General features: G+C 39.8%; 4 protein-coding genes across 6 annotated transcripts in view; 2 read left to right on the top strand and 2 right to left on the bottom strand.

Annotated features, from left to right (window-relative positions):
• The first annotated feature begins 15068 nt into the window (after window positions 1-15068).
• Window positions 15069-65768, top strand: G6P (Glucose-6-Phosphatase). 2 transcript variants are annotated; one of them, XM_068355317.1, is made up of 9 exons: window positions 15114-15222; window positions 15306-15422; window positions 31321-31419; window positions 37615-37779; window positions 39203-39409; window positions 50688-50818; window positions 59445-59696; window positions 62373-62491; window positions 65551-65768. In XM_068355317.1, exons 3-9 carry the CDS (start codon window positions 31328-31330, stop codon window positions 65713-65715), a joined length of 1131 nt encoding a protein of 376 aa, XP_068211418.1. In that variant the 5' UTR covers window positions 15114-15222; window positions 15306-15422; window positions 31321-31327; the 3' UTR covers window positions 65716-65768. The 2 variants fall into 2 exon arrangements, with proteins under 2 accessions (XP_068211417.1, XP_068211418.1); XM_068355316.1 differs by lacking the exon at window positions 15306-15422 and having other exon boundaries at window positions 15069-15222.
• Window positions 65769-71706: 5938 nt separating this feature from the next.
• On the bottom strand, window positions 71707-87720 carry LOC137624503 (translocon-associated protein subunit gamma). The gene is made up of 4 exons (XM_068355314.1): window positions 87501-87720; window positions 79522-79649; window positions 72511-72602; window positions 71707-72295 (listed from the first exon to the last, which is right to left on the bottom strand). Exons 1-4 carry the CDS (start codon window positions 87625-87627, stop codon window positions 72097-72099), a joined length of 546 nt encoding a protein of 181 aa, XP_068211415.1. The 5' UTR covers window positions 87628-87720; the 3' UTR covers window positions 71707-72096.
• Window positions 87721-96504: 8784 nt separating this feature from the next.
• Window positions 96505-122809, bottom strand: LOC137624502 (NECAP-like protein CG9132). 2 transcript variants are annotated; one of them, XM_068355312.1, is made up of 5 exons: window positions 122660-122809; window positions 112622-112827; window positions 112138-112367; window positions 111094-111395; window positions 96505-99364 (listed from the first exon to the last, which is right to left on the bottom strand). In XM_068355312.1, exons 1-5 carry the CDS (start codon window positions 122743-122745, stop codon window positions 99319-99321), a joined length of 870 nt encoding a protein of 289 aa, XP_068211413.1. In that variant the 5' UTR covers window positions 122746-122809; the 3' UTR covers window positions 96505-99318. The 2 variants fall into 2 exon arrangements, with proteins under 2 accessions (XP_068211413.1, XP_068211414.1); XM_068355313.1 differs by having other exon boundaries at window positions 112138-112328.
• An 8324-nt stretch (window positions 122810-131133) lies between these two features.
• The window catches only part of LOC137625002 (uncharacterized), a 9005-nt gene continuing 6028 nt past the window's right edge, over window positions 131134-134110 (top strand). The window contains exon 1 of the mRNA XM_068355939.1: window positions 131134-132234. Coding sequence (XP_068212040.1) covers window positions 132121-132234 — 114 coding nt within the window. The 5' untranslated portion in view covers window positions 131134-132120. The remainder of the gene's footprint in view (window positions 132235-134110) is intronic.

Below are 134110 nucleotides of genomic sequence, written 5' to 3'. Positions count from 1 at the left end.
ATAATAGTTATAGCTAGAAATATATGTTGAATAGGCCTATTGGTCATTTTGTAATTAACTTTGTAGTGTACCAGCAAATTGTAAAGACGCTTGTTGAAAAACAATAAGAAAAAAAAAATAACTTATGTTAACGTATCTTGCAACTATTTTGATTTCATTGTGCTCACTTGCTAAAGGTTCCATAGATTTGTGGTGCAATTGATTGTCTTTTGCAATTTTAATTAAGCTGAAGCATACAAAGCTTTTCTTTGAATAGATATTTAGGAAAATATCTTAGCTGCTGTTTCCTACAAATGAAATATAACATTTGAATTTAATACACACACAATTATATATATATATATATATATATATATATATATATATATATATATATATATATATATATATATATACTGTATATATATATATATATATATATATATGTATGTGTATATATATATATACTATATATATATATATATATATATATATATATATATATATACTATATATATATATATATATATATATATATACTGTATATATATATATATATATATATATATATATATATATATATATATGTATATATATATATATATATTTATATATATATATATATATATATATATATATATATATATATATATATATATATAATATTTATACACACACTTGAATCCAACGATGTTGATAAGAGGAAATTGACAACCGCAATTAACTTTTTCACTTATCATATTGTGGTTTGTTATAATATTGTATGCTTATTTCCTGTTAGTAGTTAATGGCTGTTATATTTATCTATATATACATACATAATGGCATGAATGCGTAATAGGAGGATTAATTCAATATACTTTGCTAGTTGCCTTTTACTTATATACATCTTGTAATCTTCATATAAAATGTTAACGCAGTGACAGCATCAGCTATTATGAAAATTAGCCTATTAAATGTTTGAGAATTGTATCACACATTGAGTGATATAATTTCATTTGTATTATTATCCTTATTACTTACTAAGCTACAACCCTAGTTGGAAAAACAGATGCTATAAGCCTAGGGGATCCAACAAGGAAAATAGCAATTACAATTTTTATTTGTTTCCGATCTGCTGTTCTACTAATTTCTCGCTTCAATATATTAAAAGATAAACCCAATTTTTATTAAGCCACTGAAATATATTTTTCTTATCAGTTATGTTTACAGTTATTGGTTTTAATGAAAAATTTTGCCATTCAAGGACGTATTAGGCCAGCCCTAGACGTAACTGTTTATCTGAACGATAACTGATCAGATAAATCGTTACGATAAAACTGACGTGTAGGGGGAAATTTGCGCAGATTTTGATCGTTTCAGATGAACTGATCGAGCGGCATGAACAGTTTAATCATTCATACTTTTTATCTGAACGATCTAACGATTGTCAGTCTTTCATGAGGCGTTATTGCACATCTCATGACTGTCTTCTTTCTCTATGAGGGGTGTTATGAATGATAAAAGGTTCAAGTACGTTTCCTCGTTCACCCTTAACTATTTTTTCCAATCCTTAGGCACCGCTCTCAACTCCGCCAACAAGTTTGTATGAGTATAAGTTTTTCTTTTCAGTAGCCATTCTCTACTCCACTTGCGACCTCGCTTAGATCCAGAAGCACTTTTTGCCCTTTTTACGTATAATGCCACAGATAAACTTGCTAGAGCCAGAGAATCTTCCTCCTTGGATGACAGAAACTGTGGAACCGATGCAAATTGTAACGATATATCGGAATGGTGAAGGGGCAGCGACGTTAGGTGGCTTGCAACGATTTTTATCTGATCAGTTATTTCGTACAGATAAACAGTTACGTCTAGGGCCGGCCTTAGGTAATAAACATTGAGTTATATACATTGTTCATCATTTATTCTTAATATGTTTTATGTTCATTTGAGTTATATACATTGTTTATCATTTATTCTAAATATGTTTTATGTTCATTTCAGATTGACCGTGGTCATTGTTCAATAATAAAGACATTTGAATAAATGGACCAAGCTCTTATTTATGACCACGGTCAATCTGAAGTTTGCAGGATCTTTGGTCTTTACCATCTTCTTGAGTTTTCTGGCAGCTATGACAAATATGTTCAGGTGAATCACACCATCTGTCTTTGCTTCGTCGAAAATGGTTATTTCGAAATTACCATTTACTTCTCTTGACTATAATCACGTTTATAAACTCAAAATGATCGCCCTAATATAAAGGAAAACAGTAAATACATCGTATTTTTCACCACTAGCTCATCTTGACAACAGTCCGTCTTCACCTCCTCAACCTGTCACCCACAATGGAGTAGGAAGCGTTTGTGGACTAGCCAATCAGTGTGACTGCCCAAAACGTCAACTACCACCTCCGCCGCCTACAGAATTACCGTTCAGTGCAACAGAGTCCAACCGGTCTAAACTAAAGGACTACCTCTTGAAGTACTACGAATCAAGTACATTCAACGTATGTGACCACCAACCGTTACCACTAATGGATGGACCCCCAATGAAGCTGATGATCGATCCGAATGCTGATCCTGTTGCTTGTCACACACCAGTGCCAGTGCCGTTACACTGGCAAGAGGAAGTTAAAGCTGGACTTGACCAGGACGTCCGCCTTGGTGTCCTTGAACCTGTCCCAATCGGAGAACCAGTAACTTGGTGCCATCGGATGGTTGTATGTGCTAAGAAAAATGGCACACCTCGACGAACAGTTGATTTTCAGCCTCTCAATGTGCACGCTAAGAGAGAAACGCATCATACGCCTTCTCCATTTCACCAAGCAAGGTCAGTACCACAAGGAAAAAAGAAAACCGTCTTTGATGCCTGGAACGGATACCACAGTGTACCGATTCAAGAATCTGACCATCACTTAACTACGTTTATCACTCCTTGGGGACGCTATCGTTATAAAACAGCCCCTCAGGGTATATTGCTTCTGGCAACGGATATACTCGACGGTATGATGAAATAGTTGCCGAGATACCCAACAAAACTAAATGTGTCGACGATGTTCTTCTTTGGTCTGACTCAATAGAGGAGAGTTTTTTCCAAGCTGTACAATGGCTCGACATATGTGGAAGACACTGCATAACACTCAACCCTGACAAATTTCGTTTTGCAGAAGACACAGCTGAATTCGCTGGATTCGAAATAACCCCAGACACAGTTCGCCCATGTGCAAGATATCTTAGTGCAATTATGGACTTTCCAACCCCAAGAAATATCACCGATGTCAGATCTTGGTTTGGTTTAGTAAACCAAGTATCGTATGCTTTCAGCATGACCGACAAAATGCTACCATTCAGACAGTTATTGAAACCAGGAACACCATTCACCTGGAATGACAATATTAATGCACTCTTTGAGGAGTCTAAAACTGCCATTATCAACGAAATTGAAGAAGGTGTGCGAATCTTTGACAAGACAAAACCTACCTGTCTCGCCACCGATTGGTCAAAATCAGGAATTGGATTCTGGCTGTTCCAGAAACATTGCGACTGTCCAGACTACCGACCGTTTTGTTGTCGCACTGGTTGGAAGATCACACTTGTCGGAAGTAGGTTCACACATGCAGCTGAGTCTCGATATGCACCAGTTGAAGGTGAAGCGTTGGCAGTCGTCGATGCTCTTGATAAGACAAGATACTTTGTTCTTGGCTGTGAAGATCTTGTGGTCGCAGTTGACCATAAACCCCTGTTGAAAATATTTGGTGACAGATCATTGGAGGAAATATCAAATTAACGTCTCAGAAACTTGAAGGAAAAGTCCATCCGCTATCGATTTCGCATGATTCATATCCCAGGGGTCAAGCATCTCGCTGCAGATGGAGTATCGCGCCACCCAACTGGAAAATCGGAAAAGCTATCGCTTCAAGATGACATTGCATCAGTTGACAGTGTACCTTCCGTGAGAAATGTTCCCCTACACAAATTGCCATCAGCATATTCTGTTTCCACTGACAATGATATTGATACTTGTATCACCGCATCAGCAGTATGCTCACTTGACTCACTTAACGTGAGAGCAGTCACCTGGGACAGAGTTCGCACTGCCACAAGTAGTGACGATAACATGCATGAACTGCTCAGCCTTATAGAATGCGGAGTACCAGAGTCTCGCCAAGAGTTTCCTGTACATCTCCGAGAGTATTTTCAATTCCGCGAGCATCTCTACACTGTTGATGGTGTGATACTATACAAGGAGCGTATAGTTATTCCTCCAGCCCTTCGTCAGGAAATTCTCACATCTCTTCATTCAGCACATCAAGGAATTACCTCTATGGTATCGCGAGCAGAGTCATCTGTGTTTTGGCCAGGGATAACACCCGCTATAACAGCACTTCGAGCTGGATGCAACCACTGCAATCGCATCGCGCCTTCGAATCCTAGTGCTCCGCCTACACCCCTTATATCTCCAGACTACCCGTTCCAATGTGTTTGTGCAGATTACTTTCACAACCGAGGAGTTGGATATTTAGTTATAGTTGATCGATACTCGAATTGGCCCATAGTTGAACGATCTTCGAACGGTGCAGAGGGTCTTATAACTTCACTACGCCGAACATTTGTGACATTTGGGATTCCGGATGAATTGACATCTGATGGTGGACCTGAATTTACAGCGACGGCAACTAGGCAGTTTTTAAAGGACTGGGGAGTCCATCACCGCCTTTCCTCTGTGGCCTTCCCACATAGTAATTGCAGAGCCGAAATAGGCGTCAAAACTGTCAAGCGTCTTATAGCACACAACACGGGCAGTAACGGTGATCTCAACACTGATGAATTCCAACGTGCGATGCTCCAATACAGGAACACACCTGACAGAGATACCAAGTTATCTCCTGCAATATGTGTATTTGGTCGTCCCATCAGAGACTTCATACCTGTCCCGCCTGGCAGGTACCGTCCCCACGACACGTGGAAGGAAACACTCGATGCAAGAGAGGAGGCCCTAAGACATCGACACCTTAAACAGGGAGAGCGCTTATCAGAGCACACTAAGAGACTACCCCCACTGTCCGTAGGTGACCGGGTTCGCATCCAAAATCAAACAGGAAATCACCCCCTGAAATGGGACAAAACCGGTGTCATCATAGAAGTCCGCCAATTCGACCAATACGTCGTCAGAGTTGATGGCTCTGGTAGGGTCACGCTAAGGAACCGGAAGTTTTTGGGACAATACGTGCCTGTCAGGAGTATTCCAGAAGTCCGTACAATTAGAGATGACTATAATAGGAATCAGATTGTACCTATTGCCAATCCTTCGACCACTAAAACGTCTGAGACCATTGCGAAGGACACCATTCCGACAACCCAAAATCCGGACACACATGGTACTCTTCCATTGACCACTTTGCCGTTACCAAGTGGTACTACCCCTAACATTAATTTTGATGTTGCTGCTCCGGAATGCTATCCCAACGACCTCAGTAACACTGCGAATCATCAAGCAGAGATTCCGCCTCCCAATGATAGCACAAACTCTCCATCGCAGTTAACTCCTGCCATGCCAAATTTGGAGCAACGCAAGTCCAGTCGTACCCGTCGACCGCCAGCATGGCACTGTGATTTCGAGATGAACTAGCTATAGTGTCATCATGATCAACACATGACAATAATTGTTTTTCAAGTTTCCTTTCCTTCACATGCTAACAGGAGTTTAGTGTTCATGAACCTATAATTTGGACATTTAATTGCCACCCAATGTTTTGGCATCAGTTTTAAACCGACCTCCACGAGAGACATTTTAAAAGGCCGTTTAAAAACTTGGGGGGAGATAGAGGGTTATAAACATTGAGTTATATACATTGTTCATCATTTATTCTTAATATGTTTTATGTTCATTTGAGTTATATACATTGTTTATCATTTATTCTAAATATGTTTTATGTTCATTTCAGATTGACCGTGGTCATTGTTCAATAATAAAGACATTTGAATAAATGGACCAAGCTCTTATTTATTCTCTACTCCACTTGCGACCTCGCTTAGATGCAGAAGCACTTTTTGCCCTTTTTACGCATAATGCCACAGATAAACCTGCTAGAGCCAGAGAATCCTCCTCCTCGGATGACATTATAGAGACTGTGGAACCGATGCAAATTGTAACGATATATCGGATTGGTGTAGGGGCAGCGACGTTAGATGGCTTGTAACGATTTTTATCTGGTCAGTTATTTCGTTCAGATAAACAGTTACGTCTAGGGCCGGCCTTAGGTAATTGAATTAACGATTTTTTTTTTCGAATATTACTGTACGTGTTACGTAATGTAGATAATTCTTGGTTTCTTTTATATTATGTTTTAAGTGAATGCTTGTTAGAATCCACATCACCTGACTGGATAAATAAAATAAAAAAGAGCAACGGAAGATGTCGAAGTTATATGAGCCTACGATTCTCTGTATACACAGAAAAATACAAAATAATGTTATGAAATTGGTGAGAGAAAAAGACAAATTGCACTTGTATTGTTTTAGTGATAACGTGAACCAAGACATAAACTTTACTTGGCGATATTTATTTTTTGGTGAATTAAATCCCCCCGAATATGATGCATATTATGCAATGTTTATATATATATATATATATATATATATATATATATATATATATATATATATATATATATATATATATATATATACAAGTAGAATATACAAATGGATTCATTGAAAGTTTTTGTAACGTTACAATATCTACCAAGTAAATCCTTCAGAATATCATGCATATTTTGCTTTGCATCTGGTATATTCAGTGGCGTAAGCAGGGGTGTCTCAGATGGAGGGGGCGGGGTGCAAGCATGGGGCAAGGTCATATTTGAAGGGGACAGCCTTATGCGAGGCCCAAAGGGCCGAACCGGTGCGGCAGGGGTCGGTATCACTCTGTAAAGCTAGCCATACACCTGCAGATTTTATCGCTCATTTTCAGCAGATTTGATCGCTACGGACCAAATATCCTAAATATCTGCCTGTGTATGGGGCGATAAAGATAAAACCTCGCACATCAAATCGCTCATTTTGATCTTCCATGTTGGAAGTTTTTACCCCCGTACAGATTTTATCGCTGAGTCTATGGATAAATGCGAGAGTTCTTTCCTTCCTTAGAAGAGAGATACATATAATAATCAGATATCTTCATACAATCCACTGGTACATGATCATATATACAAACATATGCATATGCACACACATATAGGCCTACTATTAGAGAGAGAGAGAGAGAGAAACTCACAACCTTTAGTATAACAATCCACTTGAGTCTTGTAAACAATATATTTTATATTGTCAGTATCATCATTGTCACAATTAGACTCATAATAAGTCGGCTAAACATCAAAAAGTCCCGATTTTGACTTTTCTGGTTGGTTTGCCCACGTACGCCTGCCACGACACACACTGGAGGTGGAGTTTGATAATATCTGTGCGATTTAGTCTGCCCAGTTAGTGGCGAGTAGAGCGGCAAATTTCATCTCGCATTCCATCATATCTGTTGATCATGAGCGATCAAATCTGCAGGTGTATGGCTAGCTTAAGCCAGCAGTTCTGAGACTGGGCTTGTGAGATTGGGGTTGTAGTATGACGAGTTGTTTTAATAGGAATAGTCGCTTCCAATCAAGACTATTTATTTAAATAAATTACGAAATTGGACAGTGGAGTTGAGAGTATAGGATTTGTTACGTAACACATTCGCATTCCTCCGCTAATAATATTGTCTTCCATGCGTCACTAGTAGTAACATATCCACATAATTTGCAATAGGATTTAAGTTTCAATTGTACAATTTTCAGCAGCACTGTTTTACATATATTTTTTCCCTACGACCATATCCAAATTTATTATTTTTATTTAATTAGTAAAAAATAAATGTAAATTATTTGTGGAGAATTTTTTAATGGTTACGTTCTGAGTGGGAACTTAGTCCGGGAAAGTCTCCTTATAACAGTTACACAAAGTTCAACAGGGGAGGATAGGAGCACTTACTCTCGGGGCACAAACACCCTGCTAATACTTTACTGTCACAATTCACAAACCAACACTCTACATACAAAAGGGGGAAATTTTACTGTCCAGAGGCCTAAGCACTCCACACGATTTGAAATAATTTATGGCCTACTCTAGCTTTGTCAGGTCTATAGTCATTTCATTCTCAGGCTCTGTTCCGGCTCCGTCCCAGCTACCCCAATGAAATGCTGGACAGTTATTTTACGTTAATGTAAGGTAGACAAAATCCAAAATGGGAGCAGTGATGTAAAGTAGTTTAAAAGTTTAAAGATAAGGATCTTTACCTTCGAAGCAAATATGTTAATGCAAAGTACCTCGCTGTTACCACCTATAGACTTACTTAGGTTTTCTCTTTAAATATTGGGTACTTTGTCTCGTGAACAACTATTCATTTCACACATTAAAATAAATGAGGGAGCAAAAATACTAAGGAGGTTTGATTAACCTAATATTGATTTATTCACAAATTTACATTGAAACAAAACGGACATCTTAACAACACAAAAATGGAATAAAAAGAGATGCAATTCAAATAATGAAAACGATGGGTTAGACACGTGGTCTGCAACAATAAAAATCCAAATGGGGTCTGGCACGTGGCCCACGTGACCCAGAGACTATGTTAATCTCAAAACGCAAAAAATTGTATAGAAAAAAATATATACACACAATCCCACCGCACACAGTCCGAATAGTGTAATTAGCCAGGTACCCTATCAAGTTAAAATTAGTCTAAGCTAATAAAAAATGGGGGAAAACTAAATGGCCATTGATGTAGTACCTGCACTCCTTTGAAGTTTAGTCCTATGCCCGAGATAGCTGTTGACCTGGTTGTTGCACTAATTGGCACGCTGCACTCTTGCCTGGCTCACCCCAAGAATTCTCACTGTAGTTGTAACTAAGTACATCAGGGTCCTCTTCTTCTCAATCTCTCCGACCGACAGCAACAGGACTCGTTGGTGAGACACGTTTTGGGAGAGAGGGTGCGAGGGGTGAGCCAGCAGTGGCCGGGTTCAATGACCAGGCAGGTCAGCAGGCCAGGGCAGCTTTTCGTAGAATGTGCTCGACACTACGGTCGAAGAGATCACCTCGCTTCACCTTTCCAGACAGGTGAAGAGCTTGATGCGCATGGTAATCCATTGGGGATGCCATATCGGGACTTCAGGACAGGGCAATATTTTCTTGCAAGGAGTGCAGAGGAGGCAGGATTTTGTACTAAATACTCAGATAAATCTTGCTGCTCTGAGGGAGGTTATATATACAATAATCCTACCTATTCTGGCTTGCTAAAAATTAATATTTAAAATGATTAATTAGCAATGGACTGGTACGATGGGCATACATCTTAAAATTAACAAACCTTAATTGGTATTGAGAGATATAAGATGCATTAATTTAGCATTATTGGAATTTATATAAAATGTGCAGTTTAGGAATTTAATCTCGACCCATGTAGTTTAAGGAAAGAACCAACATACGCCGGGGTTACAACTAAGGCCATCTGTTGTGCGTATCTACGCTGTGACGTCACGAGCATGGCGTGCGCCACTGTCAACAAGTTTAGATTAGTTCTCCCTATGTTTCGTTAAAGAAAACTAGATGTAGGAGAGAATGTTTAAGGGGTAGCTATAGTATTAGTAGAAGAGAGCTAAAAATACGATTAAAAGAAGAAGAGTGAAGAAAATTCTTCACACCCTGGGGATAAAGGGGAGAAAAAGGGGTAGGGGTTAGTTCCGGCAAATGTGATTCAACTACTTGTTAGTATGAGTGAGATAAGGATACTGGCTGAATGAAGAGTGAAGTTGTTCTTCACATCAACGTCCGTTTAAAGTTAACAAAACGCTGTCAACGTTAATTGAAATCAATTGAATCAAAAGTTATGCTTTCACGCGAATTTGGGGAAAATTGAACCACGCAGGCAATGCTTCACGGAAGCGCTAAGTTAAGCATATGATCAGTTTTAACTTTAAACGTACGATGCAATAATAATAGAACGATTAAAAGTACTCAATTCTTCCCACCCTAGGGGTACGGATAGAGCAAAGAAAACGTAATCCAATGTCAGTCGAGTTCAGCAACAAGTCAGGCCAAATGACAAATTAAAAATTATGGGGGTGAATCCCAATCCCGGTCTGACACCCAACGTTTTACATGAAATGTCTTTACATATAAAATTACTGGCGTAATGAAAGCTTTGAATTCGTCGCCTGACAAAAGGAGAAAAGTTACCTCCTTCTCGGCGTTAAAAGGTGAAAGGTTATTTGGCACTAGCATGAATGATAAACTGGGACAAACTAGGTCCCTGGGGACGTCGTATTTCTGACAACTAAGGTCTTGGATGTCATCTTCAAGGGAAATGTTTGCACGGTGAACATTAAAAACAAAGCTTATATTCAGCACGAGCTGAAGGATGTCATGGGGATTATAATAAAATGACAAGCTGTCAAGCCAAAAATTAAATTTACGCTTTGAGGTTAAAGCAAGTGATTGACCTGGAAAATGCTGCTGTACGACTTGGCAAAAATAATAAAGGTTTAATGTGACGTCATATAGGACTGAATAAAAATAATGAATGGTGTTCATGGTACCGTTATCCTTAAGCAAAGTTATTTGTAAACACGCTCTAAGCTCCGGTGCTAGGTCTACGTGTGTGACCTTCGCTAAATCCACCGTCAGTGCACAAGGTTCCTTTCTGACTGCTAAGGTCTTAACATTGTGACCACGCGGCTCTTTCTGAGGGCGGGTTTCAAATCCTAACGGGGATGGTTTAGCGTCAACACGGTTTGGAGCGGATGTTACGGGCTTAAGAATAGGACAATCAGGCAAAGCGAGCACTGGTCCATGGGATGGTACGGTTTTAGTTATTGAATTTACCGGTACAGGCCTCTGCTGGCCATCACGCACACGGTTAAGTTGAGTGGTATTTGCGCTACCACTTGGGGGGTCCCTGACAAGACTGTGATTGGTATTTCCTCCGGGACGGACTGTCACCGGCGGCAAAGACAAAGGGGGTTGAGGGTGATCAAACGCTGGCAGCTTAAGGTTTGGAGATGAGGATAAAGCAGGTGGGGCTGACTCAAAATTACTAATCGTATGCCGTGTTGGCAACATAGTATTGAAATGTGAAGATTGGGGAGTTGATACAAAATTATGAACATTGTGCTTGACTGCCAAGACATTAAAAGGATCAACTAGGGGATCGTTAATGACATTTACAACGGGACGTGTCACTGAAGGTGTCGTCTTCGTTGAAGAACAAGACTGATTAGGATTAATTATTAAATTGGGATGAGCCATGAGGCTGTTGAATGCAATTTCAACTTTACTCGAACAGGCAGCAAGCACTGGATAATTTAATTTGACAATAGGATGGCCGTAATGACGTCTCCAAAAATTCTTGTAATGGTTAAGTTCATCTCTTACTTTACCAATAAGGGTTTTAAAATGATTTACGGCTTCTGGACCCATGCTGGGAAAATCCACAGAAGCAAGAGCATGAAGTGCTAGGTCTGCGTCCTCACACACAAAGGTGAACGTCAACTCCTGTTCCTTAAGCCTAGCGTTAATCTCCTCGGGGCTAAGCGTTTCCGCCTTAGGCGGTGAAGGGTTGTTTACGTTAAACATGAAGTCCGCCATCTTGGAATGACCACGTTTGATGAACGGATTCGTAAAACAAAACAAGGGATAAATCTGAATTTTAAAGGAATGTAAAAATGAAACTTTACAAATTTACAAGGTTGATAATTGAATATTTAAATTTACTCTTGATGAGAAAAAATGGTTAAATGGACAAAAAACATATAAATCATGAAATTACTTTAAAGTACAAAGTGATCGGGTCCAACAAAACAGACGATGCCCAGGTCACGTGACGTGAAAGACTTTGCTAAAATGAATTATTTACGCACGTGGCGATAATGACTAATTAATTTACTTTAAAGAAGAGCATATTAGAAAGCACATGGGCTTATGAATGCAAAAAGGGTAAGTTAAAAGTGAAAATAACAGGTCGAGGCTGACACTGTTGTGACGATTTCACAATTACGGGTGCACTAAGGCGACCACTGAACTATTCAAAATGTAGATTGGCGCACAAGGCAGCGACTTAGATTTTAAAGTGCACTCTCTTGGAGGCTAAACAATATGAAATTTCCCTCACGCGGAGGTAAAACAATATTTCCTCGCTAAAGGAAATTAAATTAACTACACGCAGTAATTTACTTACGGTAGCAAACAATTACGAACCCTTAGTTTGGGCTGTAAACAAGATCCGCCATCTCGGAACAAACACGTGGAATGAAACGGACTTGGTGTTATTAAGTTTCTACGTTACTCGTAAGAAGACTTAAAATTATGTTGCGCCAATTCGCTCTTTAGGACAAGGACATGTTCTAGGTATACAGGGAATGTTAGTTAGAAAAGTTAAGGTTGGTTAGGGAAGGTAAACGACACAAAGGAAGGTAGACCAAGGTACAAAATGTTACAAATTAGATGCTTAGCTAGCAAAATTAGTTGACAGGACGAGTACACCGGTGCTCTAGCTGAGCAGTAATCACGGGCGTCTGAACAACAAAAACCTTAGTTCAAGTAGCTTAGAACTTTCTGGTATAAGTGGATTCCGCCACACGTGGGTGAACGGATCCGAGACAAAGTGAAGTTCCTACGACAAATTCTAGTCTTTCTGTAGAGAACATTCAAGCAACAAATTAACCTGGTTACGTAGTTCTTTCCTTAAACACGTGGTCGATACAAAAAGATCATGTTGATTACAAATTTCTCTTCCCAATTAAAGTCTGGGCATTACACATTCGACAAACTGGCTGTGTGCGTGTGGGTAAGTGATATAGCGAGTTACTATGTGCTTAATCAAGCTGATTAATTACGTTAATGCTTCACAAGTCAAAGGTAAAAGATCCGGTTCGAAGGACCACTCGTGTGGAGAATTTTTTAATGGTTACGTTCTGAGTGGGAACTTAGTCCGGGAAAGTCTCCTTATAACAGTTACACAAAGTTCAACAGGGGAGGATAGGAGCACTTACTCTCGGGGCACAAACACCCTGCTAATACTTTACTGTCACAATTCACAAACCAACACTCTACATACAAAAGGGGGAAATTTTACTGTCCAGAGGCCTAAGCACTCCACACGATTTGAAATAATTTATGGCCTACTCTAGCTTTGTCAGGTCTATAGTCATTTCATTCTCAGGCTCTGTTCCGGCTCCGTCCCAGCTACCCCAATGAAATGCTGGACAGTTATTTTACGTTAATGTAAGGTAGACAAAATCCAAAATGGGAGCAGTGATGTAAAGTAGTTTAAAAGTTTAAAGATAAGGATCTTTACCTTCGAAGCAAATATGTTAATGCAAAGTACCTCGCTGTTACCACCTATAGACTTACTTAGGTTTTCTCTTTAAATATTGGGTACTTTGTCCCGTGAACAACTATTCATTTCACACATTAAAATAAATGAGGGAGCAAAAATACTAAGGAGGTTTGATTAACCTAATATTGATTTATTCACAAATTTACATTGAAACAAAACGGACATCTTAACAACACAAAAATGGAATAAAAAGAGATGCAATTCAAATAATGAAAACGATGGGTTAGACACGTGGTCTGCAACAATAAAAATCCAAATGGGGTCTGGCACGTGGCCCACGTGACCCAGAGACTATGTTAATCTCAAAACGCAAAAAATTGTATAGAAAAAAATATATACACACAATCCCACCGCACACAGTCCGAATAGTGTAATTAGCCAGGTACCCTATCAAGTTAAAATTAGTCTAAGCTAATAAAAAATGGGGGAAAACTAAATGGCCATTGATGTAGTACCTGCACTCCTTTGAAGTTTAGTCCTATGCCCGAGATAGCTGTTGACCTGGTTGTTGCACTAATTGGCACGCTGCACTCTTGCCTGGCTCACCCCAAGAATTCTCACTGTAGTTGTAACTAAGTACATCAGGGTCCTCTTCTTCTCAATCTCTCCGACCGACAGCAACAGGACTCGTTGGTGAGACACGTTTTGGGAGAGAGGGTGCGAGGGGTGAGCCAGCAGTGGCCGGGTTCAATGACCAGGCAGGTCAGCAGGCCAGGGCAGCTTTTCGTAGAATGTGCTCGACACTACGGTCGAAGAGATCACCTCGCTTCACCTTTCCAGACAGGTGAAGAGCTTGATGCGCATGGTAATCCATTGGGGATGCCATATCGGGACTTCAGGACAGGGCAATATTTTCTTGCAAGGAGTGCAGAGGAGGCAGGATTTTGTACTAAATACTCAGATAAATCTTGCTGCTCTGAGGGAGGTTATATATACAATAATCCTACCTATTCTGGCTTGCTAAAAATTAATATTTAAAATGATTAATTAGCAATGGACTGGTACGATGGGCATACATCTTAAAATTAACAAACCTTAATTGGTATTGAGAGATATAAGATGCATTAATTTAGCATTATTGGAATTTATATAAAATGTGCAGTTTAGGAATTTAATCTCGACCCATGTAGTTTAAGGAAAGAACCAACATACGCCGGGGTTACAACTAAGGCCATCTGTTGTGCGTATCTACGCTGTGACGTCACGAGCATGGCGTGCGCCACTGTCAACAAGTTTAGATTAGTTCTCCCTATGTTTCGTTAAAGAAAACTAGATGTAGGAGAGAATGTTTAAGGGGTAGCTATAGTATTAGTAGAAGAGAGCTAAAAATACGATTAAAAGAAGAAGAGTGAAGAAAATTCTTCACATTATTGTACGATTTCTGACTCATCAAGTGTGTATTAAATAACACATTTAGATAGCAGTGTTGAGAGTTCTGTATAACTTACAGACTTTTGTCGCAATCATTTCAGTAGAGATATTAAAACAAACGACATGAAAACTTTAAATTCTGAGAGAGGGGGCAAGAAGACCTCTCAGGGAGGGCAAGATTTTCCCCAGCGGGGGCAACTGCCCCCTCCCCTCCCCTTTGACCCTCCTTAGCTACGCCATTGGGTATAATTGAAAAGAAAATAAAAATATGAAATTAATGTTATTATAAGTTTTTATCGGAAAAGAAGAAGAAGAAGAATCTTGTTTACATTCTGGAAATTGGAATTTGTAGCGAAGGCTGCATATTTGACTCTGAAAGCAGGCGCGTGTCTTGTCATTTTCTCAACTTCAGTTGGTCGCTCAAAGTTAAGATAAAGAACATCTTGTTGGCTTCATTAGGTAAGAAAATTATTCTATGTTTTCTCCATATGAGCGTCACATGTATGAATATATTATTAGACGAATTTTCCTTGATTTTATAGGTGGAGTAACTTGACAGCAAGTGTAATGGCTGGTTTGCATGGTCACCGATAATCTATTTTAAGGACTCTGGTTCCCGAAACGGACTCGTGTCAAGCTGTCTTGATTTCACTGATTTTGTGAGTGATCATATTAACCAAGATTGGAATCCTTTTTTTGGGAATGTTGTTAACGTAGATTGTTTAGAATTATATGAACATAAGGCTTTTAGAGTTCGGTTGAATTATGACCCATATTTCTTGAAATATCAAGGTATTTCTGTACTTACCTTACTGGTCATCATTATTGGTGCGAATTGCCCATTTTTGTGTTCCCTAACCCCTTATTTATAACCATTTTTGAGAATTCCATTGGGAAAATCATGTTTAGGACAATGGGAAAAAAAGTTTAGTACATATGTAGATCGTTGGGTTACTAGGTCTGCTGCTCGCATGAAAAACAAGAAGCCTTCCTATCGCAGTTGTGACGGTCTGAACGATCCCCCGGTCTCGGAATTCTCCTTGATAATCTGCCCAAGCGTGATCATTACCGTTTGCCAGTGCATACGAGGTTGATGTTTTATTTTCCTGTAATGTTAGCGTGCGCAGCTCAACATTACCGCTTGCCAGTACATACGAGCTTGATGTTTTATTTTCATGTGAGCGAAGCGAGCTAATGGCGGAAAGAACCATTATACAATGTCAAGGAGAATTCTGAGACCGGGGGATCGTTCAGACCGTCACACCGTCACCCATATTTTATTTTACATACGATTATGTTGGTTAATGAAGTAGCGCTAATTCATTTACTGGTCTTCACTCCGCCGATACTTGCTATGCTCGCAATCAAACATTAGTTTGTTGCTTGTCTGTTCTGGCAAGGGGCACATGTTGCGCTACGCACATTAGCCGAGTGGGTGAATGTTTTGGCGGACAAATATCGGTGACCCAATGTTGTACACAATGGTCAAGTTTTACTGTATTACAGATTCTCATTTCGAACAGAAAATTTATGTTTTCCTGTAGTAAATAACGTGATATGACCGGATTTCAACCGCAAACAAACAGAACAACCAATTCGACTAACTTTAAGTAGCCGTACTGGTTGCTATTATTACGGATGAAATGAAGGTGAAAACCGGTTAAATCACGTTATTTTCTACAGGTAAACATATTTTCTGTTAAAATGTTTAAATGTAATGTCTTCTGTTATATATATTCTGTTAAAATGTTTAAATATAATGACTTATTCAAATTCCGTGTCACTTCACTCACGTATGTACTGCGAACGCTAACATTAGCAACGTTACCAATGTTACACAGGTTTACCAACGTTACGATGTCATTGCTAACGTTAGCAATGCTACGATAATATTAGCATGTGTATTTTAAAGTATTTTTCCATATACCCTTTATACAATATATTAAAAGGTTCAAAAAGGGTATAGAACCTAACAAACCCACCTAACCTAACCTAGAAGTTCCCAGGTCACAAACCCAATATATATAATGTCTTCTGTTATATATATTCTGTCAAGATTTTCACGTTACGATAACATTAGCAACACTACATATAATTGTTCTTGTTTCCACTGGCTCGCCTACGCTTGCAGGAAAATAAAACATCAAGCTCGTATGTACTGGCAAGCGGTAATGTTGAGCTGCACACGCTAACATTAGCAATGTTACTCTTAACATGCGTTGTTACGCTAACATTAGCAACGTTAAATATAATGGTTCTTGTTCTGCCACTGGCTTGCTTACGGTCGCACGAAAATAAAAAATCAAGCTCGTATGTACTGGTAAGCGGTAATGTTGAGCTGAGCATTCTAACAAAATAGTAAAACTAAAACATTAAGATTAAAGAAATTAATGACTTACTTTTATGACCAACTTTTATGACCACGAAGACAAAACTTGTGGTTCACGGGGGTGTTGTGACTGTGAGTCTGTGGAGTCTTAACTTTTTTTGTCTTAGTTTAGTACTGCTTTTGGAACACTGTAAAAGTTAGTCTATTACATTACGAGATTTAAGAAAATTGTCAACATTGGAATTCACCAAAATACTTTCAAGTATGGATTACTGCAGTCGTTACAATTTTCTAAAACTTCCATCTTAAAATAATCAAAAAGACGTCACTTGAACTAACAAAGACCTGACTTGGACAAAGGTTTCCACTGAAAAGGGTTTGTTGGAAAGTGGGGGTAGGGAAATATTAACTCCCCTGTGCAAACACTTTCCATACGTATGGGTTCGTGATTGGTTAACGCAAAAGCAATGGAGTCTAGAGAGTAAACAAAAATGAACTAGAATGGGAAACTTGTCCAGAGCAAGTATTTATGTGAAATCTGGGAGTGACAAGGTAATAACAAAATGTATAAAAGTAATATAGCAAGATGAAATGGAGTGTATGATAGATAATATTTAATGGGAATATAAAATGAGGTGATTTTATAAGGTATCGGATAACAAAACTAGTAATACTGGGGTCAAACGTAATAATACGAGGGTATTACATAAAAGGGATGGTAATAGTTGTACTGGTTCAAGTCATATACTTGAATAAAGCGGGTGAAGTCGAATAGTTGAATTTGACGGCTAGAGAAGAAGAAATCCTATTGGTGGAGGTGGAGTCTATGCTCAGGGGGTGGGAGATTATGCGCAGAAGGTCGAAGCCTGGTATGTACAAACGAATGAACGAGAGCGACTACAAGCGAACCGTAGAATGACAAGAAATAAATGAAAAAACTGCTAATGTTAGCATGTTACGCTAACATTGCCGCAGCTCAATATTACCGTATTTTTTCATGAGACATAGCCTTTGCAACGGCGCCTCCAAAGTTTATCCTCTTATACTGTTTTGTCTTTTCCTCCGTTTATTATACATCCAAGAAGGTAATGTATAGAGAAGAAAAGGCTTGTTTTACCATTATATACCATTTCCCCAGTATGTTTTCCCCACCCAAAACCCTGATTTCCCACTGGGGGTCCCCCATTATCGTAGGATATAGATACATATATATTTCTGAAACTATTCATTTGCGACGGGAACGAGAGTCATTTTCGAAGAGAGCGGAATTTTTTCTATAGAAAAAAGTAGTTTTTTTCTTAGGATACATTGCTCTGTATTGCAGTACAATAATACCTACTCAATACCCAAAAGTTCATTTTACAAGCAAGAATTATCAAAAAAGCATGCTAAGATAACAGTAGGTAAAATGCAATCATCACACAAATATCAAAGTATAAGAATAAGACCAATCACAGGGTCATATCCTAACCTAATAGGAGGTACCAGGTCCTACCAGACCTGAGGTGGTGTAGGTCTTCATAAAAGTGAAATACAATGATGAATATCATTCTTATCTTCTTTAATGTAATATAATTTAGATCCTAAACTCACATAAATTCATCATTCTAGCCCAAGTTTGCACATGATGTCCTAACTGGTAAAGGGCGCAGCCCCTGGCTCATGTTAAAGTACTCCATTTGTTAATGATAAAGGTATAGCAGCTTGAGCAGAAAGCACATTTTTATTTCTCTATTAGAAAATTTGGTAAATCTCTTTACAGCAAATTAATATTTTAGCAAGACCAGATCAGTGAAAGGGGTTACTGCACTTCCAGATGGATAGAAAGTTTTTTGGTGTCCTTATTTATTATTTAAAATTTATTTGAGTGATTTTACTTCCCATCAAATCATCATCCATTGTTAAAAAAAAATTAGCCTCTGTAGGCAAAAATTGGATTGAATAAATTAACAGCTACTGTACTTAAGGGGTGTGGTGCTGTCAGCGCAGGTCACAATTTTGTACTGTAGATACTACATGGGGGCTTTACTTACCTTATATTCTTTTACTTTACCTTCCTGCTTCCTTTCTTTCATCTTGCTGACCAACTCTTCTAACTTATACTTCATGGTGAAACTGCAGGATTTTCTCTAATAGCATGTAGATGCTGAATGGCCTCACAGGCCCCATTGCTGGGCTATATATATCCGAAATTCATAGATGCAATCCAATTTATGAAATGTTAATTGGTTAGAAACTAACTAATTATGGTATTACAGAAAATCAAATAAGTTTCCACAAGTCCTCGTGAATAACTCATTTGCTATAAGTGACTGACACCTCAATTATATATTGCTCCCAAAGTAATGGGCCCATCCTAAACAATAACAGTAGCTTTAGGATATACAGCAGCCTCATTTGATTAATAACTAGTACTTTGATGGCATAAAGCATCATTACATTAGACGTTATATCGAGAGTACTCGATAGGTAAAGGGATTTCCTTTCAAGTATTTCAACCAATGTAAGGAAACCAGAAAATTCACATTGAAAGTTAAAAAATCTTTTTAATTTTTCGTACTCTACAGTAGCACAAAACTGGAACCTAAAAAAAAAATATTTTTTTTTATGAAACTCCCCTCATATTCATAATGCTTCATTCTTAAAGCCAGTTTTATATCGACGTATATCCTAAAGCCCAAAAATTTCCTCTCTTTTTTTTATTTTTTATTTCTATGGGCTTGGATGTCAAGTACATTATTAGGATGATATGATTCTTGATGGCAATAGCCTCGGCCTGGGTACACCACAGCTCCTTTGTCTTTACAGTTTTCTTGTCTACCTCAAGTTTCTACTCCCTTCGGGTTATATGTTTTTTATTACCTCTGCAACGAAGGTTATGTTTTACCCCCTGTATGTTTGTGTGTGTGTGTGTTTGTGAACAGCTACCTGACCACAATTTTAATTGTAATGAAGCTTGTAGGGATTAACTTTTACAAAAAGCTCGAAATGATAACATAGGTGCTAGTACCTCTGCTGCTGAAACGAGTCTCTGGCACAATCGTTCAATTAGTTTGTTATGCATATTGCCTAAGATTTTTCAATATTAAACTTACCCGATAATCATGTAGCTGTCAACTCTGTTGCCCGACAGAATTCTACGGAAGGGATACGCCAGCGATCGCTATACAAGAGGGGGGTGTACTCACAAGCGCCACCTGTGGCCAGGTACTGCAGTACTTCTTGTTGACACCACTTCAATTTTTCCTCTGTCGTGCTTCCGGCAAGACGTTCATGGATACGCTTATAATTTTGGAGTCTTGTTCACGGTTTTTGGTGAAGTATTGCTCTAAGATTTCAGCTTTCGCTATTCAGGAAGTTCTATTATTAGCTTAGCTAGCTTTTGGAATTAATTTGATTAATTATGGTGACGAAGAGAGTATGAACTCTCTTTCACCTTTAAATGGCCGACCCTTCCCTTAGACGGAAGTGTTGGTGTCTAAGAGAGTATAGACTCTCTTTCTTAATTTTGCTTAACAAAAGTTATAGATTTATTTTATATCTCTCCGCCTTTTATAGGCCTCTTCGATTAACTTCCTTTTACTGTATTATAAAATTATTAAAATTAATTTTTATATTTGTTTATATTCGACCTTTCCTAATAGTAGGCGGTCTTTTCTTGTACCGAAGTTAATTAACATTGAGCCCGTCATTTCGGTTTTACCTGTTAACATATTATGCTATTTTAATGTTTTTGAAAGAATTTCTTTGATAGTCTCGTACTGTTTTCAAAGTTGAACTAACGTTTTGTTTTGTCTCTGCAGTTGTTGACGTTTCAGAACGTTCAACTTGCGCTCTATCGTTACGATAGAGAGAGAATTTTCACGGTGTCACGTTGCAGTAAGAGTAACCGTGTCTAGCGTTTTGTTCATTCTTTCTTAACTTAATGGTTTTAATTCTAATAAAGGAACTTTTCATTTTGGGAAATATTTTCCTTTAACAATAATATGTTTTAACGATATATATGATTGGGCTCTTCTCTCAGGTTCTAAGTCAAGAGAGAGAGAGAGAGAGAGAGAGAGATAGAGACGGAGGGAGAAAGAGGAGGATAAACGTTTCGTTCAAGCGAGTAACGTTGTTATCGTTTTTGCTCTTCTCCCTAGTCTCTTTAGGGGAAGAAGGTAAACGTTTCTAGAGTTTTTTCTTGTTCTCAAGCTTTATGCGGTGAGAGATTTTAAACGTAGTTTATTTGATCTAGTGTTTAGTCTCTTTCCAGCCACTGAATTTTTTATCTTTCATTAGATTTTTCTGTTACATTGTAATTCTGTTTTCGCAATTACTAACTTTTGAGAAAGGATAGAATTGCGTGTTTCAGGTACAAACCACTTAAAGTTTCGAGTTCAGTGAAATAAGTGCAAACAGAAAATCAAAAGTGATAAGTGATTAGCGCAAAGTGTGTCAGTGTTGTGCGTGAGGGTACGTCTGTGCGTGCCAGTCGTCCTCCCAGTCCGGGACCTCTTGCAAGCTCCCAAGCCCAGGGGAGAAGCAATGTCGAAGGGCAAAAGGGTTCGGCAGGCCTTGATCGGCGCACAGAAGTATCCTCGGTGGTTGCGGGCGTGTCTTAAGAGACCGTCACTCCCACCCGCAGACGATTGAGCCCTTATTTTGCTCGTCTGAAGAAGAAATTTCGGGGAGAAAACGCTGGTCTCAGGTCTCAAGACCTCTTAAACGTAAAGTCCAGACCTATGCCAGACGTACGAAGTTAGAGTTCAACAACCCGGATGCAGTCATTGGGTTAGCTCTGACTCTCCTCAGTCATCAGGTGACTGCACACCTCCTAAGAGAGGTAAGGCGATGCCTCAACAGACCTCATTTTCTATTAAGGCTTTGCCTCAACAGACCTTATCGTCTGTTGATCCCAAGACGACTTTGCTGCAGTCCATGCAGTCGCAGCTTGCGGTCTTAATGCGTGAGTTTCAGGCTGAGAAGGTTACACCTCCTCCTGCGAACGCTCCGCCTCTCCGCAGTCCAGTCTGCCAGGCGTACGAAGTTGAGGTTCCTCAGGCTACCTTACCGCGTTCTGAGTTGCCAGTTACCAGCGGTGTGCAGCAACCTCCGCCTCCTCCTGCGAGAGCTCCGCCTCACCGCAGTCCAGTCTGCCAGGCGTACGAAGTTGAGGTTCCTCAGGCTACCTTACCGCGTTCTGAGTTGCCAGTTACCAGCGTTGTGCAGCAACCTTAACCTTCCTTAAGGCAACCTCAGCAATGGGAGCAGGAGTCTTATGCCTTACTTCCTCCGCTTCCGCTTGCGGTTCCACCAGCGAGGGAACAATCTCTTGAGGTACGACAACCTCTTCCATCAATGAGGCAGCCACCTCAGCACTCGCTGCAGCGACCTAAACCCTCCTCAAGGCAAGAGTCTCAACTCCTTAGCAAGCGCAACTCTTGAGACAGCAACCTCATGCTATGAGTCAGCCACCTCAACGCATGCATCTGCCTTTTTTTCCTCAACTTGAGCTTCTTCCCATTCAACTTGGGAATAACAAATGACAATAATAACACCTCATTACTTTCATAACTTGCATTTGTAATCATATACATGTATGCCTACACAAACATTATGATAATGGAGGTTATTTGTATTACTTATATAAAAATATATATGTATTCCTTGCAATATATTTTTAACAAATCGCAAAATATGGCAAAAATATCTTCTAAACAAATGAATCATGAGTTATGAATGTAAGGTAATATTATGTTGATATTAAACCCCATGCAAGCATGCATGAAGTAATGCAGTGTTGCCAACAGGGCGAGTTTCCCTTTCCTGAGGTGAAGTAGATTATAGTACATTTAGTGTAGCTTAATTCTACGATTATCATGCCGGCTATCAAATTCATCAACAAAACAGTCTAAATCAATTCCCTCGGCACGTGCACTTTCAATGGACGGTAATGCGATATTACTCACTCTAGCACTGGTCATGGAATTTCTGAGAAATGTTACACGCCATGCAACACGCTCTGCTTACCTTACAGCATGCTCTACATACAGCATGCTCTGCATACAGCATGCTCTGCATACAACATGCTCTGCATACCTTACCGCATGCTTCTCAGTCACACATCTTTGGTTGTTGCCAACTCACTAGACTGTCAAGCAGTTTCATAACGTTGCCTTCTAGTCTGCTGCTTTTGCACCAGTGAAACCCTCACTGAGAGAACTTAGCTTTTCTTGGATATGGTCCCTGTAGATGAGAAAGTTCTTTTCTCCCTCCTTCTGATATTCCCTTGAGGACTCTGTCATTTGGAGAGGAGCCTTTAGCTGCGTAGCCTCCTATGGACTTTTATTTAAGCATAACATGCTCCCAGGGAAGGTAATGGTTCCACTTCAGTCGCTAACCCCGTCTGTTACCACACCTGCTCCCATAGACCTTGAGCTGTGTTGCAAGACATGCAGTCCAAGCTTAGTCCTTGTTAGAGGATTTTTTTTTTTTGTTTACGGAGTCAGTGTGTCACTGGGAAGACGTTCAACAACCAGCAGAAGTGACTTGTTGTGACGCAGTGCGGCAACCTCAGCAACCCGATAAGGAGTTGTCTGTACGACCCAGACAGTCTAGACAGCTTCGGGTTGTCACTGTACTTCCTCGCTTCCCCATGGTTGACAGTTCACAGACTGTGCAGCAGTACCATGATCTTGTGTCCGGCTCCGTCAGACGACTGGCTTTTAAGAGCTCCCACAAGTCGTCGCTGTCTGGAGATTCTCAGATGGACTATGGATCTGACCAAGGAACTGGACCTCCTGGTCAATTTTGAGGAGTCTCAGCTCGTCCCATCCCAGACCATTGTCTCCCTGGGTATGGATCTTCAGAGTCGAGCTTTTCGGGCTTTTCCGTCGGCCCCAAGGATATTCCAAGCCCTAGAATGCATCCAGAGCATGCTGAGAAGGAACCGATGCTCAGTCAGGTAGTGGATGAGTCTAACAGGGACACTTTCATCGCTGGCCCTGTTCATCGTGTTAGGGAGACTCCACCTCCCCCCCCCCCCCCCTTCAGTATCATCTAGCTGCTCACTGGATAAAGGACATGACGCTAGAGACGGTCTCAGTTCCTGTTTCCGAAGAGAGGAGGTCTTCTCTCGCGTGGTGTAAGAACAGCTTTCTTCTCAAGGAAGTCTATCTTTGGCTGTTCAGAAACCCGACCGCCTTCTCCTCTCGGACGCATCAGACACGGGCTGGGGTGCGACTTTGGACGGACAGGAATGCTCGGGAACATGGAATCAGGAACAAAGGACACTTCACATCAATTGCAAGTTGTTGGCGGTTCTTCTGGCCTTGATAAACTTCAAGTCCCTCCAGCTTAACAAAGTGGTGGAGGTGGACTCTGACAACACCACAGCCCTGGCTTACATCTTCAAGCAGGGAGGGACTCTTTCGTGAAGTTGTTCTAGATCGCAAGGGACCTCCTCATCTGGTCTAAAGATCGAAAGCTCACGCTGGTAACGAGGTTCATTCAGGGCGGTATGAATGTCATGGCAGATCACCTCAGCCGGAAGGGTCAGGTCATCCCCACAGAGTGGACCCTTCACAAGAATGTTTGCAGCAGACTTTGGGCCCTGTGGGGTCTGCCAACCATAGATCTGTTCGCTACCTCGATAACCTAGAGACTCCTGTTGTATTGTTCTCCGATTCCAGACCCAGCAGCAGTTCACGTGGATGCTTTTCTGCTGGATTGGTTCCATCTCGACCTGTATGCATTCCCGCCGTTCAAGATTGTCAACAGGGTACTTCAGAAGTTCTCCTCTCGCAAAGGGACACGGCTGACGTTGGTTGGCTCCGCTCTGGCCCGCGAGAGAATGGTTCTTAGAGGTACTGCAATGGCTGGTCGACATTCCCAGGACTCTTCCTCTAGGAGTGAACCTTCTACGTCTACCTCACGTAAAGAAGGTACACCCAAACCTCCACGCTCTTCGTCTGACTGCCTTCAGACTTTCGAAAGACTCTCAAGAGCTAGGGGCTTTTCGAAGGAGGCAGCCAGAGCGATTGCCAAAGCAAGGAGAACATCCACTCTCAGAATCTATCAGTCTCAAGGGGAAGTCTTCCATAGCTGGTACAAGACCAATGCAGTTTCCTCAACCAGTACCACTGTAACCCAGATTGCTGACTTCCTGTTATATCTAAGGAAAGTAAGATCCCTTTCAGCTCCTACGATCAAGGGTTACAGAAGTATGTTGGCAGCGGTTTTCCGCCACAGAGGCTTGGATCTTTCCACCAACAAAGATCTACAGGACCTCCCTAGGTCTTTTGAGACCTCAAAGGAACGTCGGTTGTCCACTCCAGGCTGGAATCTAGACGTGGTCCTAAGGTTCCTTATGTCATCAAGATTTGAACCTCTCCAATCAGCCTCTTTTTAGGACCTCACATTAAAAACTCTTTTCCTCGTGTGCTTGACAACAGCTAAAAGAGTAAGTGAGATCCACACCTTCAGCAGGATCATTGTTTTCACATCTGAAACGGCTACATGTTCCTTGCAGCTCGGTTTTTGCTAAACGAGCTTCCTTCACGTCCTTGGCCTAAGTCGTTCGAGATCCCAAGCCTGTCCAACTTGGTGGGGAATGAACTGGAGAGAGTACTTTGCCCAGTTAGAGCTCTTAGGTACTATCTATAAAGGTCTTAACCTTTACGAGGACAATCAGAAGCCTTATGGTGTGCTATCAAGAAACCTTCTTTTCCAAGTTCTAAGAACTCAGTTTTTTACTATTCAGGCTTCTGATTAGGGAAGCACATTCTCATCTGAAGGAAGAAGACCTTGCTTTGCTGAAGGTAAGGACACATGAAGTGAGAGCTGTGGCTACTTCAGTGGCCTTCAAACAGAGCCATTCTCTGCAGAGTGTTATGGATGCAACCTATTGGAGAAGCAAGTCAGTGTTCGCATCATTCTATCTCAAAGATGTCCAGTCTCTTTACGAGTACTGCTACACCCTGGGACCATTCGTAGCAACGAATGCAGTAGTAGGCGAGGGCTCAGCCACTACATTCCCATAATCCCATAACCTTTTAACCTTTCTCTTGAATACTTTTTATGGGTTGTACGGTCGGCTAAGAAGCCTTCCACATCCTTGTTGATTTGGCGGGTGGTCAATTCTTTCTTGAGAAGCGCCGAGGTTAAAGGTTGTGATGAGGTCCTTTAGTATGGGTTGCAGCCCTTGATACTTCAGCACCTTAGAGTTGTTCAGCCTCCTAAGAGGAACGCTGCGCTCAGTAAGGAAGACGAACTTATTTAAGGCAGAGTAATGGCTCAAGTCGACTTCCTTACCAGGTACTTGTAATTTCATTGTTATTTTGAATAACTGATAATATGAAATACGGGATACTTAGCTTCTTGATATACATGTACACTGGTTTTCACCCACCTCCCTGGGTGTGAATCAGCTACATGATTATCGGGTAAGTTTAATATTGAAAAATGTTATTTTCATTAGTAAAATAAATTTTTGAATATACTTACCCGATAATCATGATTTAATTGACCCACCCTTCCTCCCCTTAGAACCAGTGGACCGAGGAAAAATTGAAGTGGTGTCAACAAGAAGTACTGCAGTACCTGGCCACAGGTGGCGCTTGTGAGTACACCCCCCTCTTGTATAGCGATCGCTGGCGTATCCCTTCCGTAGAATTCTGTCGGGCAACAGAGTTGACAGCTACATGATTATCGGGTAAGTATATTCAAAAATTTATTTTACTAATGAAAATAACATTTTTCATAATTCTGACCATCCTCTCCATCATGAGGCTCATTGCTACACAGTATTCTAGAAGTTTTATTCCAGCTGTGACCAAGTTGTGGAATGATCTTTCTATTCTGGTAGTTTAATCGGTAGAACTTTAGAAGTTCAAACTTGCAGTAAATGTTTTTATGTTGAACAGGCTAACCTAAGTCTTTTTATTGTTTATATATGAGATATCTGTTTTGATTCTAAATTTTTTTATTTTAATTGTTCACTATTTCTCATATATATAGTTATTTTCCTTATTTCCCTTCCTGACTGGGCTATTTTTTCCCTGTTGGAGTCCTTGGGGATTATAGCATCTTGCCTTTCCAACCAGGGATGTAGCTTAGCTAGTAATAATAATAGTGGTGCAGAGGAAGAGCTAAACTCTGATAAGGAATCTTATTTCTGTAAGGTATCCAAATGATTTGTGTAAGGTAAGTTCTGATACTGCTTATTTTTTCTAAGTCGTCTCTTGAAGGCCAAGGTTTGGGTGGATGGATGGAGTGAAGGAAGCTCTGGGTGATAGGTGGATAGATGTGAGAGAGGCAAGAGAGCATGCTAGAAATAGGAATGAATGGCGAGCAATTGTGACGCAGTTCCAGTAGGCCCCTGCTGCTTCCTCCAGTCACCTTGGATGACCGCGGAGGTAGCAGCAGTAGGAGATTCAGCGTTATAAAGCTTCATCTGTGGTGGATTTAACGGGGGAGGGTGGGCTGTGGTACCCCTAGCAGTACCAGCCGAACTCGGTTGAGTCCCTTGTCAGGCCGGGAGGAACGTAGAGAGGAGAGGTCCCCCTTTTCTGTTTCATTTGTTTGATGTTGGCTACCCCCCCAAAATTGGGGCCGGGAAAGTGCCTTGGTATATGTATGTATGTATGTCTCTTGATGGTCTACTAAGATGACGATAACGCCACAGTTTTCCAAAAATTATATACACAGTTAAAAAATTATTATCCCAAGTACAAAGAAAAGCTAATTCAGTTCCTCTTTAGTGTTAAATGTTTTTCTCCCTCAAAATGCTATCTGTAATTTGTAAAACAAATCACTTAGTTAATCTTTTTGAACAAGATTTAATTCATTCTCGTGAACCCATTCTTGATGTAAACAAAAAAAAAATCTTTAATACAGATTTTTTAAGGCACTGTAATTGAAGAAATATTGATAAAGTTGGGAATAAACAAGACTTGAAATTCTCTCCTTTGTAGTTGCTCTTTTAGAAGAGAAGTTTGCGTATTACGGGCTGCCTCATAGCAAGAGCCCGTGTTTTGCTATAGGCAAGACGTTCTGAAACAAACAAAGTTTGCATTTCATGAGGATCATCATGTTATTTGGGATTATCTAACTTGTTTCGATCAACTATTCTAGATGGATCTTGCAAGGCTGCAGCAACCTTTGTGAATTTTGGGGTTAAGCATAGGGAACAAGTGTGTTCTTCTATGGTTGGGACAATGTCTTAATATACAAAAACACTGATTTCTTTCCTTATTTTGGGGCCTGCATTCAATAAGATTAGAATTGATAATGTGGTGGCAACAACGGATTCCAGGGTCCAACATATTGTTTCCTCAAAACCCAGTTTTTCCAATCAGCCTGTAACTACTGTCTCAAACTTATTTTTTTCATATTTTATTTTCTCTCCAATGGATTTCTTACATAACATGGTAGGCCATCAGTATTTTACTCTAACTAGTAGACAATCTCAATGATAGTCTTTCCTAATAGATCCCTGTAGGAGGAAGGTTTTCCCCATTTTATCAGGTTTGGGAAAGCCTGATCCTGACCTATTGAATGATCCCTATGTCTTCCAATCCGTTTTGTTTGAAGGATTTTAAGTTTAACAAATGTGGGCACTCCTGTGGTTGGAAAGGTTGGGATCTCTGGTCTTTTTGGACCAATCTCTCTTGATTCTAACAAAGGATTTTATTTTTGGGAATGATGATAACAGTTCATTTTTGGATATTGCTGTTTGGAAAAGAACTTGTCTTTTATTTATTTTGCTGAAATATTTCAAGATGATGAGGTTAATGCCAGTTTTGATGTGGATAAGATTGCTAGAAAAAAGGCATCTTCAGAGAAGTTTGTTAAGATGGCTTACTGAAAGAGGAGAGCTTTCCAACATAATCTCAGTCGGAATTGGAACAGGGGATACAGTACAGTTTGTATTCCAGGGTGGGAAACCAACTTAAACCACTGAATTAGTGGGACGATCCTCGTCAGTTATCCCAGGGAGTTTCTAGATACAGTATTTGGAATTGGTGGGAAGACCAGACTTGGACATGTTTACGGCGTCACAATAAATAGAGGTGTTTTGCTCCCCTGTTCCTGATCCTTTAACATAGTAAGAAGGTGAATGCCTTGTTACAGGACTGGTTGAATCAAGATCTGTCCATGTTTATTACATTTTACATGATTTAAAGGTTTTAAGGTTACTCATGAATGGCAGAGGCAAGAGACATTTACAATGCCGCTGTAATAAAGAGTCTATAGCGTCTGCAAACACAGCATGACTCTAGTGGCTCCATTTTATCCTCAATGAGACCGGTTTCAGATCTGTGGCCTCTGCTGTATTGTATCAAAGGCAATGGAATATTTACTTTGATTGATGCCAGTGAAGGAAAGTTCAGTGGCTGGAACTAGTTTAAATATTATTATTACTAAGTTACAATCATAGTTGAAAAAGCAGAATGCTATAAGCCCAAGGGCTCCAGCAGGGAAGAATAGCCCAGGGAGGAAAGGAAATAAGGAAATAGATAAACTACAAAAGAAGTAATGAACAATTAAAATAACATATTTTAAGAAAAGTACCAACTTTAAAATAGATTTTTCCTAATAAGATTATAAAAGAGACTTATGTCAGCATATTCAACATGAAAGTATTCTCGGCAAGTTTGAACTTTTGCCACCGATTCAACTACCTGATTAGGAAGATCATTCCACAATGGTCACAGCTGGAATAAAAATTTCTCGAATTCTTAGAGTATTGACCCTTATGATGGAGAAGGTATGACTATTAGAATTAACTATAGGTTAAGAAATGGTCCAATTCAGCCTTTAACCTCTTGAGCACCATTGGGAGTATTTACATCCAATTTTTCTACTCTCTTTTCGGCACTATTGGAAGTATTTTATGTACTGGAAGAAATTTAGAAGTTTGAGAAAGGATGAGCTCACCATGTATGTAGAGTATGGAAAGAAGTTGAAAAGGATTGATTTTTTATTGGTTAACTTCTGCTGAAGTTGATAATTTTAATGATCTCAAGAACGTAGTTTTAGTAGAAAACTTCATAGATAACATATCCCCAGATATTAAGTTATACAATATATAGAAGATACACGTGAAAAATCTTTTACTGGTGCAACGAAGTTGGTAGACGAGTACAGTCTTGCTCATAATTTAAGTGATAGGAAGAAGAAAATTTAGCTTTTGTAAGGTAGTATATAATGTAGTAACAGCAGTTTTAGTAATAGCAGTGCATGGAAAAGTTATGATTATTGATTATTGTTATGCATGTAGAAAACTAAGTCATACTTCGAGGTTTTGTTAGAAGAAATGGGAAGTTAGGAGTTGCAGGATAACTTTTTTTTTCCAATGAACAGTATTAAGAAAGTCTAGCAAGGAATTGTATAGTAGAAGGGAAGAATGTCAAGAAACCTGTGTCTCTAATTAGTAATCTTTTGTCGAGCAGGAACGAAGCATGATGCAATCAAACCAATTTCTTTTGATTGTCTGGTCGTAGAAAATGAAACTAGAAGTAACCCACATAAATGACTCGGGTTTGTATAGCTAGGAAAAATAAAAATTGTATAAGATTTTAGTTTTCTTTCCTCTCTTGGGGTGCAGCTGTTCCATTATTTGCTCGATCGGATGTTAATGTAGGTAGAATTCCACGCTGACCAACTGTTCCAAGGAATATATTTGGAAGTATTCTCCCCCATCCTCTTTGTGAGAGGGAGGATGGACAGGGGTGTATAAACCCATTACTTTCAATTAAATTTACATTTAAGACAACATACTGTACTATCCTGAGAATCATTTCTCAGGGTGTTAATAGGGGGGAGTCGACACCTCTTTGTGTCCGAGTGTTTTGACATCCCTGGATTTTAAACTATCCTGCTTGGTTATTGGGATATCCTCCCTCAGGATAAACTTCATATTAAAGGATGGTTTGTATCATGTAGGAACAAATCACACAATTTTAAAAAGTGTGCATTTTTTTTAACTATAAAAACCAGAGTCCTTTAAGTTTCCCTTTTCTGCCACCCTCCAGTAACTACTCACACCTCATTATAAATTATTTTATGAAAGGACTCAAGTTTGTAGTTAGATTTTTGTTTTAAATCTGTGATTATTTGAAAAGCATTTTTTTTTTTTAGGATAATTTTATTAATACATTATTTCCGTGAGATATATTTTGCACTTCCATTTGCTTTCACTGTATATTTCACTGTATTATTGTAATTCAGGAATTATTTTCAAGGTGCAGCATGGAGAGCTCGGAAGATGTGGTAGAAGAGTTGAGGATTGGCGATCAGCTGAACCTGCAGAGCATTGAAACTATATCTTTTCTGCAAGACAAGTAAGGAAGGAAATTCTTTCTATATGTATAGAATTCTCTTACCTTTAATTTTGTTTTATATATTATTGTTGTCTCAGCTATGAGAAACTTTTCTAAGACATGTCCAGTGTAACATTTTTCTCTCATTATTCTTACCATGATAGTTGGCAATCCCATTGAATGTAGGTTCATTTAAGAAACGTAATTCCTTCTGTTAATATATACATACAGTACCTTTGTTTTTTATAGAGTATTCTTAGTGTGCAAACTTTCTTGATAATAGAGGTAGTTAAAGTGTTGGTGGTTAGTGTGGTGATAGATACCAACTACTCACCTGGCAGAACAATTACTTTTTCTTTGGCTGCAATTTAGCAAACATGTTGTTTTGCAGGAGTGGACTTAGACCCTTTGTATGGAGATCTCCACAATTGGTGATTTCTTCTTACACATATACAAACCTTCATCCTTAAGTATGAGCATGCTTTCAGTGAAGCTGGTTACGGCTGTTAAAACCTAACCTAGGTGGAGGTATTGTAGTTACCGGAGGGTGGCGGATAAGCACCGACCTCCCACTGAGTTCCCAGATATTACAAACGTACTTTTGGCACTCTCAACTGGCTGTTTTAATCCTTTGCTTTTCTTTTAGTCTTTTAGAGGAATTTGTCGGTAGATAGTTGTGTGCAAAGAACATCAAGAAGGAGGTTTTGCAGTTGTTCCCTGATAGCTATAACTGTGGGACAGTTTTCGGGGAAAGCCTGCCAATATCCACATTCTTGTACCTGTTGGATAGCATTCCTGTTTAATCCCTTGTTATTGTGGCATTGTGATGAAGTACTGTAATCCTAAGGAGGTTATCAATCCTCAGATGACGATGTGCTCTGTCGAAGGAAGGTTTTGCCTTTGCCTAGTATGAAGGGACGTCTAACCATCAATGTCTTGCCGATCCCGTAAATTCACTATGGACACAATGCCTGATTGTGCTGTCGCTTTATAGAGTTCCTACGGTCTGTTCCCCTGTGAGTGTTGTCATCAGCCTTACAGTCGGCTCTCAGGCGAGACTCTGCAAATCCTGATGCCCTAGGGTGGGTCAACTCATAACCTACAAACTCACAGTTCTAGGGTGGGTCAACTCATAACCTACAAACTCACAGTTCTAGGGTGGGTCAACTCATAACCTACAAACTCACAGTTCTAGGGTGGGTCAACTCATAATATACAAACTCACAGTTCTAGGGTGGGTCAACTCATAACCTACAAACTCGCTGCTCTAGAGTGGGCCAACTCGTATTCTACCAACTCGCTGCCCGTTTCCTATGCGTGGTTGAATAACACACTAGGTAATCCACTGTAGTGTACTATATTGCTTTTATGTGGCTTCTATCACAGTATAAGTATTATATTACTGTATGAAAACTTTAGTAACTGTACACAAGTGTACTGTACATACATAGTAAGACTACACATAACATGAGTCATTGTCACATTTATACACATACTGCAATATCAAAACACTATTGTTCCTATCCAACAATACTCGCTAATACTGTAGTGTATATTACTGTAATACACTATATGTACAGTTCTTATCACTATTATTATTATTCTTGTTATTATTATTATTAATACTATTATTATTATTACTTGATAAGCTAAAACCCTAGCTGGAAAAGCAGAATGCTATAAGCCAAGGGGGTCTAACAGGGAAAATAGCCCAGTGAGGAAAGGAAACAAGGAAAAACAAAATATTTTAAGAAGAGTAACAACATTAAAATAAATATCTCCTCTATAAACTATAAAAAACTTATACAAAACCAGAAGAAGAAAAATAAGATAGAATAGTGTGCCCGATTGTAACGTCAAGCAAGAGAACTCTAAACCAAGACAGTGGAAGACCATGGTACAGAGGCTATGGCACTACCCAAGACTAGAGAACAATGGTTTGATTTTGGAGTGTCCTTCTCCTAGAAGAGCTGCTTGCCAATAGGCCAGACTATTCGGTGTGGGTGTGAAAGAATAGGGAAAATGAACAGTAACTAGAGATAAGGATTCAATGTAGTACTGCCTGGCCAGTTGAAAGACCCAGCAACTCTCTAGCTGTAGTATCTCAAAGGGTGGCTGGTGCCCTGGTCAACCTACTACAGTGCATCTTATTTATCCCGGTGCAAAATACCAACCTTAAACTCTTTAAAAGTGCATTATTATTTCGGCGAAGCTGAAATCTAGTCAAAACAAAGTTAAATAAGGTTTAACTACCCACTGCTAGTTAGCGGTGGGTATGTTTACCCCTGCTTCCACCACCCCTGGTGACTAACTGTCACTTTTTATTTCGGCTCGGTAGAGTGTAGACATGTCTCACTCTCCCGTTAAACTAAACTGGTTGGAACTAATATCTTTGCTTTTTCTTTTCAGGTGTGCTTGCCCGTAAGAATCAACTGTGCAGGTTTGGAAGGGTAGCTGTGTGGCACCTTCATGCCCGTCGACGAGACATATCTTCACGGTCTCTGCCCTCCGTGCTGAGGTCACTCAAGCACGAAGGAGTTTCCTTGTAGTGTGTGTCAGGGGTGGTCGCCCTCCCAGTGGTTGAGTTTTACTAGGCGGAAAAAGAAGAAGGCCAAGCTACAACCCTAGTGGGAAAAGCAAGATGCTATAAGCCCAAGGGCTCCAACAGGGAAAAATAGCCCAGGGAGGAAAGGAAATAAGGAAATAAATAAACGATATGGGAAGAAATTAACAATAAAATATTTTAAAAATCTTCCCCGAAAGGGAATAAGGCTCGCCTTTTTTCTCCTCTGGCTCGATTTCTCCACACTAACTCTGCTCGACCGGCTTCCTCCGAAGACCGGTCAAGTACGAGTGGCAGTCTTGTAATGCCGGGACAACCTTGTGTGGAGTCTCCTCACATTGCCTCCCCTAAAAGAGCAGTAAGAGAGTCCTCCGCGGTGAAGTCTCTTGAGACGATACTGTTTATCTGCTTTTGCTCTCCTTGGTGTTAACTGGTCCTCTGTCAAAGGAGAAGCTACAGGAGGTCATACGGTTGGGTGTGCGTCGCACTCGAGCACTGAGTCCTCTTCATCTGCTCTCCCCATCGTCCCCCCTGCTTCTGCGGGTGGACAGGAGCAGTTGAAGACAAGCACTTCTTGAAGTGACTTGTCACGAAATCATCAAGTCTCGGGAACAAGCTTCGGCTTTGTTCCAGAAGTTGTTTGGGGAGCTAATCTTCATGCCGTGTTCACCGGAAGGGAGGAGAAGCAACCTGGATGACTGGAAGGCTCACCTTCCAGTGTGGAAGGCTCACCTTCCAGTGTTGCGTTGTCTGACTTTTCAAGGAAGGAGGATGCAACGCACCTTTCTGAACGGCAGCTCTCTTGTCCGCGAGGCAATGCACCATAGGAAGGAGGAGTTGATTAATCCTCGTATTTGCGAGACGAGAGATCTTCTCCAACCCTCCCTTCTGAGTGACAGCTCCCTCGTCCATGAGGAGATCTATCATCTGGAGGGAGAGGTAAGGATCGTTCCTTATGCTTGCGAGAAGAAAGATCTTCCTCTAAGTGGTCTCCTCCGTGCGGTATCCACCGAAAGGTATTGGATTGTCCATACCACACTCTAGTCCGTCAGAGTACAGCTTTTCGGAGCTGGATGACGAAGGAGGGAGGGGGTTTCCATCTGCCCCTCCGCTTCGTCATCATGCCTGCTGGGCACAGCGAAGCACTTAACGCTTCACGAGACCAGTCCTGCATGAGGTCGGTGAGACAGGTAACTCTGGAGTTTACACCTGTCTTGCTGCAGCAGCGTAAGTGCTCAGCCCCCTGTCATTCCTCTCCCCTCGGGTAAGGGAAGCATTGTGCCTTTCTCCTTCGGGAAAACAGGTGAGCAAGAGAGCCCCCTTCCTTGACACTCTCGGACAGGATCTGGTTTTGCCGCCGAAATCGGAGAAGTTCCACGCATCGTCGTATGCTTTTACTTCCAGCGAGAAGTATGGGAGATCCTTTGAAAGCGAGGAAACATGATTCTCGTAAGGGAAACGAGGTTGCTAAGCACTCTAGCGATTGCTATCCTAGGGTTGAGATTAGTGAGCGTACCATCTTGTTTTGCCAACTAACCTCTTGTGGCAGTCGTTCACCCTGCAAAAGCTCACCTGGGAGAGGGTTGAGATGTTCCCCCCACCCCTCCCCTCTATATGGCCAGCTCGATCTGAACCATCTAAACGCAGGGATGTTGAACCATCAGGTAACTTGTTAGCCAAAGATGGCCCTTGGTTTCAAGACCTGGTGAAAGTGCTTAAACAAGAGATGGGCATCTCTAACAACAATCCTCCGATAGCAGCAGCAAAAGTTCCCATCATTCCTTTAGATTCACCTAAGGGATCTAGAGATTTTTCTGACCCTAGGCAATCTAGCCTAGCAAGAGCGCCATTACTTCCTCTGCCTTCTGTTACCCAGAGAGCTCCAAGGTATGAGCAAACTCTTGCACTGAGCGCTTGAAGCCTGTTAGGATCGAGGGCCGGAAAAATCCTTCAACTCGATCTAAGGATACCTCTCTCTGAGTTGTTTCCATGGTTCCTAAACCAACGGAATCAATCAGGAGAGAGGAATCCTCTCTTGGGTAAATTTGAGATTCAGTCAAGAGAGAAAAGACGCGAAGACTCTATCCAAGGACTGGCATTGTATGGATGAACGTCAGACTCAAGGGGAACAGTCTCCCATTTCAGCCACTAACGCAAGACCTGGGCATAGAGGCCTTCAACCGAGAGTTCATTTGGCTTCCAAAAGGTTTTTCATTGACGACCCTCACCCTCCCTTGGCTACTATGGGTGTTATATCAGGAGAGGAACCTTTTGACGACCGCCCGAGTTTCACCTCTTTAGAGCAAAAAGATTCTGATCTGATCTTTTTGAAAGTTCTGGCTTGCATCAGGAAGGTTATTAACCTTGAATAACCTGATAACGTCCCTATCGAGGGCATAGATACGATCCTGGACCAGTTTTCTGGCACTCCTAAACCCTTCAGACCCTAGGTAGCTTTACTATGAGGAAGGGGAGTTAAGGCAGCAAAGGAGAGAGGTTATGCCCAAGTGGCTGGTTCCTCCCACTCATTTCGTTCGGTAGACTCCTCTAGGTTACTTCCTCCTCCTTACGTAAGTCAGAGGAAGTACTATGAGGTAGTGGGAGACGATCCTTCCTCCCTACCACTGGATTCAGCGATTGTTTTGTTGACCCAGGCACCTTTGGAGAAATTGACAACTCTTCCTGTCCAGTTTTCTGCTGCGGATGCTGCCAACATGGAGCAGGTTGCAAAGTGTGCCTTGCAATCTGCCTCATGGCTGGACTATTGGTTGGTCACGGTCGGTAATCTGGTCAAGAACGAGGACTTCTCCACTAATAAGAGGAGGGAAACGCTGTTCTCTTTCCTTCTTTCAGGTGCGAGGACACTCAAGTTTTTGACAGAGAATGTGGTTAACTATTGGGTTAACTGGGTCTTGAGGCTACGTGATGCAGTTGTCTCAAGATTTCTGACAACATATTCTCCACATGAAAGTAAACCAACCATTTTGGTTATTGGGACTTCCTTCCTTCTAAGGATGAGTCTTCTAATAAAAGACAAAAGTTTGTATTTGTGTATGAACAAATCAAATTTTAAAACTAATTTGTATCTTTCCTAACTATACAAACCCAAGTCCTTCAAGTTACACTTTCCCACCTCAACCACCCTGCAAATCCTAGGTTTAAGGTTAAAGTCAGGGCCAGAGGCCTTTCTGTTGATGGTTCTTACCCACCACCCTTCAGCTAACTACCACCACCTTGTTAAGTTTCAACACTGTATATAGCTTTGCTCAAAGCATACTTTTGTTTTAGGACTCAGGTTTGTATAGTTACGAAATTTACAAATAACTTAAAATTTGTTTTAAAAGTGAAAACTACTGGTAAAGGAAATTACTGTACTCGGAAAAAAAGAGGTCATGGGCGTGGGGTAGGACATTGATCCTCATGAATACAGTGTTCATAGTAAAGGTCATAATTGTATGAAAGATTTGCCTTGTCAAGTGTACGGTAGTTGAAAATACTGCAAAGAGTTTGCAAAAATGATAAGTTTGTTTAAGTTTTGGGAAAATTACGTACTGGGTCATTTATCTAGTTTTACCAGGAATTGAATTAATCTTTAAACTGTGTAATGGTATTTTCCATTTTATATTTACTAAATGCATTTATCTTTATTACAGGTTGCAATCACATGAATCTTTTTTTGTACAAGCATCTGTATTTGGTGATAATCGAGAGATCTTCACATTTTTCTTTCCCATTATTGCTGGTTTAAAAATTGAACTAGGAGCACGTGCATTATGGGCAGCCATATTGGTCGAGTGGTCGAATTTGATTTTGAAATGGTATGTATTAGCTTAAAACTATCTCCTTGAGATAAGGGTTTAGTCTTTCTCTTTATGATGCTTCATTAAAATGCTTAGGAAATTATTGATGGTTTCTTCCAATATTTTAGGTATTAACCCTTTTACCCAGGCTATTTGGAAATTTCCAACCCTTAACCCCCAGGGGGTTATTTTTTTCCCAGCATATTTTGCAGTACGTATATTTTTTTTTAATTGCTCTAACAGCCTTAATTTTTGTCATAGAGAGGTCAGGTTGGTCTCATTCTCTTGGAAAATGCCTGAATTTCCTCAAAAAATTATAAAAAATATGAAAAAAAAAATGTTTATAGCATTTTTTTGCAAGGACGTACCGGTAGGTCCATGGGGGTAAAGGGATGACTTTTGTGAAACGTACCAGTACGTCCTTTGGGGGTAAAAGGGTTAATGTAATAATATATCGGTCATTTTCAACTTAAGCTTTTGTTATCCAGATTGGTTATTCATAACAAAACACTGTTTTTCGTTTGGTTACGATACTTTTATCATCGTTCTCTTTTGCTTTTTTAACTTAATGAATTAGAAGATGGGATAAAGAGGTGGAGGAAAAGAGGTTATTTTATTATGATTTGGTCTCAAAAAAGGAATTCCCATGATACACGGGATACATGAAAAAATATTTTTATTGGATGGAAATTGGGTGCTCAGGCAACATGAGAGATTGCAAGTGTTACAAGACTATATGGAGTATTACGGTACTGTAATTCACTGTATTAATTAATTATAAGCCCAAAATTTACTATTTATAAAAATCAATTAGACTATGAAAAATATCAAACTTATCGGCCCTTAGAAACCTGCAATATAAAGAGGAGCTTGCAATAGAGGTATGCATATAATATATTTTTAAATCTGCAATGTACTGAGGGAGTGATAGATGAAATACAGTATGGCAAGGGATTACTGTACAGTATTGGACAAGTTCTGAGTTTCTTATGATACCCATAAAAGGAAGAGAAAAACAAAACACCATTTGGATTATATACACACTAGCATATTGATTTACAATATAATAGTGAGCAAACAAGTTTTGTAAACTTTATATAAGCACTGAATACAAAATGTTATTGTTTTGGCTTTTCTTTTGATTTTAGATTTCTAAAAGACTATTCTTCTGTAATTCTATACTTCTTTTAAAATTTATTATTCTTGTAACAAGTTTCATTGAAACCAATAGATAATATCAGTAAAGCTTTAGATAGATAGAAGTCATAGAGTCCAGAGTTGTATGTTTGTCTGTTGTTTAAAAACATGGACATTGAAAATTTTAATAAAAATGCTTAGGTCTAGAAGTTTTCCTTTTTTGTATTATTTCATTCATATCAAGTAATGTATGGATAGTGAATTACAATTACTTTGTGATATTGATTTTCATCTTTGACTTCAGGGCTTTCAAGGGCGACCGTCCATATTGGTGGGTTGGTGAAACGTATTTGTACACAGATGAAACCCGCCCAGAACTAAGACAGTTCCCAAACACGTGTGAGGCTGGTCCTGGCATGCCGTCTGGTCATCTAATGATGAATACTGCCTTTTTCTTTGTTTTTGTAAGAGGAGTAATCTCTCTATTTATATGGAACTCCAGGAGTCTAAAGTAAGACTTGGTATTTTACCTGTTTGTGGTTTTTATTTTGTATTAAGATTCTTTTTGTATGTACAGTATTTATATTTTTTATATTTTTAATGTTTATGGTGTACCTTTGGTATGTTTTTCTTATTGTGCATGTAAAGCAAAGTATGTAAAATTGCATTATATTGTGTTTTCGTGTCTTAGTTAAGAAAATGTTTCTGTGCTTTTAAGTCTGTATACAGGTACAAACCCTTATTATACATTCTTTACCACTTAACTTTAAATTTAGAATACAGTTGTTAGATAGAAAATATAGTCTTGGGTCTTGATATAATTTCAAGACTTTCAAGATTTATATTATTATGGCCTTGGATTTTTTAACACTTAAGACACCTATTTATGAATCTCACAATGTTATGCCCTTTGATTTTTTAAGACTTATGGCCCTTACCAGTATTTATGAATCTCATAATATTATGACCTTTGATTTTTTACGAGTTAAGGCACTTATTTATGAATCTTACAATTAACATTATTGTCATATTTGATATTAGAGAATGAATTTCTGATGGGCATAACTATTTTGGAATCTATGTTGGGTTTTGTTGTTCCATATACAGTAAATAGTTGTTGGGTGAAAATAAAATAGTACAGCCTGTAGATTAGATATCAAAGGATTTAGTTATTAATATTAACACAGATCTGGAACATCTTGGTGAGAGTAGTAGGTAATAGTTTATGAGGTTGAATTCAAAACCTTTTGATTTGGAACCATTCAAAAAATGGGTTTTGACAAAGAAAAGCAAATTTTCAATATTAATCTTACCCGGTGATCATGTAGCTGCACCTCTGCTGCCCGACAGAAAAAACCTACGGGCGGGATACGCCAGCGATCGCTATACAGGTGGGGGTGTACAACAACAGCGCCATCTGTCGAGTAGGTACTCAGGTACTTCTTGTCAACAAAGAACCAATTTTCTCTCTGTCGTGCCACCGGCAAGACCTACTTGATACGCTGTTGTTTCTGGAGTTGATTTTCACGCTATTTGGTGATGTATTCTCTCTAGTTATTAGCTTTCGCTGTACAGGAGTTATCATCAATACTTATCAAGCTTTCATTGATTAGATTTTGGATTATTTGTTGACGACTTGGATAGATTTTGGATTTCCCCCTTTGACTAATTCAAGATGTCTGACCCTACTCAAGTCCCCAAGTACAGGCAGTGTAGCGCTAGGGACTGTTCTAGGCGTCTTCCGAAGGCCTCTATCGATCCTCACACCGTTTGTTCCAATTGTAGGGGTAAAGCCTGTCAATTGGAAGATCGATGTGAGGAATGTGCTGGGCTTTCGGAATTCGATTTTCAAGAATTCCTTAAGAATGCACGTAGGCTAGAGAAGGATAGGATCAGGAGGAGTTCGTCTCGCTCTTTTGATTTTTCCTCTCCCCATGCCCCTCAACCTATTCCTTCCCCTGTAGTGGTTACACCCGACCCTTCTACTAGCTCTCATCAACCCTCGATGGCGGATATGATGCGTGCCATTCAGGCTCTTGGTGACAGAGTTGAGTCATTAGCGAATGACCGCAATCAACTCTTGGCCGACGTCAAAGAGTTGAAGGAGAAAAGTGCAGTGGGAAGTGTAGTGAGTGCAAGTGTAGTGAAAAGTGTCAGTGTTACGCATGAGGGTGCGTCTGTTCGTGCCAGTCGGCCTCCCAGTCCGGGACCTCTTGCAAGCTCCCAAGCCCAGGGGAGAAGCAATGTCGAAGGACCAAAGGGTTCGACAGGCCTTGATCAGCGTACAGATGTACCCTCAGTGGTTGAGGACGTATCTTGCAGAGATCGTCCCACCCACAAACAGACGAGTGAGCCCATTCATTCCTCGTCTGCGGAAGAAGTTTCTCGTCAGAAACGCTGGACCAAGGTCTCACGACCTCTCAAGCGCAAGGTCCCTTCCGAGCGAGTCCAACGGCCCAGGTGTAGCCACTGGGTCAGTTCGGACTCGCCGCAGTCTTCCGAAGACTGCACACCTCCCAAGAGAGGTAGAGTGGTTCCGCAGCAGGCAATCACTCCGTCTGTTGCTGCACCAACCGCTGTAGACCCTAAGTGGTCTTTGCTGCAGTCTATGCAGACTGAGCTAGCTTCCTTCATGCAGGAGTATCGTGCTGAGAAGGTTGACGATGCACCCGTTAACCTACAACCTGCCACGGTTGTGCGCTCAGCTGACACTGCGGCTGCCTGCTCCCACACTCCGGCTGTGAGAGCTCCACCACCGATGCGCAGTCGACCCTGCCAGACGCATGTTGACGTTAGCCGACGTGCGGCACCCTCCGTTGACATGCGTGAGCTACCGCATCAGCAGTGGGAAGGTGCAGTCAAGCTGCCGTGTTTTGACGCAATGCGGCAGTCTCCGCAACCCACGGCAGTCCCCACCACGCACCACCACTCCGCTTTTGTTGTTGCCAGCTCTCAGACTGACCAGCAGCGGCATGATGTTGGATCCAGTGCAGCTACGCATGCACCCGTGCTGCCGGATTCAGCCGTTCAGCTTTCTTCTCCTCCTTTGCCGCTTCCTCCTCAGCATTCGGATGAAGGAATCTCTGATGACGAGGAAGCTGCGCATTTGGACGATCAACACTCCGACATAGATGAACCCAAGACTACGCCTCCCTCCTTAGACTTTAGGAAAGTCCTTGCCCTGTTTAAGGAGTTGTATCCGGAGCAGTTTGTGTCTGCAGCTCCACGCTCACCTCCCTCTGAGTTCGCTTTAGGCATGCAGTCAGCAGCTCCTGCCTTTCCGAAGCTCGTACTCGCTCGCTCATCCAAGAGAGCTTTAAGGGTACTGGGAGAGTGGCTGCAGGCCAAGAAGCAACTTGGGAAGACAACCTTCTTGTTTCCCCCGGCCAAGCTTGCTTCCAGATCTAGCGTTTGGTATGCCACAGGAGAGGTTCAAGGCTTGGGAGTTCCTGCCTCTGCCCAGGGCGACTTCTCAAGTCTGGTAGACTCTCCCCGCAGACTGGCTATGAGACGGTCCAAGATTTGCTGGACCTCTTCGGACATGGACCATTTTTTGAAGGGAGTTTTCCGTGCTTTTGAGATCTTCAACTTCCTGGACTGGTGTTTGGGAGCGGTGAGCAGAAAGACCTCCCCTTCGGATAAGGACTCTGCTATGCTCATTATGTCCTGCATGGACAAAGCCATTCGGGATGGGTCTGGCGAGCTTGCGGCTTCTTTCGTGTCTGGAGTTCTTAAGAAACGAGATCACCTTTGCTCCTTCTTGTCGGCAGGGGTCACACCATGTCAGAAGTCAGAGCTGATGTTTGCTCCGCTATCCAAGTGTCTCTTTCCTGAAGAGCTGATCAAGGGGATTGCCGCCTCGTTGATCCAGAAAGACACCCATGACCTGGTGGCGTCATCCGCACGTAAAGTCACAGCTTTACCTTCCGTGCCTAGACCTAGGATGGACACACCAGCGTCTAGGTTCATTCCGCCCTTTCGTGGCAGAACCTCCAGCAGAGGAGGTACCCGTGCTGATAGTCAATGTGGCAAAAAGAAGAAGGGTTCCAAGTCCTCAAAAGGCAGAGTCTGACTGCCATCTTCTCCAGACAGCAGTGGGAGCCAGGCTCAAGAACTACTGGCAGGCCTGGGAGAACAGGGGTGCAGACGCACAGTCTGTGAAGTTACTCAGAGAGGGGTACAGGATTCCATTCTTGCGCAAGCCCCCTCTAGCAACAACTCCCATCGACCTCTCTCCCAGGTACAGAGAGGAGGACAAGAGGCTAGCTTTACAGCAAGAGGTGTCTCTCTTGCTACAAAAGGGAGCGGTAGTCATAGTCCGGGACCATCAATCCCCGGGCTTCTACAACCGTCTCTTCTTAGTAGCGAAGAAGACAGGAGGGTGGAGACCGGTGCTAGACGTCAGTGCTCTTGATGTCTTTGTCACCAAGCAGACGTTCACCATGGAGACGACGAAGTCAGTGCTAGCATCGGTCAGGAAGGAAGACTGGATGGTCTCGTTAGACCTAAAGGACGCGTACTTTCACGTCCCCATCCATCCAGATTCCCAACCTTTCCTAAGGTTCGTCTTTGGGAAGGTGGTTTACCAGTTCCAAGCCCTGTGCTTTGGCCTAAGCACGGCACCTCTAGTGTTTACCAAACTGATGAGGAATATTGCCAAATTCCTACATTTAGCAGACATCAGAGCCTCCCTCTATTTGGACGACTGGCTTTTAAGAGCTGCCTCAAGTCGTCGCTGTCTGGAGAATCTCAAATGGACTATGGATCTGACCAAGGAATTGGGTCTCCTGGTCAATATAGAAAAGTCCCAACTCGTCCCATCCCAAACTATAGTCTATCTAGGTATGGAGATTCAGAGTCAAGCTTTTCGGGCTTTTCCGTCGGCCCCCAGAATCAGTCAAGCCCAAGAATGCATCCAGAGCATGCTGAAAAGGAACCGATGTTCAGTCAGACAGTGGATGAGTCTAATAGGGACGCTTTCATCGCTGGACCAGTTCATCGTGTTAGGGAGACTCCACCTCCGACCCCTTCAGTATCACCTAGCTGCTCACTGGAGAAAGGACATGACGCTAGAAGCGGTCTCAGTTCCTATCTCCGAGAAGATGAAGTCTGCACTGACTTGGTGGAAGAACAACATTCTTCTCAGGGAAGGTCTACCACTGGCTGTTCAGACCCCCGACCACCTTCTCTTCTCGGACGCATCGGACACGGGCTGGGGTGCGACACTGGACGGTCGGGAATGCTCGGGCACGTGGAATCCGGATCAAAGAGCACTACACATCAACTGCAAGGAGCTACTGGCAGTTCATCTGGCCTTGAGATGCTTCAAGTCCCTCCTTCTAGGCAAGGTGGTGGAGGTGAACTCCGACAACACTACAGCCTTGGCGTACATCTCCAAGCAAGGAGGGACTCATTCGATGACGTTGTTCGAGATCGCAAGGGACCTCCTCACCTGGTCAAGAGATCGAAACATATCGCTTGTAACGAGGTTCATTCAAGGCGACATGAATGTCATGGCAGACCGCCTCAGCCGGAAGGGTCAGATCATCCCTACAGAATGGACCCTTCACAAGAATGTTTGCAACAAACTATGGACCCTGTGGGGTCACCCCACCATAGATCTGTTCGCTACCTCGATGACCAAGAGGCTCCCAAATTATTGCTCACCGATTCCGGACCCAGCAGCAGTTCACGTAGATGCCTTTCTTCTGGATTGGTCCCATCTAGACCTTTATGCGTTCCCCCCGTTCAAGATTGTCAACAAGGTACTGCAGAAGTTCGCCTCTCACGAAGGGACAAGGTTGACGTTGGTTGCTCCCCTCTGGCCCGCGAGAGAATGGTTCACCGAGGTACTGCAATGGCTAGTAGACGTTCCCAGGACTCTTCCTCTAAGAGTGGACCTTCTGCGTCAGCCGCACGTAAAGAAGGTACACCCAAGCCTCCACGCTCTTCGTCTGACTGCCTTCAGACTATCGAAAGACTCTCAAGAGCTAGAGGCTTTTCGAAGGAGGCAGCCAGAGCGATTGCCAGAGCAAGGAGGACATCCACTCTCAAGGTCTACCAGTCAAAATGGGAAGTCTTCCGAAGCTGGTGCAAGGCGAATTCAGTATCCTCAACCAGTACCTCTGTAACGCAGATAGCTGACTTCCTTTTACACCTAAGGAAGGTAAGATCACTATCAGCTCCTACGATCAAAGGTTACAGAAGCATGTTGGCAGCAGTCTTCCGCCACAGAGGCTTAGATCTTTCCAACAACAAAGATCTACAGGACCTCCTTAAGTCTTTTGAGACCTCAAAGGAGCGTCGGTTAGCCACACCAGGTTGGAACTTAGACGTGGTCTTAAGGTTCCTGATGTCAGCAAGGTTCGAACCGCTTCAATCAGCCTCTTTTAAAGATCTCACTTTGAAGACTCTTTTCCTCGTTTGCTTAGCAACAGCTAAAAGAGTCAGTGAGATACACGCCTTCAGCAGGAACATAGGATTTACATCTGAAACGGCTACATGTTCCTTACAGCTTGGTTTTTTAGCTAAAAACGAACTCCCTTCTCGTCCTTGGCCCAAATCGTTCGAGATTCCAAGTCTGTCCAGTTTAGTTGGAAACGAACAAGAGAGAGTACTATGCCCAGTAAGAGCTCTTAAGTACTATTTAAGACGGACGAAGCCATTAAGAGGACAATCAGAAGCTTTATGGTGTTCTATTAAGAAACCTGCTTTACCGATGTCGAAGAACGCAGTTTCTTATTACATCAGACTTTTGATTAGAGAAGCCCATTCTCATTTGAATGAGGAGGACCATGCTTTGCTGAAGGTAAGGACACATGAAGTTAGAGCTGTCGCTACTTCAGTGGCCTTCAAACAAAACAGATCTCTGCAGAGTGTAATGGATGCAACCTATTGGAGAAGCAAGTCAGTGTTCGCATCATTTTACCTTAAAGATGTCCAGTCTCTTTACGAGAACTGCTACACCCTGGGACCATTCGTAGCAGCGAGTGCAGTAGTAGGTGAGGGCTCAACCACTACATTCCCATAATCCCATAACCTTTTTTAATCTTTCTCTTGAAATGCTTTTTATTGTTGTTTTCGGGTTGTACGGAAGGCTAAGTAGCCTTTCGCATCCTGGTTGATTTGGCGGGTGGTCAAATTCTTTCTTGAGAAGCGCCTAGATTAGAGGTTGTGATGAGGTCCTTTAGTATGGGTTGCAGCCCTTCATACTTCCGCACCTAGGAGTCGCTCATTATCCTAAGAGGATCGCGAGGCTCAGTAAGGAAGACGTACTTAAAAAGGCAGAGTAATTGTTCAAGTCGAGTTCCTTACCAGGTACTTATTAATTTTATGTTTGTTATTTTGAATAACTGCTAAAATGAAATACGGGATACTTAGCTTCTATTGTTAACATGTATGCTGGTCTCCACCCACCCCCCTGGGTGTGAATCAGCTACATGATCACCGGGTAAGATTAATATTGAAAAATGTTATTTTCATTAGTAAAATAAATTTTTGAATATACTTACCCGGTGATCATGAATTAAAGGACCCACCCTTCCTCCCCATAGAGACCCAGTGGACCGAGGAGAAAATTGGTTCTTTGTTGACAAGAAGTACCTGAGTACCTACTCGACAGATGGCGCTGTTGTTGTACACCCCCACCTGTATAGCGATCGCTGGCGTATCCCGCCCGTAGGTTTTTTCTGTCGGGCAGCAGAGCTGCAGCTACATGATCACCGGGTAAGTATATTCAAAAATTTATTTTACTAATGAAAATAACATTTTTTAGGGAGGTGCTGTGTAGTCCCTGTTAATGCTTGAATAAGGGATCCAATATAACTAGAAATACCAGAGAATTATTGTCTTTCCTGTTCCAGGGCTAGTGTTTCAATGTGCAAAGCATAGACTCAATGTGTATAAGGGAAACCCACTTGGTTCCAGTGATAGTATTTTAATCTGCAAAGCACAGACTCATTGTGTATAAAGGAGATTCACCTGTTAGGCTCTATTGAACCCGTCATAGCCCCAATGTAAAATTCGTCGGAGAACAGGTAACATGTCATCACAGAGAATTATTACTAATGCAGGAGACAATGCTGTGTGCGAGCTTAGTTTGCACTCATTCACTATCTTTTGTATTTGGCGTAATAGTCATGCTGTATGTCCCCTTTCCCTATACGAGTCTAGAAAGGAAGGAGGGTCTTGGAGACCATACAGCACCTCCCCAAAGATAGGTTTTTCCTTCATCAAAACCCTGTTTTAGGGGTAGGGTGCTCTGTGGTCTGCGAGGACTAGTATCGAAGCAGCATTAGTGTTAGTTTATATACAACTAAGCAAATATCCAATTCATATGAAGTGAGACATTCGCATCAAAGGAGAAAATCACTTGAGAAGGAGCTAGATGCCTGTCATGGAACCTCTGCTAATGGCACCTTTAATGGGTCCCTTCTACCCTATTTTCCTTTTAGGTGCCACAAACTAACTCAGTAACACACACGTATATTGCATCGCTTTGATTTGTTTCAGGTAGTGCCTCATAAACACCCCATGCCCAGAAAAAACCCCTACAGCTCGTGATATTGCCTTTTAGCAAAAAAGAAAAAAAAATTAAACGAGTGTCGGTTTTCTTGCATTGTGGGTTTTAGTGATGGAACCGTTTGTGGTACTGCTGATGGCGAGTGTGATCTAAGGAGGTTTTGGCCTCATTAGGTCTTTCAGGTAGGCTCTCCAGTGCCAGTGTCTCCTTGCTTTCACTATTGGTGAAAGATGTATCAGTGTGACCCCAATGCCTGTGTTCCAATGATGTCTGCAGTGGTTCACCCTCCCTGTGGGCCCTGGAGGCACTGGGGCTGAAGGACAGGTTCAGGGGATTTCCCTGGTCACCTTCCTGACCCAGTAACCCCCTTCCCCTTTGCTTTACCCCGGCCTTTGTGCCTGGGCGGTTTAGAGCCCCTGTAAGTGTGACCTCTCTCCCTGTGACAATGTTCTTCAATGTTGTTCTTTCTGTGGTGTCTTCCCTAGGGGAAGCGTCGTTGTCTGGGTTTCTCAGACTTCGACTCCTCTACTTGCAGAGGGGCCTGGGTTGGAAAGATGAAACGTGCATGTTTTTCCTCCTCCTACTCCTCTTTCTTGTCATCTTTGGCTTCTGTAAGTGTGACTTCCCTCCCTATGGCAATGTTCCTCAGTGTTCTTCTTCCTGTGGTTTCTTCCCTTGGGCTGGGTTTCTCAGACTTCTACTCCTCTACTTGCTGAGGGGGCCTGGGTTGGAAAGAAGAAACGTGCATGGTTTTCCTCTTCCTATTCCTCTTCCTTGTTCTCTTTGGCTTCCAATTCTGTCACTTCTTCTAAGATAAAGTAGTAGCTTTCTATCACATACCACTCCTGCTACCTCCTTCCATTTCCATCAGACTGCTTTTATACTATTTTCTCAACTTCAGGCTCATATCTTCCCTCCTGCATTACACAGTAGATCCCAAGTATCTAAATTGTTCCACCTGTTTTAAAACTGAGCCTCTACTTTCAAGTGTGGTTATCCTTCCCTTACATTCCTTACCTCTTACCATAGCTTTTCTGTTATCCATATATTCTCTCGTCACCTCTATTCTAACTCTTGCCACTGTACAACCCTTTTCTGTAAGTCTTCTCATTTTCATTAGTAATCAACAAATCATCTGCATATAGTAACTCTCACAACTCTTCATTTGTTATCTCTTTATTTAACACATCCATGACCACCACAAATAAAAATGAGCTGGATGCTGACCCCTGGTGTTGTAATCCAATACTAACTTCAAAGGTTTCTGTTTCCCCAACAGCTGTTATTACCTTTGTGTCTGACATCTAGAGTTAGGTCTTCTACCCAAACACTATCCTCCTTTAGGAGACCTAAGGAGTCCGTTTTGTCTCTGGATTTTTCAACCTAGATGAGGAAGAGGCAAGAGAATTCCCAAAGGATACAAGGGAAGGCACATTGTATTTAGTGGAGATCATGCCTGTCGAGTCAATGGTCAAGGTAGTAGCACCCCAGAGCAGAGGCTTGGATGGTAAACATGCTTTGGGACAGTTACCGCCTCCTGTTCTTTGGCTCTCATGCTTCCCTCACTACACAGACAAGATCATACACATCAGTTAGTCCGCAGAGAAATGCTTCATCTTACAAACAGAGGTGCAAAAGATGCAAGAGAAGGGCATGCTACAACTGGTCTAGAATGGACTTCCAGGCTTCTACAGTGCCTGTCTCTTATGGAAAAGGTGACAGAGTCTGGAAACCAGTCATAGACATCTCAGAACTGAACGAGTTTGTATTGTAATGAAACGCATGAACAGGAAATTTTTTATATTATACATAAAAGAAATGAATGTCGTATTTCTATACAAATACTTAACTTCTACACATCCTCATATGGCAAAATGTCTCCTGACTTTATTGCGTTTCCCGATAAAAGACCTATTTGCATCTCACCTCTGCAGGATTCTCCTTATCGACTGCTCACCAGTACCAGAACAGGCATGTGCTTTCGAGCAAACTGTTCAACGTCCATGGGACATCCTCAACGCTTATGCTTTTCTGCTGTTTTTCCTGATCAGAAGGGTCATCAGCAGGTTTTTTACCGCACCATGCTTAAGAATGGCTTTATAGTCGCCCAAATAGCCACAGAGTGATACTCGTAGCTCCTAATGTTGTTGTCTGAGATATTCAGAGCTCCCCAACTGGCCTAACTTGCTGTGCCAACCACCCTACAGAAACATCTCTGCCTAAGCCTATTGCAAGGAAAATGAATAGGGAAATTTTATTTTTTGAAGTAAACATTGATATAAATCAAACTACGAGAGAGAAGGCAAATGAATATCAGGTGAGTATAGCAATAGATTTTTAATAAAATTTCCTTTTTGCAGTTTTATGGTTAGAACTATCGCTTCTATGAATTTCCTTTCTGTGCTCCTTATTGTACAGATGCTTATTTTATCATTACCCAACTTTTGTGGCCTATTTTGGGGAAGTTCATGCCCTTTTTCAAAAGGTTTTTATTTTCTCAATAAGTGTTTATATCTTATACACATTAGCCTCTAAAGAGCTTTATTTACCACTTAATTGCCTTTTAGGAGGCATTTTCACTGAAACAGGTTTCTCACAAGACTAATAGAACTATATGCTCTAAGAAAGGACATTTTTAAAGCAATGTATGTCTGGGATATGCAAATTTTAATTTATTACCTGTACATGAAGTTGGATTTGTAATTAAATCTTGTCTTCTGGAGATGGTTTTCGTTGCTGTTTTGTAACTTACTGTGCCTAGTAAGTTACCCTAGTTTCTTTTCTCTTTTTGCAACTTTTAGGTAATTAATCTTGTTGCCCCCTCATGAGAAAGTTGTAGGATAAATAAGTTTTTAGCTATATTAAAAATAAGATGCTTCCAGTTTTTACTTTGAGCATATGGTATATCTTTTACATTTATTTGTAATTAAGTGCAAATTAAAATTACTATTTCTGTAATTGTTACTAAAGAAGTATTGATATAGAGTACAAAATTTATATTTTGATATACAGTATTTTTTAGTACACAGAATGCTTTTGAGAGCTGGAAACATTCAAGTTAAGCATGTCAGTAATTTTCTTTAGATTTTTCCCCAAATGTAATATTTGTATTTCATGTGTCAATCACTGAGAGTGAAGAAAGTGTACCAATATCTATAGTAAGCCTCTTTTTATTCTTTTGATTAGTTTGTTTTTATTGTAGATTGCTCTTCTATATTTACCCTTGTCTCTGTGTCCCTTTGTAGTAAAGATACTATATTTGTTTCAGCAAATCTATGAAGATTGTTTTGACAGTTTTGGTGTGTACTGCTTATGTATTGTGGATTGGAGTCATATTCATTTCTCGGCTCTACATTCAAGCTCACTTTATTCATCAATGTGTTTTTGGCATAGTTGTGGGTAAGTGAAAGGCTACAAAATTGATGTACCATGAATTGTCTTTGATTAACTTTCACTGGTTCCTATGTCTTTATTATCCATTCATCCTGGTGGCACTGTATTCATGGCATGCTACCGATAGTTGATATCATGTATTGTGTAAAATGAATACATATTTAGCATATTTCATGTACAGTACAGCATTTATTTTCTTCTAACCAGAAGTACACGGGGCCTCTTCAGAGTGGAAAATGTACGTTAAGTTGTGTAATCAGAGTGGAATAACTATGTTATTCTGGTGTAATTGATTTGATGGTCACTGAAGTGTTCTCTGGAAACTTTTTCATTTGTTTTGTGTATGTAGTGTTCTATTATGTTGGATTCTCAACTCCCTTCTTTTAATGATATTTGAGTACAGACGGATTAAAATCATCCTCAAACTCCGCCAAATTGCTAATCAAATCAAGCAAATTTACATTTAGAAATGGATGAGACCTTCTGTAGGAAGAAGCTCTTTTATGTTGCTGAAATTTCTTTAATCTTTTAAAGAAATGTTTAATTATTCGTCATTGGATTTATCATACTGTATTACATAATTACTATTCATATCAACTTTAGATGCACGTCTTCATAAACTGGTACAATAGTTGGTGATGGTTTTTCATTTTTAAATATTTTTACTCATTTACCCAATTTTTTTTTAAAATGGTGTGTGTATTTTTCTTTTAATTTATTTGGAATAATTGAATGGGGTTTGTGTTGTTTTCCTGCAGGTCAAGAGATGTAGCTTTCTTATTTTTTTGTTATAAAACTGTGCACAGTATTTGTAAGCTTGTAATGCAAATTACTGTTTACTTTATCCCTCTCCTGGATAATGTGCATTTTATTTATAAACAGTGATCTTAAAATCATCTATATTTTTAGTGTCTAGGGTTATACTTAGTTCGTATAATATTGGATTTTATATGGTATTCTCTACTCAAAGAAGGGCTTCAACTGTCCATGATATTTTGCTGAATTTCCTGGCCTTCATTGACAAGAACTGACACATTACATATTCTAGCTGTTTTCTTGCAAATTTAGATGTTCCAGTTGGAAAAGGATTGACGCTATGACTTGAGTTGAAGAAATTAACCAGCAATTCTAAATGCCTGACTCATCCATGGTTATTTTTTAGTTGGCTTTGGGGTACTATGGACCAGAATCAAATACTCAAATACAAAATCAAACCTTTGTTTTCTAGTCCTTGGTAGTGCCATAGCCTCTATACCATGGTCTTCCACTGTCTTGGGGTAGAGTTTTCTAGCTTAAAGGTACACTCAGGCACACTATTCTATCTTATTTCTCTTCCTCTATTATTTTGAAGTTTTTATAGTTTATATATGAAAGATTTATTTTAAAGTTATTATTCTTCTTAAACTTCTGTTATGGTTTATTTCCTTATTTCCCTACCTCACTGAGCCATTTGCCTTGTGGGGACCCTTTGACTTATAGCATCCTGCTTTTTCAACTAGGGTTGTAGCCTGGCAAGTAATCATAATAATAATAATACTTATACTTCATTCACTATCTACACACATTCATTCAATCATAATAACCTACAGTTTTACCTATACTTCTACTTAGATTTTACTTCATTCATTATTTACACGCATGCATACAATGGCATAAATTTAATCATAATAACCTACAGTTTTACCGTTGGTAATAATCTACAGTACTTTAAACAGACCTCAGTACTATTTTATAGATCAGCTGTTACACCCATATTTTACAGTCAAAATATTATGAAATAAAATCACTATCTAATATTTACCTAAATCAATAAAGCTAATTCCTGTAATGTCACAGATCCTCATTCCAATGAACTTATACATTAAATTTAGAAGAAGAGAACAAAGAGAACCAAATTTATAACCAAGCATTCATTTTTATAATTTTCCGTTCTCATTAGTAAACTTGCCATCATAAGCCAATGCTTATCATTTTGGGAGTCTATGCGAGAGGAGAGGAAAAATGTCTATAATAGATTGGTTGACATTATGCCCAGAAGGAATAAACAACCTAGACTCACATATAGTGATGCCTCTTGATACAAAAGTTTCTGTATATAAAAAATTCATGGTAAGAAACGAGATGCAAAGATTTTTTTTCGCCTCGTAATACGAAAAACTTTTCATGATAAGAAACGAGATTCGCCTGGCGCTGAGAATAATTTTAAAATTCACACACCAAACTAAACTAGCCACCATCGTCCTGCTCTCCCATTGATTATCTTCCTCCCTTGATAATGGTTACTGCCGTAAGACCCTGGTCTCCCATCTGATATCAGTAAGAACATTTTTTAGTTAAAAAACTCGAACTGTACTGTTTTGTATGTATGTACGTATGCACAATGCTACTATACATATCAAAACATTAGCGATATATTTTTTTTTTTCATTTTGGTAAATAAATAACAGATCGTAGCATATTTTTCCCTTTAATGTCATGATTATTTATTTACCATGAATTTTATATCAAAATGAATATTTTTAAATTAAAATAACACGATGAACAGAACTGTATTATATGTACAAACGCACAATGCTTCTAGCATATCAAACACATTAGCGATATATATTTCTTTCATTTCAGTAAATAAATAACAGATTGTACCATATTTTTTCCTTTTAATGTCATTATTATTTATTTTTCAATTAATTCTATATCAATAAGTACATTTTTTAAGTTAATAACACAATGAACAGTACTGTATTGTGTATGTACGTACACCCAATGATACTACGCATATCAAAACAGCGATATATTTTTCTTTCATATAGGTGAATAAGTAACAGTTAAGAAAACTATTTACTAGACATTTAAAAGTTTATTCATTCTACAAAGTAATTTCACGTACATATTAACATCAATGAATTTTGCTTGTATTACAATTTAATAGCTTAAACATATAATTGTGTAAAAACACGTGTAGGTTATTTATTGACGTATAACCAATAAATATTAATTGTATTACAATAAAAGTCATTGTTAATAATATCTGGGAATTGAAAAAACAGGTTGTTTATGCATGATAGAAAATGAACCTTTCTTTAGTAATGGTAACTATAATAATAGTACAGTATTGTACTGTAAAGTATGTATTGTTATTTTCCATCTAGTACAGTATTGCCTTATATTCTAATAACTATTCATTTACAGGTATTAACAGTTAGGTTAGGTACATTGAATGATTCAAATGTATTTGACTGCATTTCACTGTTGTGATAGCTTTATTATATAATTTAATGGGGTGTTTATGTAAAGTTTTTAACAAATTAGGCAATTTACATGTAAAAAGTGATTCATCATATGAGAAAGCAGAAAGCCACTCCAGAACTAATTAATTTTGTATCTAGAGGCATTACTGTACTAAATATTAATACAGGTATGTATATATAAGGGATTTTGACGAAGGAAAAATCTATTTCTGGGCGAGGGACCTGTGTCACCCTGTGAAATGCTCCTTAAAGCACCTTTTCAAAGGTATAGATACTGCTAAATATACCAGAGAAAAAAGTTGCATGGAATGCTAGAAATATATCCAGCTTGCTCACCCATAAAGGATGTCTGTATTAAAACTGGGGCGAGTGATACCACTACCAGAGATCCCTTTCCAATTAGACTTCTCCCTCCTCAAAATCCCCCGTTACTACGAGGTGTCATTCACTACAGCTACTGTGTGTGTGTGTGTATGTGTAATCCATGATAATATTTCAACAAGATTCACTTTCATTACCTAGTTTGCGTAATCATAGTACAGTATACTGTACCAAGAAAATAGTGACGTCTTTTAAAGACGCAATTGCAAAGAATTTGTTTTATTTTTCGCATGGGTCTGAGTATTTCAAAGAATTATATGTACCTGTTTTATTGAATTATAGTGGGCTACCATTTGCTTAACCTATAACCTTTGTATTATCAGTCTTAATCATTATCTTTTGGTTAATTAATGCCCTTAGTAAGTTTCATCTTATGAAATTTACCTAGGATTTCGTTGGAACCAACTTGTGAAGGTTCAAATGTCTCGGTTTGCTTCTCGCCATTGTTTTAGGCGACTTGAACTTTGCGCTTCTCGATTATATAATTCTTATCAAGACTGTAGACTTTGGAAGAAAATAAAGATGAAAGTATGCTACACCTAGTCTGTGGAGAAGCCTCACAAATAGTACTTTATGGCCTGATAGACACTCTTTATAAGTTAACAGTAAAAGATTTGATGGAAGTATATATTGTTATCTGACATATAGCCTAGGCCCTGGTATGTTATAAAGCCAATAGCATATGCTTGACCCTAAAGCCATACCATTATTATTATTACCTTCCCGTTTGCTAAGGTACCGAGTGAAGGACAAACCGTGGTTCAATGATGATTGTAGACTTGCTTATTTGGAGAAGCAGGAGGCCTATCTTCTTTGGAAGGGTAACAGATCAGATTTGACCTCGAATAACTATACTTGGCTTCGAGCTTTTGCTCAAAGAGTTTATGCCTCAACTGAAAAGGAGTACAATTTAACCATAAAAGAAACCCTTTTTGGTACAACTCAGGAACATAAATGGTGGTCTACCCTTAAATCTGCACTCTTTTACTTAAACCAGATGGCTGTCACTCACTGTCCAAAGGAAAAGGCAACCCTTTTGGCTGATGTTTTTGACAGTAAACAGAGTGATGAAAAACTTGAACTTCCTCATTCATGTTTTCCTGAGGCTAAACTAACTAGTTTAGCTTTTCGGTCTCGTGAAATTAAAGCTCTGTTGATGGACCTTGATGCTTATGGAGGTGTAGACCCAAATGGTATTTTTCCTTTGTTTTTTATAAAGACAGCAGATTTCTTAGCTCCAAAGTTATCTGTTATTTTGCGCAAGTTGGCAAGAAGAGATGCTTTTAGCACTTGTTGGAGAATTGGTAATGTTACTCCTCTATGTAAATGTGTTTGTGGTAGCTCAAGTCCCACTGATTACCGCCCAATTTCCATAACTCCCATATTATCTAAAGTTTTTGAGCGTCTTCTGGCAAAACGTCTTAATAGGTCTGCTGAAGGTAATCGTCTATTCCCTAGTTTGCAATTTGGTTTTCGTAAAGGCCTTGGAGCATGTGATGCCCTTCTTACAATCTCCAATGTTGTACAGAAATCCCTTGATTGTGGTCAGGAAGTTCGTATGATTGGCCTTGATTTTAGTGCTGCCTTTGACCGTGTTAATCATGAGGCCCTTGTTTTCAAACTCAAACAGTTGGGAGTGGGTGGGTCGTTTCTTGGCATTATTATTGATTTTTCAAGTAGTAGATCTCAAAGTGTTGTTGTTGATGGGCACCATAGTGAGTATAGGAATATGATATCCGATGTTCCACAGGGCAGTGTTCTTGGCCCATTACTTTTCATACTATATACACATGACATGTGGTTTGGCCTAGAAAACAAGCTTGTTGCATATGCAGATGATGCTACTCTCTTTGCATCAGTTCCATCCCCTGAATGTAGATCTGGGTTTGGTGAATCCCTTAATAGAGATTTAGCTAAAATTAGTGCATGGTGCAAATTATGGGGTATGAAGTTGAATCCTAATAAGGCTCAAAGTATGATTGTAAGTAGGTCAAGGACGGTGGCTCCTCAACATCCGGATCTCAGTATTGATAATGTTTCTTTAAATTTGTATGACTTTCAATATTTTAGGTGTGATTCTTTACAGCAAATTTACTTTTGAGAAACACATTAGATCAGTTTCTTCTTCAATTGCACAAAAAATTAGCTTATTGAGAAAGTCTTTGAAGATTTTCGGTGATCAATCTATTTTGAAGAAGTGTTTTAATTCTTTCATTCTACCTTGTTTTGAGTATTGTTCTCCTGTCTGGTGTTCAGCTGCTGACTTTCATCTTAATTTGTTGGACAGAAACTTACGGTCTATTAAATTTCTTATTCCTGATCTAGATATTAATCTTTGGCACCGTCGTTCAGTTAGTTCATTATGCATGTTGCATAAGATTTTTCATAACTCTGACCATCCTTTACATTCAGATCTCCCTGGACAATTCTATCCTGTTCGTAATACTAGGCAGGAAGTTAATTCTAATAGCTAGGCCTTCTCCATCATGAGGCTCAATACTACACAGTATTCTAGAAGTTTTATTCCAGCTGTGTGAGAGAAGGAAGTTGAGAGTTAATGTGGGTAAGTGTAAGGTTATGAGATGTACGAGAAGGGAAGGTGGTGCAAGGTTGAATGTCATGTTGAATGGAGAGTTACTTGAGGAGGTGGATCAGTTTAAGTACTTGGGGTCTGTTATTGCAGCAAATGGTGGAGTGGAAGCAGATGTACGTCAGAGAGTGAATGAAGGTTGCAAAGTGTTGGGGGCAGTTAAGGGAGTAGTAAAAAATAGAGGGTTGGGCATGAATGTAAAGAGAGTTCTATATGAGAAAGTGATTGTACCAACTGTGATGTATGGATCGGAGTTGTGGGGAATGAAAGTGATGGAGAGACAGAAATTGAATGTGTTGGAGATGAAGTGTCTAAGGAGTATGGCTGGTGTATCTCGAGTAGATAGGGTTAGGAACGAAGTGGTGAGAGTGAGAACAGGTGTAAGAAATGAGTTAGCAGCTAGAGTGGATATGAATGTGTTGAGGTGGTTTGGCCATGTTGAGAGAATGGAAAATGGCTGTCTGCTAAAGAAGATGATGAATGCAAGAGTTGATGGGAGAAGTACAAGAGGAAGGCCAAAGTTTGGGTGGATGGATGGAGTGAAGGAAGCTCTGGGTGATAGGAGGATAGATGTGAGAGAGGCAAGAGAGCGTGCTAGAAATAGGAATGAATGGCGAGCGATTGTGACGCAGTTCCGGTAGGCCCTGCTGCTTCCTCCGATGCCTTAGATGACCGTGGAGGTAGCAGCAGTAGGGGATTCAGCATTATGAAGCTTCATCTGTGGTGGATAATGGGGGAGGGTGGGCTGTGGCACCCTAGCAGTACCAGCTGAACTCGGTTGAGTCCCTTGTTAGGCTGGGAGGAACGTAGAGAGTAGAGGTCCCCTTTTTTGTTTTTGTTTCATTTGTTGATGTCGGCTAATCCCCAAAATTGGGGGAAGTGCCTTGGTATATGTATGTATGTATGTTACCAAGTTGTGGAATGATCTTCCTAATCGGGTAGTTGAATCAGTAGAACTTCAAAAGTTCAAAGTTGGAGCAAATGTTTTTATGTTGACCAGGCTGACATGAGTCTTTTTATTGTTTATATATGACATATCTGTTTCTGACCTTGTTATTAGTTTATATAGGACATAGCTGTTTTGACGTTGTTACTGTGTTTAGAATGATTTATTGTTAACTTGTTCTCATCATTTATTTATTTCCTTATTTCCTTTCCTCACTGGGCTATTTTTCCCTATTGGAGCCCTTGGGCTTATAGCATCTTGCTTTTCCAACTTGGGTTGTAGCTTGGCTAGTAATAATAATAATAATAATGTTGTTAGTATTTTTGTTTTAATAATACGACATATGCAAAGATAAGTTAAATAACTTTGAATTCATGTCCCAAATGCATAAATTGCTATCACATGACAATTGGGCTCCACTTGAAAATTTCTCCCTCTTGGTGCCCTCTTTCCCAGCTTTCTTCTGTCCAGACAGACAAGCTTAACACAGTCACCGCGACAGAGGGGTTCGTGCTACAGTAACTTATTTAATTTTTATTTTGAAATATTATTAGCATGAAATTTTTTTTTAACGATTGAATATTTTTTAATATTAAAATTCTACATAAGCAACCAACATTGCTTCGTACATACACAACGTTTACAAAGTGAAATACTGTATAAGAGTTGATACTAAGTAGCAACTTAAGAGCAACGATTGTCCAATGCAAAAATGAAAAAGTATCACCAGTTTTGCTGCATACTGTACATATTCCTAGTGAATTTATGATAATTTTGTAACTAATTCTCAGGTGACTTTTCACACTCGTTCTACAATTTAGTCACAGTAAGAACAACACGGAGAATACTCTGTGAATTGCATTGCATGTCTCTTGAGAAATTCATTACCACTTTCTTTCTTCCATCTAGCCTTTTTCAACTTTGACTTCATAGTACAACCGGGGTGGTGTTCCCCGTTGCATCTTAATGGCGAGTACACTCCCATCATCCAATGCTGTACTGCTGGTTTATGTGATGCAAATTCCACACATCTCTTCACATAGTGTGTGGTCATAAAGCCAGGCTATCAAAAAAATCTGTGCCACTAGTACTGCATGCTGCATGACACTTATCTATTTCAGGATTGCATGGTTTCTATATGGTGAAAGTTCTTTGATATCATGTAGAGCGCAGCACACTATTTAATTCCTGTAGATATTCCAGTGTTATTGAGTCTATCGATAATTTTTACTTAATCGAAAATTATTTATGTAGTACAAATTATTGTACTTTATTGCTGAAGTTGGCTAATTATAGCATAACTTCAAATTATTAACTCCTTATATGGAAGAATCAAAATGGAAATTAAGTAGTAAATACTTGATTGAAAAGTTGTGTCAAAGTGGTGTAAATATTGTGTGTTTTATTTGTATATCACTTAATCATGGGAATAGATTAGCTAATATGACTTATTTTACCTTTTCCTAGGTTTGGTCGTGGGCCACTTAGCTTGGAGTAGTCAGTGGCTTTTGAATCTGAACATGGTTAAGGCTGTTGTTTTGGCCATCATGCTCTTTGCCATTTCCATTTTGACATTCTTGTTCTTGACGTCGCAAGGGCTCGATCCTCTGTGGAGCATCCCGTTAGCTATGAGGCACTGTGCCCATCCCGCAAATGTCAAGATTGATACGCAGCCTTTTTACCTGATGGTAAGATTCACAGGAGCAGCTTTGGGTTTGGGTAAGTGTTCAGTGTTCTATTACTGAATTTTTCTGATCTGATACAGTAAACATGGTGCAAATGGATATTGCTATGCTTGAATAATTAATCCTTTGATATGTATCTGGTATTGTTACCGTAAACCCATCACTTATATAAAGCTCAAACAAAAGAAGAGTCGTAGCCTCTTTACATGTGCTATGTAAAATCTTAATTATCTATCAGTCACTTGTACAATGTAATTATATTTCTAGGCACTGATAACAGCTGAGTATAACCCCCTTGACTACTGTCTTACTTCAGGATTGGCAAGAACTCATTATCAATTTCCCCTTCATACAATTGACTTCTTATCTTCTAGTTCCATTCTATTTTTGTTCTTTCATTTTTTATTTCTATGAACCTCCCCTTAAACTAAAAATCTCCAATTTTCTTATCTTGAAATTACCCTGTCTCTCTAATGTAGTATTAGGATCATAGGGCAGTGTATGATATTATCACCTCATGGGTTGATCATATCCCTTTGTCTTTAGTGGACACAGTATCGAGATCTGGATTGTGGTTTTGTGTTTTAAGAAGATCCTTAGAAACTCATTAATAATTATTATAGTTGGGTCTTCGTGTAATGGTTCTTACAGAGACATTGGTGGGCAATAAATGATCCTCATTCTCCTTGTATCACATACCTAGGGTGAAAGCATGATTTGAGTAACTTTTATGAGGAATGTAATTCCTTCTCTGTTCCTCATATGAAGGATCAATCCATTCTGAGAAAATGTTTTAGTTCTTTCATTCTACTGTGTTTTGAGTAGTCAGCCATTGATATTTACACGTTCTTTCTTCGCGCATATGGCCATTGGCAATACAGAGAACTGTATAAACTATTGAATAAAATTTCAATCATTCTTGGTTTCGTAATAAGTTCTCGTGAGCTGACGTTTTCAAACCGACCTTTGCACCGGGGCCTTCTTTGCTCCCTCTCCCTCTCCATACAGCACAACAACCCATCTCGCGCTGACAAATATACAATACAACTTTATAGCTAATACATGTTAACTATTCAGTGATAAACACTTTGCACAATAATTATAATAGAAATTAAAATGAAATTCATACATTCATTATGTTTTTGGTATTTGATATGTAATATATAGTGCTAATAAAAAATTTAAATTTACATTACAGTTTAAGAAGATTCCCTCTCTCTCTCTTGCTATGAAAAAAGGTAGATTTTAAAATTGCATTATTATTTAGTTATCGTATGCTTGAATAATTTTTAATTAGAATAATTACTATTTTAATGAAGAAAAATAAGGAAATTAGAATTTATATAGAATTTACAATAATCGGTAACGTCCTTATTTGTTTGGGGAAGTTCGTTCTGATGGATCACTTGAAGATGCCGAAACAAAATGTCAAATCTGGACACGTGTTTCAGTTGTGTTGTGCAGAACCAATTACATCAGATGAAATGGTAGGATAATCTCACCATTTGGCTCATGGTATGTCATTTGAAGTAAGGTTTATGAATGTATCTTTTCGCTGGTGCTTCCCAAACAGGGTGGGGCACGACTCGATTTTCTTCATCTGTCCCGTATTTGGTTGAGAGAAGAATCTCCACGTATATCAATTGCCCGAAACTCTTGTGGTGCTTAAGGAACCACAGGCTCAAGAATCTCTGATAATGGGGCAATACATGGGCATTTATTAAGCCAACATGACAGCATTGGTTTGTATATGGAGAAGAATGGGAATCAGGTCTAAATCCCTTTTTCGAATAGCAGTTCTCTTAATCTTGGATAATGTTGAGGGGACATAAATCTACCTCACTTTACTGTAGGGAAGTTGAACATGGTAGATCAGTTGAGGAAGGGTTAGTCTCTAGCAATTTCAAGTACATAAGTAGGCTGGGGGTTTAGATTTCCAGAATCTTGCCTTCACTATCCCACCTCCATATCAATGTGGGAGTCATCAATATGAACACCAGGGAAGGTTCATAGAAATAAGACAGAATTTTTATAACAGAATGACTTATTCTATACTCGCCAGACATTCAACACCCCCCCCCCTAAACTGACTAGTGATGTCGAGGTTATTGAACTAGTTTCAATTTTGCGACTGAAAGACAGAGATGTGATTACCCATGCTGAAGTATTGTCATACACTGCCATATGATTCCAATACTATAGTAGAGGGGCAAGTCAATTTCAAGGAAAGAGACACAAGAAAATTTTTAGTTTATAGGTAGACATCGGCATTTATATACTTCGAGAGAGAAGCCATATGAATACCAATTGAGTACTGTATAGACATACAGGAAGTAGATTTATTATTCAAATTCTTCTTTTTTCATGTAAAGGTATTTTTCTAGGCTGGTATCTACCCTCTTAAATTTATAACTCTGGGATGTAATTCATAAGTGGATGGATAGTTATTTGTTAGTCTGTTAGTTGCAGATGTATTTCACTGCAAAGAGTTGGTTTAGGGTAGTTTTCATCATCTTGTTTATTATTATAATTTCATTTATGGCACCCTTAGAAAAGTAATCCTGCAGGTTACTGGCTTCTTTGGTTTACTAAATATGACATGCATACAATAAAAATACTGAATTTTTTCATCTTTTTACTTCCATTAATCAAAACGGTAAACTAAGCAAATATAAATTCTGAAATTGTTTTAATTCTATATTTTGTACAGGACTTGGAATAGCTTCAGATCAGTATCCACATCTCATAAAATGTCCACTTCATATTATTCGTGTTGTTCTTGGCATTAAGGGTGGAATACTTATTGGAAGAATGGGCTCCATACTTCAGGTAAGTGTATTATATTGCTATATGTAGCAGGGCGCTAAGAATCTCCTAGTTTGTAAATGAAGCACATAGTAGGAGATGATGAATGGAGAAATATTGAATTAAAAGCTCAAGATTGAGACTACTGGCGAAATCTAACCGAGGCCCTTTGCGTCAATAGGCGTAGGAAGAGATGATAGAATGTGTTCAAGTAAAATTCTTAAACAACCAGAAGTAGCTAGAATACTTGAAAATATTTTCAACTTAAATGTGGAATGATGAAGCCTTTTTTAATATTTATAGTAACACGAATTTTCACTTTTCTTTACATCTCATACTTAACGTGCAAAAACTGCTTTTGCTTTTCCATATGTTTATTGACTACTGTATACACATTTCTCTGGACCATCTGCAACATACTTTCCTTTAATTTAATATATCACCATTATGTGGTCCATTTTGAAATAATCAATGGGAATGTGACTTATTCTTTTCTTAATTACGTTATTTTCGTAAAGATGTAAGGACCCCTATCACATTAGACATTTAGAGCTATAAGATTATTAGTTTATACTGTTTTTAAAACTAAGTATTACTTTATTATCCAAATATTACTTTTAATACTTGAAATTTTAATTTAAAAACTAATAAAGTTATTGCTGTTCTCATTCTTCGCACGTCTTATCTTCGTATAACCCGATTTCTTCCTACTGTATTGTAAGGGGATTTTATAGGTAGTAGGTTGCCCATGGTACCAGCCACATGTTATGATACTATACCATATGAGAGGTATAGTACCTTTAAGGACAGATAAAAAAAAGTTTATGATGTATCCTACTTTTGGGGACCGTCTGCTATGTCCTGCATTTTTTTTCTATATTCAAAATACACCATTTCTTTATATGTTTAAGACATATATAATGCCTTCATCATATAAAAGTTTTAAGTAATTTTATCAAAAACATTTTTATTTATTCGCAAAAATCATGATTAAAAAAAAAAATTTTAGGTACTCTTTTCTCCACTAAAATGACATCAGTTGTGTCGAAAACCAACATCACAATTTCTTTACCAAATAATTCTGTGACAAATTTTCTATTTTCCTTTTTTTAATGAATTTTTTCTTATTTTCTTCGTCTAGACGTAAAATAATCATGAAAAAAGAGAAATAGGAAAATCAAAATTCTGTTATGCAAAATTGTGGAATTTTTTATTCGTTTTTAATATCTTTCACTCTAAAATTGAACAATAAATAACTGAGAAAAATGTACTGAAGTGGGAATAAGTATGTTTTTGAGTTATGAGCTCCCAAATATTTGCTATAAATATTTGCTTTTTTTTTTTAGAAAAATCAAAATGATATTATTATGATAACCTTACTTTGTAATTTTATTGTTTATTCCTACATGAAGGCTCCCTAAACTAGGTATTTAAACTAATACATTTGGTGTGAGGGTGTCTTGTCATGAGTTGCCAGTGGCCTCTCATTGTTGCTAGAGTTTTAATTAGAATGTTCCTGCTTTGTACTCTTTTTCATGTTTCCCTCTCTTCTTGTTTCTTTTTTGTTGCTCTTATTACTTTTTATTCTTTCTTTGACCTTAGGTAACATTGGCCTTGCTCTAAAGTTCACAAGGACATTGTGAAAACACAATGTACATACAATCTGCAAGTAAACAAACACATGAATAACTTCTATATGTCTTTGGAAACTTGGGCTGGTCTTTTTGTAGATTTTAGTTTGTGTTCACCTACCCTCTACCAATGCCTTCCATCTCTGCCAGACGTACGAGATTTCGAAACAAGTGAAAAAAATCACTATATATATGTAAAAATAATCACGCAAAGACTATTCTGTCAAACTCGTCTTACAAGCGACGCAGTAAGAGTGACGTCATCATTTAAAGACCGCTTTTTCTTCATTATTTGTAAAAGTATTTTGCTGAAAATTTTGGGTGGATGTACATGTTTCTGCTTACAAAGAAACAAAGGATTTTTGATTATTAAAAATTGTTTTGTCAAACACCATAGCGGACGGTCCCCTTAATGCAAGCCCAATTTTTTTGCCAATGTTTAGATTTACACAATAGTCAGACATGCCTTAAATATTTTCCTTTTTCCCTATACAGTATATTTGACAATACTAAGCATGTTCCCATTTAAACTTATCCAGGTCAGGAGATGCTATAGCAGTTCATTGACTAATGTATTTGCTTACATGCTAAGGGTAGTAGAAACGGCTTTATCTAGAATCTGTGTTTGGAGAATGTTACACGACTGCACAGTGGCAGAATAAATAAAGGCAGCCAAAAATGATAAAAGATAAGTATGAGTACGGTAGTTGGTTCTAGTTTAAGAAAGTTTTTCATTTGTTGGTAGTAGGTTTTAGGACAATTCAATTCGTATTCATCATCATATACTACGCCTATTGACGCAAAGGGCCTCGGTTAGATTTTGCCTCTATCTTGAGTTTTTAATTCAATACTTCTCCATTCATCATCTCCTACTACATGAAATAGGTTAAGAATTTTGTATGTTGAGATTGGCAACCTTAGTTTTCAGTAGTAGGGGTTGAGTGTCATTCGAATTGTTCAGGTTTTTAAATGAAGTGCATGTTAAGGAAAGGGAAGATGCTTACTGTGACCCTGATGTGTCTGGAAGGAATCCAAATTACAGGAGTCAAACGTATACTTAGATATGCGTCTTTAGAAGGAAGGAAATTTTCTGTAATGCAGCTATCCGACTGTCCTGATACCTGTGTGAATCAGTAAATGAACTTGAAGATTTGATTGAAATTATGCCATAATTTCAATACTTGAATTCATTAGTACCCAACTTTACTGATGAGAGTGAAAACAGGTAGTTTCAGTGTTTTGAAGCACCATTCATTTGACCTAGCCACTGTCATCTTGAGCTGATAGTCTCGGAAAAAGGGTAGGGAGCATAATGGTGTGGAGTTTCATACCTTGAAGGAAAATCTTCAAATATTTTAGAATACTAGAGGTGATCGAATGTTATATTTTTGGGGGAGGAACATAAATGAAATTATTCTATAAAATTTGCTACTGTATTTTTTTCTATTTCAGACTAATATTCCTACTGATGACATGGTTTTGTTCCTGACTCTGTCGTTGGGTATCAACATAGTTTTGCCGTACATAGTCGTCTGCATCGTACCTCATTTTTTAATCACAGTTTATCCTCCAAATATGGCAAACAAGTTTCCTCCAAATTTATCAAAGAGAAATTAGGTATTTATTTATATATATAATGTTATTAAGGTAATAAAAGCATTGTTATTTACTGCCTTCAAATGATTTTACTCCAAAGCTTTCTTTCAGGATTTAAGTAGGCTTTAGCAGCTTATATTCTTTATTCTATTTTAATAAGTATTTTATGACGGAAGCATCATGGTTTTTTTCAGAACTGTCAGGAGGGAGAAGGTCCCTGTGGCAGGTTTTAAGATGCTAGGAGAAAGATGGGAATTTCCTTTAAATATGCAACTTTGTTCGTAGTTGTTTCCAACAGTAGTGTATGGGATTCAAAATAGTGTTTGTTCCTGCACAAATACAAACCCTCCGCTATTTATAGGGGTACTGTATATACTTTTGGCGTAGCTGAAAAACGAGCCTTGATAATTTTTAGTGAGGGATAACTACCCCATCCGCTAGTTAGCGGGTGGGGGTTGGGGTAGACTGGCTACCCCAATCTCTCACACCTCTCAGCTGAGTAACCACTTTACTTTATGCTTGGTAGAAGACGGACAAGCTGCCTTTCTCTCCTGCAAAGACTTGCCTTGATTGTTAGTCTGTTTAGTTTATTCTTTTGTGTGTATATTTATCTTATACATATATATGTGTATATATGGAAACATACTTATATGTTGTTAAATACTTGTAACATTATTACAGTTGACAGCTTATCCAGCAGTCTCTGCCGTAAGGGGGAGTCATTGTGTTGATTCTACTACTCCCTTACCTTTCCGCCCTCCCCTGTGTGGGTGGCCGGCAGTTCCTCAGCGGGTTTACTCCTTTCTCGTGTTTGGTGGCACTCCCATGTGTGTGTTTGTTTTTTTTTAATATTCAAGTTAAAGTTATAACTGTTTATAATTTAACTTTTCAACTCTCGTTCCGCTCCACTTACCAACGATGGGTCAACGCCCTTCCTCAGCTGGCGGAGCAAGTGATTTACAAATTTGTCTGCTCCTTTTCGAGGAATTCTCTTACAAGGATGGTGACTTATTCCCCGAATAGTTCATTTTATGCAGCGGAGTTATGAGTTTTAATTCATTAATTATTTTCTCTTCTACAGAAAGCAAGGCTGATTGCTTTAGCCGCTCCAGTCAATGTCCTGCGCTACCTGTGGCAGGTCGTGAGCTGCCCACCTTACGAGGTAGCACTCGTTACGACCTTCAACTTGAACAAGGCTTGTTGATGGGAAGCATTGAGTACTGCCAGGAGGTTCGCCTCCAGGGGTTGGAGAACCTTCCCTTACGAGGGAGTGTTAACCTTGCCCGAAGTTGGGCTGCTCCCCCTTCCAAGGGAGAGCTTCCCTTCTTAAGCCGTTCAGCAACCTTCCCCCTTTCAGGAAGAATTGCTGACAGCTCGATGAGATCTGCTTCTGCTATCTCGGCGCCGAAGACAGTGCTTCTTCCGCTAGGGGGCTGGGGGAAAGCAAGTCCAAAGCTTATTCCACCTTCAGTGGGGAACTAATCTCTCGTCCGCAAGAGATTGTTACACCTACACTTTTTTCCCATAGAGCTGGGCAAAAGCTTGTCTTAGGTGATGTCCTCCTTCGGGAGGATTGCTCTCTCGTTTGCGAGAGAGATTGTTCAGTAACCAACTTATGTCGTACACCTACGCATTTTTCTAGGGCTGGGAGAAGCTTGTTCTAGGCGATATCCTCCAAGAGATCTTTCCTCTCGTTTGTGAGAAAAAGCGTGTGTTAGAGCTAAAGGTTGTCGCTGGCGCTTCAGCCCGTCGGTCAGGCCTTGAGTCTGTTTCCAAGAGCTTTCTTCAAGGCAGGTTTCCCCTTTGGCGGAATGAGTCTCTCGTTAGAGAGAGAAGACCGCTTCAGGGCATCGGCGGTCCCCTTACGCCTATGGTTTTGTTGAGGGAGAGCCTTGCTTTATGCAACGTTCTCCTTCGGGAGAACAAATCTCCCCTGTGAAGTAGGTATCTTAGCGCTGCATCGGTCTCCCCCTCGGGCGGAGTCTGCTCTGCTTTCTACTCCAGAGGATCGTAGAGTGGAAGGGTTTGTGACCCCTCTCTATCCCTAACGTTCTCCTCTTCGTGCTGAGGCTTTTTTTTTTTTTTTTTTTTTTTACCTATTGGTTCTCCTCACGTTGACAATCACCCTTTGGGCTGGCGTGATCGTGAGCCTTCGAGCTATCGTCATGTTGATCCTGCGGGATCTCATGACCTTAGGAGTTCTTCGGGACTTCGTCGCGCTGGACTTTCGGGTTCATGCGACTTGGAACCTTCGTGTTCCAGTTACGCTGAGCCTTTGGGCTCTCGTGCCATCAGTCACGCTGACCCTTTGGGCTCTCGTGACAGAGAAACTTTGGTTTCTGATTACACTGACCCTTGCAGTCTTGTAACCCTGGTTACGCTGAGCCCTAGACTCTCGTGCCTCTTGTTTCGCTGACACTTTAAGTGTCTCGTGACAGGCTTCCCGTTGTGCTTCTTTTAACACAGTACGCTAAGCCTTCGGGCTCTCGTGCCTTTAGTCACGCTGATCCTTCGGGGTCGCGTGACAGAGGAACTAAGGTTTCTCCTTGCGCTGAACCTTCGGGGTCTCGCACCTTGGGTTACGCTGAACCTTCGGGCTCTGGTTCCTTTAGTCACGCTGACCCTTCGGGGGTCTCATGGTAGGGAGACTACGGTTTCCCATTATGTTGACCCTTCGGGGTCTCGTAACTTCGGTATCGCTGAGCCTGTAGGCTATGGTGCCGAACACTCTGCTGAACCTCCGGGTTCTCGTAGCAAGGAATTCTCTCCTCGTCGCTCAACCTCTGGGGGTTCATGCGATCACGCTGAACCTTTTGGTTTTTGTGATTCTCTTCATGAAGAGTTTTACTCTTATGAAAGAGAACCTTCGGACTTTCGTCACGTAGAGCGTTTGTGCGACCAGCGCTACGCTTAACCCTCGGGTTCTCGTAGCCCGCATCCTGTTTTCCAACTGGAATTAGCGGCGAGGTTCTCATGCGATTGAGAGTCACAATCCCCCACCTTGGTTTCCACCACTTGACCCAGCTCTTTCTCATGCTGCGTCACGCAACAGAACCGCGTCGCGCAACGCTTTCCAAGCACCAGCGCTTGGCGTTTCTACGTCTCAGTTGAGAGATGGCTCCCGCGGTTTGCCATCCTTGCGGAACGAAACTCCTCCCCCGGTGGTCACCTCGTCCTCGGACGAAGTACCATCTCCTTTTTTTGGCTGCAGGTCATCCCTCCCGGGGTAACCCTCCTGCAAGAAGAGACACCCATCAGTCTCTCCAGTCTCAAAAGGCTCCCATCGCCTCAGAGATATTAGTCGCCCACGACAACGCCCAGACCCTATCCCTTAGGGAAGCCTTCCACAGGCAAGAGGGTTAAGAAACCTGACGAGGTTCCTAAACCCCGAGGGATGCCTGCTGCCTAAGGGTTTCCTTCTCTCTACAAGTAACTATGACATAGTTCTTTTGGGTTCTGGTCGCGTGAACCCACACGACACGACTCCTAAGGGTTCCTTCAGAAATCTGAGACAGTTCCTGTTTTGTATAAATGTTGGCTAACCCCTCCCATAAAGAGTTGCAAACCAAAGGAGAAATGATCGCTTTTATAACTGTATATTTTGTTTGAGAACATATGCACTCTCATCCAAAAAATTACTACAGCTGTCAACAATAAAAAATTCCTAGGACAATAATGTTGCAATTCGTCGCACATACATTATTCCCGCTACTGGATTCGTTGCAAACGTTTCCTGGAGGCAGAGATTACGCATGCGCTAGCGTAGATGGGCAAGTATATAAGCGTGCAAGCGATCTTTCTGCCAATATACATCTTGCAATTAGAATTACGTTCTGTTAAGTTGTATAGCTATATCCCTTACTAGAACCAGGTTATTCAGTACATTACTCAGCTACTTTCCTGTAACCAGACATATGTCATTTACTCCCTTCTTATTGGCACCTCTTCCTTTCTTCCTGACCATAAAGACTTTGACCAGAAACTTCTCATAAGCATATCTGTCATTCAATACTTATGCTGGTTTACCGATCAGAGACGTAGAAACACAAACGTTTTCATCCTAAGGAGGAATTTCCGTTACGAACGTTTTCAACGTTCTCCAACCGAGTTTCGGACATGACTTCAAGTCGGGCTATGCCCGTATGCTTGTCCTGCTCACAGTTCTGTTACTACTCTGTATTAGACTTATGCTTACTACCCGTTCGACAATAGATGGAAGATATGTCTCAATCTCTTCTTGGGGGAATGGTTGGATGCATTCGGTAATTATCGACCAGTCTCTTGCCCGGAAGGCAAGCTCTATGGAGATTTGCTCTTATAGCATAAGCTGTACTGGCTAACTGGTTTACCGTTTGGTATCAAGTCTTATTCGGCCAACCCCCCACTAGATTGGTGGCAGTTGCCTTACCTTATTGCCTTCATTTTTTGTTTGGGTTCCCCCAGGTCCCTCAGTGTGAGGCACCTCGTATATCCACCAGAGAGTTACTAATACATCTTCCGGTGTATTTTGCATCTTCCAGTCTTGGATGGTCTGGGATGCAGGCTCCTCTCCTTTGTTGCAGGAATGTGTAAGTAGTTACTCGTCTCCACATTATCTCGAGATTTGTTTCTTGCTATGTAAACCCCCCCTCCCCCCCCCCTGGACAAACCGCGGATGGTGGGTGGCAGACGAAAGCCTCCGTAAAGAGGCCAATCTTCTCGTCTGCCCTCTGGATCTGATGCTCTCTTTGGATGCATCAGAAGGGGGGGGGGGGGCATATGCCGCACCATTCCATCTTTGTCTGTTGGCCCTACTCAGAAAGGTATTGGCATTTATCTCTCTTAGAGAACTATTTTGCAGTAGGAAGCCAGATAGACAGAGGACAGAAGACAGCTAGGTGCCCCCATCCACTCGCGTCATTCCTGACACAGAAATGTGCATGCAGATAATCTGAACAGGACCACTCAGATAGTGGGCTCCTAGTGTCTTTGAATCATCTTGGAGCCAACAAAGTCTTGACTTTGTTGGGTTCCCCAACTGTGGTCATGCTTGCAATGGCCCTGAACTTCAGGCTCCCGCGTGACCGTTCCACAGTCCCAGAACACCAGGTCCTCGAACAAGATATATTCCAAAATCGGTGGGGCAGCTTAGAGGTGTACGCTTTATCCTCCCATTCGGTCTGGTGAGAAAGTCCTCAGCCAAGTCAGGATTAGCAAGATCTCGTCAATGACTCCAATAGCTTTGCTATGCCATCACTCAGAATGGTTCCTGGACCTTCTGCAGCTCCCCACGGAGTTCTGAGGATCTTCCTCCACGGCATGACCTTCCAAGCAGCCACATGCCATTACTTTCCAAAGCTGTACCTTCGTTTCGACTTCACGCCTGGAAACGGTCCTACACCTCCTCTCTCACAAAGACCTTTTCCAACGAGTTGCTGAAAAGATGTCTAGACACCTCAGACACTTTTCAGTGTCAGTCTTCCAGACGAAGTGTTCGGTCCTTTGTGACTGATGTCGTGGAAAAGGGTCCCCCCCCCCCCTCGTTGCCTTTACTCATACTAAGTATGGTTTAGTTATCACTCACTAAAAATTATCATGTCTAGTCTTTCAGCTATGCCAAAAGTATATACCCCTATAATTAGCTTCAGGTTTATGCTAGGAAAAATACAAATTACTTCCAATTTGATAGATAATACAAATTACTTCCAAATGTTATATTTCTAAAGATCTATTCTATTATGCAAGTTCCAATGCCCTAAAAAACATTGCAAGGCTCTATTCTATTATGCAAGTTCCAATGCCCTAAAAAACATTGCAAGGCTCTATAATAAAATAAAACCTAGATGCTGAATGGGTGCTGCTGCTCTAGCCAGAGTTGGAATTGCCAATCCTGCATAAATTTGCTCCATTTAATCCAAGCCATTTCTCAGTTATAAATCTATGTATCAACTGACATCTTTCAACCTATTACAGTACATCCAACTGTTGATTCAATTAGAACTGAAAAGGAAAACAGCCAAATAAAACAAGGAAATCACATGAAATTTTATTACAAAAATTTAAAAACATCATAATGCTTTTTATAACCTTACACAATAAATTCCATGCATTCATTAGAGATAACAACTGTCCCAACTAATGTCATGAGGAATGTTGAACTAAATCTCTCTCAAAATCAAATTTTAACAGATGATGTTGAAACATTCAAGGGAAATAAATCACTCATACGTAAGACTGTTGAAGTAGGCTTTTTAGATGATGTACATTACTAACAAAATAAGCTATATCAACATACAGTACTTCGTACTCAAAGAAAAAAGCTAATACGGAGGAATTACTCCGTACATACCCAAAACAATATCTCCACCTTACTAACCCCATAAATAATTTATCTTAAGGGACCAGTAACGTGTAACTCTACTTTTACTGGCTGCTTGTAGAGAAAAGAGCGATGATTCCTGCTGCACCAAGAGTACTGAAGACGTAATTGTAAGCGGGCGCAAGAGAACGGAAGACCAAGAAGGATCCAACTACAACCAACATCAGAAACAAAGCATTGTTGTAGAACAACGAGAAAGTGGTTGCCTCAGATTCTGCAACTTCATTCTTTTTCCACAAAATCCTAGGTAAAAAAAATTAATTATAATTTCAATTCAATTTGTAGAAATTTTTTTTTTTTTAATTTTCCATTGCATTTGTTTATGTACAATTAATTTACCAGAGAGCAAGATGGTCAAAATTTACTTATTTAAAATGTGATTCAGTACTGAAAAATTGCAACTGGAAACTTTATTATTGCAGTTGCACTATACAGCTGAAAGACAACATGCAACATACCTTTCATCCTTTTCCTTCTTGCTCATGCTCTTATTGTTCTGAAGTTTTCTCATGACCTCACGAGATACAGCTTCTTCCACTTTCTGAGCGACCTGAAAATGGGGATTTTTAAAATATACTGCTCAACATTACTGCAAGGCAAAACCAACCTAGCATTGCTTTACCTGCAGTACGTCAAAAATCTTTATTGCAAAACTTATTTTAGAAAAATTACCAAGTAATTTGTGTTTTTCCTAATTAGAATTCAGATAAAAGTGAAAGCACCAACCATCTTCTACTCGCTACAACTAATTTGATTGCAGATGCAACTTCCAGGGGTAGATAATGACAGGTAACAATTGCATAAAGAACTTGGGTTAGTGTGTTTAGGGAAAAATACATTACTTCCATGTTCATACATGAACACAAACCTTCATTCTTTAAATAAGAGACTCGCCCTATGGTAGGGGGAATTGCTCTTTCCAACTGGCTGAGCAACAAAAATGCATGAGTTGAGCATCCTAACACCTCGTGAACCAGTGACTTGAAAGGCTGTGGAAAGCGATCGTAAGATCATCATGATACCTTCTAGGCAAAATATAAGAAATTTATAGGTTTGCAAATATACAGTGTTTACTCACACCAAATCTCCCTCACCTCATAAGGAGAATGAAGACATAAGAAATGTCTTTGGATATAATGGCTACGAGGAGATTACCTGCAGTCGTCGAATAAGTGTTTGTACCACTTGCTAGGGACCTGTATGTTACGTCATGCAGTTAGTGCTCTATGAAGGAACTTTGGCATCTCCATAAATGCTTCACAGAAAGGATCTTTCGGAATACCAGACATGATTTGCACCCATGACATCATGAGCTCTAGGTCACACCCTTCCTTGTTGAGAAAGGGAAGGATTAGTGGCCTGGTCAATTACCTGTCTAATCCAGGAAGAGACATTCTTGGGTCAACTTCCTCTTGACCCCCCCCCCCTGTACTTACAAAAAGGTGTTTCATCCAGGGTCAAGCTCCTTTTGTATACCTCGGCACAATCACAGGACACAAAAACAGCCTATCAGGATAATCGCTTAATTCCCAAAGACTTGAAATCTGAAAGGAAGAAAACCTAAGCTCAGAGACTTTGCAACAAACACTGTGAAAAAGTTTAACAAAACTTGCCTCCATCTCCTCGAATGGGCTATGTTGTAAGAAAGACCATGCAGCTCACTAACCCTCTTCGCAGAAGACAGGGCAGGCAGAAAGATCTTAACTCCTAGAGTTCAGTTAAGGTCAAAGGTTCAATTTAAGAGCTCGTAAAAGCTGCAGTGTCTTTCCATGGTAGTCTTACTTTGAACTGGGGAGGCAAGTTTGCTCAATTCCACTGAAGAGGAAATAGTAACTCTTCAGTTGGTAGATCTGACTCAAGGCCGAGTAACAGCCTTTTACAGCTCACACGGAGCAGCTTTTCCTCCCGGATGTAGTATAAAAATGGAAATGAATGGCTCCAAGGGGAGAGACCCCTCCCACAACACTGATAAAAGATCGCCTTCGTAGCCTAGTAAACTGAGGTTGATGACCTCCTCAGGTAACCATCTATTTTGCTACTGGTCATGAAAACACTCAAGTGAGAAGATGCTGGATTATCTCCCGGCATAAAATTGTAGGGAGCTGTGAAAAATCGGCATTTGAGGTTGATGCAACAGGTCAGAAAGGGAAGGAAACTCCTTCGGAACCTTCGTCAGTAGCCATCAAAGATCAAGGTACCATTCTGCCTGCGGCCATAGAGTCATCAATAGGTTGGTTGCAGATCTTACCCCCTGAGGACTTCAAGATGCAGAAAGGACTGGTGGAACACAAACGTTCAGATTGTCCCACGGATGATGGAAGGCATCCTGGAATACTGCCTGTGGATCCGGTACTGGCGAGCAGTACACCAGAAGCTTCCAGTTGAGAGTCATTGCAAAAAGGTCTATTACTGGAGAACCCCACTTAGTGTGCTATCTGAATATCTGTCTTCCCAAGATGTTATTGCCTGGTATGAACCTGGTTGACAGGATCGTATCGTCCCCTGTCCATTGCAGGATTTCAACAGTTAGCTGTTAAATTTAAGTTCACCACCACGGCTGTGTTGTCACTCATCATTAAAACAAGTGTTGACGAGCATGAAACATCACTCTCAACTCTAGGAAGTTTATACAGGGCATAGCCGATCTGACTTTGACCACAGTCCAGAGGCCATATGCCGTACATTAGTCTCTGCTCCCTTCTTTTGATGCATCAGTGTAGATCTCTGAGGTTTGATTCTTAGACTCCAATGAATTGGGGGGGGGGGGTTCTGCTGTCCCCCACTGGAATGAACATTCAGGAAGAGTCCCTGCCGAGACCAAAAGGTATTCAGTAGCCATTGAAGTGGCAGCATATGAAAGCAAATTTTTAGTACCAGAGGCTGTAACGAGGTCAGGTGACCTTTCAGTTGGAAGAATTTTTGGTTATAGCTTAGTGGCTCACCAAGTCACTTTTGGCAAAGCCTTATAGAAACCCTGCATTTCCTTGAAAATTACTATTGGACATAAGGGGATATAAATAGTGTCAATAAGAATACTGTTAATAGACTAACACAAGTTATGCTATTAATTTTGTCAATTTATGAGTTCTAGGAGTTAGGTAATAAAGTAAAACTTAATTACCCGCTGTCCTTAGATCCAAACACAACTACGGTTGTGAAATTGTCCAGATATTAGGATAATATTCACCGGATATTAGGAACTATAAATTACAGATATGTTTCCACTTGTAAAAATATCCAATTAAGAAATATATGTACTTCACATGTAAAATACACTGCAGCAGTGAATGTTTTTATACTGATAGAATATATTGTGGTATAAAATCAACAGAAATATAGTTGAAAATACCAAATTAAGCGGAATAAGGACTAAGGAAGACTATATTATTATTATTATTATTACTTGCTAAACTACAACCTAACTGGAAAAGCAGGATGCTACAAGCCCGGGGGCTCCAACTGGGAAAATATCCCAGTGAGGAAAGGAAACAGGAAAAATAAAATATTTTAAGAACAGTAACATTATTAAAATAAAAATTTCCTTTATAAACTATAAAAACTTCAACAAAACAAGAAGAGAACTTGAATTGAATAGTACACCTCAGTGTACCCTCAAGCAAGAGAACTCAAAAGACCATGGTACAGAGACAATGCCACTACCCAAGACTAGAGAACACTGGTTTGATATTGAAGTGTGTTTCCTAGAAGAGCTGCCTACCACAGCCAAGAGAGTCCCTTTTAGGAAAGTGGCCACTCAACGATTACAGTGCAGTAGTCGACACCTTGAGAGAAAAATATTAGTTTGGTAATCTCAGTGTAGTTAGGTGTATGAGGACAGAGGAGAATATGTAAAGAATAGGCCAGACTATTGGGTGTACGTGTAGGCAAAGGGAAAATGAACCGTAACGAGAGAGAGAAGGATCCAATGTAGCACTATCTGGCCAAAGGACCCCATAACTCTTTAGCAATAGTATCTCAATGGGTGGCTGGTGCCCTGGCCAACTTACTACCTGAAAAATAAAAATGAAATTCATGCCTATTATAATTTATTAAGTGGTGGTGATGGTGGTTAGTTAGACTGATGGGTGGTGCTTATATCCCAACCACCAGGCAGTTCCCCGAGCAGCCACTTTGACCTTAACCTAGAACTTGCAAGGGGATGGAGGCGTTAAGTGTAACACACAAAAAGTTGGTGAGTGGGTCTCATACCTCACCCACTTAACAGGTCGCCGAGCAACCAATTTGTTCGTAACCTAGAACTTGCAGGGGCATGGAGGCGTTAAGTGCAACACACAAAAAGTTGGTGGATGGTTCTTATACCTCACCCACTTAACAAGTCACCGAGCAGCCACTTTGACCGTAACCTAGAACTTGCAGGGGTCTTGAGACGGGAAGTGTAACAATAAAGGACTTGGGTTTGTAGTTAGATAAATTACTTTCAAAATTCGCAATTTGGTTCCACACAAAAGCAAATCCTTGATTTTTAATTGGGACTTATCCTCGGGAGGCAGAAAGCTCCTATAACCAAACTGGCTGATATTAAAAGCAATGGATTTAAAAACGTCTCTATCCATCCTTCCCCTTGTAAGGAGGAGGGTGGAGATATTTCTACTCTTCAATTGATATACACAGGAAACTTGCTGTTAGTATGCTTACCTTCACCAAATGTCCAAAACAGCCAATAATGGCAGGTCCGTTCAACCAAGAGAGAGGAGAAAGAAGAGAGGAAAAAGGGTATGACATTCTTACCTCTCATCCTACACAGTTTCAACCGCTATCTTATGGGATGCCTCTTATCCGGTGAGCGAGCTAGCCTCTCTACACAACCTGTTAAGCAGATGCCACTGACCTGGGGTTCTAAGTATCCAGGCACTTGGCATATTTCCAAAGATTAAGGCAGTTAAGGTAATCAGACTTTTTCAGACTCCAACCCTTAACACTTTTGCCACCGACAGGTTCTTCATGAAGGCTAGCATTAAATCAATCTCACAGGACAAAGAAGAAAATCATTCTGGGTCTCCACTACAAACTCCGGAACAAAGGCAAAGGCGATCACTTTGTGACATGCGAAAAGGCAAGGATTGGAAAAAGACAGTCTTGAGGGTCAGATCTATGCTTAATGCTTGTCTTAAAGGTTCAAAGCCCATTTTCTGGAAACCTATTAGGAAATGTTTTGTGAGAGCTTCCCATTAACTTCTAAACCTATTGAGTCAAGAATTATTTTTTTTCTCATACACAGAATTTAAGATACATATAAAATTAATAAAAATTATTTATTTTTATTGAACTATTACTGCTGATTATAATACTGTAATAAGCTGGGTATTATGAAAAAGTTTTAATAATGTGTGAATGACTTTCGTAAAACTCTGCCCTCTGTTGCTTCCACATTGCCCAATGGCTTGGCATGCATCCTTCAACTCGTGGGAGCTGGAGAATGGGAAACATTTCTAGTAAAGACGCCCATAAGGAACGAACTTCAATGACAAGACGTGTCCAAGAAGTCGACCAGATGTTCTAATTCATGAAGAAAAGGTACTACCTCCCTTGGCCTGGTTACACTTTTCCCGATGGATAGACTTTCAATGCTGCCTTGTCTGTGAGCATAACCAGGTACTCCATCCTCTGCCTAGACGTGAAACTGGCAAAAAGAAAGAAGTCCTTCTCCATCCAGAAGCAAACAGCTCAAAATGATCCATCTTTCCCTCTCTATACTGAGGGCTTTCCTGAAGCTATGATATGCATTGAATACAGTCATCAGTATCCATTCCAGAGGACTTCCACCTTGCCCAATGGCATCAGCTGGACCTTTCCTACCTTTTCCCATCCTGGAGTAGCCAAGAAGGAAATGAAAGGGCAGAGCATTGTTCACACCCTTTCTAGAAGTTAAAGGGAAAAGCAGGCTGGCCTGGATGCGAGTGTCAGTACTGTACCACCCACGAACCCATGGGGAGGCGAGGTGGTAAGTGGGACAGGCGTTTATACTCATGCTACCAGTACTCCGCCTCGCAATGAAACTAGTACGCACTTTTTCTTCATATGCAAGATCACCACGATTGTTCATACAGAGTAAGGACATCTTCCGACAAGATGCCTAGTTCCAGCAGATAGTAAGGTTGAAGATATAGGCTGGAAGGGGACAGAGGACATGTACATTTCTTCATCAAGCCAGAAGTCAAAGTTGAAGATTTCCTGGCTGGTGGTGACGAAGTCACAGGAGGAGAGGATTGAGTCTTCTCCTACATCAGACAGAACTTGTCAATAGTTGTCTTGTTTCATGATTTTTCAGCAAGTGGAACAGCAGAAGAGAAAGCACAGCAGGTTCCAGCCGCTGCTAACACCCTCAGTAACTTTACTTCACTATGGATCACCATTAATGCCTAAAGAGGGCCACAACCTACTGAAATTAAAATCCTTACAAACATAGTCAAGACGTCAAAGGCATGCTTTCAAGGAGGGGGCAAGGGGGAATAAGTCGCTAGGGAAATGTGATACTCCTACTTCTGAAGCCTGGCCGGAGGGCATATCAGGAGCTCTATTCTTCAGTTTCCTCAATCAGGAACAGCATTTCTAGTACCAGAGGAGCTTACGAGCTTCTTCAGAAACAGTTCAAAAGTAATTATTACCTCTGTTGTCTCTCTTAAGACTACCTTCTCCTTCGACTATTCTTGGACCACTGCAGAGGCCAGACCTACACTTGTCACAGGGGGATAGCTGCAACTAGTCACGCCCCCTACACGAAGGAGAGACAGATGGGGATCCATAGTAGTCAGTCTCACAAATCTACCACACTTGTGGCCAGGCTTACCAGGCCAGACCTGCACTTAACCACATTAAATCTCCATTATAAGCACACAACAACAGCAAACAAACTTCGGAAAAGCTAAAGCAGAAAAAATATTAAATAAGTCAAGACACAGAATACATCAGTAATACTTGGCGGCTGAAGTCAAAGAGGATGCTAGTGTCGCACAGAGGCTTATCCACCAGTAACTACATTTTAACCGCCAAGATCCAGTGTTCACCAAAATCATACTCCGATTAAAGGATAATGGCTCATATTAGTATAGGCACAAAAAAAAAAAAAAAAGAATTTTGCATTGTCCCTTAGACTAGAGGTGTAAAATGTTGAAAATGGGGAAATTGTGCGAGCATAAATTGTAAATGAAAGGTCACACTCAGGTCAGCCTAGGAGGGTATTCAGATAAAACATGATAAAAATGTCCATCAAACTAAGGCATAACTAAACTTATGAAGAATTTCCAGGACTAAATACCTTATTATGCCATGGAATGAAAAATTAAAATTTACCAACCTATTTCAATATTTTCTAATAAATGGCACATTTCACAGGAGACATTAGAAGTTATCATATAGAATTACCCTTATCTTGCAGACCATAAGCTTAGGATATCAACTTTATAAGTACTGTACACAAAAATAAAGTTTGTAATGCTTAAAGATCTTACCTTGTGCTTTAAAACAAACTTGGTGTTCATGTATGCCATGGCAACTAAATAGGTAGCAATTGCAGTGACAAGGACAAAGAGGACAGCTGATGACAGGGGTTCCATCATATGTATGCGCCAATACAACCCTAAGGGAGAATTCACACAAAGTTCAATAAAAATCCAAGTTCTCAAGACATTATATACTAGTATTTACTGAACAGTACATATATTACTGACTATACTGTAAAAAGCATTATTCATGCAGAAATAGAGATGAGAAAATATTTCTAATTCCAGCTCTTACAACTACTGTAAAATGAAATAAACCTAGCCTGACAAGATCAGTAAAGAAAAATATTCATAAAATTAACGACATCAAATTAATCATACAATAGTAAGCTGTCCTTTTCTTTGGGCAACATGGAATAATTCACAGTTCCAAGATTTAAGAAAATATAGCTGGTTCAACATTAAAAGAAATGTTATGTAATGATAATGCATTGGCAAAAGTTAGCAAAAAGTGAAAAGTATGGCTATCAGCCATAGCCAGAGAAGTTTTTACATTTACTGTATTTAAATATTGATAATGTAATTCAGAAGCAATAAACTACTGTACTCAAAGAAACTCTACCACTCAAACATTTGTAAGGTAGCAATTAAAATTATCAAAATACTTAATTTTGCCGTTACAATAGTTAATTTAACAGACGGGCAGTGCTTTTCCAGGATAAGAGACTAAAACTAAAAAATTTGCGGGTATAGACTGACATAGAAAGACAGAAAACAGATGCGGACCTTGTCTTGCAGTGGACTAACAACAGCTAATAATGATATGTGTTCAATACTGTAATTAATATGTGCAGTTACCATAGATTTATAGCTATTTGTACTGAACTTTTGGTATACTACACTGTACTTCCCATCTCGCACTTTCACAAACCACTAAAGAATATGTTGAAAAGAATATAAAAGTACATAGAACAATATGCATAAAGTACACCACTGAGAATTATCACAAATGATATTAGAAAAAAAAAAACCTTTCAATGGAAGGGTCCTTAAATATCTCTCGACATAAGAACTTGAGCAATACATATTCCCTGAATAGAAACCTATTATTGTTTCACATCTAAAACTGAATTAAAATACTCGACAAAAATTATATTATTTATACCCCCCCCCAAAAAAAATCATCCAGGTGCTCTGAACAGAGTAATTGTTCCATCTGGTGTGACAAACTTATCAGTTAAAGCTTGCTGCTTTGATTTTTTTTTCTTTTCAAGGGCAACTTAATGAATATGCAAGGTGCCATGCATTCAAACCATTAGATCAGCATTCAGCAGCACTGTAGGCTAACTTAATTGAAATTATGAACCTGTTGCATGCCATTGGTGACTGCCTTGGCTACTGAAATTTTATCACATCGTAACTATTAAATGTCACAAACTTTAAAGATATATTTGTTTTTTCCAAGCTATAGAAACCTTTGTCCTTTAATTTGAGCATAATTTCAGTGTAGTTTAGAATTTGGCTGTTATGATTTAAACGCGGTGTTGGTGGTTACTGGTCGGTGGCGGGGAAGCCCCAGCCCTACCAGCACACTGGGTAGCCCCTTTGATTTTATCTAGACCATGCAGGGTGGATGAGGCAGGAAGTATAGCATAACCCTTTTACCCCCAGGCTATTTGGAAATTTCCAACCTTTAACCCCGCGGGGTTATTTTTTTTTAAGCACATTTTGCAGTATATTTTTTTTTAAATTGCTCTAACAGCCTTAATTTTTGTCATAGAGAGGTCAGGTTGGTCTCATACTCTTGGAAAATGCCTGAAGTTTCTCAAAAAAATTATTAAAAATATGCAAAAAAAAAAAAAAAATTCTTAAATAGCAGTTTTTTGCAAGGACGTACCGGTACGTCCTTGGGGGTAAAGGGATGAGTTTTGTGAAACGTACCAGTACGTCCTTTGGGGGTAAAAGGGTTAAAGGACTTTCTTTCAAAATTCTGGGATTTGTATCTACTGTATATGATACAAGCGTAAGTCCTTTAATAGATGTATCCTTAGGGGGGAAGAAGTCATCACCAAACTGGCTGGCTAAAATCCCTGGATGTCTAGCTAATCAGACCTCTTGAGAGCACAGTGATGACTCGAATCCACTTCCTATGGCACTATTTGTAGACTATAGGCTAGGTACTGTCAAATGACAGGAGGTCATGGAAGAAATTGTATCCTTGCAGGATAGAGTACAGTAACTGTAATGTAAGGCAATTAATTGTAAACTACTTGGTTTACATTACTATCCATCTTTCCCCTTGTTAGAGGGATGGGGGAATGAATAAACTACTGTCCTTGTATTTGTAATTATAATAGAAAAGCTACAAGTAGTAAGATTTCCAGCAGCAACAGCTGCTCCAGAGACAACAGAGCAACTGCAGCACCCAATTAAGGGAACAAGAGAGGAAGAAAGGCCAGACATTCTCTCACTCCCTAGATTGATGGTGCTCCAGCTATCTTAGATGTGCTGCTTCTTGACCTGTGAGGAAGCTAGGTTTCCTACAATACCTGATGAGCAGCTACCACAGGTCCTATGGTAAAGGTATCCAGTGACATGTGGATGTATTCCCATACTTAGTAGTCCTCTCCGGACAACTACTGTACTGCCACGTATTTGTACTTTGATGTATCCTTCCACGCAGAAATCTGCAAGTTGACTTTTGCAATTGAACTGGCTACAAACTTGGACCAAGGTAGCTCATTTTGTGGTCTATTGGCTCTCAGAGTGCGGCATAGAACGTAAATAGCCGCGTCCCTCCCCTTGAGAGAAGAGTAAGGAGCCTTGCCTTCCTGCATATCAGTTAGCCTTTGGGGGTAGCTTGCCTACAGAACCATCAGATTTTTAATCAGCATCCATCTCTATCCCCTAACCCAGTCGAGTTTGAGATGGGACGCTGTCATGATCGGTTTGATCCACAGACTAACAAAACCTAGGAGGTTCGACTTATGCCCCATGAATTGTGAGAGAAGCTGCTGCAGAATTGCACCTGATTCTGAGCCTTACCAGTGAAGGACAAAATTATGCTGGTATCCTTCCACTCCTTACTCTCAGAGACTTTGCAAGGCTTGAACCAGGATGAACTTCAGTCGAAAGACTTCTGAGTAACGAGCCCACAAGAACACCTCGATTAGCAACAGCTTGTAATAGTTGGTGAACAAAACTTCCCTCTGAGATCTTGATCCTGTGGGTATTGAGGTGACAGGTGTCCGTCCCACAGAGGAGGCGACGGTGACCTGCTGCTTCTTACGGTGCCTTGGGTTCAGGTTAATGGGAGAGTCCTCCCTGTTTCCAGGTGGAACTGGCTCCTGAGGGGAATGGGCACGGCCTTACGAACACGAGCAACTCTGTTCTTTCCAGCACAGTGAAGCTAGAGCTAGAGGGAACCTCAGAGACTTATGAGGACACGTACTTCCCAAGGATTTGAAAAGTCTGTAACAGGTTGGTATCCATGGCATGATCTCTTAAAGCAAACATGCTAACAGAGGCTGCTTTGAAAATTTCCTACAAGTGACTCCTTGGAGACTGCTGTAGGCTCGCAAGTGGGCTGCGAAGTCTGAAAAGGAGCAGGCGCTATCCCTTTGGCGAGACTAGCTCTACTGATTGCAAGTAAGCACGAACAGGGAAGAGGGCACATAGCAGTAGACGTGTAAGCATGTGGCTGTTTTGCGAACTCTTCCTGAGCAAGTAAGGACTGCTTAAGGGGTTGAACGTGCGCATGAGGCACAGGTGGACAAGCCTGGTGTGCGAGCAGACCAAGCCAGGTGAGCGTGACAGTGATCACACCTGGTGAGCACACAAGGGCACTGGAGAGCCTCTGAATCTTGAATGCGTGCGCATGTCGGATGATAACTAGAGATCATTCGGAAGGGCTAGTTCACACAAGCGACATGTAAAATTGAGGCTTCCGAGCTACCAGGGGAGATGTGCTCCCAAATAAGGACAACCTCTCGCACTTATGAGGGCATTTGCTGAAGATTACCAAAGGGACGGCAGGCACAGAATGATGAGGGTCGCGTTTGCCAAAGAGGTGAGCGTGCTGGGGGTACGCTTATCTGAGCACAACCCCCGGGACCCAACTCCTGGTAAACATAAAAAGAAGCAGCAGCATAGGTGAGAAAAGTCCAACTTTAGATAAAAGTGTAAGTGCATGATTAGCAAAGCAGCTACCAGGGGGGGTTACCTGCAATTTAATTTGAGATCCAACTGACAGGGAAGTAATCTCATTTACACAAACTATATAATTTTCCTACCCGCTTTCTTGTTTCACCCATTTATGACCATGAATACTGGGGCAAACTACCTGTTAATGAGTATTCCTAACCCATTATATACAATGGATCACAGTGGGAAACATATTTTGGGTGGGGAAACACGAAAAATATGACATGTAATGGTCAGAAATGCTTAATAAACATGAGATAACCAGTTATTATTATTATTAATGCAAGCTAAGCTATAACCCTAGCTAGTAAAGCAAGATGCTATAAGCTCAGGGGTCCAACAGGGAAAAATACTCCACTGAGGATAGGAAACAAGGAAATAAACTACAAGAGAAGTTAATAAACAATCAAAATAAAATATTCTAAGAACAGTAACAACATTAAATTAGATCTTTCATATATAAACCATAAAAGCTTGAAAAAACAATAGGAAGAGAAATAAGATAGAACAGCATTCCCAAGTGTATCCTCTAGCAAGAGAACTCTAATCCAAGACAATGGAAGGCCAAGGTACAGAAGCTATGGCACTACCCAACACTAGAGAACAATGATTTGATTTTGGAGTGTCCTCCTAGAAGAGCTAAGCGTATTTAGGCGTTAATATCATTTATACAAACTTTCAGGGGTGAATATATGACTTAAAGGAGCAAGTTGTAGCTTCGCACTCCAACATCTGTTCAAACATGGACTTGGCTTCCATTTCCAATGATCACACTGAATATATCAAACACATTTCTACCTTAAACTTTTATTATTAATATGATAAATTAATCAAGTTATGATTATATTGCATATTCCAATATTATTATTACTTGGATAGTAATAATAATAATAATAATAAATAAGAGGTTTAGAATACTGTGTAAAATGTCAGAACTTTATTCTGTTCAAAGAAGTAACTTACGACAGAAGCACCAAATATCAGTGTTTTTCTGAACTACCGGGTGAAAGGAGACTTCTGTGATATGTGCCACAACAAAAGAAGCTAAAGATATTTTTAAAAAATAAAATCTGGGTAAATGATACTTTCATTTCTAACCAAAAACATGACCCATATATTTTTCCTACTTGCTATCTTATGTTTTATGCATTTCTGACCATGATTATTAGGGCAAACCATCTGTTAATGAGTTTTTGGACCCCCATATATACGATAATTATGGGAGATTACAATGGGAAACAGGGGAAATGCCAAAAACTAGTGATTTGCACCAATAATAATGGTCAGTAATCCAAAATAAACACAAGATAACCAGTTGGAAAAGTATATGACTCCTGTAAGTGGCTGAAAATGAAAATATCATAATTATCTATGATTCACTTCAAGTCCTTATACTGGTATTTCCTTCCTCAAATATTCTGGAAAGTGGTATACGTTGAGCTGCGCACGCAAGCATTGTGGGTAATTATTTCAGAATTATTTTTTACTTTCACATGAGAAATTATAGCTATACACTGAACAAAGACATAGATGAAATTACACTAAATTTTGAAATAGATTCTACTTCCTCTTGAAGATGCCTTTATATGATGGTAATCCAGTTTAAACTGAAGGGGAGGGTGGGAAAAAAAATGGCTATTGTAGAACATCATCCAGGAACTTGGGCATAATTATTTGGAAGCTCATAACTGGTTAAAAAAGCCAGATAACGATTACATCATACAAAAATCAAAACAGCTGGCAAGGGCGAGTGCAAGCTACGTCTGAGCAATAACTCACTATCAGTCTCCCAAATGTAAACAATGTGGGGTAATTCTATACAATAATTTGGCGTACCAGCAAGCAACTGAATATGCTCAATTAAAGTGTTGGTAATTCTATGCAATAGCTTTGCCAGCAAGATATCAAATTTAAGTACTTTCACTAAAAAGAGGAAAGCCCAAGGTTTTATTTGATATATAAATCTAAGCAGCGCTAGGTCTAGAAGTGGTTTAAAAATTAATATTAAATTTGACCTGCCTTAAAAAAAACTAAGTTCCTCGACTTCGTAACTCTCTCAAATTCCTCTTCAGACTGAGCTCTTGTTCATTCGTTTGTACGTTAAAAACATTGATTATGTAATTATTACATCATCGATTGTATTCCAAGTAGCAAGACGTCAACCAAACGTTACAGTTTTTAACCAATGATCATTATCCACATTTTACTTGGGACTAGCTTTTTAACAAAACTAGAATCACGTGACTTGAATACCCAATCAGGTGACAGTTTTACTAGGAAACTAACACTCTTCGACACTTTCTACACAATTTCCACAGCTAATTTTTCAATCTTTTAGAGACATGAAGTCGTGTGAACCTTCAACTTCTAGTGTGGTTTCTTATTTAGGCTACCATTGACAAAATTCTGTGGATTTCTCCCAAATTCTTGTCTCAATTGTTATTTAAATTATAAAGATCTTTCCTATTATTGTGGTAACATCGAAAGAATAATAAAATACTTTCAAGATCATGGTATTATTAAAAAGTGAAAGTGACACTATTTGCCCCACCTGCGGTTGTAAGTGCCAACTTGACACTAAAAAAAAGGCAATTTGGTGTGACATAAGGGATGTTGTATTGAAAAACAAGTGAAAAAAATGTGTATTTACATATCCATTTTTAAGGGAACTTGGTTAGAAAAGTCTCATTTAGATACACAATCTATTTTGTTACATGTATATAATTATAATGGTATTAAATTTAGTTATAAATTTGTTAAAAAAATTAAGAATTTCTCACAAAACTATATATAATTGGTGCTCATTCGTTTGTGAGGTTATTGTCATTGAGCACTGAGTTGGAAAGATGCAGCTCGCCTTTACCCTCGAACCTAAGTAGGTACACAAAGGGTTTGAGGCTCTTTTATTTAATATGGCTGTATTTAGGGGGGGGTCACAGGCCCACCCCCTACTACGTAATGATACGGCTTCTAGTTAGGTTAGGTTAGGTGGTTTGGTTAGATTAGCTGGTGGCCTTGTTTATTACTAATTCTACATGTGCCATTATTCGTATGATAAAACAGATTCTTTAATTCATTCCCCATCCAAAAAACCCCGGTTTCCCACCGAGGGTCCCCCAAGATTGGAAAGGTTAACAAATAAGAGTAAAAATAGTTCCTGCACAAAAAAAAAAAAAAAAAGGTCAGCTATAGATAAAGCACTAAGTAATTCATCAGCGAAAAATAAATATCAAAATTATTAGTGGCAGACCTATTGTATAGAATTACCCAATGTGGCTATGGTAAGAATTAGCCTTCACATTTTAATCAACAACCCTTTAAGTTGTTATTCCCAATATTAAAGATATAGAGAAAATACAAAACTAGCCAGCACTCGTTCATTTCTTATTGCGAATTCAGTTTCGTTAGTAATTAGAGTATGTATATACCAAGTGTATATGCACAGATTTATTCAATTGCGAGTTTCGATGTCTTATTAATGCACTGTTCTATAAACCACAAGTTACTCAGGCAAGATCTTCTCTGTTAAGAAATGGGATAACTTTTATTCCATTATAAGTCGGGTAACTAGGGCTATACTTTCATGATAAGCATACTAGTATGGAGGTACATCATGAAAGCTAAGTTTAAACCTGGAAAACCCAACCAAACACATAGCCGGTCATATAAAAATTATAGTTTAGCTTTACAATTATTGTAAAAAGGCTAACAGACACAAGGTTAATTGTAAATCATAGGGTTATGCATCGCAATGTAAAGACGACTGCCTAAGCTGGGCTACTCACATATGGGTATAGCAGAGACGATCAAAGCGTTGAAATGGAAGATTATTAAACTCTTTTTGGACACATTGCGACTGAAATCCTGCAGAAGTAATTCTTCCTCCTTCGTGAGTTTAGTCTTGTTCGTCATTTTGTGATATACTGAGTTACGACGAGTTCGAAGTGGATTGAGTGGTTCGGCTGACTGTCACTTGCTATATGACACCGGTTGAAAGGGAAAACAAACGTCGTTCCAGGATTATTCGAAAGTAAGGATAACTTAAAATTATATGCAAATCAATGTCAGCATTTTATATAATTTATCATAATAAATGTATTTTTATGTATTTGTATTATATATGGCCTCGTTGTTCACTAATTTCTTTTATAGTATTCATATAGTTATTTTTTAAAAGATTTTGCTTTACTTTAAAATACTCGCATCGCCAGCATGGAGCTCCAGCTGGATCATGGTGACCAACCGGTGCAGGTGACGTGTGGTATGACAAGATGCGAATAAATTTTGATATAAGTTTGCTTTCAAAATATTCTACGTGTGTAACTAATTTTAAACTTAAATAAACATAGAAAATGCGATATAAAATCTAAACAAGAAATATATCTATAAAGTCAGTTGTTATAATTAAAAACTACACAAAGTTTGCTATCTTGGTTATTGTAAATACTGTCATCTGCACATCTCCTTAAATGAACATTATAACTGAACTGTTGTAATTATACTGTTAAAATAATTTCATTTTATTATTTTAAAGTCCATAATTCCGTTTTCATATGGTTTTGTCAAATGTATTTACTAAAACCAGTATCCAATTCCTACATGTTTGAGAAAGAACTCCATAGTGTATAGCTTCAGCAAACTTACGTAGAAGATAGTGCACAAACAGTTTGAAGATTCCTTTTCTGTGGACAAAAATGTTAAAATAAGAAATTTGTCCGGCAACAAATGTGGATGAATAGAGAAAAACTATTGAAAACAAGGAACAGACAAAGCTAAAAGACGCAAGAAGAGCCGATGTAAAGGCGACGCCTTGACTCTAATCTGAATCCAAATCCTTACCTTAGCAATGATAGGTAGCCAAAACTGATGATAGCAGGTGTTATCCTATCTGATTTCAAGGTAGAATGGAATAAAAGTAAAGAATGAGAACTTTAGTAATAATTCATTTATGATACAGGTAAAATAAGCTTAATTACAATAATAAGATTAGAAGCTTTGCACCTATCTATGAGGCGATAGAGTGGCCGCGAATTTATTAAGCTGCTGGAAACTTAATATTTTCTAACAATGGAGGACTTTAGTTTCATTTGATTCTTTAAACAAAAAGAAATGTAAATATAGATTTCCTTTCATAGCCTTCCTCTCTATTATTATTACTTTGATATTTGCGGGAATACTTTCTCTTCGTATGCTTGCTTTTCTATAGATAATAGGTGTCAACAATGAAACAAGTAACATGCCATGGCTAAATTAGTAAGCATGACTGACCATTTCATATTTGTCTCAAGAAATTACTAGTTATTGATTGTTCCAAGTAATTGAGCAAAGTAGCCCTACTTCTACTATAGACTCAAAAGCTTCCAAATGTGTGGCCTCAAGCACCTACTAGACTAAAAGAATGAATAAATTAAGACTTTGAAATAGCTAAAGACTTTCTTGATTCTATGGCATTCGATGTTGTGGGATTGGCAATTTACGCGGAATGTGTTCAGATATTCTAAATACCTAAACATATACACAACAAACCAACACACCACACATTTTCTCTCTCTCTCTCTCTCTCTCTCTCTCTCTCTCTCTCTCTCTCTCTCTCTCTCTCTCTCTCTCTCTCTCTCTCTCTCTCTCTCTCTCTCTCTGTGTAATAACCCTTAATGAATACCTACTGTGGACTGCATGAGGTGCACTACCACCTCCATGGAGAGGGCCTGCTTTATCTCATTTGATACATTACAAATCCTTCAACTTTTCAGGTTAAAGGCTAATTTTGGAAGGTTCAAACAAAACTCCTTTTAAGAATCTATTTACAAATCTTGACAGCCATTGCTGGCTGAAAATAAATATATTTAATCAAAGGTGCTGGTCAGTATTCAGGATGGATGGCTATGTAAAATTTAGGGACAAGCTCCAAGTACTGGGACCCTAAGGAAAGTGCAATAGGTATATAAGAAAAAGCAAGAGAAATGTCTACTGTATAAAAAAAAATACCTTTTTAAAATACCCTCCTTCACCAATAATGATCTGTAATTATTCACAATCTTTCAATTAAGTTATTTATCCAATAGCCACAAATCCAATGAGAGACTAATGGAAAAACATATATATAACATTTTGATCATACTTTTCTCTAAGGCCACCAGGGGCTTCATCTCAACTTACTTAGAATCTAAAAGTGAACTGCTGATATATCAGAAACAGAGTACCAAAATGTGCTCAACCAACAGTAATCTCTCCCAAGAGGTTTTAAGTGAGATTGTGTGACTGGCCAGAGTTTGTAAGGTATGTCTGATCAAAAAAGTCTGAACAAAAAATTGTGAAGGCATTAATCATTAAAGGTTTAAAGGCTACTCAAGAATGGCAGAGGCAAGGGAAAGGGACAGTGGCAATACCCTAGAGACAGACCATACATACTTATGCTTAGCACCCAAGGCCCCTCTCCACCTTAGTTAGAATCAAGAAATGGCTGTTGATGACTCAGCAGGCAGAGCTATAAGCTTCCCCCAAAAACTCCATCCTTAGCTCACAAGGATGGTGAGGTTCCAGACACTTTAAAGAAACTATCAAGCTTGAGTGGGTTTTGAACAGCAGAACAGATCACCAGACAGGAACATTTCCAATTGGCCAACACAACCTTATGTAAACAGGTTGAATTGCCTTTAAGTTACTCAAAGGCAAAGCATGTCATTAGTTGAAATTAGAGCATTCACACCATGTTCTATATTAATGTTGTAATGCATTTTTCTGCTGTACGCAATATGGGGAATGGACCTCCCTTACAGGGTAGTCATCAGAACGTATGTGAAACAATTGATCCAAATTTTATTATTGCACAGGCTAGTATTAATGATATGTAGAATTTTGTAATGGCAAATTCTATAACCTAATGTGCATCTGGTGTGCTTTAAGCCTTCTTTTCTATATTGGTTTTCATATCTAACAAGGCTTATAATTTACCACAAACTATCCTTAGCGATGTCAAGAAAAAACAGAGATAATTCAGTCTGCTCTTGGTCACTATTATTGCAGTTTTGGTTTTACTGGTACTTTTATTTGTCAGTCTTTAGGGCCGAGGAATGAAATACTAAACTCTGTGCAGTAGAGTCAGTATGGAGTCATAAAGGTACATTGCATACCACTTTAAGTTCATGCTATCGGAATTTTCCAAAGAATCAAAATAAAGGCAAATTTGAGCCTTTTTCCATTTACATGTCATGAAATACAGTACTGCATTAGTTTCAGCTGAGACAAGTGCTCTGACAGTGCAGGGTGGAATGTGAGGATCTTAAAAAGAGAGGTTACACTTACTGTACATTTATCTTCTTGAAATTTTTCATACATCTAACTCTGACGACCTTTTTTTCTAAATGCTTTAGTTGGAGATGATGAATGGAGAAGTACCGATTTAAAAGCTCAACATAGAGACAACTGGCAAAACCGAACCAAGGCCCTCTGCATGAATAGGCGCATGAAGAGATGACGATGATTTAGTATACTGTATCTTATGACATAATAATCAGAACTGCAATAGAACATATTTATAAATTTTGAGATAAGTAGGCAAAATAAATGCTACTTGGCAAAATATTCATCATAAAGTATAATACATAAGAATGAGATTTTTTGTATTTTATACCTGAATAAATTTTGTATTAAGAGGGTTTATAGTTATTTTTCAATGCAACCCAGAAAAGTTTTTGTAAATTACAAAAGGAAAAGATAAAAAAAATTTTCAAGTGAAAAGCGACTGCTTGAAGATGCAGTAAAAGTTTTATGAAATAGTTATTCAAAACACGTAATGATGGAGTTCAACCTAGGCTCTACCACTAGCATAAAGCTACTTTTTGTTTAGGTACAAAGCTAAATTTTTAATGAATAATGTATTAAAAAAGTTATCTATTTGGGAAAGTATACAAGTCCATCGGTGACCTAGGTAGGGAGTGAAGACTTGAGGTGTATAATGTTCGTAGGTCATCAAAGAGTTAACCAGCTTTTTATTCTATTTTTCACTACTGCAGTCTATCTTCAACCTTATTCAACAACTTCACTTGTTCATTCGTGCATTACAAATACTCCACTTGACAATAATTTTCAAAGGTTTGTCACATTTCTGCCTTTTCTCTAATTTTATTTGATACACTGTGGTCAAGAAAGCCATCGAGCAGAAAGGTGTTAGGGATTGGATTTAAGAATTTATACCCGGGTCCTGGAACCTAAGAGGCCATTCAGCACCCAAGTGTAACTGGGGGGAAGAACCCAGCAGTTGCACTCTGAAGAATAAGTTTTACACAAGGTTAGGCAGAAAGCAGAATGTACAAAATTGAAAATGGAGGTAAAGTAGAAGGACAAGCTAGTGCAGCTTAGGGGCTGAAGGAATGTCTCCAGTTACACTAAGAGGTGATGGTCACAAGAGATTGGACAGCAAGACTGAGAAGATGAAGAGGGAATTTATAGTTGAAAGTAGAAGGCTGAAAGCTGGTGCAACTGGGGCCCAAACAGAAAATTGTGAAGACCATTCGGTAAATTTACAGTATAGTGCAGAGATGGCACTACTCTCTATGGGGTCCTTTCCCTGAGGTGTTTATTCATTTATCAGAAAGCCTCTCTGCATTTCTCAAATTTTGGTAACCACTAATTTCAACCCTAATGTACCAGCATGTAACTTATATTTCCTTGTACCTGAATAAATTTGGCCTTTTTTTAACCTACTCAAAAATTTCTATGCATGATATTTTCAAGTCCAATTCATTTTGTCATGGTGGTGGAGCTATAAGTCTACTTCCCCAGTCCTCAAAAGCCGTTCCCTGGTCTTTACTTAGGTGGAAAGGAGGTTTGGGTGTTTTGTCACATACAGTATATAGTATATGGTCAGTTTTTAGAAGTTTGTCCTCTCCTTTACATCAGCTGATTATGATCAACCTGTTGGAGCCTCTGGGCTTATAGCATCCTGCTTTTCCAACTAGGGTTGTAACTTAGCAAGTAATAACAACAATAATAACAATAACCTTCTTGGAGCTGACTATGCTATAAAAGAATACTTAACTTTGTGTAAATAAGAAATGTACAGCATCAAGGACTCACTAAATAATGCAATCATAATGATTGCTTAAAATCTTCCTCGGGTGTTGATGATTTTGTAAGCTTCTAAATTAAAGCAATTCTGTTCTCTTCCCTAAGAATTCTTCTATCTCTCTACCAGAACCAACAGCATTAGTCACTGCAGCTGAAATGATAGAATATACTTTCAAGAAAGTTTTTGTATTCAATAAGAGACAACAGCTGTCTCCTGAAAACTATCATAAAAGACCAAGTGTGACAAATTATGAAGTGATGAATCTAAACACAAAACTACTGAGAAAACTATTTTCTAGCAATAGTTCTTCTCAAAGAATTAAAAGTATTTCTTCAGACAAGGATACTGGAAAATATCCGTTTATATATCAATATCAAATGCTGTGAAAGTAAATTCTTGAAGTAATAATCTTCAACAAATTTGGTTAACATGTACATTCTTAACTTACTTCATCATTACACAAAAAAAAATCGGTCATTGTACACCTTAGTATGTTTCACATCACTTTACTTTCAAATCCTGTTATGGTGGCAAATTAATATTTTTAGCAAGATACTTCACTTATTTCCATGGAACAATAATAAACAATATAGTTAACAACATCTCATAATAAGCAGCTTCTGTTAAAGCTCTTTCTATATTTGGGTAATTTCAAGAGCAGTGAATATTATCAGCCACTGATTAATAATTAAATCAATTCTGTGCACTGTCTATTCACTGCTAGAGGTAGGGAAGATTCAACAATTTTTGGTATGGAGTATTGAACAATGATTTTCTCAATTTCTTTAAGAACAATAAGTCTGTAGCATGGACTACATTTTATATATATATATATATATATATATATATATATATATATATATATATATATATATATATATAGATATATAATATATATATATTTTTTTTTAACCCGGAAAAGGTAACTGGAAACATGATTGAATGGTTAAAAGATCATAATACAACTTCAGTGAATCAACTTTATATATTTACAGTTCAAGCCATGCCCTACTTGCAACTCCAAGTGTGGATCCAGGCTCTCTAAGATTGCCATTACTTGACATGTTTCCAAATGAATAACATTTTTCAAGTGAATCCAGAAGCTACATTTTTACATCTAGCAATACCATCTTGAAGGAAAAAGAGAAGGTAATAAAATACATATCAGATACTTCTATTTATATTCTTACAATACAACACTGTTCCAAAATGAACAGTTTCAGCAGAAGTGTGCGTTGCACATCTCCAGTTATATACCTCTTCCAATATTAGCCAAAAAAAAAATAAATAAAAAAAAAATAAACATGGTGCATCATCCAATTCAATTTCCTGTGTGTACATAAGTGACAAGTGTAACTAAATATTTTGCTAAGTGACACTATTGTAAATATAGAACCTTTTTTAAATAAAACCTCAAAACCAACCTAACTACAAACTGAACGGAACTGCCAAGGATTTAAAACTTTAGTGTACCCGAAGGCTTGCAATAATGACAATGTTGTTTCCAGAGATATGAGGTCATTGCACAAATTCAACTAAAGGGGCCCTAATATGCCAGCCTTCAGGCCTCGCCCTACCTAGCTACTAGGAATGATACTGCATCACAATAGGTAAAACATGCAACAACAAGTTCATATATTGATATATGCCTCGTGAGAGTCTCTAGGGAGATAATAACTCCAAAATGAACGTCAAGAACCATTTCCGTGTCTACAAAAAGGACATCATAACAACAACAGTCATCAACATTAACTTTCATCTTAGTGTCCTAAATACTAAGCTTAAGACGAGACTTCATCATTTTGAAACAACTCTACACTTACAAGGTATGCTAAACCCTGTATGTCACTGAAACATACCTAATATAGAGCCACCTCAAGGGGGACAAAATCTTAGGAAGTTAGCCACACACATTTTAATAACATTTCACTTTTCAACAATTCAATTTTGCTCATTTTAATTTACTGCTAATTGTCATGTACAGCTGCTTTTCAAATCTGATTAAGATGATATAGCTCAATTTTCTAAAGCTAATATGGTAGTTTCTAAATGCTGCTGTTGAAAATTTAGTTAAAAGGTACAATTTAAACATGCAATACTAAAATTGGACAACGCATATCAATGTACAGTATTTTGTAAACAAGTTTTTAGAAATATAGATAAACAAAAATATTTCTTCAATCTCTAAGGTATAGCTTCTTGATTTTCATTGAACTAAAGGTTCAACTACGGTGTCATCTGCCAAATAATTTTCTTACAACAATATCAGTTTATTTTGTGGGGGGACCAGTCAAGAATGTTGGAAACTGAGGCGCAAAATAAAAAAGTTATTTCAAAATCATATGACATTGAAATATCTGAATGTTTAGCATTTCATCAAAACTTATCATAGGTTTTGTATAAAGAGAAGTTTTCCATCCATCCCAACAAAGCATAAAATGATGCTTACCTAATAATTATATTAAACTGCATTGTTCCAGAAAATTATCATCACTTTCACACCAACTTCAAAAACTGCCATTTCAGAAAATAGCCAAAACATTAAAACTGCTACAGTGTACTCTATTATTTCTAAACAAACTTTTTATAATAAAATTTCCTGGCAAACAACAAAAATGGGTACCCCCCTCAATATGTCTTTCCAATGTATGCATGACACTTCTGTACCCATGCAAATATTCTTGACTGCAAGAATTTTACAATCTCGCAGAACCTTTTTTTATAAGTACTATATTTCTGATCTAAATGGCACAATACCATTCAGTTAATTTCTTCAAAACACAAATTAAATTTCATCAGTTCAACATCAAAATGAAGTTTAAATAATTGGAACATATTTCGCAAAACACACATGCAACACCTTTAAAGGATCAACAGTCTGTCCCAGACAACCCAAGTATTGTGTTGCAAGTGGTCCTAGTTTGTTACGTATATGAAAAGACCTCTCAAAAAAAATTAAAGCATACCACTTATATTCTAGTTGTAAATTACGAACACTAGAGGATTTATATTTTTAAAAATATATGGCTAATTTCATTCTCACTTGCTTGATTATAATCATCTATATTCATAAAAGCAACTCCTGACACCAGTATTAACAAGACACTTTTTTTTTGTATCTTTTATATGAACTATGGACACTCAAGACGACCAATAGACAAAGAATATTTTCCACAAATTCCAGTAATTTATTGTCTATGTATTTTGCTAGAGTACTATAATAAAACTTTTATTTTTCCCTACAAATGTTTACTCGAGCCCAAATGGATTACAATCCACTAAGAAGAGAAAGGACATACTGTATTTCATATGCTAATAAACACCAGGAGAAGGTAAGAAAAACATTCCAGTCCAAATTTAATCAGAATCAAGTCTATCCTTTGACAGGGAGTAGTAAAGAAACTACTAAGAAAAGGAAAATTTTACCCATCTATGACAATTGGCTGATTCAGCTGGATTCCTTACAAATTAATTTTCCATACAAGAAATTATCTGCTGGAATCAGACGGTTGAACTACACAGAGTTTACCATTTTAATAAAAATAAACCCATAGAACATTCTAATTCTTTTGTCATATATTAAGGAGTTTCTTTTTTGTCCAATACTGTAATAACAAATGAACTATACAAATTATTCAATCAGTAATGCAGGGATAAGTCTGTCACTTATTACCATGGTATTAGGTAACCTGGTTCTGTCTTGAATGAAGACTGATATATGAGAGAGAGAGAGAGAGAGAGAGAGAGAGAGAGAGAGAGAGAGAGAGAGAGAGAGAGAGATTTGAACAATCAATGTAATACCTAACAACATTATCTCACAGAGACACTGTAATTCTCTGTTCTATAACCTCCTATGTAACTCTGTACATCTTTTTAAGTAAAACCTACAATGGCTACAAATATATTTTTCCTAAGTCAGTACCTAATGATAAGAACAGACAAGATATGTGATGACCTAACAACATGTTACTGTTTGAATAACATTACTTGCCTACGGCCAAAGGACAACAGCTCTTGGAGTGTATTGCCCTGTGATGTGAATATACCAAGCAGCACTGTGCGAGACAAAATAACTTTCTGAAAATGTACGTCACCCAAAGACCCAGCTGTGTCACATTGCTGGGCCTCTTGATAAAAAAAAATGCCCATACTGGTCTCCTATGACCAGATTTTTCATTTTCTATTTCATCAGGCTTAACATCATATAAGACATGGTCACAGCAATATAAAAATGTGAACAAGCAATATCTTAAATACAATAGGAAATGTATTTAATCCTAGAAGTATCTTCAAATGGTAAAATTACTTAAATCAGGCTAGGCACTGTAACTTACAACTGTTAATGACAGACTGCAAAATAATTGGTCATTTGCAAGTAGTTCCTTTTTTACTATTCGCTCGTAATACTTGCAAAAATTTCAGAAAGTATTAACAATGAATGAAAAAAATGGTTCCATGTGAAAATGGCAACAAGCAGTCAACAGCATCTCATCTGTTCTACGATATAACGACAGCAAATAGAAACTTGCAAAACATCAACAATAATACAAAATATCAACTTTCTACAACAAACAAGGCAGAAGTTTTTCTTTTCATGTATGCAAAACATGAATTAATTCAAGCAAAATATCATCACCACATCACGGAAAATCAAGGTTAATGGCCAAAACAAACTGTACCGTACACTTACTTCGCTTTGAAATCTTCACATTCGTTCAATTTCCACTAAACACCCAACATGTGAGATGCACGAGGCTGAGCCTCGGGGAAAAAAAGAATCTGATATCCATAAGTTTCTGTGAAGGACAGAATTTTTCCAACAACTAATGAAATTAACATACAAGAATAGCATGATTGAAAAGTTTTGAAAGTTTGATTCAAACGCATTTCAACAGCCTTTACAACCCATATTTCCGGATAAGAGAATCTGTCCCACTAAATGGCATCGATCAGTTTGAAACCTGTTCCAAGAACATTAAAATTCGTTTTATGTCTTTCTGCTTCCTTTGAAGGCATTATCTGGTAAACAATGACACACCTCCAAGCACAGCGTTATGGTCAACCACACTGCAAAACCAGGGGAAGCTACAAGAATCTGACTATTTAAAGAAATACAGTATATGAAAATTTGCTGATTTCGTGTGGTTATGAAGGACCATAGTCCTGAACACCATCTGCTGTGTAGAAAGAGATCCGTTAGACCTACATGATTTACTTTACTGGTTATTCATTATTATGCCATTTTTAGTATATAATACTATTAATGTTCATATTATATTAAGTACAGTAAGGAGGAACATAGTAATTGCAAAGATTTTCCTAAAACAAATGTTTAAATCACCAATCCTATCAAAATACATTCAGCACTGCATGTTATTGTATTATAAAATAAATGTACATACCACTCTCTACATTCTAAATAGCACAGAGAAAAATAAATTCTAGCATGTACAGTAGTTAAAAATTTCTCTCAATCATCTCGAAGAATAAGAACTCGCTATTAAATATCTTTCACAGAAAAATTCATACATACCTGAAGTGTAAAAAGCAAATTAGAAATATATTTCATGCTTCTCATCCGCCTTCCACTTGAAAGAACATCTATGACAAAGAAAGATTCCCAAATTGTTTAGTTGAAAACAAAAAAATATAAATAAAACAATTATACCGTACTTATTCATTGTGTCATGTAAAAATGCGATGCATCCAAATCAAATGTTAAACAAAATTAATGTGTATATGAATATGTGAAAGATGCATGCTCATAAATAAAGGGAAAACCTTTTAGAAGGTAGTGCACCACCTTAAAAGTCATGGAACAGAAATACAGTAGTGTATACAAATTCAAAATAATTTCTGTATCCTTTAAAGAAACATTTCACGTTGAAATACTAATGGTACACTCATATGATGATGCAAAGCAAGCAGAAAGAAATTAATCCTCTTTACAAGTGAAAGAACAAAAAATAATTTACAATCTTTCCATAAAAATCCTGGGATAATAACTACACAAAACATTACAGAGCTAATCATCGTAGAGTACATACGACGATAATTTAAACATTGTTATAATTCATTGAAGTTATTGCTCAAAGAAAACTAATGAAGTAACTTCGGGCAAAAATTCACCTGGTAAAATGCTTTCTACACTAAAGGCATTTCTCTATTGAATATTTTCTTTTAGCTAACCATTGGATATTAAGCAAATAAATTCTAAATACTACCTTGGGAATGTAATTGAGAAATAAAGAGAGAGAGAGAGAGAGAGAGAGAGAGAGAGAGAGAGAGAGAGAGAGAGAGAGAGAGAGAGAGAGAGAGAGAGAGAGAGAGATTTCCTAATTAAATTGCATTCAGTAATATCATCACTGCCTTGGATCATCTTACCAATTAGTATTCATTACAGTAAAATATTTGGAAAAACTTATTGAGGTCTATGTACACTAAATGAAAATATTCTTCTTACAACTTGACAAAATGAAGGCAGGCCACGACCTCCAATCTTGACAATTACATTTACATAAAATACGAAAAAAAACTCAAAATGTTACCCAGCTGTTGCCAGATCCCCCACTTGGCGGTTCACTGTTGGAAAGATTTGTTCGTTAACTAGTGATTCAAGAACATGGGAAATTTGATATAAAATATTCATAATGCATGCAACATACTAGTTAATTTCACATCTGAATGTTTAATACCATAATATAACAACATCACTTGTATGCATGTCTAAAATGTTCAGAAATTTCCTTTGAAAATATACTTTCAATAAAAAAATCCTTTTGCTCTAACAATAAACAAACCATTGCCTTAGTATAATAAGAATATTGGTATGGTCTCCCTGTTCAACCAAAATCTTTGGTAGCAAAGCAATATTCCATGTCATTCAACATTATTAGCTTATCTTCTATTGCTTTGTTTACTGTTATTGAATCTGCCTACCTTCCCAGACTCATTAATTTTTTTTTTCCTTTTTTCACATTTCTCATGGGATTGCATCCTAGTTTCTTTAACATATATTACTGGCAAAAAACGAGTAGTCACTTGGTCCACATGTACAGTATATGCAGTTTCCTTGAGAATATAGCATGAACTTTTTCTTGATCCAATTGCAGAGGAGGGTAACTTTATAGAAAAGCGTTTTACTTTTACACAAGGAAGCCAAAATAATATATATCTAATACAGTTTTACTTTCAACATCCGTCTGTCCTACTAATATATCTTTTTAATATTTTAAATCTTTTAATGTATAAATCTTATCAACGTCAAACCATTTCCTACAAGAGGGTAGCTTCAGAGAAAAATAAAAATGGTTGCTGAATGATCGATGATGCCCTACAATGAAACTTTCAAAATATTACCCACTTGAGACACCTAACCATAAGTTTATTATCAGCGAATAAAACCCCACTATACACTCTCATGCATCCTTTTAATTAAACCTTTCCATCAATCTGTCTTGCCGTTCTAGAGCTTTCTATTTTCATCACATTTCTGGATTAAACATTTTCACTTCCCTCTTATTGTTCATTCTTTTCACATGATTAAGCCACCTCAAATACTCTAATCCATCCTTACACGCTAACCTTTATACCCCTATTATGCATCTTCATATTTGCATATGTTCATATAGTTTTCTCAGAGGGAGACAGTCTGATGGAATAGAAATTCTAAGGCCTTAGAACTGTTTGACAACATCAGCGTGACAGCTTCTGTCCACTGGTCTAGCCAAGAGCAGACCTGGATAGCCAACATGGCAGCAACCTCCATATTTTGCATCTCTGATGCTGAAAAAGTGAAGGGAAGGTTCACTAGCTTACAATTAGGATAAGGACAGTCACATCAGGATTGATAGAAAGAGGACTGGGATGTGCCTCTGAATAGATGTAAAACTTTCTTTGACAAGAAATCGCTAGAAGTGGGCATTTGGATAATCTACTGTATCGAAGTGAATTCTCTACAGCTGAAACCTGATTGTAGAAGAGGTCCTGGGTATCACAAGCCTGATTTGACACAGATACATCAAATCAATATTTTGTGCTGAGGTTGAGGAAAGATGACGTCTATTGCATAGCGCCTGCACATAACCAGGATCTGCGGGGGTCTCCCAGACTGTCTAGATGGCTTACAAGGATCATCCTTTAGAGGAAATGTTACTTCTCAGATCTGGCGGTCAGAACCTCGAGGGGATTACTCAGCAGGACTGGAGCCTGCCCCAGCAGAGGGATCAGGGGAGTGGAGTCATCAATAATAATCAGCGTAGGGTCACTGTGTGCAGGCTCCTTTCTCAGGAATTACTAAGGTTTCTGTTTAGAAATGATATTGGAGGATTTCACCTTTCCTTTTGTCTTTGTGTTTGAGCCAGCTGAGACGAGGATGCTGAAAGATAATGGGAGGAGTCATATTCACTCCTCCCATAAGTTTTTCTATCCCCGTGGGGACAAGGTTGAACAGCAAGAGAGACTATCAGAGCTTGAAATCTGAGAAGAAAAAGATTTTTCAGACGTCTACCTGGAATGACTGTTTCTGGAAGAAGAATAATATGGTGGGGAAGTGTGTCTTTGACTCCCATCCGAGGACTTGGCACTCTATGCTGAGGGTGGTTCCACTCTAGGAAAGGGTGGCTTAGGTTCTGTTGCCTTTTTTCTTTCCTGTCCCTGAAAAGAAGAAATACAGGTATCTGAAACTGCTGCTCTCTTGCCAGCATGTGGCACACTGGCTTCCCTCTTAGTAGCTTAAGGAATAATAGGGAAGTTAGAATTAATCTTTGTTAGTGAAGACCTAGGTAAAATAATAAGTTTATTATTATGTCGTAATCAACTCTAGTACAGTGCTATCGCACTGTAAATACAAACCAAAGGGAAATCCACATAACTACTTCCACACAGAGGGGTAGGCTCTGAAATTGATGGGCTCATGAGCTTGAAGCAATTTGGTTATCAACTCACGTTGAAAGATGTGCACGAACATAAGGCACCTCTGCACGTCCACGTGCTTGGATCACAGCATGATCGGGTCGTGTGTCCCCACGAGAGTGAGACAAGATGGTGGCCAGTTCAGGTTGCACACTAGTGCGTTCACGTGCAAGGATGGCAGCGAGTTATGTGACATCGTGTACGCGCATAGATATGCTAATACGGGTGGCTGAAACACATGAAGCTGAAATGTTTCTTGATACAACTTTCACCTTCCGAAAGAGATGTTGGGAAAGGGATACTGTACCTCATTCGTATTCTGATGAATCAACCAAATCTAAAGTAAAATTTGTTGTGGACACAACTGTGAATGTCCTAACAACATCTGAAAAAGATAATGGCGAATTCTCGGGTAAACCCCAAGACTCTTTCTGTGGAGAAGAGCTATGCCATAGGCCCCTTGGTGTACAAGGTAAGCCAGACACATATATAGGAGCCAGGTAAAGGTAAGCCCCTTCCAAGAGCTGTGCCTTGGTACAGGGTAATGTGGCAACTGCAGCATTCTCATTTGGCACAAGCGATAGAGTTCTTGGATAACATCGTGGTGAAAACTTCAGCACTTTAACAGGAGAATCCTCCAAAAGTGAGAAGTCGCCTTGATTCTGAAAACACAAAATAGTGTTCACCTCCGAGCAAGCTCGTGGGTGGAGATGGAGATCTGAAACTAGATATCAAGATCGTATTGAGTACAGGCTGTCCTGGGGCTAAATCCAAAGGATCCATATCAGGTAGCAACTCATGTTCTCTATGCCCCAAGGGCTCCCGTAAAGGAGAATCAGGGTGAGAGAGATCGTGCATTGCAAGGGAGAGTTTGTGTTTCTTGCTCTCAATGGAAGAAGATGTGGAACAGGATCTCTCTCTCTTAGCTCACTTCTTGCAACATACACGATACTTCTTCCACTGGGAAGGCATACACTCACGGCAGTTTGGGTTTAAGTGCTGTGGATCAACCTCAACCTTATACATGAAGTTCCACATGGGCGGTCTTCAAGGCCAGGGTAAGTCCGAAGGGTACTGTACTTGAAAAGCCACTTATCCCACAAAATTCACTGAAAGAAAAAAGCACTGAAAAGGGTAATCCAGCATGGAATCGTGATCATAGCGTGGGATGGAAATACAAACAAAACGGTGACCAGAAGTAGGCTCAGCCTCTCAGAGGCATGAAAACACTGCCCAACTTGGCCAGTTATGCACCTTTTTTTCTTTTTTTCTGGTCATAGTGAATAGACTTAGGAGTAAACCCATATAAATGACCCAGAAGTTTGTATCAATGTAGGAACAAACTAAAATCCTAATCAACTCTAGTACAGTGCTATCGCACTGTAAATACAAACCAAAGGGAAATCCACATAACTACTTCCACACTAACTAAACCCCCAGCAGAGAAACTAGGCTCTATTTAATAAATAACCAACCCATTCCTCCTAACTGGAGTTTACTTACACCAAGATCTACACATATTTCACAACTTGGGGAATTTTCTATCATTGCTTTTAGGTCATGGTATCAAAACAACCTATGATGGGCAATATGCACAGAAATTTTCTTTCCAACAGGTTATATGCGTACAATTTAATCAGTACATCTTATTCACTTCTAAAACATGAAATTCTGCCATCCTCTGCATTTAATAAACATGCCTAATTTTAAAGCGCAAGGTTTGTCAACAAGACAAATTCGTAGATAATTTGTATTTTTCCTAACTATACAAACTTAGCTATTTAATAGGGGTTATTACTTTCGGCATACCTGGAATGACGAGCCATTAGAATTTTAACGAGGGTTTACTACCCCACCGCTAGTTAGCAGGGGGTAAGGAGGGTAGCCTGCTACCCCCCCACCCCCCCACCCCCCCTCACACACCTGTGCTTGAGCTCACTTTACTTGGAGGTAGGACTTCCAGGGGGATAGGGCTGGCGGGCAAGTTTGATTAAATAGCTAAGGTTTGTATAGTTAGGAAAAATACAAATTATCTACGAATTTGTCATTTGTTCCGTAACTGACATACAAACCACGCTATTTAATAGGGGTGACTCACCCATTAGGAAGGGTGGAAAGTCCCTGCCAGTACTGGCTTTTGGCTTTGCCCGGGGACTCAATATTTGAGTGTGTTTGCACTCAGCAATAAGGAGTCCCTGCACCTCGCTAGAACCTTGCTACGCAAGGACTGCGGCCAACGCAAGCTGTGTGTGAGGGTATAATAAAGTGTGACTCGTCCTAGGAAGTTGACCTGTAGTCCTTTAGAAGGAAACTTTAGGCTAGGACTCTCCCAATACCACCTCGTCAGGGTATGGGGACGTGACAGTATTATCTTAATACTCGGAACACAAGGAAACATGGTTTACCTGCAGTGGTTTGAGGTCAACTGTGCAGAGAACCCTGGATGCTGCTTTCCCCAAGAGAGGGGAAGATGAAGAAAAGAATAAGGGCCAGACAAATCTTTTCATTCATGCAGACTAAGACTGGGTAACAATGCCCTCAACCTTCTGCTACTTGTCCACTAAGGAGCCTGAGGTTTTAAACCAGCTGTTGTGCAGCCATCACAGGGCCGATAGAAAACGTATCGAGCCTCCTGTGGGTCACGTCGTGCAGGTAGTGGGCTGTGAAGGTCGTCTGACGCTTCCACACCCCAGCTTGAAGAACCTGCGTCACTGAGAAATTTCTCTTGAAGGCCAGGGACGTAGCTACGCCCCTGACATCATGTGCTCTATGGCGACGTGACGGAGAAGGGTCTGGATTCAGGGACAGATGGATCACCCTACGAATCCATGCTGAGATGGTGTTCTTGGTGATCCTCCTCTTAGTCCTCCCAGTGCTAACAATGCTTGCACCTGGGGACGGACTGCAGCCGTTCTTTTGAGATATAGCCTCAGACTCCTTACTGGGCACAGTAAGAGATGGTCTGGGACATCTGTTACAGAATGAAGACTCAAAAATCTGGAAGGAGTCAAACCGAGCGTCCGGCAACCCCGGATTTTGAGTCTTAGCAATAAACTCAGGGATGAATTTGAACGTTACCTCCCCCCCTCCCCTTGCATGGGCGATGTCATATGAGAGACCATGAAGTTCACTGACTCGCTTGGCCGAAGCCAAAGCTAGTAGGTACACCGTCTTCCAAGTTAGGTGGCGATCTGAAGCCTGGCGTAATGGTTCATAGTGAGGTCTCTTAAGAGACCTGAGAACTCAAACCACGTTCCATGGAGGTGGTCTTACAGTACATCCAACTGAGGGCAGGTAAGTTCATAACTTCGTATGAGTAGGGAAAGTTCCAGCGAGGAAGAAAATATTCCTTTGAGCCTGAAGGCTAGACATAAGGCTGAGCGCCGAGACTGAAAGGCGCATTTTCTTCCCGCAAATACACGAGGAACTCCGCTATTGCTGGAATAGTGGCATCGAGTGGAGAGATACCCCTTCCACGACACCAACCACAGAAGACTTTCCACTTTGCCTGGTAGACAGATGCGGATGATTTTCGCAGATATGCAGTTATCCTAATCGTAACTTGTTGCGAAAAATCCTCTCTCAGCGAGGAGATGTTAGATACTCTCCAGGCGTGAAGTCTTTGTGGAAGATGCTGGCATGTGGTTGTCTGAGTAGATCGTGTCGTGGAGGGAATTCTCTCGGAAGTTCCGTTAGGAGTTGTAGAAGGTCCAGGAACAACTCTGTGTGATGCCATAGCGGAGCTACTAAGGTCATTGACAGGTCGACCGATATTCTGGTCTTGTTGAGCACCCTCCTCATCAGACAGAACGGGGGAAAGGCGTACACGTCGACGTTGTCCCACCGTTGTTGGAAGGCATCTTGCCAGAGAGCATTGGGATCCGGGACTGGGGGGCAGTAGAGTGGAAGCTTGAAGTTCAGTGCTGTCGCGAACAGATCCACAGTCGGGGAACCCCACAAAGTCAAGACTTTGTTGGCTACTAGATGATACAAAGACCACTCGGTACTCACTATCTGAGACGCTCTGCTCAGATTGTCAGTGAGCACATTCCTCTTGCCTGAAATGAAACGTGCCGATAGTGGAATTGAGCGGACTTCGGTCCATCTCAGTATCTCTACTGCAAGATGGGAAAGCTGCTTCGAAAAGGTACCTCCTTGCTTGTTGATGTAAGCCACTACTGTGGTGTTGTCGCTTATCACCACCACAGAGTTTCCAGGTATTGTTGGAACTGCTGAAGGGCCAAAAAAACGGCCTTCATCTCTAGACGATTTATATGGAGGCACTTTTCTGATTCTGACCACAGGCCTGAGGTCCTGTGGTGCAGAACGTGGTCCCCACCTTTCTTTGAGGCGTCCAAAAACAGCATCAAATCCGGGGGAAGGACGAGAAGATCCACTCCTCTTCGTAGGTTCTCATCTGTCACCCACCACTGGAGGTCCATTCGTTCCGCAGGACCCATAGGGATCATGACGTCCGGGGAATCGCAACCTTGATTCCACCGGAACTTGAGTCGCCACTGGAGGGATCTCATCCTGAGGCGACCGTTGGGAACTAGACGAGCCAAGGATGAGAGGTGACCGAGGAGACGTAACCACGATTGGGTTGGAAGCTCTTCTCGTCTGAGGAAAGGGCTTGCGACCCCCCCCCCCAGCCTTGCTATCCTGTCGTCTGATGGGAAGGCTTTGTGGAGATTGGTGTCTATAATCATGCCTAGGTAAACCAGTCTTCGAGTGGGAAGCAGAGAGGACTTCTCGAGATTTACCATGATCCCCAGATCCTGGCAAAGTCCCAGAAGTTTGTCTCTGTGTCGGAGAAGGGATGACTCCGAGTCTGCTAGGATCAGCCAGTCATCCAGATAACGGAGGAGATGGATGCCGATCCTGTGTGCCCACGACGATATTAGGGTGAACACACCGGTGAAAACCTGTGGTGCTGTGGAGAGACCGAAACACAGCACCTTGAACTGGTACACCTTGTTGTCTGGGCTGAATCTTAAGTACTTCCTTGAAGACGGATGGACTGGGATCTGGAAGTACGCGTCCTTCAGATCCAGTGTACACATGAAGTCTTGCGGTCTCACTGCAAGTCTGACTGTGTCTGCGATCTCCATGCTGAACGGAGTTTGCTTTAGTCTGGACCTCTGCCCGAAGGGCTTGCCCCCTTGCTGATCCTATGGCAAGGGAGCTTAATGACACTGGATTCGTCCTCAGGGGAGGTAGAGATGTTGTGAACGAGACGCGATATCTCTGACCGATTACAGGAATCGGCCCCGAGTTGCTGCCACCTGTCTGCGCAACTTTGTAGGCATCCACCCACTGGTGGACATGCAGGTGGACTGCCAATCCTAGCGTTTGCGGCCTCGGCTGCTCCCTCTAGGATTCTTCCCTCCCCTCGAGGACTTCTTGCCTTTCTTGTCCTTGACAGGAAAGGGCTTAGACCACTGTCTTCGCTGCCATAGTCGGTTTCGTGGTCTTGGTGGGACGTGGTTGCTGGGGTGCTGGAGGTTTATAGGGCTTGGATGTCAAAGCCCTATGTAGGAGGGAGTCTTGGTGAGACTTCCTCCATCTCTCAGCAGACTGCTCCACGTCCTTAGGCTCAAACAGGTTCGTTCCCATTACGAAAAAATGTCTGAGCCTGCTGATCTCGGTGCTAGGGACCTCCTGGTGGAACCTCTCAGGTACCACATCCCAACATTTCAAGATGGTGTTTGCCCACAAGTTCGAGACTTGGTGGGCCAGAAACTCGATTGTGCGAGTGCCTGAGAGTAAAAAGGTCTCCATAGCTTTCCTGGTACGTTCTTTGGATAAATCCTCCGAACGTATCAGATATCCAGCCACGAAGTGGCCTGCATGGTACACTTCGCAACCCTCTCCTGACTAAGGATCTCAGTCGCGGAGAATGAGACCTGCCGGCTGGAGTCTCTCTCAAGAGACAACTTCCCTGGTAAGCTCTTCCAATGAATGGTGAAGGGCAAGAGCTAAACAAGGCTCCTCTACGATCTCGAAGTACCTCCTCTACTGTACACGAGGAGGTGGGAGAAGCTTGTTGCCGGCACTGGATCGGTTGGAGGAGGCAAGCTCGGAGAGCTGGACTGCGATCTTGTCCCTAGCACTCTTAACCCCTTGAGACCAGGACAAAGCTGCACTGGCCTTAGAGGGTTTCTGAGTCCTGAATACTCGGTCAAACCCATTGAGAGTCCTCATAAGAGTCAGAATCTGCAAGAATGCATGTTCTGACTCCTGCAGCTCTCCTCCTGAAGGACTAGCAGCAAAGTCTCCTGTCCCCAAAGGCTCTTCTTAGGGAAACTCGCGGACGTTCCCCGAGAGACTGGCTGGCTCTGGTCTAAGTCTTGATGACGACTTCAGTACTGTCTTGGAGTACTTCGACTCCCTCCTGGGAGGGATGCAGGACTCCAACAACGACGGAGGCAGGCTCTTCTCCACCCCTATCCGAGAAGACTTTACCACGCGAGGTGGGGTTTCCCTCAATGGTGCGATGGGGGAATGTCTCACCTCACGTGAAACCCGAGGACGGGAAGTCCTTGTCCGAAGCGGGGCAGAAAATGTCTGGGGGGGAGGGCGCCTGCCTCGAAGACTTACGAGGAGACAGCTTCGTCCCCGGAGAAGTTACCGCGTCCGAAACTCCTCTTTTCCTCTTCAGGAGAGTAGATGCAGCCAAGGATTTGTGGCCCAACTCGAGAACAGGCTTGAAAGCCTGTGCTACCGCTCTAATTAGAACCCAAAACCAGGGCTGCCGGCTGACGGCTGCGGTGTCAAGACACTCCCTCTGGAGGGGGGTTTGCCTGTAAGGAGAAAGAAGATAAGGAAGAAATGTCCATGGACCTTTCTAGAACCTTCCCACCTACCAGCGAGCGCGCTGTTCTGCCCTTGTGGGGGGAGGGAATGCGGTGATGGTGACCTTACCGCGCGTTGTCCTGCAGCTCTGCCCTTGTGGGGGGAGGGAATGCGGTGATGGCGACCTTACCGCGCGTTGTCCTGCAGCCTCGCGCGTAGGAGGGTAATGGCGATTGCGCTGGGGAGCGAGCTGGCGCTCGTGCGATGGAGAATACCCGGGGTCGCGCGCGGGAGACTGCTGGCGTGCGCGCGAGGGCGAGTGCGATTGCGAGGGTGCGCGCGCGGGCGAAAGATGGCGCGTAGGGGCGCGCGCAGGAATCAGATTGTGTGCTTGCGCGCGCGAGTGAATGTTCACGCGCAGGATCAAAATGAAGAGCCCGTGCGGGCGAGCGATCGTGCGCTCTAGATGTCGATGGGCGCGTGCGCAGGAGAGATATCCCTTGCGCACGGGTGCGCAGCTGGAACCTGCGTGCGTTGTCACGCCTCTGGTGGGCGCATATCAGGAGGGAATGGGCGTGGGCTAGCATTCTCGTGGGCGCTTGTAGGTGAATCGCGCGCTGGCGAGGGATGGCGCGCAGGTGAAGGTAGACGGCGCGTTGGCAAGCGCTGGCGAGTAGGGGAAGTTCTAAACTTCTCTACTGAGCCCAGATCCGAAGATCGTGGGCGAGCAGGAGATCGTTGGCGCGCAGGCAAGCGATGGCGCGTTGATGCTGGCGCGGAGGAGATCGTTGGCGCGCAGGCAAGCGATGGCGCGTTGATGCTGGCGCGCAGGAGAATGATGGCGCGCAGGAGAACGATGGCGAGCAGGTGAGCGCTGGCGCACAGTCGAGCACTGGCACGCTTTATCAAGAACCTCGGCAGCAGGTGCACGCTGGCGCGCTATACCAGGAACAGTAGGAGAGCGCCTGTGCGCTAACTCCGAAACCTCAGAGAGGTCAGCTGAACGTTGGCGCGCATATTTTGTACGCGCTAATTTTGCGCGTATGCCCTTGTTGCGTCGAAGGGATCAGTGCCTGTTTATAAATACAGGTTTAGTTGGCACCCACAGCGCACCAGCAGCCAGGAACAGCGACAGCAGGTCAACAGGTCTGACGGGTGGAAGGTCGGCGTGTCCTTTGTAAGGACGACCTTCCACCGAAGGGGATCGCGAACAATCCGCAGAGAGGTCCAGGGTTGTAGCAGGAACAGTCGGAGATCGATGACGAGGCTCCTCTGCGGCGAGGACGACAAACCGAAGAGGCGCCTCCTCACACACTTGCGAGGTGAAGGAAGGCCTCTCCGGCGAAGAGGAAGGCGAGCCTTACGGCATATGCGCCCTCTGGGGGCCGTTGGATCAGCAAGCTGACCATCAGCAGTCCTCCGAAGAGGAGTCTCTGTGAGTGAACTCCCCCGAGGGGGAGAATCACCGGCAGGAGAGACTGTAGGACTTAGTTCCACCCTCTAAGGTTGATCAGAGGGAGAAAACTAAGCCTTCCGCTACAGCAGGTTAAGCAGTTGCAGAGGTATTAGGAGATACCGCATCGGATACCTCTGCCACCACAACGTCGATGATAGACAGAGGATCAACCTCTGCCGACATCGGCGATTGCTTGAGAGCAGCACCCAACCGGATATGTCAAACAAGGCTTTCTTGGGGGGGCGAACCTTCGAGCCCCAAGGAAGACCAAAGCTGAAATAAATCAGTTAAATTAACATTTAAATTTAATTCCTCCCCCGGGGGAAGAGGTGGAGCTGCCTCGCTAGGGGAGGCAACGCCCTCTCTCGAACCTCGAGGTCGGGAAACAGAACCATGGTCTACGCTACCACTCGACGGTTTCTCGGAAGAAACCGATCGAGTGGGAGCTTCGGAGGAGATTTGGGCAACGGAAGCTGAGTCCTGGGTTTTTCTCCTTACAAAGAAATCTTCAAAGGAGAAAAATCCCGCCTGGACTTCTTCCGTCACCGAGAAAAACCTCTCCCCCTGGGAGGTAGACCACTCCCTACCCTCACCACACTTATTAGTTCTATCACACCGTTGGCCCTTACAGTAAAGACAAGGGTGTGAGGGTCCATCTCAACCGCCGACATAAATGTCCCACAAGGGCGGTCAGGTAATCCAGGACATTGCGCATGATAGCAGAGGCCAACTTCACAAACAAATCTGTAGGAAAAAAAGCAGAAAAACATTAATGGCTGTCAGAGAGGCGAGGGTGAGAGCGGACACATCCGACTACCACCCGAGCCGAGAACAAAGCGAGCTCAAGCACAGGTGTGTGTGAGGGGGGGGGGGAGGGGGGGAGCAGGCTACCCTCCCTAACCCTCGCTAGCGGTGGGGTAGTAAACCCTTGTTAAAATTCTAATGGCTCGTCATTTCAGCTACGCCGAAAGTAATAACCCCTATTAAATAGCGTGGTTTGTATGTCGGTTACGGAACAAACCAAAACATGCTTTCTGGTACAGTAGCCCTTCATTACCCAAATTTTATACCCAGTTACCCTTCTGAATTGCCAAACACCAAAAAAAAAAAAAAAAAAAAAAAAAAAAATAGGATATATTGTACATACCTCGGAGGTGCTGGTTTAGGTGTAGCACTTGCAAAATCGCCCCACATTTCAGTACCTCCACTACCTGCAGCAGCAGTTGGTGGTGGTGCTGCCGCAGGTGGATTGCTTGGTGTCGATGAAAGACCTCCAAATAAGTCGAGGGTACTGGATGGCGGTGAGGGTCCAGAAGGTGAAGGAGTAGTATTTGCACTACCAGGGGGAGGAGCTAATTTTACTCCTCCTGGAGGTGGAGGGAGCAGCCCTAGTCCAGCCCCAGCACCTTTAGGCTTTGGTCTGTTTGTGCCTTCCTGGCCTTCTTTTTTCTGATAGAATAAAAATGAGATGGTCTTTAAATGCAAGACTAATAAGGTTCTTGAGTAATCATGATTACACCTAAGCGTTCATTAAATACTTTAAAATTCCACAACAAAGTAAAATATCAACCTAATCTATCTTTAACAATATGTCTGATCCTTCAATAAATACTGTAAATCAAAATCAACTTAGCATTCAAACAAAACCAAATTTTAATAATGCTTAATATGAATTGACACAAAAAAAATCCACAATGGTCACAATGCAGATTGCCCAACTCTTTGACAACTGCAATATGTTGCATCCAGACCTAAGGTCTCTGATCACTGTTTATAAAAGTTTTTTCCTAACGTTATTAGGGACCACACGTACTGTGGTTCAACTAAGGCACTAACATCATCAGATTCCTATTTTCCGCTCAAGTACAATTTTAAAGTTTTAATGAACATTAAAAAAAAAAAAATGACATCAGGGACATTGATCATCTAGGGGTCAAAACTGATGTCAGGGAAGACTATCAGCCACAAGAGTTAATATTACAAAAGCATGATCAGCTCAGGATAAAAGCCAAACTCAAATTTTGTTTTTTACCAAGAAAAGTTTATGGTAAGGATAATCAAAAATAGGTACCTTTTACAACAGTACATTAGTACTGTGTATAATCATTAGTGGTTATAAAAATAATAAGTTTCAAAATACAGTACACTGTATGACATACACAAAACAAAAAGTGGTTGTTCTCATACTTACGGTTATTTTCATACTAATCTTGATGGTTTCACCCTCCTTAAAACCTAAATCTAATGTTGGTTTTCCTTCCTCCTTTTCTTTTTCAGCCTCCTCTTCCTTTTTGACATACTTGAAGTGATCTTGCAGAGCTACATTTAAATCAAAACTGTCCGATCTATCTCCAAAACCAAGTCCAATAAAAGCAGCTCTACCTGCAAGCATCATAGGAGGAAGAACATCACTTCCTGCATCTAAGATAAAATAAAAGTTACAAGTAACATGAAAATACAACGTAATTTCACAGGAACATTCTCCTTAGGAGCAGTAAATGGTAATATGGACGGCAAATCAATAAAAGGGCATTGGATGACGAGATAATGTCTCTGTGAACACAGAAACAAAAAAAAAAAGTTCTTGAAAGTAAAATATTAAATGATGAAATAAAGTTTGTCCTTATAATACAGAAAGCTTTTATCTAAACAGTCAAATTATTTAGAAACCTTACCTCCTTCATCTTGAATTCTTAAGACAAAATAACGCGATGAGTCTGTGACAGCTTCTAAAGCAACACCTGGATACTTATCAATAGGACATTTTGCAAACAACTCCCCAGAAATCTTGTCTTCCAATTTTAGAATGCATTCCTGCTTTCTATTAACCAGACGCATACGACCAGTCCAGTCCGGTGTTCCTAAGCTCCAATCTGCCGCTCTGAAATTACAAAGTGAGACTCCAATTAATTATGCGAGGATTAATCAATGCAATAGCTGAAGAGATAAGGTATCAATTACTTTTATTTAATTCAGTCGTCAAAAAATTTACCCATAATTACATAAATTATTTGCCTTATTCAAATCTGTACTGTATTGTACTTTTCTAAGCAGTGCAGTAGTGTATGGGTTCATTTATCATTGTAAGTAGTAGGTTGGACAGGGCACCAGCTGCCTGTCGAGATACTACCACTTTAGAGGTATTGGATCCTTTGACTGGCCAGACAGAAATGCATTGGATCCCTCTCTCTGGTCACGGCTTATTTTTTCTTTGCCTACACTTACACAGAATAGTCTGGCCTATTCTTTACATATTCTGGTCTTTCCTCAAACACCTGACAATAATGAGATACTTGACACTTCTTCACCCAAGGGGTTAATTACTGTACTGCAATTTGTTCAGTGTACTTTCCTCTTGGTAAGGGTAAAAGAGACTCTTCAACTAAGGTAAGCAGCTCTTCTAGGAGAAGGACACTCCAAAATTAAACAATTGTTCTCTAGTCTTGGGTAGTGCCATAGCCTCTGTACCATGGTCTTCCACTGTCTTGGGTTAGAGTTCTCTTGCTTGAGGGTACACTCGGGCACACTATTCTATCTTATTATAATTTTTTTTTTTTCTTGTTTTTTTTAAATGGTGTGGTGGGCAGGCTTAATAGAAGGGCCATGGATGCCTGGTGGTTTATCAAGAGGTTGTCTTCCTTTTTCTGACTCTTTTTCATCTCAAAATGACAAATTCGAAGATAATTTGTATTTTTCCTAACCATACAAACCTTAGCTATTTACAAAGGGTATTACTTTTAGCGTAGCTGAAATGGCGAGCCATTAGAATTTAACGAGGGTGTATTACCCCCGCGCTAGTTAGCGGGGGGGGGGGGGGGGGGGGTAGGGGAGGGGTAGCTAGCTACCCCTCCTCCCCCTCACACACAGGTGAATACTCACTTTCACTTAGAGGTAGGACTTGTCTTGGGGGACAGGGCTGGCGGGCAAATACATATGTGTAAATAGCTAAGGTTTGTATGGTTAGGAAAAATACAAATTATCTCCAAATTTGTCATTTGTTCCGTAACCGAAATACAAACCACGCTATTTACAAAGGGTGACTTATCCCTTAGGAAGGGTGGAAAGTCCCCAGCCATACTGGCTTTGGCTTTACCCGGGGACTCAGAATCCGAGTGAGTCGCACTCGAGAAAAGGAGTCCCTGCACCTCACAAGTTCCTTGCTCCGCAAGGAACCATGTGGCCTACGTAAGCTTGTGTGTGAAGGAAGAAGTGTGACTCGTCCTAGGCAGTTGACCTGGAGTTCCAGAAGGAACTCTGGGTTAGGACGTTCCCAATACCACCTCGTCAGGGTATGGGGGACGCGACAGTATTGACTCAATACTCGGAACACAAGGAAGCATGGTTTACCTGCAGAGGTTCGAGGTCAGCTATGCAGAGACCAGGATGCTGCTTCCCCGTAGAGGGGATGATGAAGAAAGAAGTAAGGGCCAGACATACTTCTTTCGTTCATGCAGACTAAAACCTGATAACAATGCCCTCAACCTTCTGCTACCTGTCCAAAAGGGAGCCTGAGGTTAGACCAGCTGTTGTGTAGCCATCACAGAGCGATAGAAAACGTATCGAGACTCCTGTGGGTCACGCCCTGCAGGAAGCGGGCTGCGAAGGTCATCAGACGCTTCCAGACTCCAGCTTGTAGCACCTGCGTCACAGAGTAGTATTACTCGAAGGCGAGGGACGTTGCGATGTATCCAACATCGTGCTGTAGGGCGACGTGACGAAAGGCCAAGGTGCCTGAGCTCGAGAGGAGGAAAGTACCCTTGATCTTCCTGTAGCTTCCTTGAACTAAACCTCGGGCCGTAACCGAGGAGGGAAAGAACCTGGTAAGCTCCCAGAGGAAGAGGTAAGCAGTCACCCCTTGTCCGATGGAGAAATCTCGAACGGAAATACCCCCCCGCAAAATATCCTTCCAGGGAATGACGGGGAAGGGTTAACCCAGGTTCAGGTGAGTGTTGCTCAGATCTCTCAGTTTCTCCTATTCTGCAAGTGCCATGCTCTCTGTTTACGGGGTGACACAGTGTTCTGGAAATACGCTCCAGAAGAACTCGCCAGGCTGGTCATGCTGCGAAAACCCCATTGGGAATCGTGGTCGCAATTGCCCTGGAGCTCGCGCGACGGGAATTCCTGGTGGTCGGCGGGCGATAACCCATAGACGAGCAATGGATACTGCAAGAAATAAGCCGACATTTGTGCGAAGAAACACTGTAGGTTCGCGCGACGGAACACCATCCGTCTGCGCGATGGAAAAAAACCGTTGGTTCGCGCGTGGGCGAACATTGGAGAGCATGAGCGTAGACGTGCAGGCACGTGGGCGAGTGGTCGTGCGGTTGCACGGGCGAGCGGTCGCGCGGTTGCACGGGCGAGCGGTCGCGCGGTTGCACGGGCGAGCGGTCGCGCGGTTGCACGGGCGAGCGGTCGCGCGGTTGCACGGGCGAGCGGTCGCGCGGTTGCACGGGCGAGCGGTCGCGCGGTTGCACGGGCGAGCGGTCGCGCGGTTGCACGGGCGAGCGGTCGCGCGGTTGCACGGGCGAGCGGTCGCGCGGTTGCACGGGCGAGCGGTCGCGCGGTTGCACGGGCGAGCGGTCGCGCGGTTGCACGGGCGAGCGGTCGCGCGGTTGCACGGGCGAGCGGTCGCGCGGTTGCACGGGCGAGCGGTCGCGCGGTTGCACGGGCGAGGGGTCGCGCGGGCGCGCAGGCGAGCGGTCGTGAGGGTGGGCAGGTGGATGAGAGCGAGCCTGAGGCGGCGAACGCAAGCGTTAGCGCGATATATGGATCAACAAGCGATCGGTGGTGAGCTGGTGAGCGCTAACGCGCAGGTTGGCGATGGCGCGTTGTGATATGCCGACGCGATGGTCGAGCAGTATGCGCAGGTGAGCGATCGTGCGATGGCGAGCAGTATGCGAAGGTGAGCGATCGTGAGCAGTGATCAGCATGCGCAGGGTCGCGCGATGGTGATCAGTATGCGCAGGGTCGCGCGATGGTGATCAGTATGCGCAGGGTCGCGTGATGGTGATCAGCATGCCAGGGTCGCGCGATGGCGATCAGCATGCGCAGGTTGGCGGTCGCGCGATGGCGAACAGCATCTGCAGGTGGGCGATCGCGTGATGGCGAATAGCATACGCAATTGAGGGTCGCGCGATGGTGATCAGCATGCGCAGGGTTGAGCGATGGTGATCAGCATCCGAAGGTGTGCGGTCGCGCGATGGCGATCAGCATCCGCAGTTGAGGGTCGTGCGATGGCGATCAGCATCCGCAGTTGAGGGTCGCGCGATGGCGATCAGCATCCGCAGGTGAGGGTCGCGCGATGGCGATCAGCATCCGCCGTTGAGGGTCGCGCGATGGCGATCAGCATCCGCCGTTGATTCAGCTGCTGATTCTCATATTAATTTGTGCGACAGAAACTTACGGTCTATTAAATTTCTTATTCCTGATCTAGATATTAATCTTTGGCACCGTCGTTCAATTAGTTCATTATGCATGTTGCTTAAGATTTTTCATAACTCTGACCATCCTTTACATTCAGATCTCCCTGGACAATTCTATCCTGTTCGTAATACTAGGCAGGCAGTTAATTCTAATAGCCAGGCCTTCTCCATCATGTGGCTCAATACTACGCAATAATCTATTAGTTTTATTCCAGCTGTTACCAAGTTGTGGAATGATCTTCCTAATCGGGTAGTTAAATCAGTAGAACTTCAAAAGTTCAAAGTTGGAGCAAATGCTTTTTTGTTGACCAGGCGGACATGAGTCTTTTTATAATTTATATATGACATATTTGTTTTTGACGTTAATAGTTTATATATGACATATGTTTTGACGTTGTTACTTTTAGAATGATTTATTGTTAATTTGTTCTCTTCATTTATTTACTTCTTTATTTCCTTTCCTCACTGGGCTATTTTTCCCTATTGGAGCCCCTGGGCTTATAGCATCTTGCTTTTCCAACTAGGGCTATAGCTTGGATAGTAATAATAATAATAATAATAATAATAATAATAATAATAATAATATTCTCATTGGCCAATTTTGCATTGAAAAGAATTAGGTACTGTTCTTTTTCCTTACAAAATTTCTACTATTGTATGCTTAGTTTTTACCATTTAACATGACATTAGAAATTTTGTACAAAAACTGACACTAACTTCCAATGATTTCCCAATACAAGTTTATTTTCTTAAGCTTCCATTCTGTCTTAAAAGGTTTTTACTAAATGGTTCTCTTGCAACCTCATAATTGTGGAAAACCTGAGATACAGCAATGTATTTTTTTCATTCAAAATATGACAAATTTACAAGTAATTTGTATTTTTCCCTAAGTTAAGTCCTTTCCATAGGAGAATGATAACAGCCAAGCTAGAATACAGCAGTTAAAAAAAATATAACGAGGTGTCAACAACCGGCCAGTAGTTACCAATTCAGTAGCAGGAGAAGTCTCCAAACAGGTGAAGGAAGTCATTCCCTGCAGGCAGGAGAAGAGACCAATCCCTGTCGCCGCTATCATCGATCTCTCCCGCAAGTAGGGAGACCTCTGGATAGAGGCTGGAGGAGGGAGATTAGACAAATCCAAATCCCATAGAAGGAATCCCCTGAAGGGGAGCCCAACACAGGAGGAAGTATTTCCCGTGGACAAGAAAAAAGACCAACCTCTGTTGCCACAGTAAGCGATCCTTCCCGAAAGAAGGAAGATTGCATCTCAAGGAGATTTAAGAGATAGTACCATTCTCTTGCTTGGGTCTTGTAAAGAACCAGAGAAAAACATCCCTGGTGCTGAAGAACCTTAGGACTTGGCAAATGGCCATGTCTATGGATACCAATATTCTATACTAAACACGGGTCTCACGAGATTTACTCCAATCTTCAGATCGTGGTAAACCGAGGATATGTCTCGGAAGAGCTCCAGACTGTTAGGATCAGCCAATCGTCCTAAAGTCTTAGGAGAACGAGACCGATCCTGAAAGGAGCAGGTTGACCCTATGGTAAAATCCAGTGAAAACCTTTGGTACTATCTAAACTGAAGCACTATTTCTCAATATCACAGGCCTGATGAAGGACATCCGGGAAAAATGACTAGAAGTACGAGTCCTAGTTGTCAAACTTGTACAGGAGGCCATGGACTAACTGCTTGTATGACCGCAAGCCTTCTCATCGCATGACAGAGTTTGAAGATCAAATTTGTTCCAGAGGAGAGGATAAACCTGGAGACTTCTATAAGAAGTGACCAAAGAACCTCAGGGGTATCTTGATCAACCACGTCTTCCGGTGAGAGCGGGTGATCTGATCACGAGGGTAGATAGAGAACAGCTTCCCACCTACCAGAGGAGGAGGGAGGAGACACGTGTGTATGCTCTCGTCGCTTAGATGCAGACTCTGTTCTTGACAAAAATGAGCCGAGTACTTTTCCAAAACTGTACTGGAAAACATCAGTCGAGATGAAAAGGGAACATATCCCTATCGAACAAGCCCTGATGAAGGGAGAGCTCCATCCGAGTTGACGAACAAGACTGAGTACAGTGAAGGGATGGGAAAATATGTCTCTCAGGGAAAGGACTCCAAGAATGGAGGCTAAAGATGCTCACACAAAGTTCTGAGAGCACCTAGGCCAATGGAGACCGGAAGCACGCAAGATGCCGACAACCTCTTATGTTCCCAGGTCACCCATCCAAAGGTTGACCAAATCCTCCGATAAATGTGGAAGATCCTAGCAACTAAGTTGCTAGAGCTGTCGAGGTAAGATGCCAACAACCTCTAGTGTTCTCAGGTCACCCATCCAAGGGTTGACCGGATCCTCCGATAAATACTTAAGATCTTAGCAACTAACTTTCTATAGCTGTCGCGTTAGACAGCACTGAATTCAATCCCCTAGGACCAAGGGAATAAAAGAGGGGGTTAAACCCATGTATCATATACCAAAACACATTCCCAGTCTGGGATGGTTCTCAGTACTGTACAGCACCAGTGCATCTATCATGGGTTAACAACGAAAACTGAAAATCTATGGGTTTGTATTACAGTAGATATCTTCATCAATAATAGTCGAAACACCATAAAATACAATGTGAACCAATCTCATTTTATATTATTTATATCAATTTGTTTATACTTTGTTGCTTCTATCAGTTATCTTTACAAAAGAAACAGTCTTCATAATGTAAAAAAGTACTGTAATAAAAACAGCAATTGTAATGAAACACAATCAAAACATTGGAGGTTTTGTTTACCAGGACGTACAGAAAGTAACTTTCACCTGCCATCTTCTATGGAGTTGTTCATAAACGTGTTCATCGTAATAAAAACACCTTAGTAATTCTATACAATAGCTCCGCCACTAATAATTTTGATAATATTACTAATTGCTTAATCTAAAGCAGACCTTTTTTTTGAGGAGGAACAGTATTTTTACCCTACTTGTTAACCTTTCCAATCTTGGGGAATCCCCAGTGGGAAACCTGGGTTTCTGGGTGGGGAATGAATTAAAGTATCCGTTTTAACATGCAAATAATGGCACATGTAGAATTAGTAATAATCAAGACCACCAGCTAATCTTAACAAACCACCTAACCTAGTAGCCGTATCCTTATCTAGCTGTGGGGGGGGGGGGGGGCTTTTGCCCGACCCCCCTTACACTGCTATATCAAATATAAGACCCCCTAAAACCCTTTGTGTACTTATACTACTTAGGTTAGAGGGTAAAGGCGAGCTTCACCTTTCCGACTTAATACCCAATGCACAATAACCTCACAAATGAATGAGCACCAATCATTTATAGTTTTGTGAGAAATTCTTAATTTTCAGAAAAATTATAACTGAATTTAACACCAATATAATTATATACAAGTATCAAAGTAGATTCCATATTTAAACAAGACTTTTCAAAGTTCCCTTAAAAATGGATAGGTAAAAACGACACCTTGTTTACACTTTCTTCTTGTTTTTCAATACAACAAGCCTTCTGTCACACCGAAATGCTTTTACTTCTAGACCTAGCGCTGCTTATAATTATATATCAAACGAAACCTTGGACTTCCCTCTTTTAAGTTAAAAGTACAATGATGCCTCAGGATACGAAAGTAATCCGTTCAGGATACGGTTTCGTATCCTGAATCGCGTTTTACATGTAAATAGCCTAATCCGTTCCAAGCCTTACGAAAAGACACCTTTTCTTTCATAAACACGCTAAACTGTAGTAATAAACATGCAATGCAGCTATTTCTATCATTCATTAATTAACCCAACCGTTAAAACAGCCTAATCCATTCCAGAAACCACCATGAGATTATTCAATAATGTTGTTATAGCCTAGTTATCCCCTCCAAGCCCTAAGAAAACGGTCCGTTTTCTTTACTACTGTATAAAAGTTACGGTACTGTATGTAAAGCATTTGGATCAGTGAAGGTGTATTGTTACCTGTACACCTAAATTAAGGGTTGATACCCTGAAAAAAAAGGTACTGTACTCTCGGCGACGAGTTGGGATCTCGTGAGCTTTTCGTATCCTGAAAATTTTTTCGTATACTGGGGCATAAAAATCTTTGTATCGCTTTTCGTATCCTTTATTTTTTTTAAGCAGAAACTTTCGTATCCAGAGGTATCACTGTACTTAAATTTGATAACTTGCTGGCAGAGCTATTGTATAGAATTACCAACACAATTGAGTGTATTCAGTTGTTTGCTGGTACGCCAAATTAACATTCTTTAATTATTTATTGGTCTTTGCTCTGCCATAGATCGCTTCACTTGCGATTTAACATTATCTCATTGATCCTAAGTTCTAGCAAGGGGAATATATTTTGCTATGAGAGAAGAGATTTCCTTGGCAGTTGCTAAGATGACGATATGAGCAAACCGGGAAATTTTAAAAATTCAAATCTGTAACCATGTTAATAGTGTTTTACAACAGTAGTATATTGTCACCCTCATAAACTAACTGCCTAAGTCATTTTCTCCACTTGTTGGGAAATATAAAAAAACCTTCTCATTTCCTAATTCTTTATATCATTGCATTGAGCTTCAATTAACAAATTCTAATTCACAAATTCTTCTGTTAAAAATTTGTTAATTGAAGCTCAAGACAATGATATAAAGAATTAGGAAATGAGGTTTTATTTATTTCCCAACAAGTGGAGAAAATGACTTAGGCAGTTAGTTTATGAGGGTGACGATATGAGATTCAAAATAATGTACAGTATTAGCAAAGATGAATCTAATTATGGGAGTTCCAATGTCCTCACTAAAAATGTACTATTATATAATAAAACCAATTATTGATCAGTAACAATACGTTGCAATTGATTGCAATACAAAATGGGCATGATGTTAGGGCAACCTGATGTTGTAACCTGTCAGGCACATAAATAGCTAATCCTCCCATACACCCAGTAATGGCAATCAATATGACTTTCTTAAAAGTATATCCTAAAAATGCTAGTTCTGAAGAATTACCCAACGTTAATAAAAATATGGCACGAACTCCAGCACCAGCCTTCAGGTAGGCTAAGGTCCGGTGTGACGGTCTGAAAGATCCCCCGGTCTCAGAATTCTCCTTGACATTGTATAATGGTTCTTTTCCGCCATTAGCTCGCTTCGCTCGCATGAAAATAAAACATCAAGCTCGTATGTACTGGCAAGCGGTAATGTTGAGCTGCGCACGCTAACATTACAGGAAAATAAAACATCAACCTCGTATGCACTGGCAAACGGTAATATTCGTGCATGCGCAGATTATCAAGGAGAATTCCAAGACCGGGGGATCATTCAAACCGTCACAAAGTACAGTACAGTAGTATAATTTTACGTGTGCACTGTTCAGAGACACTACGAATAAGAACAAGGGTCTAAAGTCAATTGAAATAAATGGAGGGGGAAGGGGCAGGTGGCAAAGCCTTCGATGAGTAAGGACATGGCATCCTAGGTTGGGTTAGGAAGGATTTTAAGTTTTCATTGTTGACTAAGGAAGGGTAAAAGTTTATTCCACTATCAGGTGGTACCAGATAGTCCCATTACAAGACATCAATAACCGGAGGGCATTAAGCCACGTACTTAAATACATTCATTAGACTAGAATCAACTCTTAAAATAATGTAGGTATTGGTCAATTTACAAAGCACAGTTTGCAGGAAGGCAAAAGCTCCTCCAGGGATTTAGGATACAGCACCCTAAGTTGGGTTAGGAGGGGAGACCAAGATTTCAATATTCTTTTGTGCAGTCGTACAAGTAAATATCTACCACAAAACCGATGCTTGGGGTTAAGAGGCAACGTTAAAAGTTAGGCTACGCTACATTTTTTATTCAGCCATGTATAAAAATATATTATAGAATGAAAATTTAATAGTATTTTTGTCGACTCTAAAGACTATTTAAAGTTCTGACAGCCTGACCGAGTCTCAAATCACCTATTTACATCATCAAGGACAACAGCTGAGTTAGGCTACGGTGGTCATTGGTCAAGCATGAAAGGTCACACCACCGTTTATAAGCAAGGTTGTAAAATCGAACACAATGCTCAGATTGGGAGTCAGATTCGATAGGATGACTGACAGACATAATCCCATTACATAATACAAACAATTACAGCCCGAGAGAAACGCCCCCAAAACAATATTTACAAAGCTGAAGGACCCACTTGACAGTTAGCCATTCCCCGAGAACTTTGTCATTACATATCACGGCTACAATTTGGGTCATTTAAGTTATGCGAAGATTTAGAACACTTATTATATACCTGTATCCTCTGTTAGATTGTCTCGGAGGTATTCTATACACAAATACCTCAGATTTGACCAACAATACACTCTCGTAGTCTTCCATACTTAGAGCCCAGAGTAATGCAGTGATTAGGGAACTACTTCGAGGGATGATATGGAAGACACACACAAAAGTGACGTCATCAAAATGGTGTAAACAATTAAAAGAAGCACTTTCTTCTTCGTTTTAATTTACTTACCTGCCGTACATATTGCCTTTGATCAAATAAGTAAATTTTATTTTACTAAGTGATTGGAAGTACCAGAAGAAGCAAGTCTTTTTTAACAGAAGAAAATAATTCAATATAATGAAGACAGAGCAACAACCTGGAAATCAGCACAGATGGTCCTAAGGAATGTGACAATTTGTACAAAAATGTCACCTAATTGTCAAAATAAATAACTTAGTTACATTTATAAGAAAACATACCTAGAAGTTTCGATACAGGGTTGACCAGCAATGTTCTAATGCCAACCATATACCAAGGTACGGTATATTGTTCGCTAAGTGACCCTGAAGTTGAATTTAACAAAAAGGATTTTTCTGGCGAAAATTAACAATATAAGAGCTGGATTATATCTTCCAATAGTGTAATTTTAATAAATGGTAGCATGCACTTGTAATATACAATTCAATTAACAAAATCAATTTGGTTTAACTTTTAAAGAATTTCTTACATAAGAGCTAGGATATGGGTGATTTAAAGTTAATTATAAAGTGTAATTTGTAAACATGTTTGATTAAAACAACTAAGCAAATCAAACTCAGTCGTATTAATTTTATCTATTTGTTTTTTTCTCTTTGATTGGATAGAATCAAGAGTTCCATCCTAGACCTAATATTTCCGTTATCAGCTTGTGATGCGTTTGAACCCAAACCCTTGCTGAGTGCTGAAATAAGGTCAACTTAAACAATTCCGACCAACCACCACCACCTTATTACAAGCTAAGAACAGGTTGCTATAGGTACTTTGGTTTTTCATGTCTTTAATCATATCGTAGGCATTTTTAAGCTTTCAACAAGGCCCTTTTATGCAGTACACTAGATTGCTAATAAAAACGTCTATCTTGTTAATGTGAAGTTAATCGAGTGTTTACATCCATAATGCACATCTATATGAAAAAACGATAGTTTACTATGCAAAATAAGTGAATTGTCTTACTCTAGAGACATTGCTGTTCTTATTGGAATTTAATAAAGAGCTTAATCTAATTAGACAATGATATGAGTCACGGACACGCAACCCCACCCTCGCTATTGGACAACAGAGTGCAATTGTTCTTGAAAGGAGATAGTTCAGACACCTCGATTTCGCCTTCCTAATATCTATTTTACTTCAATTGATGACACTTTACACTCGCATAATTATTGTTCAGTTATTCGTTGCCAACAACCCAAAATAAATTACTGTTTGAGAGTAAAATATTGAAAACAAATTCTAAAATTAACGCAGTGGTAAGGAAGAAAGCGACTTTCTCATAACTGTAGGATTGCGTATGCAATTCAAAGGTTTTGCAATACGGATCTTTTTGGCACAGCTTGTTTTGTTGTGAAACCCGGGAAGTTCAAGCATCACCCCGTTAACAGCTCGAAGTTTAACAAGACTTAATAATCATCTCGTAATTGATGAAACTGCAGAAGAACAAGTGGATCTAAATGATTTCACGATAATACATATACTGTATATATATATATATATATATATATATATATATATATATATATATATATATATATATATATATATATATATATATATATATATATATATATATATATATATATATAGTGTGTGTGGGGGGGAGAGTATTGTGTGTAAATGTGAACATTATCGTGGGGAACAACAGCTAAAGTTGTGGTTCCCAACCCTGGGGTCGGCAAGCAATTTTCTTGGGGTCGTGAAGGCATGATAATAATGTAAAGGGTATTGGATGACATCATTGGATTAAGAGGATTCAGTAGGCCTTACCAAAAATTTTCCCCATTCCTACCTAGGGTGGTATATATAAATCTAAAAAAGGAAGGATAGCATGACCATACTCAAACTGAGTTGTTTCCCTTCTTAGCATATACCTTAATCTGACGTTCAACTATATATATATATATATATATATATATATATATATATATATATATATATATATATATATATATATATATATATATATATATATATGTCTGTTTTTTATAATTTTTGTTAATTAAATAAATTGCATCTGGTATGTCTATGTCACTGTGCTACCAGTCTGTTTGAACAAGCAATGAATTTGTATTTTGAAATTTATAGGTATGGAGCATTGTTATGTTTAAGATTGTTATAAATTTCATTATCTAAGTTTACATCTGAGTTTTTTGTTTGTATTCGTGTAACAGAAAGTTTTTGATATTTGAATTATCTATTAATTATGATATTTATTAAAAACATTTTTCTAACTACAAATTGGGAATCTCAAAATAGTCATATATGCCGAAAATATTGTTGTTTATAAACCTAACCTGCAGTAAGACATGCGTATATAAGACAGAAATGACAAATGAGTTGCTGGTGATTACTTAAAATGCAGATACGTAGTTTTGTCTGAAATTCCTTTTAAAAAAAATGTAAATGAAAGAGAGGACGAGAGAAGTGTGTGTGTGCATGCATCTGTGAATATGCATGGGTGTGTGCACTACATACATATATATAAGACACAAATGCAGACACATTTGTGTTTATAATTATATGTTTTCATAGCATTTTCCCTGCTATCATCATAGTTATCATTATCAAGTTTTAATTGACTGATTTTAATCTCTCTCTCTCTCTCTCTCTCTCTCTCTCTCTCTCTCTCTCTCTCTCTCTCTCTCTCTCTCTCATTTGATTTTACAATAAGTTGTTGCCATTATGGCAATGGCAAACACCAAAGGAAAGCAGAAATATATGGAGGACTACACTAACATCGGTGATACTTGCTTTATCTCAGCAGGAAAAGAAAAAACTCAAATTTGATGTGCAATGAAGTGCTCTCAGAAGAATCAATGACTCAAGATAAGACATCATTTTGAGTCGAAAAGTGCAAAGTTCAATAAAGAGAGCCCATTTTTTCTTTTCAAGAATAAGCACGTGAATCTAAAGAAAAATTTAAAATTCTCTTCTTGACAACACCCCCCCCCCAAAAAAAAAAATCCGCATATCATTGGTGAGGATTTCATTTCACCTTCTGCAAAAGACGTCGTTCATGACATAATTGAAGATAAGGGACTTAAATTCTCGGAAATTTTAACGCTTTCTAATCATACTGTACATCTCCACTTTATCTCATCACATTAAGAGTTGATGAATCAACATATATAGGTAATCTTCCTCGGTTAATGGTTTATGGTGATTTTAAGGATGTATTTCTTTCTTGCAGACCATTAGAAACAACTAAAGGTGTGGTATATTTGAAAAAAAATAGGATAATTAAAAAAAAAAAAAAAAAAAAGAGGATTGATGTGGGAAAATGTCGGTGGTATGTGTACTGATGGTGCACCTTCTATGCTAGGTCGTAGATCAGGGTTTCAGCAGAAGGTAAAGAATATTTATCCAGAAGTTGTTGGAATTCATTGCATGATAAATCGTTAAGTATTTTCTGCAGAAACATTGCCAAAGATTTGAAAAGTTATGCAATCAGTTGTTAAAGCAGTTAACTTTATGAAGTCAAATGCATTGAACAACCACTTGTTTGCTAAAGTGTGTCATAAAAAAATGGATTCTAAGTATGAAGTTATGTATAAACCTGAGTAAGGTAGCTACCAAAAGGTAATCCCCTTTTTGTTGAATATTGAGGTGAGAGGATTCTTATCTCGGCAAGGAAGAACAGAATTTTCCAGTTTCTTAGGTGATATGAGTAATTGGGCAAAAACTGCATACATAATAGATTTTTCACAATTTTGAATTCCCTTTATCTTCCACTTCAGAAAAAAACTAAATGCCTTCCAAATGAAGCTGGATCTTTTGGAGTAAATGAAGAAAGAGAAATTTGTGCATCTTTCCCACATTAAACGCATCTGTTGAATAAAATGACACTGATATTCCATTCGAACAGTTTTCAAAGTTTACTCATTCTTCTTCTTAGAGACCTTAAAAGAGGAATTTAGCCAATATTTTCCAGAAAAAGCCTCTGTTATCCCACACCTTACCTCAAATAAACCATTTGAAAATGTTCCTGAAAGATATCCATAAAAATTTACTGATCTTATTAGATCTGACATTGCCAAAGCTGACTTTAATTCCCTAACAGAGATTCAGTTTTGGATAAAGTAGTTACGTCGATATCCAAATTTGGATGAAGGTATGCTTAAAATGTTATGCCCTCTTCTTCGACATATGTGTGAAGTGACCTTTTCATTTGTACTTTAAATAAAGTCGAAGCTGAAAACTAATCTCGATGCTGAAGATGAACAACTTTGTGCTTTATCGAAAACGACACTGCAGATTGAGATACTGGCGATGGAAAAGCAATTCACATGAATGACATGAATATCATTGTTTATTATCAAGATAATGTTTGTGTTACTCATATCAATAACATTCTATTATGAAGTGTGTCTTATATAAAGAAATCATATATTATATATAAGTGCATTTTTGGGTTTTTGCTATTCAATGATAAACAGTGTACTTTAATCAATTATATTATTTTATCTAAAAAAAATGATATACAGGTAGCCTTGATATTTGAGTGGGGTCCCAAAAAGTATGGTAAAGCTGAAATGGAGTCACCACTGAAAGAAGGTTGGGAACCACCGAGCTAAACAGATGAAAACGTTTTGCATATGTAGACCCGATTAGTCTAGGTAAGTATTTAGCTTTTTTCTATATATATGGACATCTGTTTTCAGTGAGTTTTAAGTGTATATTCTCTCTCTCTCTCTCTCTCTCTCTCTCTCTCTCTCTCTCTCTCTCTCTCTCTCTCTCTCTCTCTCTCTCTCTCTCTCTCTCTCACACACACACACATATATATATATATATATATATATATATATATATATATATATATATATATATATATATATATATATATATATATAAGATAGAAAATTTCGATTGAAATTATTCACAGCGTGCCTACAAGAACTTTTTAGGAATTTACATTAATTAACGTTAAATAATGGGGAATACTTTAACAACTTAAGATTTGCGGATGACATACTTCTATTCGGCAAATCACGGAATCAATAGCAAAAGATGATAGGAGATTTTAATAGAGAACGCAGAAATGTAGGACTGAAAATGAACACGAGTAAAACTAAGATAATGTTCAATGAAAATACGAATGCCAAATAAGGGTTATGGACGAAGATGTAGAGATTTTTAATGAACATACGTAGCCTACTTGGAGCAGACAGTAAATGTTTCCCCAGAACATGAGATCGAAATTAAAAGAAGGATAAGCATGGGGTGGAGAGCTTCTGTTATACAAAATGAGATTATGAAAATTAAAATGCCAATCTCTCTAAGAAGAATTAGAAGTATTTAATTATAAGGTCCTACCATTATTAACTTATACATCATAAACTTGGAGCCTTTCTAAAGCATTAGATGATTAGAATATAAACTAGTTACACCTCAAAGAGCTATGAAAAGAATAATGATGAGGTTAACACTAAGAGAGAGAAAGAAAGTAGTATGGCTACGAGAGCAAACTAAAGTAAAAGATAGTCTAACAAGTAAGAAAAAGAAATGGACGTGGGCAGGGCATAGAATGAGAATGGCAGATATTAGATGGACAAGATGAATAACAGAATGGGTCCCTAGAGACTGACTACAAGAAGCAGGGGAAGGAAGAGAAGACACTGGATCGATTAGCCAGGTTTATGTATGCAGATTTGAGCAGCATCGCATGCATGCTTGATTCATCATTGAATTATGAGTCTCTCTCTCTCTCTCTCTCTCTCTCTCTCTCTCTCTCTCTCTCTCTCTCTCTCTCTCTCTCTCTCGATAAGAAAGTTAAATAATTGAAATCCAATGTTGGACCAGGCTCTAGGTCAGTTTAATATTAAAGGATGTAATCTTTTAGATATTTTTAAGTCGTTGATTCATTGAGTAAATAATTGTACAGTGAAAGTGAAACAGGAATATTTTAGTTATGCATTGGTGAGAGAGAGAGAGAGAGAGAGAGAGAGAGAGAGAGAGAGAGAGAGAGAGAGAGAGAGAGAGAGAGAGAGGTCCCTCTGCATAAGCTAGAAATTGATATATGGATTCATCTATAGAATTTTATCAGCATTGGTTGGTACTGGGGTCAGGGAAGGCCATTCTGCGCCTAAGTACAAAGGGGGAGGGGGGGTGCTAAAGTAGAGAGATAGGAAGCGAGTGCAGCTAAGGGGGGGGGGGTCAAAGAGTGGTTGCAAAGACCCTTTAGTGAGGCATTATAACTCTCAATACCATTTATATTCTGATCTGATGAATAGAGATGTTTGTCCTTTTCATTCGTTCCAACTCAGTAAATCCACTCTGTTATGGAAGGAATATATCAAGCAATCCCTAAAAAAATAAATTAAATATACCAAAAAGAATAATGAAAATATTGTATGATCTCAATGCTGATTTTGTTTAATATGTCAACAAGAGGGAAACTGACAAATGAGTAGTCAGACATTGTCAATTATCAATTTCGGTTCTCCATGGTTACAATGGGGGAAGGAAAAAAAAAAACTTTTGTTAGAGTACAACTAATCATTGACAGGCAGGCCTTCGGTCACATTTGTAAGGTCAGTGGTTTGCTCCCGGCGTACAACATTCCAGTCAACCTAGCAGATGGCTTTACCACACATCAACAAAACCCCATTTCTTTAGAGGATGAAAATGCAAGACCAGTACCATTTTTATTTACACCAATAGGCGGTGATATTCATTTTGAGTTGACCGAACTGATGAGCCAATCCTGGACAAGCATTGTAAACTTGCCCATATTGCTACCATTACCTGATTTGATATGCAGTCTCGGTGTGGGTTACCAATAAAAGTTACATGCATTTAAAACATTAATTCGTAAGTGTATTTAAGTGTAAGTCTATAGGACGAATATTCAAAGGCTTGGCTTCGACACCGTGGACATGAGTTCAAATCCACGTCAGGTTTGACAGAATTCCCTGTCAATTTCAAGGTCTCATTTAATCCCAAAGTCCAACCAGTTATATTATAGATAAATAGATACCAGCATTTGATTTGTCCATAAATGGGACTAAGGACTAACACTCTCACCCATAGGTTTAAGGAATTGCTGTGATACCAGAAGGCTGTACTGTACTGCACTTTTCTAACGGAATGTAGGCCTAACAGCTGGTGTTCCTCATGGATGTTCTTCTCTTTTTACTCTCCATACATACTTTATGTATATATATATATATATATATATATATATATATATATATATATATATATATATATATATATATATATATATATACATTTTTCTGTCTGTGTGCGTTATATGTATGTGTGTAAACACGAGCACATGAAAGCGCATTCTCAAGAGACCATCTGCCTGAAATCAGTCACGGACAACAAATAAGGTCATTTATGTTTGTGTTCAGCTCCTTCCGGTTGCCAAGAGCAGCACGGACATTCCCGACACCTAATAAAGTCACTCTCCTCAGTCCTCACAGCGCTGAATAAAACCGTTGTAATCCGACCGGTTTGCCTAACGATAAAAAGATTCTTTAAAAGAAATATGTATTTCCTTTCGTATTTGATTGTTATAGTTTGAAAAGAGGTAGTGTGGTGGTCATTCCAATGATGTGCAAGATATAATTTTTTACGGTGTTATGCATAAATTATTTTAACTCTACGGGTTTCGCTCGCCGGCATTAAGGAAGTGTTTGCAATTTTAACATTTGTGTTCGGAAAACTTTTATTGAGTGGATTTATATCTATGGTCACAGTAGGTTCTTATATGGAAATTTATATACATTATATGTCTTTGTCTATCATTGTTCTCCTATAGAAGTGTTTGATGTATAGGCCTATTTGGCGTCACGTAGAAAATTTTTAAAATGTACCCCATAAAATTCGTATCCTTATTGAAAAAGGGAAATGCTCATCGCCTTTGGGATGAATGAAAAAGGTCTACGAAGTTTCCATCGAATAAGGAAAAATATTCGATATTAACAAAGGGTGTTTGATATGAAAAAGGAAGTTATGAAAATATAGATATGAAAGTGTTTAGAGTCTTTAGACTATTGAGGTTAGGTTGAAATAAGTAGGATTTACAAGCATTTCACCATAGATAAATTATCACTGATCCATTGCATAGGTTACGATTATTATTCAAATTCTTTGGAAAAAAAAAACTTAAAGAGAAGTACTCAAGAGTGAAAGCAACCAAATGTTCTCGAAAAGAATTAATACAATTTTGCCAAAATATGTTAATTATTTTAACTAAAGTAAGCATGAAATTAATAAAATTTCGTAAAAATTCGTTCATCATTCTAACGTAAGTAATAAAGAAATGAATATATTTTGCATGGTCGTAGAAGATAAGTTTACATAAATCTGGCTTATGCTAAGACGAGACCTTGCTTAAAAAGGTTCCAAAATGTGTTAAACTGCCACGAGTGTAAGAGGGCTTGTGAAGATCCTTGAACTCTACCTGCCGTCAGAGACGAACGAAGAACATTTCAGCGTTTATATTAAATAAGATAAAGTTTGTGTATCTGTCATTTAGAAGATTGCAATATACGGTGATGGAAGACTGATTGAATGCCGATCATCTGACGTCACAACACTCTGGGTCATTGCTAACGTGGAGTTGGATGAAGTGCCAACTACAATACTGACAACAATAACAATAAGAATATTGAGAATAATATAACCAAAATTGGAATATAAGACAATTTATTTTCATCAAACTGTTGACAGCATTGTAGAGGAAGATTTTGAAAGGCTCCTAAGCGCTAATGTATTTAGACAATAAAATTACAGTGTATTTGATTATTCACTACTAATAAAGTACAAGTAGAAGCTTAATAAAAGGAACCATTTGCTAGTATGAATGAATGAATACAAGAGGTTTATATTAATATGGACACGACATTGTCATTGCTGAATTAGAAAGGATGTACGATAATTAAATTGTAGACTAATTATCTTGACTTCAGGAAAGCCCATAATTTCATGTAGACAATACCAGTGACTGACAAGAGAAATAAAACAATAAGTAAACGTGAAAAGGAGCCAACATCGAATGTTAGTGAAGACTGTAAGACACAAACAACGTAAACGAGCTTAATTAACTGCCATCTATCGGCGACCAGTAGAAACTAAAGCTTCGTTAGACCCTGGATGTGGAAGAGAGGAATAAGTATACAATAAAGACTCGAATAATAAAACCCAAAAGAAGATAGCCAAGCGCAGGAAGAAGTAAAGAAGCAAAGGGACAATATAAGAGAGGACTAGAATCCAAAACGTACGTCAATATGGCAGCCAGCCCGGGCAAGAAGAGAATTAAGACCAATACGTTCTGGATCAGGATGAATCAGTTTCTCAATTTCTTGCTGGCTCTTCTGCTGGCCATGACGGCATATCTACAGGTAAGATCAATGGAAAGGTTTGGGTATAGTGAGAATATATATATATATATATATATATATATATATATATATATAATATATATATATATATATATATATAATATATATATATATATATATATGTATATATATATATATATATATATATATATATAATATATATATGTATATATATATGTATATATATATATATATATATATATATATATATATATATATATATATATATATATATATATATATATATATATATATATATATATATATATATATATATAAAACTATAAACTGGGAGGATAGATGTGGGAGAGGCAAGAGAGCGTGCTAGAAATAGGAATGAATGGCGAGCGATTGTGACGCTGTTCCGGTAGGCCCTACTGCTTCCTCCGGTGCCTTAGATGACCGCGGAGGTAGCAGCAGTAGGGGATTCAGCATTATGAAGCTTTATCTGTGGTGGATAATGTGGGAGGTTGGGCTGTGGCACCCTAGCAGTACCGTCTGAACTCGGTTGAGTCCCTGGTTAGGCTGGAGGAACGTAGAGAGTAGAGGTCCCCTTTTTTTTTTTTTTGTTTCATTGTTGATGTCGGCTACCCCCCAAAATTGGGGGAAGTGCCTTGGTATATGTATGATAAACTGGGAGCTTTAAAGCATGGGGCTTACATGGTTATGGTCCTTGGATTGATTAAGGCCTGCAGATCACCAGTTGAACCCCCTGTGATTGGATAATAGTGCCCGCTGAGAACGGGAAGGTACTAACTCCATGCACTTAATAAGATAAAAATGCTTATAGTACACACACACACACACACACACACACATATATATATATATATATATATATATGGATGAAAATCAACACAATACGAAACATCAGTCTCTTACCACATCGTGTTCAAATAGAAATAAATTTCTACCTCATACTTGGGATCGAACCCAAACACCTTCGAATGAATATATATATATATATATATATATATATATATATATATATACATATACACACACATATATATATATATATATATATATATATATATATATATATATATTCATAAAGTAAAACTCAGCAGCATTGCCAGACATAACAATGCGGTCTCTCCCTCGTTCATCGGGTAGGGGGGGGGGGGGGGGGAGGGATAGACGTACCCTGGTGAGAGAGGGGTGGGAATGGTTAAATCTGTGTGTGTACATATCTATAAAAATATTTATCCGTCATTTTTGATGGGTCTCATACACTAGTTGAAGTATAAAATGTTCAATATGAATGGCAAAAGGCTAACAGAGGTAACAAGTGTTCTGAGGTGGTCTGGTCAAGTAGTAAGAATGTATGAAGACAGGGTGGTGAAAGGTAGAAAGGAGGACTTAGAAACTACCAGATGGATGGATGAAGGAGAGGAGTTATCGGAATGGAGAAGCCTCAGTAAAGACGTGAGTGACGCAGTGGAAGAGGGAGAGTTCGACGAAGAGCTCATGAGGCATCTGTGCAAGATGGCAATTTTTTATGTGTTCAGTACGGGATGTTCATTCATGAACTATTAGTGGAAGTATGGAAGATACAGAGAAAATTATATTGTTTGTTACTCCTGAGTCACATCTGCTATGGGGAAATGATCGATAGCGCAAACACAAACACACACACACACACACACACACACACACACACACACACACACACACACATATATATATATATATATATATATATATATATATATATATATATATATATATATATATTCTCCTCATAGATCATAGACAAATTAAAGCAGCCATTAGAAAAGTATAGAAATTAATAATAGAAATACACATATTTCAAATTCCGAATTCAAAGAAAACAAAGTTGTTCTAAGAAATGTAAAGACCTGATTAGTAATCT

The sequence above is a fragment of the Palaemon carinicauda genome, chromosome 31, assembly GCF_036898095.1.
Source record: "Palaemon carinicauda isolate YSFRI2023 chromosome 31, ASM3689809v2, whole genome shotgun sequence".
In the NCBI taxonomy this organism is placed as follows: Eukaryota; Metazoa; Arthropoda; class Malacostraca; order Decapoda; family Palaemonidae; genus Palaemon; species Palaemon carinicauda.
This window is presented reverse-complemented; position numbering and strand designations above follow the sequence as displayed.

What these genes read in the sequence shown, in the direction of transcription:
- G6P (XM_068355316.1), top strand. Translation starts at nt 31,328, where the DNA reads ATGGAGAGCTCGGAAGATGTGGTAGAAGAGTTGAGGATTGGCGATCAG. An exon ending in ATATCTTTTCTGCAAGACAA is followed by an intron (nt 31,420 to 37,614) that starts GTAAGGAAGGAA and finishes TCTTTATTACAG; the next exon opens with GTTGCAATCACATGAATCTT. An exon ending in TCGAATTTGATTTTGAAATG is followed by an intron (nt 37,780 to 39,202) that starts GTATGTATTAGC and finishes CTTTGACTTCAG; the next exon opens with GGCTTTCAAGGGCGACCGTC.
- LOC137624502 (XM_068355312.1), bottom strand. Translation starts at nt 122,745, where the DNA reads ATGGAAGACTACGAGAGTGTATTGTTGGTCAAATCTGAGGTATTTGTG. An exon ending in CAATCTAACAGAGGATACAG is followed by an intron (nt 112,828 to 122,659) that starts GTATATAATAAG and finishes TTGTAATTTCAG; the next exon opens with AGCGGCAGATTGGAGCTTAG. An exon ending in AAGAATTCAAGATGAAGGAG is followed by an intron (nt 112,368 to 112,621) that starts GTAAGGTTTCTA and finishes ATTTTATCTTAG; the next exon opens with ATGCAGGAAGTGATGTTCTT.
- LOC137624503 (XM_068355314.1), bottom strand. Translation starts at nt 87,627, where the DNA reads ATGACGAACAAGACTAAACTCACGAAGGAGGAAGAATTACTTCTGCAG. An exon ending in AGTTTGTTTTAAAGCACAAG is followed by an intron (nt 72,603 to 79,521) that starts GTAAGATCTTTA and finishes CCCCATTTTCAG; the next exon opens with GTCGCTCAGAAAGTGGAAGA. An exon ending in AAGAAGGAAAAGGATGAAAG is followed by an intron (nt 72,296 to 72,510) that starts GTATGTTGCATG and finishes TTTTTTACCTAG; the next exon opens with GATTTTGTGGAAAAAGAATG.